The following is a 144179-nucleotide window of genomic DNA, read 5'->3' as shown; positions in this document are numbered from 1 at the left end:
TTTGGTAATTTAAGTTAAAGCGTCAAATTCCAGTTTATGTCATTTCATATAAAAAACATACAGCTGATATAGAGTATCAAAATAAAAAAAATCACAGAAAACATAAAAGCAAATAAAGTGTATGTGTACGTAAAAGATGCATTTGAAAAAAATCATATTTAAAGATACAAATGCAAGTGTTCACATATAATAATAACAGACAGGTATTCAACGTATTCATACTTACTGTCTCAGTTTTTTGAAAAATAAAAATAAGAATGCTATACAAAGGCATTATTATACCATTACAGTGGACCAGTAAGAATAATTTCTATTGAAATTTAAATATAAATTTAAAAGAATTAAAAAGCCGGTAGACACATTATTGAGAATTGGTGACCATAAAAATGTTCATAAAAAAGGAAACCCCTGACTGCAGCTACTGATAAGTTTAAACATAGGATAAGGATCTATTTTAGGTGCACAAATTCCCAATTTCATGTGGTGTGTCACAATAAAAAAAACAACCAATGCTGCAACTGGGATGCCCCACAACAACCAAAGAAAAAATAAATCAACAGTGTGTCCCAGGTCATTAAAGACATTAAGCCAGTGATACTTAACTAACAGCCTGCAGGGGATCCTAAAATCAGATAAATGTCCTAAAATCTGATGAATGTCCTAAAGTCAGAAAAATGTCCTAAAATCCTAGATTTGTCCTACAATGCTAGAAATGTCCTAAAACTGAGAAACATGTATGGGGCTGCTGCGACTGGCCCCTGGCCTCCTGACATTTTTTCAAAAGTGGCCCCCAACCAAAGCAAGCTGAGTATCCGTGCATTATGCTACGACTGATGGGGGTGTAGTATCAATAAACATGAAGTCTGTCATGGAATGGCAAGAATTTATGACACTATCAACGCCTAATATGACCCAGTGACCGTCTCGAAAGGCAAGAATATTGGTTAGGCTGATGCATTAGCTGATTTTATATTGTGTTTTTTTCCAGAGAGAAAGATCAGGGGACAGGAGTGACGAAGTTGTTTCTACCTTCTTCATGCGCATGCTGCGTCTCTCCGAAGCGTTCCTGACAAACGGAGACTTCTTGGAGAGGGTGGAGCTGTCGCTGTCACTGCGGTTAATCTAGTAAAGACAAAAACAGCAGAGAGTGAAAAATTTAATTCATGAACACATTTGTAAATGTTTAGGAGTTAAAAGTCTGTTTCTCTCTGTCTGATGTGCTGATGTTTTATTGTATGTATTATTATTGTTGCTATTTCCGCTGCTGAGTTTTTTTTTACCCTGCAGATGTACTGGCTCTGAGGCCCGGGGGAGAAGGTCTTGGAGCGGATGATGGTGTTCCCCCTCATGAAGGGGTTCTGCTGGCGGACATCTGGGCGGCGTTCCTTGGGTCGAACCACCGAGCAGTGGTGGGACGGCAACAAGTTGTCCATGCTTGTCTCCTTGTTCACCTGAATAAAGAACACAAATCAATAACAGAGAACAGAGCTTAAATATTTTATTAAAGTTTAGTTTGGAAACTTGTTTAATGTCTGCAAGAAATTCCATCAACCTTTCAGTAGACAGAAGAAAAAACATCAAAAATCAACAGCGGTTTTAGGATTTCCAAAACTTAATTCAGACATGAAATGCTCTCTCTAACTCAGTTGAAGACCAACTTCAGAAACAAGCTCAGATGAAGAATCGCATTGTAGCTAATTTTTTGGCCCAGTGGGAGTTGAAATGTGCCTCTCTGCTCCTTATATGATAGATCTTTCTTCATGTGACTGTAAAATGTAGGCAAAAATTGCTTTTTTTATTCAACAGGACTAAAAGTCACACCTAATTTTTTTCAGATAAAACCGCTGCTATTGTTGCTGCATAGCTTTCCTAGTTGGTGTTTTTCGTTCAGGCGTGATAAACAACTAGTGGAAAACCACAAAAGTTACCTTCTCTGTGATGGCCGCAGCTTTCGGAGGAGGTTTGGCCACCTTCTCCTCTTCTTCCTCCCCCTCCTCCTCCTCTGCTTCCCATTGGGTGCTATCAGGATAAAATTCATCCTCTTCCTCCAGAGGCCCCACCCCCTCCACGCCATTTCCTTCTTCATCATCAAACATGTCCAGAGAGTTGCCGTGCCTGACAATAACCCACAGAGACGCATTAAGAAGATGAGAGAGGGGAGGATAGGATACACTAATATTGCCTAATTTAAAAATGTGCAAATAATGCAGGAGCACCACTTTGAGAAATTGCACTGTTTCTTTTTGACTTGCTTGTGCAGGTTGAGCATCAGAATCCGTACAATCCTTTTGTGAATTTGCCCACAAAATACCAAACAGTCTGGTAAAAGTCAAACATTCAAAGCCAAACGTAGGTTGTAAAGAATTACAATAAATACAAGGTTTCTACAGCTAAAATCCTACTTTTTGTGTCTTTTTAAGACTGAAATATTGATTTTAGACATTTTGATACCAACTAAGACTGTATTTTTTAGATTAATGAATTGCCTTTCTAAGGCTTTTTAAGGATCTGCAGGAACCTTGAAATGATATAAAAACTACAAATCTGTCTGTTTAGTTTCTATAAAAGTGGACAAAACTAGAGCAAGTGATAGAAGAGAAAGAGAGAAGTGGTGAGAGTGAAAGAGTGATTGAAAAGAAATACCAGGTGGTCTAATTCCTTCCTTCCTGTGAAACACGACAGGTGTTTTATGTGTGTGTGGGTGTGTGTTGAGGGCAGCGTGACCTCAGGACACATGCTGATCGTCGTCAGGACGAGGACATGAGGAGGTGTCATTCAAAAGAAAGGGGGAGGTGTATCCAAAAATTCAAGCAGCTTTGTTTACAGTCTGAACCTGCCAGGTGACATTCTGTCTCTGTGTGTGTGTTTGTCCCTTTACAAACACTCACGTGGTAACTGACTACTTAAGTTCTGCTGAGTGAAGCGGGAGATCATCTCAGTGTAAAAACATGAGGTTTACCAACAAAATTATTTACACCCTCTAAAATATGTACTTAAAAGTTTTAAAAAAAAATGTGCAGAGGGTACTTTATAATGCAGTTAGACTCAACTCACTTAAAGGATTAAAATGATGTGTGATGGCGTCCTAACAGACACTGATGCATGGTGAAGATCAAGAAATCATTCGTTAAAAAGTTAAATATTGGCAGAGTGAGATGAAAAAAAGAGAAATAAAGAGAGGACAGCTGGTGGTGCAATGTATCAGTGAGGGAGGAAATAAATAAAACAAAAGTAGATGATAAAAACACTCACCACTCATTGTCCTCAGGAGCTCTGACTCTGTCACTGCTGGAAACACGAGTCTGAAACACAGAACACACAAGTCAGGAACAAACCTCAGCAACTTTAATTCCTAATTTTAAAGTGTTGTTATCGAACAAACGGGTAAACAACAACAAAGCCTACAAAAGACTGAGAAATATAAATTTGATTTGTAAATGTTTCTTGTGGTACTTTCAGATGCCTTTCACACATGCCTATCACAAGTATTTAAACCTTTGAACCCCAAGCAAATTGGTGCAATTTCTTTCAAAAACATGGAAAAAGGTGATGAGCAACTTAAGAAATGTTTTACAGAATGAGAGAAATTAGTAGATTTAGAAAATATTTTTTCGTTTCTAGGGTAAAAAAAGATAAAAGCTTGAGAAAAACTATATTCATAATTGTCATAATTATACGTTTAAAAATATTTTACAAAATTATAATAATTTTTTCAGCACTTTTTTCCTACTCATTTCCTTGTCTTTTTGTTGTAATTTTCTTTTCTTTTCTTGTTAATTTTTGGGTTGTTTCCTCTTTCATTGCTCATTGCCTTCTTCCCGTTTTTGAACGGAGTCAAGCCAATTTGCTCAGGTTTCAAAGGGTTAATAAAAGGGGAAACTGGATTCACTAATAATATGCAGAAGAAGGCTTACTACATCCTTTTTAAAAACTATTTTCAGATCATTTCTGAGCTGTATTCAACAAATTTTCACTTCTGGATGTCATTCTGTAAGTCAAAGCATCAGCTGATGTGTGAACAAACAGTCCACTGGGTGACAGTGTCTCCCCCATCCGTACCCTGTCTGAGCCGGCCGCTCTGCTCTCTTTGTCCTTGTTATTGATCTCGGGCATGTAGGCACGACTCAGCAGGTTGTACCACTTGGTGCATCTCTCCTCTGAGCAGCTGACATCAGCCAGGCTGATCTGGGCTCCCGCCTGCAGGGGAGGAGAGAGGTAAGATGGAAAACAGAAACATCTGGAGCTCACTGTGTATAAAAATTCCACTCTAAACATTTTTTTCTTTGAGTGCTTGCAATAAAACCATCCAATTAGTCATCTGCCATGATACTGTTAAATTCATGTGTGTATAATCATTGTTGCATTATGATACAGTGCAACACACACATCGCAGACTTGATATATATTCAAACAAAGCACATTTCGTCAAAACTCAAAGCACAAAATGTTTTAAGAACATTGAGGACATAAATAATTACATTTATGTAAAGTATTTTGAAAGCTTCTCTATCCTTTGTATATTTGTTTCGTTCTTTTCAAGTAGATTTTTTAAAGTTTAATTTTTAAGTTTAATTGTATTTGAATTGTGCTACTTTCTTTACTTTGTCCTTTTCTTTTTCCCTTTTCTTTAAATCAGTGTCATTTTAAATTTTGAATGAGATGCCATCCTATAATAACTTTCCTTCTATCTTTTAAATGATTTCCCTAAGTGCTTACAACGTTCCAGATGACTGACAATACTACGATACTATTGAGAGTTTAAATAGTGTTGCTTTACAAAATATCTTTGTAAATGGACTCCATATATTTACACAGTGGGGACAATATAAGATAAAAGACAGAAAGTAAAAAGCAACTAAAAGTGGCATAAAGCATCTGTTTGTATTGTTTGGGACTGATGATGTTTTTTGTACACAATCCCTAACTAATTAATTATATTTAAATTAATTATTCACCGACTCTAAAACAAAGCATGTCTATTGAATCTTTTACAGATAAAATATTTGTCATATTGTACTGTTTGTTATAATGTCATCTTCAAATTGAGGATCACAATCAAATCTGCAGGAAAATAACAGGAAAATAACATTTCAATCAAACAATCACTACATGTTCTCTGCATCCCAGATGTAAAATCAGAAAGGAGAGCTCTACTAACCAGACATTCTTCATGGCCCGACTTGCTGGTGTTGCAGACGTCGACCCTCAGCGTCTTCTGCCGCAATGCACTGTGGGATATCTGCATACCGAATACCTCGTTGACCTCCATAACGTCCTGATGCAGATGACTTCGTGTTCGGAAGAGGCAGCGGGTGGCTTCAACACAGGGCAGCACCGCTGAACGTACATAACTGCAGGAGACACAGGCCAAAGTGTTACCATGGCGCTGTATAACCTTTATATATTTAACCAGGTAGTCTCAACCATCAAATCACCTGTGCTTAGCTTAACTGCTATTTTGCTGTGAAAAAACTCATATTTGTAACTTAAAATCTGCAATAAGAAATTGACATATAAAACACATTTACGCCTAAATTACATATTAAAAAGCACCATCTAAAAGACAGAAGTAAAGTGACGTACATTTTCTGGTCAGCCGGGAGACAGAGGGCGCTGCAATTGGATAGCTGCATGACGTAGATGGTGAAGCGTTGGTCTCTGGACTCATAGCGGAAGCCGAGCTGCACCTGAGAGCAGCCCAGTGCCAACCTTTCCTCGTACGAGCCCAGGAGCATGTCTGCAGGGAGGCCCGGCCTGGAGGAAACACAACCACCCAGACATTCATACTACTGAGTCAAACAAGCTGAGACTGACGTGAGACTTCAAATGTCTATATTTTAACACTGTGCAGTGGTGATACAAGGACACCATGAAGGTGTGGTGATGTTCAAATGTTCAACATGAACATTTGTCCAAATTATTACCACTTAACAAAAAGTTAAGGAAATACCTAGCATCGAGTTTTGGGGAAAAAGTTTTTCAAGTGCAATGACTAAAGGAGTGTGAAGACATGGCACTTCAAATGTTTTCTCTGAACAACTTAATATACAGTGAAACTGGGGTTTATTTATAAATGAAACATGCAATGTGCCAGACTGATCAAAGGACACCATCCTGGATATCCATGCAGATAAAAGGGCTTCATACCTGCGCTCTGAAGGCTCGTACACACCGCTATCACCAGCCACCGACTCGTCAGACACTGCTGAGGTTACGCCAATCTTCTTTGGCCCCACCCCCGACCCTCGCAGCTGGGGAGCTGAGTCTAGAGACAACAGGAGACAACAAGATTAAGATATAACTAGATTTATGAAAGTATTCTTTCTTGGAAATGCGTTTATGTATTGTTTTTAAGAATAAGTCAGCTGATATTCTATATTTATCTCATCGTCAGCGAATGAAAAAGAAGAGTGCAATGCAACATACCATGAATCTGCTAACATTAACATGGTGAATCACAACAGAAAAACATCACAAGAGCTGTCACAAAGAGAAAAATTAAAATCAGATGATAAAAGACATTTAAAAAAGGTTGATAAGTGTGTACGTTGATGTAAAAACATACAATATGTGAGTGTGCGTGTGATTTTATGCCCATGTGTATGAAAAGAAGAGTAAAAAGGAGAATGACGTTTCACGCTTTACGTTTCAAGCTTATTAAACCTTGAGCTGCTCTTAAAGTACACAAAAGCCGGTGAAAGGAAAAAAAACGTTCTGAAGGCAATCTCAGGCAAAGCAAGACGAGAAGTTAGATTAAAACCCTTCACTTAGTGATTAAAACGAAGACCTCAACCGAACATGGTCTTCATTAGGGACGTAAGGGACCGTGTAGAGTACCTTAACATCAGTTTATTTATTTGGCAAAGCAAAGAGAGGAAATACTGCAGCCCTCCTTTGAGTAAAGAGATAACAAACACAGTATGCTATCTTGGCTTCAAATGGTAATTGTACTTCCATGGGCAAAAATGTCACATTGCAGTGGTGAGAAGCATCAAATCTCTATGTTTCATTAAAAAAAAATTAAACATAACTTTATCTCATACCATATCCGTCTGCTTAGAATGCATCTGCTAGTGAGTCTCTGATAGGGGCGTCCAGGCAAATCAAGATATCTTCTGACTGATCGGGATCATAAATATTTAACGAATAAGGCATCCGATCCTTTGTTTTATGTCAGCTGTCACAGATGTTTTTACTGTCATGCACAGAAATGCGGTAGCACAGCTTTCATCACCTCTGCTACACTAAGCTGTCTGTTTCTCTGCTCTGCTGAACTTCAGAGCAGCAGCTGAGCCTCGCCCGCCTCAAAACACCACACACCATAAACGAAACGCTGTATGAGACTGTTTATTTACATTATTTACCAAAGTTATGAAAGCTTGTTTTATTTTAGCTCAGTGTAAGAGTCTCGTGTCTTGCATGGTGTTTCTCCGCCCCGCTCAGAGAGAGCAGAGGAGACTGGTGCACAGCTTATTACAGCCACACTGAACACTGCAAGGTGAAACAAAAACCCCAAAAGCAAAAAGCAAACATGGTTTATTTTCTTGATGAAGGGTTATCTGCCCAAAAATATGTGTAGACGACGGAAATTAACACGAAGACAAAAACAATTAACACAAAAATAGTTTGACTGCAGATGCTGGTTAATGGAGCAGAGGTCAGTAGAGTAGCTTCAACACTTCAGCACTTAGTACTTAGTAGTAGTAGTGACTAGTAGTGAATCACTGGTCAAACCCTCTGTCAACACCTAACAGTTATTACATGCTTGCATTGTGCTACGGCATGTAATTAGGCCATTGTGGCTTTGTTAAAGTCAATAGTGTAAACAAGAAAACACAGTTTGCCTTTGTAGAAGTGACTGGCTGTAGTGGAGAATATACCATTAAGCACCTGTATTCAAACAAAAGGAGCAGTACTGTGGCGTGCGAAAGGTACAGATGATGCAACAGGAACCAAGACAGCCAGTCTGAAGGCTGATTCTAAGACAATAAACAACAAATAATACTCCTTTATTCCCACTCTGGGAAGTCATCACAGCAGTAAACTCTGTAGAATTAGCACAATGCTAAATGGTATGCGCTAAAAAGCGTAAAAACTTGATTAGTCGATGCAGTTGCAGGATCACACCACAATAGCTGTCAAAACAGTGGTCTGAATAAAATAAAGGATATGCCTTTTCGTGACACAGTGCTCTTGTTAATCTGATCACAGCCTCACTGGACTAAAGGGTGGCCTGCATTTTTGGAGTTAAGTGCCTGGCAACATGTTCAGCCCTGGCAGCAGCGATGGAGAGTGAACAGGAAACCAGACACCACGTCCACCTTTCACCCGAGGATGCAACAAGAACCTGACTCACGTTCAGCTGCAGTGGGCTCAAAGCCCAGTTCAAACTGGCCCTTAATACGTTTCAGGATTAATTCCTTTTAGTTGCAACAGTAGCAATGGCTACAACACATAGCTCATGGATGACTTTCTGGAGATATTACTATCTCTGATGTCCAACACGTATAAACATCCATAGATGTGCTTAGAAAGCACAGAAAAATCAGAACTGAACTAGGAAAAATGTCATTCTCTTACAGTGCACCTTACACATAGAATAACCTGCAAAGCACTTAGATTTGGACACTCTGCCTATATAACGGCTGTTTAAATGCCTTATTTCAGATCTTGTTTTAAATTAGTATAAATGTTTTGAATTATACGTCTACACCATATCATGTTTATTATCCTGTATTTTTATTTTGAGCAATTATACATTACTATTATTGTTTGTTGTTTTGTATGATTTTACTTCTACTTTAACTGTTATTTGTTTCCTTATTGATTGTTTTTAATGTCTTTGGTCATGCTCAGCATCACTGAAAGTGAGAGTCTCCTTCAAATGATTTCCAGAGTCTTAAATAAAGGTTTGAATGAATGAAACGAAAATGTTAAATCCCCCGAAATAAATTTCAAACATAAGTTCGAACAGCACATGCACACAAAGGTGACCCAGCAGCTGTAATCCAACACCCTCCTAACGTTCACCTCCCCTCTCCTCAACGCTCCCACCAGCAATCAGGTTTCACACACAGTATTACATTTCTCATCACACACACAGCGAAGAGGAGGAGGAGGATTCCTGGTGTCCCGCTTTCCAATAAAGCTGGAGTGTTTTCTATGACGTCTAGTGCAACAGAAATAAAGGTGTTACATCACCAACATCTCTGCCATCTCCTCACTCTCTCTCTCTCTCTCACCCTTATTGCTGTTCATCTTATTGCAGACAATTCATCAAGTCTATCGTTACTAACTGGGATTATCATTAGAGTCGTAACCTCACAGCCCTGCTGAGTTATAACTCCAACATAGATATTGCTGTTGAGATGTGACATGAATGCTTTGAGGATAAGTGACTCTAAGACACTAACAGCTTTAATGAGAAGTCACATAATATTCTAATTTGTTTAGAAGGCTTTTCTGCAGCCTGTCCACAAACTTTTTGGGACTTTTTCACAGTCTCGGCTCAGCCCTTTGAAAGCAACTTTTAATGCTACATCAACATACAATAGTATGAAAGTTGGTGATTGTCTCTTCCCTGTTCCAACATGACAATGCCTTCACGCACAAAGCCAGCTCTTTAAATAAATGTTTTTGTGCAGTTAGGTGTGGAAGAACTTGACTGAAAATCAGAGTGTGTGAACATTTTGGATGAAAGAAGATGACAGAATCAAAGAATAAAAAGCTTGCTGTTTACCTTTGACCTCCTCTCCCAGTGTGGTGTTGTGGTTCTGCTTCTCCTCCAGCCCCACGGGACCCCTGTGCTCCTCCTGCCGCTGCTCCTGAGAGTCCAGGCTGAGCTCCAGTTCTGCTAGCCTGCTGTGGAGCTCCAGATCCAGACTCAATCCGCCAGGCCCCGTCTGGCCTGTGAATGTCTCTCCAGGCAAGAAACTAGTGTCTGTAACCATCGGCGAGCACGGCGGAGACAACGAGGAAAGAGACGACCGCGGAGATAAAGAGCTCATGGAGCGAGGGGTTTCTGACAGTCTGAGTGCCTGGATCCTTGATGACCCCGACTCTGCTCCAACACCAACGCCTCCTCCTGCAGTTCCTCCAGCAGAGCACCCAACGTCTTCTCCCACCCCACTTGATTTGGCCCCCAGCCTTTCAGCGTCCCTTCCTCCAGAGCCCGTCACCACTTCATGTTCGTGTATCGTGGTGATGGAGCTGGAGGGGCGGTAGCCTCCCTGGCCGCCCTCCTGCAGGAGGCTGTCCAGCTTGTTTTGGAAGTCTGGGTCAGCCAGTTCAGGCTGCTCCAGGTAGATGTCAGTGAAGCTGAGGGAGGAGGTGGAGCCCAGGCTGGAGGTGGTGGCCAGCGAGCCACGGCTGGACGTTAAAGAGCCTCGACTGCTACCGGACGAACAGGACAGAGTGCTGGCTGAGAGGCTGGAAAAGAGAGAAAGTGTTATGATCTAACATGACATATCAGCAATTTAATACAATATTTTCCTTTTCCTCAGCAGTTGTATTATTAATTGTAAATAACGGTAGCAGCTGATATTTAAGTTATCAGTCAGTCAGACACTGGCAGAAAAAACAGCTGTGATTTTGACTGCAGAGCGGTTTGCATTTTCTAAACAATTAAATGACTAAAATGACGGCCCACAGCAGGCAAGAGAAAATATTTGTTATTTGAGAAGATTACTTTCCGAGTTTTTTAAGACTTTAAAAGATTTGCAGGTATACTGTCATGGCCTAAAATCTGTTTAAGCTTGTTTGAGCAACTAAAGTAATGTTTGGAGGATCCCTGAATTGCAACCATTTGGAGACTGTGTCTATTCATTTACTTAGACCTTTTGATAGTTGTGATATCTTCAAACAATCCTTAAGATAAACCTTTGAAAACAGACCTTAACGTACTGCACTCACCACCTTTCTGCATGTCTTTGAAGCATCCCTGACGATCTGAGAGCTTTCAAATGTAATCTGTAACCAGTTTGTTTCTGCAGTTTTACTTATAAGTTAGATATTAGCTAATGCTCTTAACACAAAAATAAACAAATTCATTTTATAGCTTTAAAAAAACCAGTATTTTCTATTACTTTCACAGTGAGTAAAAGAAAATGACAAAAAGAAGAGTGAGATCAGAAGAGGTTTGGGAGACGACAGCCGAGGTAGAAAAGCAACAGTGACAGTAAGTCTTAGGACAAGAAGACAAGAAGAGGGAAGAAAATTTCAGACGAAAAAGAAGAAAGCTGCATGGTGTGTAGAGCTGGACTTCTGTCTTCAACTCTGTCTCTTACTTTCCTAAACATGTTTGAGAATACATTACTGAAGATCTTTAATTCCTGTGTTTGTCATTATTTATAACACATAGTCAATCTGAAAACATAATACACATTAGAAGCATTACAGTGCTGCACCGCCTGCTGTTGGTCACCACAATTTTATTTTGTGGTTCCAGAGGATCAATCAGGTAATTGTGAGCATGTTAGCATGGTGACATTAGGAGTATTACCACATTTACTCTGGGTGCGTTCTGAATCACATACTAATGTGACACATCTTCCACTGCACAGAGGATTGTGGGTCAGAACAGCCAGAAAAGCATGATGGCTTATATACTGCAAAATCTGATCAGATGTAGTAGAGCATCCTGGGATTATTGGCATACAACATTTGACAAACTGTGTATTGAGATGCCCTAAATCGTTTTCTGGCATACTTTACAGCATAGTAGTATGGGTACTGCAACGCACAGTAAGTCTCAAATTGCAGCTGAAAATCCTCATATGAACCTTGTTATAAACAAATCGATTTTAACTGTGTTTTATGTCCTTTGTAAAGCATATTGCCATTATGTATGAAATGTTCTATGTAAATAAAACTTGTCTTGCCACAAGTTTTTTAGGTCATCAAGATGTTTTGTTTTGTTTTTTTCAAATATATCCCAGCAGGCGAGATGTTCATCACCATTTAAGAGCTTCAACCCAGACTGAGGGTCTAAAATACATCTTAAATATTGGGCTTGAGGGACTACTTTCAGGAGGAAAGTGGAGTCATTTTTTCTCTCCCCTCTGTCTGTCCTCTACTCATCTCATTTCCTTTTCCTCCCCACTCCTCATCACCTCGGCCTCCTGTAGCTCTGTATGAACAGCTCTCTAATTAAACCAGGAGGGCTCGTTAGCGCAGACAGAGAGGAGCTCCTGCTGTCCGCCGAGGAAACTTTTGATGTCCATCAGACCAGGAGGACAGACAGGGCGAACAAGCCGTGTGAAGAGAACAGAAACAGAAACTGGCAGAGAAACTAGCCTGAGGAGGAGACAGAGAGGACTGACAACCTTTCAGGTTATCACTGTTGAACTGAAAATCCAGAACCTTTCAATATTAAACGAATCTGAAATGTGTATGGCTCTTACAGCTGCCTTGCGTCATCTCATAAAAATGCAGTTCCAGAGGAGGTTGGGCTGGAAAATTTGATTTGTGGCGAGATCATGACTGAAATCAAAAAGACGAGGGGTACAAAATGGCTTTCATCATTTGCTAATGTTTGGTCATTAAATGTTAAATACTTCTATCGTGCCAAATTTCTCAGCCTCCTCTTCACTTCAAAGGCTGCCTGCTTTGAATCTGATAACTTAATGATCCCGCTGCAGTGAATCATCTGATGGTCGACGACCTTACGAGAAATACGTTAAACTAAAGATGTCGAATGAAATGTGTTGAATCTTGAACATGCATAAGCTTTCAGTCGACGCCTCTGCTCTCAAATTTCCTTCATAAACTGTCTCTATTTAACTGAACATAAAAGTTCTCCCTTATTCTCGTCTAAATTTCTTATGAGAAAGATTCAAGGTCAGAGAAATAACTTGGTGTGTACAACTATATTATTACCGATAAAAAAAGGTGAACAAACCTTTTTAGTTGAGTATGTAGTGATGTGGCCAGTCGAACCATTTCCTCCAGCTCTCTGACCAGCTTGTTTCTCTTACAGTGAAGTCGCAACCTGAAATGACAAAAAAATTACTTAATTTCGTAATCAAATAAGTGGAATAGTTGTTTTTCAATAAGCTACAGACCTGCAGGTGGAAATATCTTAATCGAATAAATTAAATCCTCTTAAAAGAGGCTGAACATGAGTCACTTTCATATTTAGGGAAATAAAAAAATTAAAAAAAAAACCCTCACTGGACACAATCTTCCATCTCTGCAAACGCTTGAAAAAAGTTAACAAATGTGACATGACGGCGGCGATATGTTCGGGTATTGTTGAGCAGCTGCTTTGTGTTCAGGTGACAGCGGTGTCATTTGTATGAATGAGCTTTGTTTAGAGATAACCAGCTCATTAATGGCTGTTACTATGATTCATAGTTTAAGTGGAATCAGGCCAAAGAGGGGAAGTCTTTGATCAGGTTACAGACTGCTGGTGTGTGTGTGTGTGTGTGTGTGTGTGCGTGTATGTGTGTGTGAGAGACTGTGTTTTCCTGTCTAGTTCTTCTATACTCTTCATACAGTATCACTGTGTTTCTTATGCAAAAAAAGGTGTGTGGCTGCAAACCTTTTAGGTACTGACTGAAATGTGTCTGTAGCAAAAAGTATCTAAAACTGTCGAGTACCAAAAGCTAGCATCAACTGTTTGTTGAGATTCATGATTTTTGTTTACTTATTCTTTAATCTGATAGTTTTGATTAAAATGTTTTTATCAGTATCAGGCTGTTTTATCCAGGCAGCATTATTTTTAAGCATTAACTTCTGAGAATTTGGGTTTATTTTGTTAAATAAAATAAAGACTTTTGACCTATTTATATTTTGCAAAGTACAATATAGAGAAAAACAGTTATCAACACTTTTATTAGCCCTTGTAGCAAAATTCAAATCATAAACTGTGTTCATAGTAACCGGGAATTGACTCAGTATCCAATTTGGACGAGGTCAAAAACTATATTCAATCTAAATGGGTCCCTATATATTTCCACAGGTCTCAGGTCAATTAGAGTGTGACTGTAGAAGCAGAGTCCAAAAAGAAACTGAACAGGCAGTCTGTTTTTATGTCCAAACCAGACCTGAGCCCAAAGCAGTTAATGTAAGGGAAAAACTCCAGTCCGATACTGCTGCTAAAACACGCAGGCGACCCTCTTTGCACTGTCACATCCATTTCCTCGTGTCACTTTGACAACAAAAAAAACAAGAAGCACCAAATCAAGTAGGCCAAACCCAAACACCATTTGTAAATATTTGCCCAACCTGATCTGGCCTGTTGGTCCTGCAGGTCTGGAATCCACTTTAGTGTCAATATATCTGATACTCAGGTGGATCTAAGTGGACTCTGTGTCAGCTCTGATCTCATGGTGCATCATCATCACAACAGAAAAATGTGTTGCTTTTGAGGCAGATGGCGAATGTAAAACGACTTGTATCACTGCTCTTTTTCCACTGGAGCATCACACTGCCAGTGTTGCTGTTATCTATCTGTATGGGTCTGTTCTGGCCCGCCCCAGTTCAGATCGGGTATAAATATCCCCTGAACTCGTAAGAACAAAGTCTGCCTATTTTCGGATGCCTTTCAGTTGATGTCTGAAATGTTGATGACGGTATAGACACTTGTGAGTTTGTCAAAAAAGGTGTATGGCAATGTGTGTGAAAGTTTCACAGTACATTCAGGACATTTTCAATGATTTTTACAAGAAACTTTTGTGTAATAGTTTGGATCTGATTTTACAACAACGTGCACCAAGAAACACACCCACACAAAAGTTTTTACATATTTTATCTGATTGGAGCTTTTTTCAGGAGTGTGTGGGTGCTTTCAGACTGAGCCTTCCTGACATCTGCATCTCCCTTCTATTAGCTTTGCAACATCTGTTTTGGAGAAGTGCAATATTTGATGTTCTCATTATGACCTACCACATAATGCCCAGCAAAGCTATGTCAAACTTCAAGCTGAGTCGGGGTCTAACTGGCCAGAATACCTGATTATACCTGTGTGGGTGTGTGGAGTCTCCAAAAACCTTGAAAACAAATGAAAGTCAGAAAGACCCAGATTCAGTAAGTTTGACATCTTCAAAACCTGCAGATACTGAATACACGACTGTGGGCATATTTCTTGTATCTCTCTCTCTCTCTCTCTCTCTCTCTCTCTCTCTCTCTCTCTCTCTCTCTCTCTCTCTCTCTCTCTCTCTCTCTCTCTCTCTCTCTCTCTCTCTCTCTCTCTCTCTCTCTCTGTGTGTGTGTGTGTGTGTGTGTGTGTGTGTGTGTGTGTGTGTACACAACGTGTAGGCGGACTGCAAGAGGTTTCTTTTGTGGCCAGGCTCTGCAGCCTCTCAGGTTACAGGAACAGGAGACGGGACACAAAGAGAGACTGAGCTCAGGTAGAGACTGACCTGAACAACGAACAACAAGAGTCCTGTTAGAGGAGGAGGAGGGAGAGAGAGAGGGAAGAGGAGGAGGCGTGCAGGATCTTGGTGGTTCTGGTTTGTTGCTTACTGCTAAAGTGGTACAAAACCACAGAGAAGAGGAATAGTGAGGGGATTTTTTAGGAGAGCAGCAACAGAGAGAATGTGGTGATTAATTAGACTGTTGAACGATAAAAAAAGAGAGGGAGATACGGTAGAGGAGGAGAGGACAACAAAGGACATGAGAAGAGATGAGAGGGGAGGAGACAAGAGGAGATGAGAGAGGGGACAAGACAAGAGAAAACAAGGAGATAAGAGGAAAGAAGACAAGGGGAAGGACAGGACAATAAAGCTATACAATTAATCAATTAGTTGTCAGTAACTAAATTAATTGCTAATGTGATAAACGATTATCGGTTTGAGTCGTTTTTTAAGGTTAAAAAGTAAACATTTCTGTTTTTACAGCTTTTTAAATGTGAACATTTTCTGGTTTCTTCAATCCTCTTTGACAGTAAACTTAAAATATTTGGAAAAAACAAGACATTCAAATACATCATCTTGGGCTTTTAGGAAACTAATCGACATTATTCAACATTTTGTAACATTTCAAAGACCAAACAACTAATATTTTAATTGAGAATGTAATCAACAGATTACATGACATGGAAATAAAAGATAGTTGTAGCCCTACAGGACAGGAGAGTAGAGGAAACAAGAAGGAGAGAAGACAAGGAGAGGAGACGAGAGAACTGTCAGGCTCATCTCTAACTCCTAATAATCATCAGGGAGGTTTGATGTCTCTAAAGGCCAAAGGAGTCAAACAGAAATAGAAGTTCAGTTGTTTTATCAGGAGGTGAAACGATAATGGCTTCAGTCACGGTCATCACATGCTGTCATCACCTGCTCTAACCTTCACCATCACACCGTTCTCACCAGTAGTAATAGACAGAGGGACTGGTGCAGTCATTATTCATTTTTAGTGTCAGCTAATGTCAGACAGGAACAAAGAACTTTTTTTTTTTTAATTCCCCATCTTTTGCTGTTATTAATTTGTGTGTGTATGTTTAAATGTGTGTAACAGATTTAGACTAACTGGTGAACCATCTCCAGTATTAATGTTAAATTAACTTATTTAACATTCTGGGCGTCCAGAGAGTCACCCCACGCACCTCTCAGTCAGAGCCTTGCTCTGGTTGTCTCGGGCAGCCTGCAGGTCTCTCTCCAGACGTTTTTTCTCAGTCTCCAGCTTCTCAGCGTCATTGGGCTGCAGGCGTTGGCGAGGGCTGACGTACTGCAGCTCCTTCAGCAGCTCTTCCTTTTCATTAATGAGGATGAGGCGATCTCGCTCCGGGTCGAGCAGCCCCGGCCACGCCTCGCTGTCCAGTTTGGCGATCTGCACCTCAATGGTGGCGATCCTTAGAGAGGAAAGGGGGAGAGGAGGAGGGTGTGCAGGATAGAAGTGTAGAGAAGTGGAAAATGAAGTTAAGCTTGATCAACAGTTGACTATACATTGTCTCTACTCAACAGATCAACCTGATAAACTTTTGAGCACATACATTTCTCCTACAAGCTACAAGTTTTTTTGGAAATAGTCCATTATTCTTTTTATTTCCAGATGTTTTAATTCCATGTGTTTCAGTGCTTCAGTGACAGATTACTCAGCTGGTATGACAACAAAATCTAATCACACTTTTGCAGCTCCTCAGATGAAAAACTTTGCTGAAAGTTTTTACACAGCATGATAATTCCACATGAATAATTATTTATTGTAAATTATATTTGTTTGAAAGTGTCTGACTGAGACCTTTTTTTATACTTTTTAAATGAAATGTATTGTTATTGTTTTTTATTTTATGTTTTAATGTTTTTAGGTATGTCTTATATGTATTTTAAGGTGAAACTGAAGGCAAATTTTCACATTTGTGGACAATAAAGTTTCTGTAATTTGTAATTTTAAACAACAGCAAATGTAAACCTTGCATAATAGAGGGAACCCTAACACACATTTTCACAAAGAGACACACACAAACACACACTATTCTTTATCCAAACAAAGCGATGTCTACCTTCTCTTGGCCTCCTCGTACTTCAGACTCAGACGAACCTTCTCTGCAAGTTTGTTGGTGCTGGTCATGAACTGCAAACAAACAGAACATTAAGACATGTTGGACACTGAAACCTCAATTCATTAACCAATGGTCAGATCCTTTACTTGAGTAAAAGTGGAGATAAAACATTGTAAGTTTATCATTATAAGTCATCTTGCATTTAAAATGCAACATAAGTAAAAGCAGAGACATATAATCAGCAAATATACTAATAGTATGAAAAGTGAAAGTACTTGTTTTGCAGTAAAATGTCCCCTGACTGATATATTATCATATCTGACATCATTAGGTTGTTAATTCTGATGTATTGTGCAAAAAGCACTTTACTACTGGCAAAAAAATTTAACTCCTTATATACAGTTAGCTAGCTTATGCTCCTGGATCTGAAACTAGCTAATAGCTGTATACTTTTTTTCAGATTAAAAAAGTAAAATCTGCAAAATTCTTCATTAAATCAAGCAATATTTGATTAAACAACAAGCCAACAAGAATGAAAATCATGCAGCTTTAATATCTGTGCTTTGCACTCAGAAAATATTGATATCCAGCTTTTGAAAGGTAGCCTGGGTGTCCGTCTTTGTCAGCTCTCAGGAAAAATTGCTCCAAGATTAAAAATGTTGAAGACCTTTCCAAGCCATCTTTTACCTGCCTAATGCTGTTACAGATAAGAAAGAGAAAATGAGATCCTGGCTAGGGCTCACCTCAGTGGGGATGTCCGTCTGCGAGCCGGCGTCAGAGTAGAGCCGAGGGATGGACAGCTCCGAGTTGGCGAGCGAGGGACTGCTGCCCCACAGCTCCTGCTGAGAGCCTGAGTCCAGCTGGAAACCGTCTTTTAATGCTGCAAGTTTCTGGATGAACAGAAGAGACAAAAATGGCTTTAATGGAGATTAAATGACTTAAAAATATTTGAGTTAACAATAAAACACTAAACAGTAAGCAAAATTGAGATGTGATATGATAAAAATGAGACTGAACATACAGTGGAAAGATGAATCATAAACCTCCTATGGCAGTAGCACCTTAAATGGCTGAATGTGTCTGAATCAAACATTTTGTCCTTTGCACTCAAATCATTTGTTTTGTCATTGCGGAACTAAAACTTTTAGGAGTCAACTTTGACGTGAAGTTTGTCCTACTCACTGCACAAAGGCATTTAGTGAGAGCCGCTCAGGGCAAAGAGCATCTGCAAAATGACAGAACTGTAAACTGTCAAAGACTAACTCCTCTGTGTTTGCTGCACGTTCCCCATTAGTTACAGTGATGCAGCCGCAGTGAAGGCTGCCGCAGTCATCCTTTCATCTTTACAGCAATGATGATTACTTATATGACTCTGCGGTTCGTTTTGAAGCTCACTGTGGAATGAACCTTATCTTTGCTTTTCAGTTGGGGCAGAAAAATAACATACCGCCTCGATGATAACAAAGGTGTTAAGGAATTTGATGATTCTTCTTATCCAGCCCTCGGTTACAGACTTGTCTTTGTCACTTCCTGAGCCTTGATTTAGGTTTCAAGGTAAAGCTACACATGGCTGTTATACAGAATGGCAGCCCCAAATGCCCTACAAAGAAAAGTGCTTAGATTTATATTTGAAAGACTTAATTCCCCCAAATCATATACTGTGTGCTCATCAGACCGACATCAGGGAGCCTAAAGCTTAAGAAAAGTTGGATTTAAGAGTTTTTAAGACTGTTTTAAATGCCACTTGAAATTTGAGACCGATTTTACAGTAACCAAAACTGAGAAAAAGAAAACATAAACATCCCAAAATAAAAGGTACAATCTACTTGTTTGCTGCAGCATGTCACATTATGTCACATTAAGTCTCTAAAACCAAAAGATATTCACATTATTGTCTTAGAGGACATAACAGCAGCACAACTGGGATGCTGGAACTACAAAATGTTTGGAATTATTTGCTTGAAAATCTGAGAAAACTAATCTTGATTTTTAAAACATATGTAGATCAACTAATTAGTTAACTGACTAATGCTTTCAACTGTTAACTGTAGATGTCGGTGAGGTCTGTATGTAAGAATATACCACTCTCCATTTCTCTAGTTATCATCTCGGATTTTATGCAATTAAGTATTGAGTGCACTCTTGTGCAAAAAACATACTCACAGACGTACAAACATACACAGAAGCACAGCTCCCAGGGAGAGACACAAACACACACATATGTGAACAGACAATCTCATGGACACACAAACTGAGCTGTCAGCTGCAGATGGTAAGAGGGAGGCAGAGGGAGGCAGAGGGGAGTCCACAGAGCAGATTATGTATTATTGAACACATACTCTCTTCCCTCTACCTCCAAACCAATATGAGCCAAACAAATCTGCAGCCAGACTTGTCTGATAATACACGATATTTTAAATCTATACATATGTGCGGGGGTGTGTGTGGAATATTGTCAACACTGAGGCGTTTTTAGTTAGAACTGGGGACTGAAATGCTCAAAATGGCAGTAAAACAGTAACAGACATTAGTTGGTCTGCATTTTCTACTGTTTAGTATGCTGTGCATACTTGTTTGTGCCTGGAGCATCAATAACATCTGCACAGTTAAGAGGCATAAAATCTAAAGCTAACCCTAGAAGTGTTATGATGATGATTTATGGTTTATTAGTAAACAGAAACAATTGATTGTTGTTTGCCCGTTGCTGCATGAGAGCCAAAAACACTATATCAAACAGATGTCACCAGATCAGATGCCACTCCCCTCATACTTTCAGCCAGTGAATGTGAAGTCCCATCATGCAACATTAATACACTGCAGCCGTGGAAGAAACATGGAATGAAGGCTGCACTGCGATACTATCACACACAATAAAACAGACTAGCAAAGAAGAGGAGGGCTGGGAGATTGGGTAAAATTGGGTGGAAAAATTTTCTGTATAAGAAAGAGAAAGAGATTGTCATTCATGCAAACGAAGTACATCGGAAATTGAACTTGAGGTCACCATGCAACCTGACAGAACCTGAGCAGGTTTTCCAAACAGGGATTTGATGTTTTCCTCCTTTTGTCTGATCAGGGTCCTTACACATCTTTAACGACAACATTTCAAATGTTTCCCATGACTTTTCAAGTACAAAAAATACAATTTCTATTTTGAAAAAGCATGCGCTTTGCTGTGTCTGCGTCACTTGCCAGCTCAGTTATGGCACTTTTCTACACATTTACATTCAGGAGAGTCTTGCCTTTCACAACAACTGGCACCACAATACGTTACAAAAACACCCAGCCTGTCTTGGCTTGGCTGAGTTTTCCTTTTGTATCAAGCAGCCATCTAGTTGTTTCAGTTAATTTGATTGCTTGACATTGTTCATCCTTCAGTAGCACTACTGCACATCACAATGTCGATGATGAAACAATATATCATGCAGCCCTGAGTCTACACGTATTTCGGCTGTTATGTCAACAGCTAACTTACAGAAAATAAATTTGCCAACATGTTACATCATGTGGAAGGTTACTGTAAAAATCAGTTCATTACACACAATAAAATTCCATGACTTTTCAAAAACTTTAAATAATGTTTTACTAATGTCATGACTTTTTCAGGCCTGTAAAAGATTGTGAAATTAAATGACTTTCTATTTTTTTCATGAACATGGCAACCATGCATGACTAAATGCATAATATTGCATAATATTGCATAATATTTTGCCAACCATGCAAATATTTCACCAAAAACAACAGACAGAAACTTTCTAATCCAAATAACACCTCAGTGTAGCTCAGTTCTTTCCCAAACTCTAGTTACTGGTGTCTGGTATACAATGTCACCTGAAATATCAGCCCTGACAGAAATAAAGACTGGCAGCCCACGGATGGAGCTCTTAACTTTCCCACTTAGACGTACTCAAGAGTTTAAACCACCTGAGCTACAAAGGAAATGAAACCTCATAGTTGATAAACGTCGCCGCCTTCAGCAAAATTGTTTTCACTTTCCAGAAAACTCATCTCAAACTGAGCCTCACAAACACAGCGCTCATCTCCTCCTGAGCGAGCTCGACAGGCTGTCATCACAACGAGTGAGGCGCGACACTAAAGCACCACCTGCCTCCCTGCAGCCTCAGCTCCTCTGAGTCACTAAATCTGTTTTAGTGCATCTGGCCCTTTTCTCACAGCAATATAATGTAAAGTGTTTTAACACACGTAAAGACTCTCCTGAGAGTCATCTCATGCCCTCATCTCTTCGCCACACAGCCTAGTTGCCTCATACTCTGTGTTCATCTCCTATTCTTACTCTTTGCCACAAATCACTTCCTGACACAGTTTTACAAGTATTATACTGTGGCTCCCTGCAAAGCCCAATTTGTGGTAAATAAACCTTTCAATTCTGGTCCATGCTATAGTCCATGCTATATTTTAGTCCATCTATTTAGGGGATACTGGGACAATTTTATACCTGAGATGTGAGAAAAATTCAGTTAAATAGCCATTAGAAGGAAAAATGCACACATCATATTTGGAACAAGACTAAACTTTCCTCCAGGGTCAACTGATGTGATGTGTGCTGATTGGTTGCGAGCTCAAGTGCTCTTGGGCAGAGCACTGCCTGCCAAAAACGTATGCGACGCTGCTTTACGGCTGACAATGGCTACAGTTACATTCACACCAATATTCCCCTATTATTGAATATGATGGAGATCATATAAACAGCATATTCCATTTAAATATTACGAATTAGGCCATTTTCTGATTAAGACATTTGGGATATGCTGGTATTATTGAGGTTTTAGAAGGATTATTTGGGCACAGAATTTGAGTCTTAACTAGGGCTTTTACTGCATTTTGCGTCACATGGCCTCTCATCTGTTTACAGGCGGCTTTGTGCGTTGTCATGGATATGTTGCCAACAATTTGCAGAGCTGTGGGGTAGAGATGCATGCATAAGAAAATACCACTTTTCTGGTCAGAAGGAGAAATACGCCTTCTTTTAAGCTTAGAGACTTATATATCAACAGGTTTTTTGATATGCGCAAATATTGCAGCACCAACCTTTTCCAGGGGGTGACAGAAGGAAAGAGAGAGCACAACAACTGTGAAAAAATCCTATTTTGTTGGAATAAAAGTGAAATGACAATCAGCTCCAGCTGTTCTACTTTTCCATATTTTGATGTGATAAGCGGCACGTTAGGGCACGTTAATTGGACTATGCACAGCTACATGTAAGTGAGGCATGTGAGTAGAATTTTTATTTTGATTAGCCTTGTAAACAGCTTATGTTCTTTTTCAGAATAAGGGCAAAACTACAGCTACAGCGTTATTAGATCCTTTCATTTGTGTGAAGAGATGCTCATCGTGATGCAGCCTTTCTGTGATTTCTGACAAGATCCACGTGGCTCTTGGTATCACATATCAGTATCTGGATTATCTGTCTCCTCTTTCCCTCTTCTTTTGTTTGTCAAAGAGTTGATACTGGAGCTGATCAAGTGAACATCCTGCCTTCAGCAGCCTTTAAACAATGCTAAGCTTTTACATACAGTACAGACTTTCTCCTTAAGTTTACTCCTCTCCTCTCCACCTGTTTGAGTGGTTGTTATCATTATAATTTTGGGGCAGAATGACCAAAACAAAGTGAAGGCATTTCTTCAGCAAGGCTCAAATGCACTGAATTTGATTTTTTGATCCAACACCTTATTTAAAAGACATATGCAATTGGTATTATATTTCGTTGAATGTCAAGTTACTGTATCCAGTTGTTAAAGGGTCCAAATTAACAAACCAAAAATGTGCTTAATATGCAAATGGAGAAAGCAGGGAACATGTGCTTTTGGAGACATTTCAATCAAACGGAACAACATCAAACTCTGTTGTGTTGTGCTACCAATCTGAGCCCAATGTTATGAGGGGAGACTTGACTTTTAGTTTTTATTCCCACCACTACAAATGTATTTTTACCTGCATTAGCTCCTGTTTCTCCTTCTCCCCAGAGCTGATGGCATCTCGGATGGAGCGAACCTCGGTGAGGATAGCCTGCGCCTCCTGCAGCTTGTAGCCATACGGGCTGTTGGACACCTTCTGGTCGATCCTGAGGGCAGAGCCAGTGAGAGGGGGGTGAGGTAGAGAGGGAGAGGCAGGGAAAGAGACAGGAGATGGAGGTCAGTTTTGGCGATGATTTAGATCAACGTTAAGTGGCAGGGGTTTCGGTCATTTATAACGTCAAAACACCCCCAGGTCACTTCAGTCACTGTCAGATTATCACTTTCAAAAAATCTAATGGCTTTCAATTAGCTGCTTTTTAAATGTTTACACAAGGAACTGGACCAGCTGAGCAAACACACATTACAGCAACACTGACTGACTCATTTTCGTACAGTTACACCAAGTGTAAAGTGAGAGCTGCCCAGTGTAACTTCAGCTTTTTACTAGCAGTCACTCAGCAACCCTCACTGCAAATGTAGGAGGGTAAACCAACTCGCTCAAGGGCACTTGGACAGCGGGTGGTGGAGCAGCGTTACTCATTTACTTTCCTCACACATATTTTCCGAACTGCTCTTTTGAGCTCTTGCTTACTTATTCTTTGAGGAGTTAGTGTCTGATTTATCTTATCATCCATTATGTTATACTGAGTTAACAACAGTGAAAAATATGCTGAAAAAAAGTCAAAAGAGTCTGTGTTTCAAATGCAAACTCAGGTATTGTACTGACTCCTGTCCTGAAACGTGTCAAACAGCCGGCCCTATATGTGAACGTCATTTTCTATCAAACGTAGAGGCTCAAACTTGTGCTGCTGAGGCCACAAATAATGCATGGTGTTTGTTTTCCCTAAATCAATTGTGCACTAACTTCTCTAATGTTGCCACCTCCTCCAGAGGAAATAAAAAACCTGACTCATGATACCACCTTGAGGGTGGGAACCTGCAGCCTCAGCATCAAATCCTGAATTTTCATTAGCTGGGGGCAGCAGTAAATTCAGATCGCTTTTAGACCACTTCCACACTAAGAAGGCGAATCTTTGTATGCTTCTTTTTCTTGTTGTTTTTGCTTTCTGCTTACAATAAGGGTTGTATACTCTTCACATCTGAACCTATAACAGTACTAGTATCGGTACCTGGAATCCAGTATCTGTATCCAATGTTTTGAACAAGCTGCAGGGCAGATAAAGTCGCCTGACAAGCAAGTCTGCTCCTCTACTGTTCTCTCATCACATGTAGAGCTAATATTCCATCTCTGTCTGTCTTTGTCTGTCTGCTTATGTGTGTTTGTATGAACATGTGTCTATTTCTAGCTTACATACAAGTTTCATATATTGTGTTGTAGCGTGAGGCAAATAGTTTTATATTTTTACACACTCTAAAAACTCACATTACACGCACATTATACATTTACTTTTTTAAAATTATTCACATACTTCTGCTAAATGTTTTTATTATTACTGTATTTGTACTTTAAATTGTATATTTTTACTTACTTTGTTCTGGTACCTATTTCTGCTTTCTATACTTCTCCATGCTTAGCATGAGAGCAACTGTAACAAACCACAATTTATTGATACAAATATATTAGGCTATTAAAATAATAGAGTAGTTCTTCTACATTGGTGTCTAATCCAGGTGAGTTCTCAGGCACCGACATTTTGCACAGATGGACTTGACATATCTGTACTTGGTTATACCAACTTAATTCGGTCGGTAACCTCTTCAGTATGAAGCTAAGTACCCAACCTTATTTTTAATTAACCGTTATCAGAGCTCAGGGATTTTTCAGTCAGTCCACAACATGTGACAAAGTCTTGTCACTCACCTGTATTAATTTTGCTTAAGCTGCACTAAGCTATATTCAAGATTTTATAAGATCTTTTAAAAATCCGAGTATTTAATTTAAAAACTGTTTCCCATTTATATAAAAAGTATGACAGACAATCAGGATGCCACAACACTATGGCCACTATGGTACTATATATCCCTGTATCATGTATTGTCAAATCCTATTTTTTCAGTATTTCCAAAAATATATCACAATAATTACTTATGAAATCATATACTGAACATCAGCTGGACCTGTAAAAGCAGCAGGAGATGGATGGATGAATTTACCAATTAAAAATGCTTAATGTATTTAAATATATAATTTCTTTGCAAAAATTGACATTTGCCAATCGTTAGCTGATAAGTAGTTACAGCGTTGCAGCATTTGCTGCAGGTCTGATGGTGCTGACTGAAAAAACACAAAAAAAGGATTATACATATTACTGCCTACATAAGATAAAATATCTGAGGCTTTCTAGGGATACCTTCTTTTTTGAGCAAAATAAATTAAGTGCTTTTCTGGACTTTTTCAACACATACCGTTATTTGACTCCAAAAACATCAAATGTGTGTTGTGAGAACAAGTAAATATTGAGTTCATCTGTGTTAAAACTGTGCTAGTGTACATTTAAAACAGAAGGTGACTCAGCAGAATGAACAGGGCAGGTGTGTCCCACTCTTGTCGTTACCAGAAAATGCCTAAAATAAATTTTTTGTAAAATAATAAAAAGAAGAGGTTTAGCTTCTTTACTGGCATGGATGGAGAACTTTTCAAAAAACAACCTTAAAATGCTAACACAAACAAAAATCGTTTTACAGGTAAAAGGCGTTTACACGTGCAGTCTGCGTACGTGATTAAATGTTTACTTAACCTGTATATTTTTCAGTTAATTGTTGGCTATGGGCAGACAGGGAAGACCTGGCTGCAGGGAGAACAGACAGACCAGAAGAGTCGCTGCAGGAAACAGCCATCAGAGGCAGCAGCAGCTATGTAAACCTTGTCATCAGCAAGTCATGCATGCATCTGAATAACAGGTCCGTCCACATTCTTCAGAGAGGGAAGAGGGGGAGGGACGCTTGTACAGAGAGAGAGAGAGAGAGAGAGAGAGAGAGAGAGAGAGAGAGAGAGAGAGAGAGAGAGAACAAGGTACAGAGAGAATGAGGAAGTGAGGGAGGGAGAGAGGCACTTGTCTGTAACAGGCAGAGAGAACAAGTAATCCTCTCTAAGTCCTTCCCAAACATGGACTTATACTGAGTGAAAATGTTGTTATGAACCTTTTTATAATTAAAATCACAATGACCTCTTTACAACAATTCAGAGAGATACACGGATACTGACCATGATGAAACATTCAACTTACTGTCCCACAATTCACAGTGAAACTCCACACTAAACTGGACATTTTTAAATGAGTAAATGTGTGTTTATCTTGGACTACCAGCTGCAGTTGTGGTTTCATTTCCCTCTTATACCCCAACATCTAGAGCTCCTGCTCCTGTTTTGACAAACATCTGCTTTTCTGTTGCGCCCTTATCTAAAACACTGAATCTTTCCCTGTGGTTGCTGGGTGACCTCTGAACTCATTTATAGGCCACATCCATACTAATACGTTTTCATGGTAAAATTGCTATTTAAAACTAAGCAGACTGTCGAGCATATTCCCAAATAATCTTTGCCCTTACTAACACGCTCTAAAATGCAAAAAACATGTCCAATCACGTACACCGAGCATGCACATTTTGATCTAAACAGGCAGCATATTGTCTTTGGTTAGTTGCTTAATACTACAGAGATGGTAAAAAGTAAGATGCACATTTTTGGGACCAACAATAAGGTGGAACTGTCACTGAAATAATTATTATTATATATTATAATTATATTATTGTACTGCCCCAAAAACTGAACCTTGTGAGAAAGAATAGTCAAAACTGAGGAAGCAGAAGCCAAGATATGCTGACGTTTAGCTCCTATGGGTCAAGCTTCAAAAACAGATAACCCTACAACTTTTAAACTTTTGTAACACAGGCTTTCTGTTAGAAGATTCAAGTACAATGTGATATAAAAACCCTGAAACCATCATAAGGTTTATTTTTCTGGGATTTTGAAGGTCTAACTCTGATGTTGGGTGTGAGGCCTGGCTTGCATTCAGCATTCCTGCACATCCCAAAAGTGATGGATGGGGTTAAGGTCAGGGCTCTGTGCAGACCAGTCAAGTTCTCCACACCAAACTGAAAAAGCCATATCTTAATGGAGCTGGCTTCGGGAATGGAAACGTTGTGAATTTGAAACTGGAAAAGGGACAAATGCAAATTGTTACCACAAAGTTGGAAGTGGACTTGTCACACACAATATAGTTCCCAACATCAAAAAACAAAGTTATGTCTACTTAAAAACCCGTCTCTGCCAGTCGCAAAAAAGTAAAACCATCCAGTGAATCACAAGCAAGACGGCAAATATTACAGAAAAATCTTAAAAAGTGAGCCTAACATTGAGGAGTACAAATGTTGTGTAAGCTTCCTATGCTGACAGTCATCTTGTGACCCATCCGATTTATCGAAAGACCAAATTGGGAACTGCTGGTCTAAAAACTTTTGACTCTTGAACTTCACTGGAACTAAGGGATAATAAGACAAACCAAGAAAATCAGACCCAAACAACCTTCCCCTGAAGTATAGAAACAGGCTTGTCCACATACTTCTGTCCATACAGTGTATTATTATATTGTCACTTTTCTGTTCTACATATCAGAAAACATCATAAAGCACCCTCTAATGCACCAGTTTTTGTGAAGTCTTATCAGGAGCTGAGTGCTCGGCTGCATTCCAGTCTAAGCCTATTCGTATTTCTGCAAACAGTGATTGGTTGTTGAATGCCGTCTGATGACTGTAACAGGAGAGGAAAGTCACGGAGGAATGCCGTCCAACCACTCTGCCTCAGCTACTCTTTAATCCTCCTGACACTCTCACTGTGCTGCGTGAGGCAAGACAAACAGACCGGACATTCCTGTTCAATTCAACATCGGCCGACAGCGGATCTGCATGTCGGCCTTTCAATGTGGCGAATTTCAAAAACAAATCACAGACGGCCTCAGTCTGACATGAAGAACAAATGGAAGAATGAATCCCTTTCAAATCAACATTCTCGACTGATGGCTTCACTGTTACTCTTACACCTTGCACTGACAGACTCATTTCATACTCCGAGGTGTCGAAGTAGGTCAGATAGAAGGGGTGTTTCCTTTCAAATCCACATTCTTCTGCTGTTGTTCCATTGGTGCGTTTATAGAGGTGTTAGTGTTTAATGATCGGATGGAATGTGCGATAATTCTGAGGCAATAACTGAGGCGATAAGCAAGCCTGCTGCACTTAAGCTTCTCACTAACTTGCATCCGTTCAACATATTCACATTTACAGTTTGCATGCTGTTGAACAGGGCAAATTCCAACAAGAGCAACACTACAGGAACACTCGAGTCCTTCATCTCTACTGTACAATAACATCCCTGTGATGCCCGAGTGATCATGCCATGGATAAGGATAAGACAAATGAAAGATAAGAGCTAAACATGGCAAAGGGTTTTGAAGAAAGAGCACATTAGAGCAAGTGGAGACACAATACGCTGGATGGTTTTAATGTTTTATGTGTGGGAATGTTGTTAAGATGTCTGTTCAGGGTGCAACAACAAGAAAATGGCTAAATGTCTGCCATCTTCACCCAGTTCTGTCAGGTAACAGTAAAACACTTGATACAAGTCAGTATGTATTGAGACTTAGCTACTTAACCCTTGAAACCTGGAGCGACATCAATTTTTTTTGTGCTGCACCTTCTCAAGTATTTAAACCTTTGGAATCTGAGCAGATTGGGTTGCTTTCTTTTGACAAAATTGGAAAAAAGGCAATGAGCAACTTGGCAAGAACTGTTTTACAAATTGTATGATATTACTAGACTTGAAAAATATTTTTTAAAGAAGCTAGGGTAAATCTTTTTATGATTACATATTTAAAATTATTTTATAGAATTATTTTAATTTTTAAGCATTTTTTCTGGTATTTGCTTTATTTTTATTTGTTTTCTTTTTTCTTTTAAATTATTTTTCTTTGTTTGTTTTTTATTTATTTCAGGTAATTTTCCTGTACTTTTTACTATTTATTTATTTATTTTAGCCATTTTTTGGTTAATTTCTTTGGAAGTTGTGCATTGCCCTTTTCCTGTTTTTTAAAGACATTAAGCCAGTGTGCTCAAGTCTTAAAAGGTTTAACCTCCATTCAATCTCCTCTGCCTCTCCCTAGTTTTCACCTATGCTTTGTTAACATTCACATTTAGTTGTTCTCATAGACTTTATTGTTTCTGTTTTTGGGCACAAAAACAGGCACAACATTGATTTGATCACAGCTCACTGACACTACATGAACATTAATTCTGCTGCTGTGGGACGTCCATTGGGTGTTACTTTGTTGTTTGACAATAAATAGGAATACAGGTTAATAACATCCGCTGTGAATAAACTGAGTGATCACAGAGAGACTTTTGGTAAACAGACATCTTAATTTGGACGAAGATGAATTCGGACAGCCGGACGAATGTCCAAAACAGAAAGTTGCATTTTGAGGGTGGATGTACGCTCTGTGGGCAAAAGGCAGTATGAAGCACTTGTTGTTTTTATGTAATAATTATGCAAGTACTTTATTAAGTAAAAATATCAATTAAAACTACTCAAATGTGAAAATTTGCTGATTTTTATTCATCACTTGTAAACTAAATCTCTCTGGGTTTTTGAATGTTGGTTGGACAAAATTAAACAAAAAAAGTCTCCTCATGGCTCTGAGAAGTGTTTCTAACATTTTAATAACTGAACACTGAAAGAAAAGAACAGACTGAAAAATTTACTTGCAACCATAGCTCTAAATTTTTGAGCCATATGTTTCACCAAGACCTTTAAAATGCTAATTCCTAATAAAGAAACATAAAATTATATTGTATTAACCTTTAGGATATAGCTGAAGATTTCCCTGACACAATAAAACTGCTCTGCCTGAGAACTCTTTCTACCACACAGCGAATGTGAGGTGAGGGAGTTTTGCAGCCAGATAGTGAATGTGTGAAGACAGAGGGAAGGTCACGCATACACTTACTATTCAAGTCAGATTCTGACTGTCTTGCTTTGCTCATCAAATTAAATTAGAAGGGCTAGTGGTAGCATAAAGCGTGAGGATCAAATCCCACAGTCGGCTGTCAACAAATATACCTGTCAAAGTGCCCTTCAGCTGGGATTCAAGGTGGGGGCGGCTAGACTGGAAAGCTTCCAGAAGTGAATATGAGAGTATGTGTAAACAACAAATAGCTTCTGGACAAAAAGGGGTAAGAGAGTGGTATCTGTGTGAGGACGTCAGGATGCAACAACTTACTCTTTGAGGGTCTCAAAGCCTTGTTCTTTGTACTGCAGCTCCTGCTTCATGCAGGCCAAGTCCCGCTTCAGCTTGTTCACCTGAGACACAGAGACGAGAACAACTGTGAGCGTTGGAAATAATTTAAAGAATAAGGCTGGTGATATTTTACATTTTTGTTATTGCCAACAAACCCCATGAACATAACTCGAACCCCAAAACCAACATGTTAGTACGTCTCTTAATAATATCTAATTTCTCTAACCCATCTGTGGCCCATTAGATCCTACTGAAAACATAAATCTTTCAACAAGACTCACAAATAAAGTTTAATTTTTTAAAAAAAAGGATAAAAAATTAAACAAGAACAACTGAATACTGCAATTTTTGCACGTTCCTTTGACGAGGAAAAACAGGTGTTTTGGTGGGGACTATTTTCAGTGGTGGATTAATTCACATTTGGTGCTCTAGTGAGTATTTGGAGCAGCAGCACAGTGTGTTTAGGATGGAGTCAAAATTGACTACAGTATGTGTGTTCATGGTAATGAGAGTATGTGTCATCAGGACAACACAGTAGCCTTTTTTTTAAATAGTTTTTGGACAACAGTGGAGCTCTACAGGACAGAGGAAAACAATATGGTATCCATTCATTATTGCTTTTTGTCTTTTTTGTGAGATCTGATTACAATAAGACAAAAATATCACCAGACTAATCATTTAAAATGAAAACTCCTGCACCAGCTTTCGTTTTTGAGAACTTTGTTATAACCTAAATCTAAAGCTAGGTAAATAAAACATACAATTAAAAGTGCAGCAATGAGGATTACAGTGTGTTGCATTAACAGAGAATGAGTTTTTTCAGTCATGTGGTTTTAGACGAATTAAACTGTTGGGGGTCTGTGACTGGTGTTGGATGCAGGTAACTACGTATTTGATCCTCAGCCAGGACACGTGAATGTGTGGTGTGAATTAACCTGTTTGAAATGTGATTCTCCTGTGAGTGAACAGGAAGTCTTATTCATAAAATCCTAAAATACTAATATAATTTCAACATAACAACTGTATTTTGTTTCAAGCTGAACAACAAAAGCGTAACTATGTAACCCAAAACACGAGTGTAATGCAATTTCAAAATCAGATGACAAATTTACATGAGACCCACACAGAGAGCTTTCACTGGAACACTGTCTGCAGTATCACATTATTAGAAGTAGCAGTATTACTGTAAATTATTTTCTCAATAAATTATTTGGTCTACATAAAAAAAAAAAAAAAAATGCCCATCACATGGTCGGGTTTGGATTTGTCCAACCGACTGTCCAAAACCTAAAGATATTCAGTATGCTGTCAAAGATGAGAACGAAAAATTTTATTTATATTTGAGAAGCTGGAGCCAGAGACTAATGGCATTTTGTTTAAAAAAATGATTTTAACAATAAATCGACTTATCATTGTTCCATAGGAAATAGTGCTGAAATAATTAGTAATGAAAAATCAGCAACAATTTTGCTAAACGAATAATTGATTGTCATTTATCAAGGAAAAACATTAAACATAATTTGGTTCCTGCTTCTCCAATGTTTCAAGTTTTTTAAAGTTAGTTTCTTTTGGTTTTGCACTGTTGGTTGTGCACCAGGAATATTTTTTTTTAACATTTTACATTGATTAATTGAGAAAAAAGTACATATTAACTGGTGATGAAACAGTCAAGAGAGGCTCTTACCCGACTTTTGGCTGTGGCTATTTCTGCTTTTAGGATGTCTGGGTCGTACTTGCTGGACGAGGACGATCTGGAATTCACTGCAGGAAAAGGAAAGACAAGATGACAAAAGAGAGGTGTTAAAGAGCAGCCCCCTGCATCCTTTTCTCATTTGTTTATTTCACAGCTGTTTTTATATTTCCCCAGGTAGAGATGACCGAGGGAACCTTTGAGCAGGAGAGAGACAGAACCATCAACGAAAGTCACTGAGGGGGAAATGTGTTTATGCGTGTGAAATTGAAGAAATCTCAAGAGAAATGTAAACTTGTTTTATTCTGTCAGGACTAAAAAGAAAAATGTTCACTTTCCACTGTTAAAAACAACTCAGTTAAAAGCTCACGTAGAGTTTGCCAGAAGGCATATGGGAGACTCTGATATGGACTGATGGCACCATAATTGAACTTTTTTGGCATCTAACGAAACGCTGTGCTCAGCCAAATACTGTAAAATACTCCATCCCCACAGTGAAGCATGATAGTGCTGTTGGGATGCCTCTTTGCTGCCAGTTCTCAAAGGATGTTGCATCTAAAATGTGTGACTGAAGCTTATGCAGTGTGTGGTTTATATGCATTTGTCTTGACAGTCGTGCAGCTATAATAATAATCATGTTTTAACATTTCTAATTTGACGAAGCAGTGTGCCTTGCATTTTTAGGGGGGATCTGCTCCCTCTGTGGTAGATAGTATTTTCTTAGCCATGCATCAGGAGCAGATGCCATGTGTCACATCTCTGTCAGATCCAAGTAATGCATCCTCATGTTCCTTTTTCTATTTCCTAACTCGGATTCCAATATTCACTTCCAAAAACGCCCCAAAACGTAAAATAAAATGCCCCACATTACATCTGTGGTTTCTTCTCCCTCAGACCCTCCACAGTACTCACAGCTGGTCTGTGACGTTGACTTGTCCCTCCATGCGTCATTGAGCTGCCGATACTCCTGCTGCGCCAGGCGGAGCCTCTGCTCCTTCACCTGGTAAATCTCCTTCTGGGCGCTGAGCGCATCGCGGGCCACGGCCAGGTAGTCCCGCAACATGGACTCCTGCTCCCGTTGCCACTGGGCCCGCGGGTCCTCCAGCTGGGTGCTCTCTGGAGGACAAGAAGGTGAAGAAGAAGCCAGTGAGTAGAGGAGGAAGAGGATTTAGATCTTTAGTAAGAGCTGAACAAAGAGACACAAACAAAATTGCTGGTTTGCTCATTTAAATTTAAATGTGTCCGCTTTGCAGTGTTGTTTGTGTTGTTTAAATCAACAGATGTCTGTGGCCAAATTCCAAATGGCAATAATCAGTCGATCAGAGATGAGTTATCACATAGATTTATTTCATAACTTGCATTTATTTTGGTTAACTTTTACAATGAATACATTTTATGATTTGGCTTTACAATGTTGAAGGTTGATATGACACTGATTTTTAGAACTGCTGTATCTAAATAAACAATTTAAACAATTACACCATAAATAAACCACTGGTTAGTTTTTGCAACTCATGGACTATTGCAAAATAATTTCTGCTTTTTTAAGTGAAAAGGGTACAAGGAAGAAAGAATGATAGGAGTAAACGGTGACATTAAGATGAGCAACAAGAATAACACATAACAGTAAACTCACTGGTGTTGTGGTCGACATAGTACGCTCCGACGGCGGGGTCATACGCCTCCTCCCAACCGACCGGCAGCTCATCCCCGATGCAGTCAGCAAACGTCAGAGGCTTCGTCTGCCTGAAGAAAACAGAATAAGAAAATAGATTCAGAAACAGAGTCGCCTCCGCAGTCATGAACAGACTTCACAGACCTCGTCAGTCTGGGAGACAGAAATATCATCTCAGATATCATCACAATATTTAGCTACAGATACAGGGTCGGAAATCAGCACCAACCACTCCAATCATGCAAGTGGGTGCTAGATAATCTTCACTCACCAGCCACATGAAAACAATGGAAATCTACTGAGTGACTGGTTTGAAATCCACCATACATATATATGTTGTACATAGGTCCATGATATATATATATATATATATATATATATATATATATATATATATATATATATATATATATATATATATATATATATATATATATATATATATATATTTAGCAAAACATATCACATACAGTAGGGTTTAATATTCTGTTTTTATTTGAACCACAATCAGTGTTTAGCAACAATTCGTTCAATCAATAATCAAATTATTTTCTTGAACAACTTCAGAGAGCACGGCAACACAAAATGAATCCCCAGTAAGTGGTGGCATTTTTATAGGATTGTGGGTAAATTCAGGATTTTGCATGTTAAATATCAAATGAAAGACGAAAATATGTCACTTTGTTAAACTTCCAACTACTGACAGGCTGAAATGTTTGTGTGTGTGTGTGTGTGTGTGTGTGTGTGTGTGTGTGTGTGTGAGAGAGAGAGAGAGAGAGAGAGAGCGAGAGAGAGAGAGATAACTTCTTATACAATAAGCCAACTGGCCCATCCTTTTACTCCACATTTATATACTACAAGCTAAAGATATGAAATAAGTAGAACAGGTTAATTAAAATGGTATGTAAAAAGTATGACGCATAAAAATGAATGGACATGAGGAACCAGCGATTTACGATAACAGACTGCTGTTACAGGTTGATCTTCACATCACTTTCAGCTCTAGAAGGACTGGTTTGTGTCACTATTTTTCCTCATTTTACTAAACTTTCACTTGATTAAGCATTAAAATGATTGGTACATAAACAAGATGATTACTATAATCAGTGGGAGTCTTTACAAATCTGTGCTAAATCACAGAGTAATGATAAGCCCTTCTGTGTATGGCTCAGTGGGGAATCCTCAAAAACAAAACTCCAAAAGTCATCAGCAGGGCAGTAGACCAACTAAATGATTTATTAATGAACAGACATTTTGTGCAGACACACCACCTCAGTGTGCAAACCACAGATATATACCAAAGCCAGTCCAATGCTTATGGCTTTCTGTCCATTTAAATGTTAATAATGGAGTGTTTAAGATTATACATGATAAAGTAATGCATCATTTTTTAACCAACCAAAAATGCATTGTCAACAATTTTGATGATAGATTTATAATTTCAGATATTTATTTGATTTAGCAAAAATGTCACAAATGAATTAGCTCCAGCTTTTCAAATGCGAGGATTGGCTGGTTTTTAGGGATGCGCGATAATATCGGCACGTTATCAGTATAGACACATCTTGGCTTTAAAATACAAAAAAAGGAATCGGCCGACATGCTAATTTTTGTCGATAACACAAACCGGTCTATATTTTTTTTTATTGACAAAGTGAACATTTATAAAACAACAACTTTAAGTGTAAGTATTTTTCTTACTCTGCACAATGAATGAACAAACATTGAAAAGCACTGTATTTTACATCTTCATCTGCTTGGATGTATGCATAATATGATGGTAATTCCACTACAGAAGACACTTGATGATCACTAAAATTAGGTGGGAAAAAAAGAGGATATATTGATATCGGTACCTGTTATCAGCCAAATGATTTGTTATATATTGGCATATCAGATATTGGCAAAAAATCTAATATCATGCATCCCCGTTTTCCTTTGTCTTCTGTGATAGCACACTGAATACCTTTGGATTTTGGACAGCTGGTTGGATAAACAGTAATTTTGGAATATGTCAATTCAAGCTTTAGGAAGATTGTGATGGCATTTTTTCAGTTAATTTACTGTGAAAGTAATGTGAAAGTAGTGTTAATTGCAGCCCTAAATTGTTTATGAAAAGCTAAAAGCCAACAAGAATATATCATATATTCTATGGTAACCATGATATGATACAACAGTTATTATTGAGTCTGAATAAGTGTGAAAAATGACCAAACTAAAACATGGATTCATCCCGCCTCACTGAGGCAGTTTCAGAAGGAGGTAGAGTATGTGTGAGTGAGTGGAGCGGTTGGGGGTGGGTAGTTTGGTGTTTCTGAGTCCTCTATTCACCTCTGAGGGGGGAAAGGAGAAAGGGGGGGGGTCCATGTAGCCGGTCACAATAGAAGGAAACCGGCCCGTGGCATTCCACAAGCAGCGCTGACGCATCGCCTGGAGGTTTCTGGGGCAACCCTCGGCCTTACAAGCGGCCTTACACAGAGTTCACTGCAGCTGGGACGGTGAATTCAACCACTTTTACATTTTGCTTTGACATAACTGAGTCGCACTGAGCCAAAAATCTTAATCCTACCAGTTGCCACTTTGTTCCTACTGCAATAGCTTTGAAAACCATGTCATGTAGGGAATGTGGGAAACAACTAAGGGAAGTTCTAATTGTGTTCAGTGAAATATTCCTCAAATTAATCACTTTTCCCTTAAATGTTATTTGAAGTCATATTTTTACATCTACTGGTAATAAATGTTTATCAGGGCTGTAAGTGTACTGCAGAAAACTGATATGATCCAGATTACATCTTTTGTTCTTTCCAAGATTAGATTTCAGAAGACTTTTTATCAGCTCCATTCAGACACCAAAGACACTATTTAAATTAAATATTAAATATGAAAACTCAAGTGTTACTTCATGTTTTATCACTGTTTGAGCTACTAATGGACACATCAGTACTTGAAAGTACTCAGGCTTTTTTAAGGGGTCAGTGCTCCATCCAAGGTGGCAAAGGGCAACACTATTAAAATTTTGTACTTGTTTAAAGGTACAAAATAATCATAAAACCATATGAGGATTGATATTACACATATCAGTACCATATCAGTACCAATTTTATTTTCGATTATACAAAAAAATGATAAGTTTTTGGAAGTAATGTGAAAAAAAGGGCAATAAAGAGAGTACATCCCTCTGTTGCAACAGGGTAACACCACTGACAAATATTTTATCATTTTTTACATGAAGTCAAACAGAACTTGAGAATTTATCTGTATCTAGAAAAACAAGACATTTACCGTGGCTCGCATTTTGAGAAAAAGCTTAAATACTGTGGTTCTTAAAAATAGATTTTTATTATTCTAATTATTAATTCAAGAGTGTAATTATGTTTAGAGCTGATAGCTACAAAGTTGTCTTCTTAATGGTAAGTCACATCTAACAATCAAAAATGAAAACATCAGATATCAATTATGTTGATGCTACCGACAGGTCCCAGTCTTCACCAGCTGTTAGGCTAACATTACTTTGCAAACGTACTGATTTCTAATAAAAACATCATAACATTGTAACGCTCTTAGAAGTTAGGGGTGTGGGAAAAAATAGGTACATCAGAGCATCGCATTATTTTGAGGGGCAATGTTGTTTTGATATACACCTGCAAAGTTTTGTTTCTTTTTATTATATAAATTATTATGACTGCAACAACAAATTAAACTTTTGGTAGCCTACTAGAGCAATAAAATCGACTCTTTTTCTAGTCCTCTTGGTACCTTTTGCTGCAATAGAAATGACTTAAGTAAGATGAATGAACTGAAAACTTTATCTCATTAAATAAAAACAGACATTGACTTTTTTTCCTAATTTGCAGTTGTAAAAGGTAATAGACCCAATATATCACATTTTGCGTTATAATAATACTCAGAATATTACAAAACATTTCAAACCGCAATAATATTGTATTGCGATAATATTGCAATGGGGTTCGGTGACAGCTGATAGTTTAATTTTGTAGTTCAGCTGACTATTGTGACACAGTCTAAATCTAAACATTTATTTATTCATCTTTTTTTAAAAAGCTTGTTAACAGCATTGATCCTTCCTTTTATTTTCTGGGGGAACAATTGGGTTAGGGCAAAAAAAAAAGATAAGATATACTTTGATGTTTCCTTAGGGAAAATTTGTTTTGGACTTCATCCTGCAGTATTGTTTTTATATATATTGGTATTAAAACTCAATCAGTAACTATTAACAAACATTTTTTATAAATGTAAAACATCATTTCACAAAGCTTTGTCCAAATCTCCACCAACAGCATCTGAAACTGGGTTGAACACACAAACAAACAAATAAATGCAATGAAAGACACAATTCATTGATTTCATGAGAGGCAACAACCAGCAGAGTAAAAAGCTCTCTCTGGCTTTTCTCCTCTGCTGCCTCTTTGTGTTTCGTGACTGCAGATCCAAACAAACAGAGCAGCGGCTCACTGCTGAAGGGAGAAACTGAACTGGGTCCTTTTTCAGCTGATGAATAATGAAAGGGGCCCGGAGAAGACCCCCTCAGCTCCACTCTAAATTTAGCTCAGGAAGACAGGGAGGCTTCTGCCAGCCGCTGATCCCAGAAAAAAGCCGGCTGGTTGGCTGGCTGGGTATCCACATCCCATTATTTGATTCCTCTCTCCTCTCACCCACTAAATCCTATCGTCTAATCGCTGAGTCGAGGGGAGTCGCTGACCTAAACTCGTCGCTTTCCGTCACTGCTCTCCCTCGCAGCGAAGGACCAGCTGGCAGCAGCCGCCGAGCCTCCATTTCACTGTCAGTCATTCAATAGCCACTTGTAGTGCTTCTCACACGCTTCACTGCTCTAGTGGTCTAAGTGCCTGCGATGCCTGTGGAAGCCACTACATACTGGAAACAGGTATAATGGACAAAAACTGCCATCATGTAATTGTAAAAAATATCTTAATAACAATACAACAATTAATTTGTTATGGCACATGCTTTCTCACAAGTGTTTTTCAACAGTAAAGTCATTAGTTTTACCTATTCTTTTTCAATTATTCCTTTAGTCCATTAATTTTGAAAAATGTCAAATCTGCAAATTGCTTGTATTCTGTGTTCAACAGTCCAAAACACATATTCAGTTGTATTTCTATTACATAAAACAGTGAAAAGCTGCAAACCCTCACTTTTGGGAAGCTGTTACTGGGGATGACAAGCTATGAACTGATTAAAAGCCTGTGGTGGTGTGTGTGCTACAATTAAGGTGGCATCATCAAGTCTGGCTTATACCACCAAGGATTCATTTAATCTAAGATTGGCTCTAATCATAGTTTAGTAAAACTAGGCCTGAATGAGTAAGTCCAGACTCAAAATAAGAGCTCTGTTGGGTTCAGGGGTCTCTTGTGTTATTCCAGTTGATTCCTACTGTGTGAAACACACCACTTGCCTTCCCTCTATCTCCTGAGTAATGTTAAGTTGAATCCAGACAATCTGATGTATATTTGTAGTCTGTTTAGTGAAAACTACAGATGTCCCAATCGTATCAAAAGGATCAGTATTGACCCCAATCAATATATATATATATATATATATATTTTTTTTTTTTTTTAATTGAGCACTACTTTGAAGTGGAGTTGTGATTAAATTACCATTTACAGAGTTGTCGAATTTAGAACAATCTTACACAAAGTGGATTTGAGAGTGATTTCTGAGGAAAAAATTTAGTTTGTTTACGTTATTTTGCTGGGGAAAAAAACAAATGTTGCACTATGTGGAATTGTGATAAGAGCCATTAAAATATTTTTAGTTTGTTTACATTGTTATTTTGTAAAAAACAAAAGAAAAAGAAAAAAGCCTTAGAAACTGTTTGGCTGCATACCTTTTTCTTGTATTGCATTGCAGAGATATTTAACTATCAAGCACACACACTGGATGAATTTTAATAACTTTAAAGAACTTGAAGTGTGCACTGTGCAGCTGTATTATCCAGGTAAAAACAAGTATCAGATCGCAATTCGGTATCAGCGATCAGGACATCCCGAGTAAGAACCAATGTTTTAGACTAAATATTTTCCCACTGTCTGCACACAGCTGTCAGTGTTTATTTTTTAATTTGCATTATTCCATATATTTGTATCATTTTCCAAATTGCATGATTCCTCCCTCCTGGTTATTTGATCTTGATAAAACCAGTGTTGGCACCATTGCTGTCTGTGACTGGACAGTCAGCAATCTAAGGATAGGGTAAAGGTCTCTGAGGCTTATTTGAGATTTGGGTTATACCAATAAAATCATTTTGAAAAATGTGTTCATGTCATGAAAGCAACCGACAGAATAATCTGAAGTCAGAATGCTGAATATCAAAATATCTGGGAGGCGTTGGTCCTATTGCTTCCAAACAGCCATCACTGAGGACTTTGAGGCTGATATCTTTAACATCAGATTGATCAGATGAACAGCTTTCTGTCACATGGACGACTTGCAAAGTTTCCAGGCATCCATGTGGACTGACAGCATGCTGCTCATTGACCAGTCCAAGCAATGCAATGTCGCTCATACGAGGTTTCATGGCAGGTTAGTCAAGTCTTACTGATGAAAACATACACGCACAAAAAGCATACTGACTTGTGTTTAGGGTCAAACAAACTACAACCTGGTTTATTACAAATAAAAACACCCACAGTTACATTTTATTTTCTCTGTACTGGAGTTTTTCTACCACAAATTAGCCACATTTATGAGGCAATAACAGATTTTAAACTGACGTAATTTAGATCTTTATTCACCCACTTATGTCCAGAGTGGGTAACTCTGCCTTATATAACAGCTAAACCTACCAATTAATAAGTATGGGCTTCAGTGGAGAGTGTCACATGATGGTCTGCATGTTTTTTAAGAAGCTTATCTGAGACTAAAACTCTCAGAGGAAAACACTGAATTCTTGTGATGTTTTGGCATCAAAGTCAAAAATGAATTTGTGGGATATCAATATGATATTGGCCTTTAAAGCCCAATAACAGCAAAAGCCAAGTACACACACCCCCAGGTTTCACATACCAAGGTAAACAGCCAGGCGGGCCCTGGTGCTCTAATGCAAACTGACAAAGCGTGCGGCAGAGTGCAAACACACAGGAAGGCGGGCTGCATATCTGAACGGTGACTCAGATGGTGATGCAGAGAAACGTTCATTGGAGTGGTGTATAAATTCCTTAAGTCAAGTTACGAGGCTTCCAACTACATGCTCAAGGTCCAACAGTCACAATCTCTCACACGCGCACACACACACACACACACACACACACACACACACACACACACACACACACACACACACACACACACACACACACACACACACACACACACACACTCTTCTTTCACCCTCATAGCGTAATCCATTATGCTTAACTGACAAAGCTTCCCAATAAAAGAAGAATTTATCATAAAAAAGACAAATTACAGCAGAGATCTGCCTCAGTCTTTCTGCACATTACCCTCATAAAAGTGACGGCGTGTTAAACCAGATAACATTCCTTTCACCTGACGACATGTATGCAATGCGTCATGCAAGGGTGGATGGATGATATTGCACTCTGAAGAATTTATAAGGGCTACATATTCAACATTGGCCAGTGCCTTTAAAAAACATCCAGAGATTTCCTGTTCTTGTTCCACTTTTTGTTTTGTTTATTTATTTCCTTATTGCAGTTCTTTTGAAGTTCGGCAGAAATCTTAATATGATGAGTAAGTTTTAAGAGCCCATGGCAAACTTTTAAATGTGACTGTCAGATTCACAAACAGACTGTCTTGTTATATATTTTTTTTAATGGCTTTTTTTTTGTCATAATTTCAGAAGTGTAAAAAACAGTAATGACAATGAAAAGTAAAAAAGTAAAAAATGTACTTTTTTAAAATATGGCTCTAATACATTATTTCAAAGAAGGGTGAGGGTTTACGGTGCAACTTCACCTACTGCAAAGTTGCACGGAGAAGGAAAATAAATCAGCACCACAATGTGGCACTCCTGTAGGGCTGCAGGTACATGAGATATTCAAATAAAGAACATCAGATATTTGTGATTCTTCCTCTGGAGGGCCCCCGGCAGGACGAGTTTTACACACACACACACACCACACACACACACACACACACACACACACACACACACACACACACACACACACACACACACACACACACACACACACACACACACACACACACATCAGTGTCAAAATGAGGCTTGTTGTCTGTCTTCATTCCTAAAGCGCGTACTATACTGGGAAGGTTTTCATGTGACTAAAGCAGAACATTCAAAGCTAACTGGACCTTAAATTTCTTTTATGTTTCTGTTTACTTCTCTGAAATCTTCTCTTTCTTGTCATCCAGGCTCATTTCAAACCAGATCTGAGCGGCCTCAAAACCCTTGTGATGTAGAAATTGAAGCTTCACTTTCTGCACTCATGCTACCTCTCTGTGGGTCATAGCATTATGAAAATACCAAAAATTTAAGTTTCTGAGGCTGAACAGGTAGAAAAGTATTTGCTGACACTTTAATCCAAAGCATAGAGCAGATGATGTCAGATACTCAGTAATACGACAGCACAGAAAAGACCCGAAATATTTGTCTGTGACTGAGTGACACGTCACAAAAACAGACATGTTCATGCAGTGGCAGCTTACGGCTGGATGTGCGATCCTTGATTCATTTTAGGGCTGTAACTATTGATTACTTCCATATTTGATTAATGAATTATTTTTTGATAAGTTGTTATTAATGTTTAGTCTATAAAATCCTTTAGTGTAAGAACAAGTGCAAGCACCCTGAGCCCACAGTATCATCAGTTGTTAAACTTTCAGCACTGCTTTACATAAACTATTGAATCAAATACTGAAATAGTCATCTAATTAATCTTAAATGACTTATCTGTACAATATTGATTGGATGTAAGCCTAACAGCTGTGAATTTTGGAGATATAATCATTTTTAGTGTTACACTTAACTTCTGAGTTCATGAAAAGTTAACAGGAATGTGGGAAAATGGAAAAAAAAATAAACAAAACTGGAAACGAAAGGCTGGCAAATGGGTATATATTTCATGAAAAACCCATTAATTAACAAATTGTTTAAGCATTAGTTTAAGGGAATGGATAGAATCAGATATGCCCTTAGTAGAAGAATAAATGAAGAATGTACATGTGCAGACAGAGTAGCTTTTATTTTTTCCCATAAGAACAAAAACTTTGTGAAAATGTGTTATTTATATGGAGAGGAGCACCACCAACATCTGTTGTCTGACTATACATTTCAGCAGTATTCAGTATACTGTGTCAGTTTGGGCAAACATTTCAGATGTATATTAATGCTTCTGCTGTGAGCTGCCACATATAAATAATTTATAAGATGGTTGGTTAGGTATTAAAGAAAACTACACTGCAGCAGTGTGTGAGCCAGCCTCTGCTCAGATCCTAGTTAACTGTTTTCAGGGCTGCACTTTGACCTTGCACACCTTGGCAAGCAGTGAAAGGGATTCCAGATGAATCGGGCCTTTGGTTGGCGAGCCTGCATGCTCCTCAGTCCTTCACGTCGTGTGTATCAGGAATGTGTGAGTGTGTGTTTTAAAGGACTTTGTTTGGGACATTTTCTACTCTTTCCCGCTGCCTCAATGAATCTAAGTTTAAAGTAACCAGAGGAGTTTCACCAAAAGGAGAAAGTCTTGATTCCACCTGCCTCCTGTGAAACTGCAACTACAGAGACGAGTCTTTCTTTTTTCACAAAAAGTCAAAATAAATCGAAGCCTACAACCAATACATGACTGTGCACAACACAATGTTAGATCCTAAACAGACCAAACTACTTCCATCTATTATTTTTCATGTTGCTTGTTATCTTGTCACATATTTACACTTCAATTCCATTGCTCTGTGTGCCACTACTGATGATTTATGGCACAATGACCATCATCACATCATATCAGTGACTGAACCAAAACATGACTGATCAAGTGAACAGAATGACGAGTCTACCACATCAGACATGATCCAATAAGCATATTATGAGTGGGCTTTAGAGATGTATGATACAGTAAATCGCCTGGATATTTAAATGAGAAACTGCTACAAATAAAATGACCAAATGGGGATGTAATTAATACAGTGAAATAAATATCTGACAATCAATGTACTTAAAATGATCTGACCATTGTAAGGCAGCATTATCTTTTGATTTATTTCCCTTGCCCGTGCAATTTGGTAGAAGGTGTGTTGTTGTGCCAAAAACCCTTATCCTGCTTCTACAATATGAACACTGAAACAGGTTTCCAAATGCTACTTTTTAACATTTTCCAGACAGTTAACTGATAAATGACACGATAACACAACTAAGGACTAGGGTTGCAAATCTTAAATACTTTCCTTAAACGATTATTGGTAAAATTAAGGATGGAATAATCACAACAAACACAAAAACGTTACTATTCCAAATAATACCAACTGCTATTTTTCCTAAATCAAAGCTCACAGCAACATATTGCATGTCCTCCGACAGCACTGCATAGCCTATTGAATAGTCGGTTGAATTTCACCTTTGATTCAATTCTAACGACCAATTAATCGATTGTCAATAAATTGTCATCCTCACTAAGTACTGATATTGTTGATATATCGTTTTGATGGCTAAGGAAGCTTACTGTACAGCTGGTTCATTGTCAGCCTGGATAACAGCATCAGCTACATTAGTAAAACATGTAAAATACAGACCAAGAGTAAACCTAATGCAATAAGTAAAGATTCTGTGTGTTCTCTCTCACAAAACTGCCACACAGAAAAGAAAAAAACAACCCATAAGCCTCCAGAATTCCAGACATAAGCCATTAAAGGGATTTAGTGTCAAAGTCCGAGGGGTCTTAAGTAACTGGTAAAGATGAAAAACGAGTCCCCCGTGAAAATCTGCTCTCCCCTCTACACTGCGTTTTTGTACAAGTAGGACTCTGTCTTGTAGTGCTGCGTGCTTTGCACTCTAAGCCTATTACACTGATGGATTTCTATAAGAGGGAGAGAAGAAAAAAAAGGTAACTCACACCTCCAGACCTGATTTGTAATTACAGGAATGTAATGAAGCAAAATGTACCCTGGGAGAAACACAGCAAAGAAGGAAATAACTCTGGTAATCTAGTACCTGAAATGCAAAAAAGAAATGCCTTTCTGGTTTGGGACCAAAAAGCATTTGTTTTAACAAACCAAGTGAAGTATTAAGTATTTTTAATACTTTAGAGAAATCTTTACCTCAATTCCACCATAATTTATCGAGTTTCTTATGAAACAAAATCCATCACTTATTTAGTATGTATTTTAGTAAGTTATTTTTAAACACTAAATCTCACTTTATGACAAAAAAAGTGCTGCTCACCTCTTATGCTCAATAAAAAACACCAGTAGTGATCACTATGGCATGAAATACATTTGTAGAAATTGTGCAATTAATGCAAAAACTGAGATACTGTCTCTTTCACAATGCAGTGTCCAATCAATTATCTCACTTTCCAAGTAGGGCAAAATACCCTAAAAAGTCTTTAAAGTCAAAGTGATGTGATATGATTGGAAGTACCAAAAAAGCTGCTAAACAGACATTGTGGTGAGACTGTTATCTTCACATTCCAAATGTCCAAAAGCAGAGAGAAAGTTAGTAGAAAATGACCAAAAACTCAAATCACACAAGAATAAAGCCGTAAATTACGTATATTATGAATTTGCATTTTTACAAACATTGACTCCTAATTGTGTATACTTTACAGCCATTGGCTTCCATCTCTTTCAGTGTGGTGTTCAACACTCCAGGCAGTCACTGGCTTTCTTTCACTTTAAGATGGTTCTCGACCTTCTGAGCAGCCACAGGTTTTCATCCATTTTGCTACAATTTTCAACTGGGCAGCCATTGGCTTCCATTTATTTTTACTATGGCTGTCAACCTTAAGGCAGCCATCGTCTTCCATTTATTTTAACTACGGTTTTAAACCTTCTGGGTAGCCATTGGCTTCTATTTATTTTTCAGAATCAGAATCAGAAATACTTTATTGATCCCTGAGGGGAAATTGCCTTTAGTTACAGATGCTCCCATTCGAAAGTCTTATGGTCTTATATTGTATGACTAACATTCATTCGTATAGCAAGAAAAACAACTTGCAAAAACTTGCTTGTGATGCTGTAAGTCATCCATCAGAGTGAACATCATGTTCCCTTGACAACATACTTCAGAAATGTTTTCCATTGAAGCATCCTTGAATGCTCAAGAGAACTCACGGCTGCATTCATGTATAATGGTAGTGTAAACTGACCAAAAACATAAAAGCAATGAGATAGTCACCATGACGGATGACACATTTTAAGTTTTAGGTACTTGGAAGTTTATTTTTTTTTTCACACAACAATTAAATAAATGTACAACTAAAGGCTGGCTAAGATGCAGAAAACATAACACTTATGGTGCGCTACTGCATGGTGGTATAAACAAGATTAGTACTGAAGTGGTAGGGATGGGTTAGTGGTTTGATGCTTTAACGCGTCAATTTATGCCTGTGAGATATGTTCCTATGAAAAGTAATACAGGACTTAAAAATGTGAACTTAAACACATCAAGGTGTAAATAACAAATCCAATCAGCCAAAATATGCAACATAACCATAGCGAAAATAACTTAACTCCATTCCCATCTCTGAGTGTATAATCTGGGATACTTCTTAAGGGCACTGAGTCATTTTGTTCTGTGAATCTTACATGTTTTTTCTCTACTGATTTGAACAGGAGTGAAAAAGACCTGCCCTCTGTTTATTCCCCATCTCCCATTTCAAGCCTAATGAGACAGCCCTTTATGAACAGAGCACGCTGTGAGAAGGAACACCTTGTTTTTCATTCCCAATATCTTCTAGACGCATCCATTTAAAGATGTCGACCAGCTTCAAGGTTGAATTCAAATTAGAAAACACTGCAGTTATGAAAACAGGCATCGCTTCTGCAGAAAAGTTTACTACCTGAGATCTCATTAAGATTTCTCCTCTGCCATTCTGCCGCTCATCACTCTCACTCAAAGCTGTTTCCAGTCTTGGGCTAACTGTGTTACACTCATTCAAATTACACCTAAAACAACACTTTTTCTTGTGCAAATGTCACAAGTGGATTTCTTACTCTCATTTCCTCAGTTGTGTCAATTATTTTAAGCATTAAGCATTAAGTCTCTGCCATAGTGTCGGTGCAAAAAGGTTGTCACTGTCCAGTGATCCATGTAAACGCCCCACCTCCAAGGTCAATCCTGCACATTTTTGTAAATAACTTAGAGAAAACACACAAAGTAATTAACCAGCTGACAGTATGTACTGCTTGTCACCAGGAGGAAACTCAGTATTATGTCAGCAATTTACGTCACATTTTGCCTAACAAGGGCATTGTACCAAAACTTTGCTGCCATAAGTAGTGACAAGAAGGTTAAGTAATAAATAACAAGTAATAATACTTGTACAAGAGGCCTGGAGACGAAGTGTGATGAAGATAAAGACCTTCATTTAAGATAAGACTTCATTGAGTGTTAGGAGGTTGTCACAACTGAAAAAAAGTCTGATGATCACATACAAAACAGACTACATGAAGATGTCTTTAAGTATGTGCAAATGTTTTTGTGACATTGTTTACGGCTCGACATGTGTCCTATAGTTTGACATAGGGATGTTACAGGTCATCAGGCTAAGTGACCGTCATACTAGTCTCAGGGATAATTAAGTTAAACATGGGTTTAAAAAGCAGTCTGATTCAGCATCTTTATCCCAAAACAGTCTGCCAAGAAAGGGTGTTGTGTGTTTGGAACTGGCATTATGTATTTTTAGGTATTAATCAGAGTTAGGGACAACAACTGCATTCAAGAAATTATTTCTGCTTTCTTTGAGTCTTTTTGGCAGCTATTATTTCCCCTTGTTCTCATGAAGTTTCAGCTAATGGGAATCTACGACACTGCTGCTCGCAACAGTTCCCTGAGCAGGAGCAACTATTAGGTACCATATCTATTTTTGGTAGGATAAACAAAATTACATTTATTGAAAGCAAATGCAGAGTATCTTAAAATCATTTCATAAACTCTTTGAATAGAATTTGGGTTATGTAGTGTTGGAAATTAGCACCAGCCAAATGCTGGTAAATAATGCAAGTGGCTGCTAAATTTACTTCACTTACCAGCCAAAAAAACAAGCAAATGGTAATCTTTTAAGTGGATGACAGATTTCGATCAGCCACAGTGATGGACATAAATAATTATTTCCAACTGTTGGTATGGGGTCACTGCAACACACTAATTTGCTCTTTGTTGACATAATGATTTATATTAATAGAAATAATCATGTATGTGCATTGTTGATGAACAGGGGACCAAAATGCATCTTTTTTATTTATTCATCACTAATTTGCTGATTTGTAATATGTATATATAACCTGACATGAATGTTTACTGTATTTGGCCTATGAATCTCCTTTAGTCCTCAAAACGATATGCATAAATCCCACATGTTACTTTAAAAGGACAGGTGATTTATTTCAATTAGATGTTTGCAGTTTGGTGCGTGATGATTATCTGCAGGAGGTGAAAGTTCATTATCTTATTCATTGGAAATACAATATCACACACACACACACACACACACACACACACGCTCCTACCTGTCTCTGGGGTCGATCCAGCTGGTGCACTGGTTAATGTGGTCAATGTAATAGACTTTGCCATCAAAGTCTCTGGCTTCCTCCCAACCCTCAGGTAGTGGCAACTCCGTCCTTGGCATGTCAGGCGAGTCCCCATGTAATTAACTCCTCTCTACTCAAAATCATAACGAAGGAAAACCATCGCTTTTCTCTGTCATCATCACCATCATAATCAACAGTATCGGCAGTTATTCCGAAAATTCCCGGTCTGATGCGGTTTGGATTAGGCCATAATAAAAATAATAATCCATAATAATCCACAGATTAACAAGGAATCAGACCTCTATGGGGGGACTGGTAGAAGTAACTCAGATGATAAAGTAGTTCCAACAGGCTGCACTGGTGCACCACTGCATCTCTAGACGAGTGTCGAGTCATCCGTCATATAAACACAAAAACACAAAACTGTTGCTATATGGCGTGTTTTTCCAGTTGTAAGAGCATGATTTGCAAGTTTTCCAAAATCGGGTGATAAACTTTGAGGCGGCCTGGATAGCAACTTTTGAAGAATTATCCACGGTCCACCAAACACGGACGGTCTGCTGCTGCAAGTGTTTCAACGTAAACAGAAAGGCAGCCTCACGTCGAAGTCCGTAAACCTCCCAATAAAGCTGAAAAGGAGGGCGATAATGTGTCCAGAGCAGCGGTGTTTCACAGAGAGAAGCGTCCAAGTGCCTTTAAAAATCCTCTAAAATCCCCAAACTGGACTCGTTTCTTCTCCTTGCCGACAGGCCACCATGTTTAGCAGCAGTAACCGATGCTAGCCGCCAGCCGCGGGGTAACGAACACTGTGAACACCGCTGTGAGAAGAAAGTAGCGACTGAATCCACTGCCGTTAAAATCCGGTGAATCCGCGAGAAACCTGCGTGTTATTTAGTTAGATTATTCATTTCAAACCGGGCGGGAGGGAAGGGGCGGCAGCGGCGGTAAAGTCTTTCCCGTAGTCCCGATCACTTCGGCCGGTCGACCGCTGACAAGTTACATGCACTCGCGATGGCTTCCGGCTATCATTTCAAAATAAAATCCTTGTTTACAAATTCAGACAGCAAAATAAGACTTCCGGTTACAATATTAGCATTCCAAATATCATTTATTTATTTTTAAGGGAAAACTAAAAATGTATCTCTTCACTTTAGTATTTAACTAGCTCTGACTTAACTGCTTTGCATTTTGTTTGCACTTACACACTCTTGTATTTTGCTTCATTTTATGCATTTTATACACTCCATTTCTAGCTGTGCCTTCTATTTTTATCCTTATTTTTATATTCCGCTTACTCAATATATCAAGTTGGTTTTATCCATGCTAAGATACATTATCTGTATTCTATTATGATGATTATTTTTACAAGCGGGTTTTATTATGTCTCTATGTTTTCCATGTCATGTGAAGGACTGGGTGCATGTAATATCTTTGTTGTAAAGCATGTTGGGCTGCATTTCTTATATGAAAGGTGCTATACACACTCATTGTTATTATGACAACAATAACAATAACAATAACAATAATAATATTGTTATTATTATTATTTTTATAATTATTGTTGTTATTAATTATTTTATTCTGTCTTGATTATGTCTAATTATACTATTGTAACTATTATTTTCATGTTTACTGCATTTATTATTATTTATTATTATATTATTTACTGTTTTTGTTTGTTTTTTAAATTATTATTACATTTTCACTGAATTGACTGCAGTTTTCCTATTGATGACAATCTGCAAGAGGTCAAATGTCATGCATCTTCTCCTATGTTTGTGCAGTGACATGGTTGGGGCTGTCACTTTTGTCTTTGCTGTTTGTATTTCATTTTTCATAGTTAAATTGATTAGTCTGTTGCATTTTCTTTTAGTTTCCATGTGGCTGTGGTAATTCTATATAATTTGACTGCTCTGATTTCTGTTCAATTCATCTCCTTGATATATACTTATTTATTTTCATATAAATGTAGTGTTTTATGGTTAGTAATGTACTGGCTTTCATAGGTACCTGTATTGACAAACTTTCAAGCCTACAGTGCTCTCTAGAGGTAGATGTGTTGAACTGCTGAATGGATCTGTTAAGCGCTGAGAAATGATCACTGACCTTAGGTATGTTTTACAGGCTGAATCATAGGGACTTGTGGTCTGACTTTGATTTAACTTGGGAGGAAAATCCAGTGTCCTGACACTTAAGAAATCACATCATTTGTTTTGAAGGTCACACATTAATTTAGGGGGGAAAATAGCACCTGGTCTGATGTGTATTACAAGAGGCATCTTGTAATCTATGTGTTTCCGAACTTCAAAAACACATTGATTACCTAAATGCTCAAATTAAGGAAAATAATTACATTAATCATGATACAAAGTTCAGTCGACATACAGGTCCTGCTTCTGAAATAAATTATGGAGTTGAAGGTTTTTAAAATTCTATGTTGGTGTAAAACCTACGTGTTCTCACTCTAATATGTTTCTTGAGTAATTATATCTTTATATAAAAATAATGCAATGATGGTCAGTGAATGGCATTTGAAAAGTAATACGACATCCCTCAAAAGGTGTCACCAATTGTGATTGCAAATGTGTCTGCAGTTTGTTTTTACTTGATCTGAGGGTTGCTTGCGGTAATGGATATATGTCTGGAAAACTGCTTTTATTTTCCAGATGATTTATGACATTTATTTTTTTCCATTATTAATTATTCTATTTTTTCTATTTTTATTAGAAAATCATTAATAAATAAATGTCATAAATAGCCAAACAATACTGATCTTGAGCAGGCCTTGTAATTGTGCAATATTTGAGTAGCTGATATCATTATACTTTACTTCAACCCCAACAGACCACATTTGAGAGGAAAATATTGTACTTTCATCTCATTTATTTCACACAATTATTCTGTATATTGCAATCTTATATTCAAAAATACTTAAACATAAAATATGGTATAGTTGGCTAATTAAAATTTGTTTGACCAACTACAACAGTAAATGCCTCCATTTACAGTAATCGCGAGTAATACAAAAATAAATAAAATAATAGCCTACAAAATAGTTAAACAATTACAGGGGATATTTTTCTGCATTGAGCTTTTTTTTTTTTTACTTTAACCTAATAATTTAAATATATTTTCCTGATTATACATAGGCTTAAATAGACCTACTTTTTCCAGATGTGTGGTAAGTATATGAAATAGCACAAGTTTTCAGAAAGTTTCCTGTTGAGGAGTTTTTGTTGGCTGAGTTAGAAAACAGATGATGTTCGTCAAGCCAATTAAACACCAAACATGAACTTTAACTAATAGGCCCACTTGACTCTAGATGGAGCACTTCACCTCACTCTCCTCTCATGGATGGAGAAAGACTCACTGAAGCCTTTCGTATCGTGAGAACTTCGATCTGATCGGGCAGGTCCACACTGTTTATCCATCAGCTGCTTCTTCTGCAGTCTGACAGACTGACAGGTGCAGTTTAGGTGTCTCAGCTCACAAATTGCAGCTGTTGTGCTTTCGACTGCACGCGCTCACCTGCAGGCCGGCGGCGGGGCGGGGTGCTGCTGATGCATTCGCGTCCTATCGGAAATATTATTACTAAAAATTGGCACTTGAACGCGCGTGATACATTTTTAAAGTAGGGGTCTATTATTGGAAGACATAGGTTGCATATTGTTGTTTAGACTAACTACAGAATCAGCATGCTTACAATTTAACATGTGTGAGTGTCAATTCATTTCTGCGAACTAGGCTTTCTTATTTTCCTTCACTAGGCCAAACTTCCCTTTAAAGTCAGCGAAACTATGCCAGTTTTCTAGGGTGTCAAGGCAAAATTACTTATTAGTTGGACAATATACTTTTGCTGAGGGGTTCATTTTGTCTTAGTGCTGAAAAAAGCTTTCATATGTGACAAGTCCACAGCTTTCCAAAGTATGCATGTATGTAAGGATCATCAGTGGCAATGAAGACCTGTGTGGACGTAATGTTGAATGACCAAACTTCAGTTCTCTTTCCTACAGCGTTTTGTAAAACTAGAACACAATACAAATCAGCTGCTAAAGCAGTCTGAATATGAATTACAATGGTGAAAAGAAATTTAAGGTTGAATATTGGCTGGTTTGAACCCCAAATATAAAAGCCCCTTCCCCTCCCTCAATACGACTACCATTATGCATAATGAGCAAGGCACATAACCTCCATCCGCTCCAGGGGCCAAAAGATCAGCGAAGCTCAAACTATACTGTCCTCTGTCTGTGTACGCATTTGTAATATCTGGGCCTTGAGTTCAGAATAAAGGATTCCAGAAGAACTGACACTGCCCTCATTTTTTTTTTTGCAAGGGAAAAGGGTTAAAAGATCCCATCCAGGCATGTTTTAGATCAATATAGGCCGATAAAGTCCAGTGTATTTGTGTGAATATCAAATGTTGGTCACTCTAAAAATTCAAAAGCGGGACACAAGATGTCTCCTACATCACTGCAAAGAGTATTATCAGTGTACTTGTTTTAAATCTCCACATCACACCTGTGTATGTTGCATATTGGACTATGATTGGCTAAATATCGTAATGTCATAAATCCTGCTGGTATACCCAAATGTTAAACTGAGATTTAAGTTGAGCACAAAGAAACTTGTAAGAACAAACTCTGCACATGCATCACTCTGAAGCTTAAACATCCAAGTGAGGAAACAAAGAGCAAACACATTTTTGAGTGGCGAGGGACTTTAAGAAAAAAAAGTTTTGCAATGCAGTGGCTTAAGGAAATTACAACAGGCCCCGGTGCATTGTGATGGGCCCAAGTGCACAATATCGTCTCATCACATGATCAGATAGAAACTTGACACTGGACAAACAGATTACCCAGCCAATGTCACTGCATATCCAGAAAAAAAAAATCAAAGAAAGTCAAAGATAATTCTATTGAATGTTTTTATAATCTATTTAATTTATTTATGGATTTATAAAAATTAAATAAAACTTTAAAAAATTAAATAAAAATGATTCTGGTCTTATTGTATAAAAACCATTTAGACAATAATGAAGGGGTCTTTTGGTGGCTAGTCCAGGTCTTTTGCAGTGGGATTTAAAGACATGACTTCAGAATTTCTAAAATTCTGATAACAACTGCAACATGCTGGACCCATAAACAGAAGTGCTGCTCCAACAGTAGCCTACAGATTTCTTTAAATCAAGTCAAATAACCACCTCAAAACTGTGTTTTAAATGTTAATATCTTTGATTGTATTATTTTCTGCTTTAAACTGAATATAAACGTGCTACCAGTCGCCGGTCGAGAGGAGAGTCAGAATTTACAAGCCGTCTTTGAATGCAGCATTTTTTTTGCCCTTCTTGCGCGTCTCGAAACAAAAACAAGCGGAGAGCGCGCGGTCACATGTAGTGCGTCCAACGGCAGCAGGACAAGAAGAAGAAGGAAGCGACAGTCAGTCTGTTAACAGTGCCGGTGTCTGGAAAGCACCGACTCCCCACCAGCTTCTCCGGTTCCAGTCGCCGATCGGTGCGCTCTACATATGGTTCTCCTCCGGCACATCTCCATCGCCCTGACCGCCGCCGTGGCTGCCCTGGGCTCTGCTCTCTTCATCGCCTTGAACTTCTTCTACAAGAGGCGAATATGGTCACCACAGGCGGAATACTGCACGATCAAAGAGGTGACACTGAATGTTTCTAGTCATTTTACATTTTTATGTCATTTTTAAATGTTTTTTTTAACTATTTAACTTGGACGTGAAGAGACTGATTTACATCTGACAGACGGAATGAATGAAGGAAACACTGCAGAATTCTGATGAACATCACTGAGACGGTGGTGATGATGGTCATGAAGACTGAATGATGCCTGGTGATTAAATAGCAGTGGTTGTAGTGATTATGTTGAAATTGATAATAATTAAACAATAATAATGACATTTGAATGTGATAATGATGAAGAGGAAGATGCTGCTGCTCATTAAGAACTGACGTATCAAAGGTGATGATGATGCTTCCGAAACATGAAATAGTGGAGATGATACTAATGATGGATTTAATGATGGTTTATTGTAAAACTGTTCATGAACAGGAAGATTTTGCGGTGATGATGATGTTGATGATGATGATGGATAAAAGCATGATGATGAGGAGGAAGAGGTTGATAAGTAGAGGCTGATGAAGATAAAGGTGACAGTGGAATGGAAATTTTAATGATGAAGAATATGTTGGTGATGTCAGTGGTGATAAACATGATGGTGTTGATGTTTTCAATGATGATGAAGAGGTTGATGGCAATGAGAAAGTTGAATCTGATGAAGATTAAGGTGACCATGGAGTGGCAGTATTATGATAAAGATGGTGAGGATGAAGATGATGGTGCTTTTGTTTCTGACAATGAGGATGATGACATTACGAGAACAGTGATGATAATCGTGAAGATGACAATGGCAGAGGCAAATGTAAAGATAAAGATCATCAAAAGATGATGCAATAGTTGCCTTTGTGATGATGATGATGATGATGATGATGATGAGGAGGAGGAGGAGGAGGAGGAGGACAAGAAAGTTAATGAGACAAGGAGAGTGATGAACAAGAAGAATATGAAATTGTGAAAAAGTGATGCAACGGAGACGATAATGATGACTGTGGTAGTGATGGCACTGATGATGAAGATGACTGTTGTGATTGTTGTCTTCAATGCTGATGATGATGATGGGAACGCCAATGTCCATTAGACAAGGAGACAGATGATGGACAAGAAGAGTATGAAGGTGATGAAGATGTGAAAAAGCCACGCAGCAGGGGCGACAATAATGTCGATGGTACTGATGACACTGATGATAAAGATAGTGATGATGGTTTTGATGATGTCATTGATGATGAGGATGGTGATGTGAGGAAGAGAACAGTGAAGATGACAGTGACCAAGATAATGATAAATATGAAGATTTGATTTATGTATTTCAAATGTGTCTTAAAAAGGAGATGATGAAGAAAAAGAAACTTATTATTTTTATTATTGTTTTTTTATTATTATTATTATTGTTGTTGTTGTTGTTGTTGTTGTTGTTGTGAAATGGGCCATTCTGCTTAATGAGTACTTTTGATATTTTTAAGTATTTTTTTATTCTAATACTTTTTACTTTTTTTTGCATGTATTACTTTTACTTATAACAAAGTATTTTTTACACTGTAGTATTGCTACTTTTCCTGATGTAATAGATTTCAGTACGTATTTCAACATTAATCAATGGTAACAATGCCAAAAGTGATGGTAAAGAAGCTGATAAAAAAAAAAGATGTAGCAGCTGCCGTAATGATGAAGATGATGAGGGTGGAGATGTGAAAAATATAATGGCTTCCCAAATCTTCAAAATGCCATGATGTTATTTTCAGTTTTCATTTTTCCACATCGTGTAGTTATGGCCAATAATAACTGTATCTGAGCTTCCAACAGACAGACAGAGACAGAAAGGAAGCAGCCGGGTGGCCGAGGGTCTTAATTAATGACTCTTGAATGGAGCACTACAGCTGCAGCCTGAATCTCTTAATAAAATCTATTTGCATGTCTCTAATCTTGTTTCCTAGATTCAATCAGCAGCAGCCTGTAATAAGCTTAGGCTGCTTTATGTGGCTCAGTCTGTCTTTAGAGGATAATGTTGTCAGTGTCTGCCAGCAGCTCGCTGCGGAGGGGAGTAAGGGGGCGTAAATGTTTTCATCCCGGGAGCCAAATTTTACCAAGATGCATTGTAATCACGTCTTCGGCTTCGGAAAGCAGGGGAGTTGACTAACAGCGTGTTTTTGACCTTGGGGAGTTTCAGCAGGTGGGAGGGTGGCACATGCTCATTTACACAGCGACAAACAATCTCTGAAAGTGTAGAAACAGATTGAGCGGCTAGATAAACTGTTCAAAAGGATTCAGTGTCTGAGTCCATTTAGATGTGGGGTGTAATTTTGTAACAGTGCAGCTACATGCACAAATATAGATGATTTTGCATCACGTTGTGACTTCGAGAACAGCTGCAGTAAACTTTTGTCATTTCAAACCCCATTTTTGATTATTTTTAATCAAAAGCCTTTCACTGTGTTTGGATTACCACATTACGCAGCAGTTTTCATTGTCAGTGTTTCCTGATAAGGACCACTTACGTCATAAAAGATTCAAACACTTTTATGAAATATAACATTCGCATTCAGAGAAAGAGAGCAGAGTTGATACTTCACACTGCAAATGCCAGATTCAGTGGATGATGCTTTGGCCAACTGAAATGCTCATGAGACTGGATGCATTTTCCTGAGGGAAACAGTGATCTTTAAAAAGGTTCAATTAACCTTTACACTTCCATAAAGTTTGGGGGGGGTTGATGGTTCAAATCAAAGCAGCAAAGCTTGAGATATCTTTACTTTTAGTCCTTGGTATTAAGCTCCAATAACGTATCTCCTAGACTTTCCATAATGCAAGCTGGCAGTGCCCTTCATCAGACCATGACTGCCTCGATAAAGCTATTAACATTTTATACTTCACACTCCCAGTTTGTAAGGCAGGTTTTCTGTCAAGAATTTAGAGTCCAAGCGGAGATGACCTTGATGACATCACTATGACCTCAAAAAAGCAAAAAATACAAATACAAATACAATATAAAACTAGGGTTACAGCAGTATACTGGTTCCAGTGTATACTGTGGTATCAAAATTCATGGTTCTCATACCATGTATATTTGCTTTTTTTATGTTATTGAAAAAAATCCAACTGTATAGAGAATATTAAAATTATTTTAGTTACGTTCATTTAAAAAATGGTTTTAGGTTTTTAAAACCATTACTTGAACTGAAGAAAAAGCCCTTTGGTTTTCATTCCTGTAAGGATCGGTGTAACCGATAGTTACAGTAATAATTATGTAATACCATGATTCCGCAATATTGTTTTATTGTACTGTGAAAATATCATACAATTACAACCCTAAATACAACTGATAGCCTCTCGCGATATATCAGTATTGACCATGAAATACTAATATAATTTTAATAATACATGTGATAATTTAGTTTAAATAATCCAGCACCTCTTAAATAATTCGATTTCTTTTTGTTCTCATTTTGTCTCCCTCCTCTTCGTTACCTGGTTGCCTTTTTTAGTATCCATTAAGTGTAATTGCTCTTTTTGTATGCTTTTGTACCTTTGTGTTTACAGACTCATCATTGTATTTTTATTGTGAACTCTTTTGGCCGTGGTAATGGTGTTGTAAAAGTCTGATATTGAGCCTGTCCTACACCAAATACAACCAACAACACCACTAAAGTTCACGTATTAACACAATGTATTATCTCGATGTTAGTGTAATCTGTTCATGAAATGGGAAAAAAAATGTGGCTTTAGGGGGAGATTTAGCTAAGTGAAGCAGCTTAAGTCTTGTCTTCACAGTGAGGTTGCTTGGTTTGGTACCATCATGCCTGCACAAAAAACAAAACCTGTGCTTACCAACCACATCAGTCTGCAAAATATAGAGCCAGAGGTGCTCCAAATATGTGCTGGGCGAAAGGATACACTGCTATTCAGCAGGAAATAATTTGATTTTCATTTTATGTCTGTGCACAGATTAGTTAGTAAGTGTTAGAAGTGTTGATAGATGTATTTTGGACTTGGACAAAGCCTGGCGAGCTGTTTCCCCCTGCCTCCAGTTTTTATGCTAATTTAAGATAAGTTATCCACATCTTAAGACATGGGTTTGATATGAATCATCTCACTCTCTGAGGAAACAAAAGACGTGTATTTAGCACCTGTTTGATCACTCAGACAACACTTGATTGTAACTTAAAAAGACTTGCTTTTGATGCCGCCACTATCGCTCTTACTGCTTAAAAGCCCTCTGCTCAATGCAGCAAGTTCAAGCTCGTTATCTGGGGCTGGATGAAAAGCACTCAAAGTAATTCCCGAACAAAGAAGAAACAAGACAAGATAGAAATAATGTTAGTACAAAAACATGAAAATATTCAGTCATAGAAGTACTCCTGTAACTCTGAACATGATGGACGGATATGCGTAATAAAGGATCAAAGTTTCCATCACTTCCCTCTACTCTTCCCTCTTCAGCTCTACGCTTTCTATTCAGTGCTGCAGGCGAGCTGGCTTTAGTGCCTCTGTGTGATGAAGCCAATGTGTTACCAAACATCCGCTTTGCTGGAGTGTCCTTGAGCAAGACGTTAAATCCCTGTCAGATCCAGCAGTGCTGATCTGCAGCTGAGTTGGGCTTTTTTTTCCTCCCTGTGGAGCAGAAAAACAATAGCGATCAATACAGTATCACTGGCTTTTTATGAGAAATGTCTGAACTGGCAGAACGGAGGTTAAAATCTAAAAGAAAAAAGGCTTTGTAGTATCTGAAGGGAGCAGAGGATAAATGGCCAGTACGCTGGCTTGATTTGAAAAATGTCAGATCCATTTATTATCCAAAGAAATGTCAAAGAATTCTAAAAATATATATTAAATTGAATGTTTTGTTAGCTTTCGTCACAAGCTTCTGATAACCATCTCCTGAATAATGTTGGAGAAACAGGTGAGAGGCACGATGCAGAGCAAAAAGAAACGTCAAAGAATTCTAAAAATATATATTAAACTGAATGTTTTGTTTGCTTTTGTCACAATCTTCCGATACACATCTCCTGTATAATCTTGGAGAAACAGGTGACAGGAACAATGCAGAGCAAGCATACAAGAATTGATCACTTTGCACAAAGTCCTTGCTGATATTGCTGCAAAAAGACGAAAAGTGGTGCAAGCTCTGCAGCCTTAAGAGCTGCAGAGCTGCTGAGCGCTGTCACGGTTTGAGGTTTGTCTCCCAGTGGACTGTATAAGCTAGAAGTACACAGAGGCGAGCTACAGATCTGTCAAAGCAACCATGTTTATCTGATGCTGTGTTTACCCAGCAACACCAGTCAGGGATTACAGCCAGAAACATGAGATTTAATTCATCACCACTTAAATTCTTCCCCTGACTTCCTCCTGACACAATAACAGGGTAGTTGTTATGCAGATTTTGTGTCAAGGAATCTAATTAGTGCCGATTCTGAGGGTTCGCTTTTGAAAACTCTCCTTTAAGGCTCAATCATGCATCAATTAAGTGAAGTTAAAAGTGATATTTTATACAAGAAAGCAAAAACAGATGCATCCCAGTTCTGAAAGGGCTGATATGAATTGCTAATTAACCTCCACCACAGAATCGCAGCCGCTCATGAACACGAGGTTTGAATAGCGACTAACCCTGCGTGACTTTTAAAAAGGCGATGACTGATGTGTGCGGGATCTCAGAGGGGTTATGGCGACTAAGGTGCAAAGAGAGCTTGGAGGTTTGAATCCGGCTGCTAACCTTTAAGCCACTTGTCTTTCCACAGATACTGGCAGCTCCGAGGCGACGAGTACTCTCTGTCTCTGTTCGCTCTCTCAAATCTGACCTGTAGCAATATGGATCAAGGTTATCACGGGGCTGCTCTGTGATGCCTATTATTGAAGTACAATATCGTGACTTCTACCTCTAGAGGTTTGACGCTGCTGATTCATATTCCTGAACATTATGAAATGTCTTTTGCACACCCAGGGTCAAATTCCCAGCTCTCTAATGCATTTGTTACTTGATGATAATCCAGTTTGCAGAGGTGCTACAATGTAAATTTGACAACTTGATTTTAAGTAATAAAAATCTAGGAAACTGACTGCCTAACATGTCTATAACATGTTAACAAAACAGAACTAGCAGATCTCAGCAAAATCCTGTCATGACCAAAATTCGTTGAGTCAAGATTTTTTTCAGACATTTTCAAGGTTTCAATAACTTCACAAAATCATGCAAATACAAGATAATTATAAGTAAAATTAACATTTAGAAATAAAATAAACATAATTCAAGGTTAATAGTTTTATTACCTTTTTCAATGCAATCAGTTTCCTAGATTTTTTTGAAGATCAACTTGTCAGATTGTACAGTGAATCTTAAAGCTGATAGATAACTGGTGATTACCAATATGTGAAAAGTACCAACATTTGGTGTCTTATAATCAGGGCTGCAAATAATGACTGTGTTCACTGTAAATGAGGCCAAGGTTATGTTCTCAAAATGGCTCATTTTCACGGTAATTTGCAGTAATTCCATTATTTTGGCCATGAAGGATTTTATGAGATGTGGTGTAGATGCAGGTTGTTTCAGGTCATTATAGCAAAACTGGAGGACCTGAAGACCCCCACTATGGAAGCCAAATATTGTGTTATATCTCACAAAGCCATCTGTGGATTTCAGACAACTTGCATTAAGGATGTACTCGACTAAGAATTATGTCAGTCAAATCAGATTTGGCTGTTCAACATGAATATTCCACAGTTCGTTTTGTTTTCCATTCAAAGTTTTAAAGTTTGGAGAGAGCTCCATAGAACATTCAGTGCGACAGCGGCATTCACGTAATATAGTAAACAAGCTGATGGGTTGTAAATGTGAAATTTTTTTTTTTTTTACCAACACTATATATTTAACAAAAGCCAGAGACTGTATCATATATACTTGTTGTGAGCTGTAAATTCACCACTTCTAAGCAGAAGGTCTCTCATCTCTCCTCCTTTGTACTGCTGCCTGCATGTCTGCAACTCCTCTGTATCAAAGAGTAGCGGGGAAGTCAAGTACTCACTCTGCAGCAAAATCTGAGGACCAAAATGTCCCCAGAAGTCCATTGCACAAAAAAAGGACAAAAAACAAAAACATAATAAGCCCAATGTGAGTCATATCATTCTCACTGTTAATTTGATTTGTACACCTAAGGCAAACTAACCATTCTTCCATAACCTCACTCTCCTTAACAGCGCAATTAACCACATTCAGTATCAAATAAATTACGTTTATTTTTTGGAACATTTCTGGGCCATTAACGTGTGAAATTTTTTGCCTGCAGGAGGAGGAGGAGCGTGGGAAGCGCCAGGTCCTCGTCCTCGGTCTGGATGGGGCCGGGAAGAGCAGCATGTTGCAGGGTTTGACCCCCGGGGAGTCGGTGGCTAAAAGAGGCCGCTGCCGGCCCACCCGTGGCTTCAACTTTATGAGCCTCAACGCCCCCGCCTGTCAGCTCGACTTCCTAGAGAGTAAGACTCTTTTTATCCCTCAAAATCAAACAGTGCAGGCTCTGTGTAGAGTCTAGAAGGCATTTATGTTTTATAAAATAGCGTGAAGTGGAGAATTGGAAAGTGCTTTTAGAGCTCTGTTCAGTACAGTTGGCCATTTGTTTCATCAAACTCGCACTGCATTACACAGCTCCACAGAGATGCAGCTTGAAGTGCAAGTTGTGGGAGCTGAGAGTCAGTGACAAAAATGGCCTCAAAATTTGACTTTTTTGTTATCAAATATGATATGAACACTCGGAGGATTAGAATATAGTAGTTATCATGCTAATGTCACTGTTATAATCAACAGTTATGTGTACATGCTAACATTTAGAATTTATTTAGGATGTAACATTTATCAAGTAAGTTTTGGTGTGTTAAATACTGCAGATATGCTATGTGGCCATAATTTTTTAAAGATATTCCATCATCAAGTTACTCTGTCATTAACTTAGTTGTATTTTGTGTCCAATTCAAGAACATAAGCACAGTATTAACTCTCTGCTCTGTGTTTGGTCTCCTCCAACTTCTGTGGGAAATATCTGTCTCTTTAGCCTTCTAATTCCTGCGCCATGTTCACCAGCCAACTGTGTTTGACTGCTGTTTACTGCAAAGCAGGTAGTGTTCAGGGGGTTTTCAAGAGTCTACTATCTGAAAACCGGGGAGAGTAAACCAAAACAACAGCCCGTTTTACGCTGCCTGTTCAAGATGGGAATTTTTTGCTGTTATTCTGCCGTACTGTTCTTTATAAAAGACAAAATGACTGAATGGGGGGACGGAGTTGTCTCACCTTTAAGCCAGCAACAGAGCTAATTATGGCACTGAATCAATGTATGTGTTAAAGGTACAGCTGGCAGGATGGGGCCATAGATGGGATGGGGGTGACGTTTAGATTGATGTAGGGATTCCTGACTTTGATTAGTCGTATTCGTTCAGGCACAGTGGATTTTTGCAAATGCCATTAAGAGCACTAAGCCCAAATATGTGATTTTTCCCCCACAGATTATCTGTCTTTTGTAGTACTGTCAGATGACAGTTTCAGCAAATATGACAAAAAGTAAGTTTCATGAAGAACTACCAATTAAACTTCAAACAATATAATAAAGTTGCTTTAGGTGTTGGTAAGTAACTTAGGAAGTTTGATCTAAAAACTGGAGTGCGCATAAAGGGAGATTCAGCTCACAGCAGCTCGGCTGATAAAGATTTCAGGTCTTTGCCACCCATCTCCTCCCTGAGAGCTCACTGCATCCATCATTGCAAACACAGAGGCTATCTCTGACACTTGCTATATTGTTTTCATTTGTTCAGTGACTGGGGTTTCTGTTTGGTATCAAAGTATCATGGAAGTTAACACTTAAACCTGTTACAGAGATCCCCAGAAGGTGCAATTGTGAACTAGTTCACTGGTTTCATTTTATTAAAATGAACATGGGGGAGATCAAATTATGCACATCCAAAACGGGGAGGTAGATGAATCCAGTTGCACTGTATTTACATACAAACTCATAAATCCTGCTAATTAGCATTCCACCGAAAGCCGCTGCACTGTACTAAAAATAACATAAATCACTTCACTCTTCATTCATATTGTCTGAGTGTGAGGTGCTCAGCTGCAGTCGGCCTCAGAATGAGGTTCTTTGGATGTATTCGGAGGAAAGTGTCATGCTCGGCGGCTGATTTATTCATGATCTGAACACAGAGATCGGTGGGCGCCAAGAATTCTTTTCTCATCTCTGAAAGTAAGAGGAACACATGTCACCGCCCACTCACTCGGAGTACTTCAGTGGCCCAGTGCAGTTAATGTTGGAGTCTTTGTCTGGCTGACATTGACGCAGAAGCATGTTGACAGCTTAGTGCATGCATACACACATCAGGAGCAGTACAGTGCACAGAGACTGAGTAGCTCTCCTTATGAAGTCCTCTGGAGAAATCTAAGCTAAAAGCCTTTAAACCCAAAATGAAAGATGCAGATCAGATCAGTTAGAGAAGGACTTTTAAGCTTTGAGGAGCTGTCAATTGGGGTTTTGCAAAAAGGAACTGAAAAGCAGTATCAGGAAGGAGTTCCTTGTATATTTATGTAAACTGTGCATTTAGATGGGGCCCAAATTCTCCGCTTTCCTCTTCAACAAACATTCTGGTGTCAAAAAACTGACATCACAGATGCCATTAAAGAAATAGTCCACCCCCAGAATAACCATTTGTATGTCAATTATTAACCCTCTGTTATGCTGAATTATGAGGAAAACTTTATTTTTGTCACATGCTTCCATGGTGAATGAAGAATCCAAGAACAGAGGAAATTCTTGATGAATGCAGTAAAAAGGCAACTGCGTTCATCATCAGCAGCACTATATCAAAATATTTGTCTACAAACTGTCACATAACTCATGCAGTATAATAAAAGTCCCATGATGGGGAACTGAACGAAAGTAAAATTTACCTACACTCTCTTTAAAGCCAGATTCCAATGACCAAAAGAGTAATTTTACCTTGCTGACGACAAGAGCTGCTTGTCTACCACTGCTCGATCAGTTTGTTACTTTGTGTTATTGTGTGACTTTGGGGTTTAAAGTGTTAGTTTGGACTCACCAAAGTCACATGATAACACAAACAAACTACAAGATTGAGGCAGTGGTAGACCAGCAGATCCCATGTTCAGCAAGATACAATTGCTGCTTATTTTGGAGGTACTGAGCATACAACTGGAAAAATGAGGTTTAGATTACACTACACAAGTTGTGGGGGATTTTGTAAACAGATGTTTTCATATAGTTTTGCTGTTGTAAAATGCGGTCACCTATGACAAAATCCATAAAGAATTATCTTTTTTTTTCACAAATTCATTTTAAAAAGAAAAAAAAGTAAAGTACAAGTAATTGATACACAAATGGTCATTTTTGAGGGTGAAGTATACCTTTAAAACACGTGTGACCCTGTTCCATACTACAATATATGCTGTCAAGTACACTAAATCATCAAAGTTGTTGTGTTTTTTTAAATAAGGAACAGATCAGTGTCAGTTTCACTCGTGTCTACACCACAAACCCAGCACTTTCCTTGTGACCTGGAAGACTTGAAGATGCAAACTGTTGCCAGATCAGGTCAAAAACCCAAAACATTGGTATTTCTCCACCAAGGTTTGTGCTGAGATAACATTTGGAGCGCAAAGGTCGCAGATGGAGGAAACATTAATCAAAGGGGGAAATAGACTTTGACACGACACTGGAATGCCACTGGATGCATTTCTTGGGATTTAAGGGGTCAGTGTAAAATTTAGTTGAACTTTGGCTGCAAAACTTGGTGTGATAACCACCCAGTGTTTGGTACTAGGGCTTGTTTAGCTGCTCAGAAAGTCAAGCCACAATTTCCATAGAAAACACTGCAGAGGTACTTTTGCCCTCGGGGCTACAACTCTGTAAAATATATACACACATCCACATCGTTCACACCTGTATGACTCAGTGTCAGTTGTGTGTGTGGGCATGTGGGTGTGTATCTAATAAGGTAGCCTGTAGAGCAGCAGGACGAGCGTCCCGCTGAGCTCCCTCTGAATATAAAACACGAGCTGCTCACACCACTTGTCCACCCTCTGTGCTATATAAGGTAAACAGGTATTTATTGCTGCCACATCACACCAGCTAAAGCTACATCCCTACCCAGTTTCCTAGCAACATTTTCCATTAAGTCCAGCACTAATGAATTCTCGCTGAGCTGTGCCGCGCTGAATTTGGAGGCGGTGACGACCTGGAGTCGTACCCGCCGGTGTGAGAGCAGTGAATCGTTTGGTCGCAGAGCACCGGTGGTCATTATAGCTGCAGGTCAGTTCTCCTGCACAGCAGGATTGTGGGAAGTTAAAGCCTTTACTGATATTATGAAACTCTCCCCACCACTGAAGCTGGTAACTGAATTTTCTGACAAAAGTGTCCTGTGACTGTGTGGGGTGTAAACAGTGTGGGGACTGAAGTGTTGAAGAGTGCTTTGGCAAGCTTTTTTTTTCTGGTTTAGATTGGACCTTATGATGCCATTTTATCAAAGCACAATCAATCAATCAATCAGCAATCAGTCAGGTGACTGAGTCGACCATTAGTGCACAGAGCAGGATAGATAATTATATGTGTAGACAATAGGGATTGACGGATTATTGGCCTGGCTGATTATCGGGCTTTATATTTTGCATTTTGCCGATTATCTGTATCGGCATTTTATTTAAATGATTGCCGATCAAATTAATTAATTAAAAAGTGCAAAGAAAGTGTCAGCATGGTAGGAACTTTTACTTTGTTAAACCTCAGGGAGCTATTTTTAATAATTCATTTTTTAATTTAAATTTTTACTTGACTTTATAAAAAAAAAAGCTCCTGGGAACTTGCTGTATATGATGTTGAAAGTCTCAATTTTGATTAAACATTTGCCAAAGGCTTTAAAACAAAGTTTTGTGTTGGAGTTTGATATATTCCAAATTCTAAATATTGACAAAATGATCTTCACTTTTATTGTAAAAGCATATTGGTTCCAAATATTAGTTATCAGTGGAGCTGAATCACAAACACACACCTCAATACTCACACAATTCCTTCATAAAATGTAGAATAATGCTTTTGTTTACAGGAAGGAAAAGTACAAACAATAAAAAGGGTAAACATGTATAAAAAGGCAAGAAAATGGAAAAAAAAAAATAGAATCCTAAACTGTTTAAGAGGAGAGGAAAGAGCTGCACAGTTACATTTCGCTCATAGCCTCGTTGACATATCATGTCCGCAGGCAACAAGATGGAAAAAATGAATCAGACCAATTTCCCCAGCAGGGAAAAGTGGATATAAATAATGGCTAAGTGCCGTCTTCGCTTATTTCACCCCCCCAGTGCAAACTAGATTAGTGATTTCATTCGGTCTGGTGGACATCTGAAATGAATCTGTGGCCAGTTTGTTTGAAGGAGGAAAGCCAGTTTATCTAATTCTACCTATCGATCTGTCCATGTACTTATTCAGCCGTTATGTCGTCTTTTTATTACTGTAACACAAAGGACGCTGACAGAAAACATCTGCCACACTGAAATGCTCCTGAGCGAGGCCATCAGTCAGAGCTGTGTGGCTGTTTTTCTTTGGCTGACTTTACAGTGAGTTTCTTTTGTAAGGATCAATAAAAGAGCATTACATCAGATCCTGTTTATCTCTCTTTCTGCAAATTCACATTTAAATGCCAGATTTTTTGAAAAACCTTTAAACTCTTATTTAATCACATAAACTCCCATTGAGAGCAACTCCTTAGTCACAATGGACCCTGACTGTTGTTCAAATACGTCATAACAGACTGATAAGACTTGTTATGAGATCATCCACGTTGTCTACTTTGGTCTAAACAACATTATATGGCTTAGCAACAAGTAACAGCTTCAATAAATGAAACCAGATTTAGAGAGTTGCTTTTCTAATTAGTTAGTTTGTTAGTTTTAGGTCACTAAGTGGAGATTTCTGAAAACACCTTCTAAGGTGCACATTTTTCAAAACTCTGGTCCCTTTGTAACTCGTGTGAACATAGAAAGCAAAATATTTGGTACTAAGCATGCGCCAGAAACAACACCTAATTTACACCTTAACTCTGTATTGCCACGCCACTTAAAGGCTGATATTTGGTCCAATTCAGCCTCAATGGTTTAAAGTTCACCAGAAACAGTATATTTTCTGATACACAAATGTTGTTTGCGTTGCAGTCGGTGGCGGGGAGGACTTACGGCGGTACTGGTCGGACTACCTGAGAAGGACTCACGTTCTGGTGTATGTGGTTGACTCCGCTGACAGAGGCCGCCTCCCACTGGCTAAGGCTGAACTGCACCGCCTGCTGCGGGTGGAGCCACAGCTGCCTGTGGTCGTCCTGGGAAACAAGCAGGTAAAGTCATTTACAACACAGCTAACCATTTTGCAAATGTGTTTGTGTTTGTGTGTCAATGCATTTTAATACATGCCAGTTGATTATTAGAATGTATGGAAATGGAAATCAATGGCTACCTGGAACAAAAAAAATGTATATCAAAAATGTTGCAGCATTAATTACAAATGTAAAACTTACAAAAATACTGTTATGAATGGTCCTTTAACTTCTTCCTGTGAATGAATTGGAGCACAATATTAAAGAAATAAGAAAAGTAAACAATATTTGGAATAAATGTAGTCAATTGTTAAGAAAAAAAATGAAATACTCACCTAAAATAAGGCACATTCTGGTGGACTGGTTAAAACTCTGCAGTCAGTATTTTCATAGGGGGTCAAAATTTTAAAGTGAAAGTGCACAAAAAAAAAGAGATTTATGATTGGTTCAAACAGGTACACACTCTGTCTTTATTTACCCAGCTGTGATGATCCATCAGCCTCATCATTTAAACTTTTCTAAATTTCCTCCTGAGCTCATATTTCTTCACCGTGCTCAGTACTTTTAGAATTATACATGACCCTTCACAGGAAGCAGGAATATTTGTCACATCTACTGTCAGAGCGCTGCAGCTTTCATCCTCTCAGCACTGAGCAATATACTTGCAAAATTAGTTTAAAAAGAGATAAAACTCATTGAACTTATCACTTAGGTGCGGTCCAGTTAGCTTATGAGATATATCACGGTCAAAACATCCAAAGCAAGAAGCCTTTTTAAATCATTACAGGTGTGAAATTAACACTCTCTTTTTCTCTACTTTCATCTTCAGAACTAATAAGGAAACTTTGAACATCAAACAGAATGTGAAAGGGAGACGTATGCCCTTTTAAACCTATCGCCTGTTGATATGAAAAAGGCTACAGAAATACAGATTTTCTTTCAGGTTACACAGGTAATCTTTGATGTTGTACATCAAACTGTTCCATGCAATTGCTATATTTCCCAGTAGGTAGGGCTTTGATGATCTGCAGGTTAAAAGACGTGTAGGCATCAACTGGATTATATTTGGTTAGGTAATGAATCACATTAAAACATAGTCATTTAAATAATGCTGGAAAATTTATATGTAACCCAGACATTTAAGAAAATGTTCACTTTTCGACTAAATTTGTTTTGGGTTTTTTTCACTTGCAAATGACAAAAACGGTGCTCACTGTTTTGACTTGTACCTCTTTTGACAAATCTGCATGGTTTCAGCCATATATTGACCAATCAGGATTTTATCATCAGGATGTCCAAAAATGTGGCTAAATACCAGACGTGGGACCAAGTCATTGTTTTGCAGGTTACAAGTAAATCTCTCATTTTTGCACTGAAGTCCCAAGTCAACTCTGACAAATCCCAAGTCCAAAACTTTGAGTTCTGAGTCCTAAACAAGTCATAATGCACTCTTCACCAAATATAATGACATTTTAAAAATACTGTAATAATATATTACATTTACAAAAATCATGAATTATTTTTAAAGATGTATTATATTCTAAAAAAAAAAAAGCTGTTGCGTCTCTATCTATAATTTTCGACCTGCATGTTGTACATACTGCAATTCATTTTTTGTTGCCCTCCGCATAGTTTTTGTACATGATGAATTTCTTTTTTTCTTTTTTGTACTGGCACTCAGTAATTTAACATCAGTTCTTCATGGTTTCTACTGGACTACTGCCTAAACATGAACTACTGCCTAAACCTTTGTCACGCTTTGCACATGACTCAGGTAAAATAAAAAAAATAATGTCTTCAGTAGGAGGAGCTCTTTTTGACAGTGATACTGGCTCTCACCCACCACACTGCTTTGTTCTCTGCCTCGGCACTCGCGCTGCTTAAACAGTACAAAGGATGCTTCCAGCAGAACCTGTGTGTTGGAAAAGATGTGGCGGTGCAAAGAAACGAGGCGGACATCTATAGACTCTAGCCTGGGTTGAATAGTTTGTGTAGGAGGGTGGTGTTAAATTTACTGTCTTCACATACACACATTTTAATCCTAACTGAGACAACCACCATTTAAAATATGGCATGTGGTTATTTTAAATGTCACATTTTGTAGAAGTTAATGGTAATTTCATTCTGTCTTGAGAAATTAATTCGGCTTTTAAAGGTGGAATACATTTGTTGGTATTGTCCACCCAAACAAGTTTGTGCTGATATTGCACAGATTTCTTCTTTGGGAAGAAATTAAAAGGTAATATCAAGATTCAAGCTGTAACAGAAGCATCTAACACTCACACCTTGAAAGGGTCTCTGAGTCGTAGCTTGCTTTTTCACGGAGGGCTGTAGGAGGATGTAAGTGGGTAAAGGCAGATAATAGAACAGCTACAACAATCTGGTACTAAGATCAGAAATGTATACCACTTTACTGTAATGCAGCCTTTGAAACCAGAAAGAGACAACAATTCTGATATTACAATTTCCAAAATCAAAGATGATATCTAGTTTTATATGACAATATTGATTTAATATTGATATATTACCCTGCCCAGGTCTCAGTGTGTTCTAAACGCCTACATTTTTATGAAATTATGGCTAAATGTACACTTTTTGTAATAGTGCAGTTATTTGCTGTGTACCTGATCATATTTTGGCCAAACAGTCATGATGTGCCAAAACTCAAAATGTGGCTAAACAGGTACAGCTTGTGTTTACTATAGCATGGTATGTTGTTTGTGTTGACACTCAAACAAACTAAGTGAACATAGTTGCCAGAGGTGTTAACAGCTAACTGCAAAGAAGTTAAAATTACAATCACTGTATTGAGAACATACTGATCATTCTGTTTGACAGTTTTGATTTTGTACAATTTCATTTCACAAACTTTGGTCAAGGGAGGTTTTCCATTAAGGGACATTTCATCCCAAAATCAAAAATACATATTACATCTTACCTGTAGTGTGGTACAGTTGGCGGGTGTAGATTGGTTGAAAGAAAAGAGTTCCTTATAGAACTGCTCCCAACAAGGTCTGTGGATTATCTTGAGTCACCGGGCCATGATTTCTGGAAAGAGACATCACTGTTGAGTTTTTCAAACAATTTCTTTTGTGCTTTGAGCACCACAAATGAGTGCCATCTAGTGCTGTTACAATGGAGAGAAGGCAGACATCTCTACAGCAGATATCCCCAACACTCGACAACTCACACCAAAACAATCTAGATTAATAAACAGCTCTACAGGTAAGAGGAAAAACATGTATTTTTGATTTTGATGAACTGTCCCCTTAACAAACTCATATCCTGCATACCACTGATGGGCAATGTTTATTTGCTGATATGTAATTCTTAATAAAAAAAAAGTGAGTCAAGGCAATTTTATCTATAAAGCGCATTACAGGGAAACTCAATGTGCTCTACGTTAAAGTGCAAACAGCGACAAGTGATGAGATTATAATAATACCCCACAACAACAAATTAGGTCGATGTGCATGATTTATGTATATATTGTAAATTGGTTATTGTCCTTGAAAAAAGGAGACAGCCATTTTTTTGTCAGACTGAGTGTAACGGGTTTCACCCTCTTCACAGGATAAGCCAAATGCAGTGAGCGTGTCAGAGCTGCATGAAGCCTTGTCTCTGGGCTCCGTGACTGAGGACAGGAAGCTGTTCCTCTTGGCTGCCCAGCTGGGCTCTGATGGAGCCCTGAGGAACTCCTGCCGGGGCCTGGACACCTTCCAGGACCTCCTGCTCCAGCTCGTCTGATCTCATCCCCGTCTCACAGAGCAAAGGAGGGATGAAAACAAAGGGATGGCTTAAAGCGATCTTCCTCCTCCTCCTCTTCCTCTGCCTTGTTTAAAGCTCTTGCTTTATTTGAGGCAGAGGAGGAGAAGATGGTGAAGGCTGTGGGGAAGTGAGGCGGAGAAATTACTGAGGAAGAGATTGAGAGGATGCCAAGACTGAGCGCAAAGCCTTGCCGTATCTCCTCCTCGCCCCTTTTCAAAGCACGTCAGTTGGTGTTAGAAAATCCATCAGCTCATCTCATCATACAGTTTTCCTCTGACTGCACTTGTCTTACTCACCGTAGAGGAGGAGGAGGAGGAGGTGAAGAGCGAGGAGGACGAGGACAGCAGGTGGGACAGAAGGATGAAAGTTTGATCATGGAGTCTGTGACTCAGAACCACAAAAGTTCACCTCCTGCCAGTGATTCAGACTTTGGACTTCTAGTCTGAATGTCAACCTGTTACAGGTTTATTTAAGCACGTAGATTATAAACCGTATATAAACTGAAATATGTCAAGTCTGTAGATGCATTTACAGATTTCTTCGGATTTGCGGTTTTCTGAAAACCTTTTGCGCGTGACCAGAGTAGTCAGCAGAGGAGAACAGGTAATATTCACGGTTGCCAGGTTTTGAGCCTGCGGGGGAATAATGCGGCACCAGCTCTGTGAATTCAGCAACTGGTTGTTTGGAAGATACTCGCCGACTCCTACACCTGCTGCTCCTCTCATCCTCCTGCCTGTGACCCGAGAATCAATTTCGTTGTGCCATCTTGAAGGATATCTCAACTCCTAAAATGCATCTTGAGGAGGGGGAAGCATGAGTGAGGAGGTGTATCTTTTTGGCGGCTGTAATGTATAAAAGAGGCGTGACACAGCTTACAACGCAGCTGTGCCATATTTAATTATTGTTGCTTTAAAATGATGGCTCCAAAACACAGATGTTTTATGTTCTGAAATGGCTGTTGCCTTGACTCCTCTCTCTTTGTGTCTTGTCTCTCCTCCTTGCCTCCTCCGCTCGCATCTCAGGTGGGAGGGAGACACTAAGACTGGAGGAGAGGAGGCAAGGAAAGGAAATGAGGAAGAGGGGTTCAACTTCTTTGGGATGCAGGAGAAATTTGAAAGGGAATTTAAAGGGACCCCTTGACATTTAAAAAGCAGTATTATTTAGTTCTATTTTATTTTTTTCTTTTTTGCCAAAATTTTTGTCAGATTGTGAGAGGGAGTTTCTTCACTTTTCCATGAATTTAGTCACATAAGAGCATTTTAATTTAATTTGAAAACAATTCCTCTTCAGTGGAATAGTACAAAAGATACAGACATACAGCCATGACCTTATATCCCACATGTAAATGCATTAAATTGTGAATGTGTTAAACAGATGACACTTTAACCCTTCAAAAAACTGAGCAAACTGGCTTGAATTGTTGATTGAACATGGTAGTGAGGCAATGAGCAACAAAAGAAGAAATTGAGAAATAGTCGAAAAGAAAAAGTACAAGAAACTAACCTGAAAATGAGTCAAATGAAATAAAATAAAAAAGGAAATTACCTGAAAAGGTGCTCAGAAAATCATAATTGTTGTTACATAATTTAAAATACACAATAATGATTATTCGCAATATATTGTTTTTTTTTTCCTTTTTCCCTTGACATTTTTAAAAACTTGGTCATTGCCTTTTTTCCCCATGTTTTTGAAAGAAATCGCACCAATTTGCTCAAAGTCCAAAGGTTTAGATACTGGTGAAAAGCGTCTGAAGAAAAGTGGTGTCGTTTCAGGTTTCATAGAGTTAAACAGAACAATCTTAAGGTAGAAACCTTTTCTCAGTGAGTACCGAAAGCAGCCCTTTAGTACTGTTTTGCTTTAATTACTGACTGTAAGCATGCTCTCCAAATCCTGTTTGCTCCACAGATAGATCACTGTGTAGAAGACTCTGGAATAGTATCTAGTCAAACACATTTTTGAATGTATGAACTCAAATGTGAAATATTTGACTGTAGTGCTACTTGTACAGATACACTGTAATTAGCTAGATGCAGATTTTTAATGCTGCATGTGTGCAGCAGTGTTTGCTTTTGACGCACAATTTTTTAATGAATGTGAAGTTTTATTCCTTTTGATGTACTGTCATTCTGCAGAAATGTTGTTTTCACAGTAACCAAGAGTTTAGTGGATTGTTGTATGTGCACTGTTTTCATTATTGACTGCTGTCATTCTTGTTTTATGTGTTCTGTAAATTGCAACTGTGATATGAATTTATGCATGTCCTTATGTTTTGTTAAAAAGTCATTAGCGTGTCAGTTGCTGCCATTGGGTTATTTAGTCTTAAAGAAGAGTTAATTTTGCACATCAAAGTGTGTTTCCAGGTGTTCACAGTCATATTGCATTGTGGGTAATTTAGGCGCCAGGTTTTGACAAGATAGAAGAATGCATGGAATAAAAAAAGATGATATCTCTAATTCTGCTGCATCTACTTTGATTTTTGCTGCCAAACATGAGATGGTGGAGTATCTAAAAATGTGCAGCCACTTATGTAAAGATACACACACACACACACACACACACACACACACACAACATATATATATATATATATATATATATATATATATATATATATATATATATATATATATATATATATATATATATATATAAAAGTCATATATATATATATATATTGCATGGAAGACCATGGGAGTACAACTGGAAACATTTGGAGAGAATGCTACCCCAGTAAACATAGCTACACTCCTATGTACACAATATGTACTCAAACGAGTTTGTCTTACCCCATTAAAGACAACATGGATGTACATATTGCCACCTAACAAACAACCTGATAACAGACACAGAATTGGAAAAGTTGAGTCTCTCTCTCTCTGCTGACTGAGCATGTCAGTGTAAACACAGATAAAAACCTATAGGCCTCTATAAATGGCCTGACCTGGTTTTCTGACGGGCAAAGTTCCACAACTGGTCTAACAGGAAGCCGTTTTTGCTGAGACGACACTCTGGCACAGTTACAATGTTTTCACAGCGTGCCGTCAGCTCTGTGGGTTACTGTGGCCGCGAGGCAGCATGACTCAGTCAGCACGAAAACTCAAAGCTTGTAAATGAAAGCTTGTCATCTTGAAAAGCCATGGGACTGGCAATGAGAATCAAAAATGAAATACATGATTCATAATGTCGTGATGTTAAGTGAAACCCGCTAGATTGGATTATTACCGTGTTTCAACTGTTGACATTTAAAGTGTTACATGTTTCTCTGCTGGGTGAGAGAATAATATCACTCTAGCAGGGATACAAGGTGTTAGTGCCACCGTAACGATGTTAATCTTACAATTTGATGTTTAAAGGGTCATAACTTAAACAAGGTTGCCCTGCAGCCTTTATGTGTTCAGACTGCAGATCTTGAGAAGCATTTTACCGATGGAAAACCTGCTGTCAACATGCATCATAGTCTTAAAGTCCTGTCCACTGCAAATACGGTATATGTAAAGTTTGTTCCGAGGGAGGCACCAGAGGAAAGAGCAAATTTGTTATGATGGCCATTTTAGTGACATTTCTAAATAGAATTCTGCATAGGTGATGGGATTTTAGTATCCCAAGTGTTTTGGTGTCAAGCTGTAGTCCATTTGGAGTCCAACTAGTATTAACCAATCACGAATCTGTGTGGAGAGGCGGAAGACACTGGCTGAAAATGCAATCGTGGAACCCAACTATGTCTGAAAATTAGATAGCTTTATATGAGCTTTTCTAAAAATGTATCTGCATTCATATGGAGATATCCCTTTACAGAGATAAACCAAAACGAACAATGCCCAGAAGAGGAAGTCTTGGCTCAGATATGTGCTGGCTACACTGGATAATCCTGAGTTGTCGTCCCTTGCCCTCAGAGGCTTATTGTTGTCAGACCAATAGCTGATGGGTTCCGAGATTGGGACACTTCAGATTCAGCTTGTTAGGCTCAGCTCTACATTGTTGCGCTTGGGTAAAACTTTAGCTTTTCCAATTTAGTTACTAGACTATGTTTTGTGGGGTAAGCCATCTAATTGTTTCTGAGATATTTCATGGTTACCAGCAACCAGTTATAGCATGCAAGCTTTTCCCCACATGTTTAGATATTGAGGAACATCTGTGGTAGTGAATTCAGTAGAAGTAAAACTTTATATATACTGGATAACTCCTAAACACCATATTCAAGAAAACAACCATGGCTGGAGTGACTCACTGAGCAATCATACCTCACATACCTCCACTCTGCCCTCAGTCTTCAAATACTTGTGCTGATGAAGTTTCCGCCCCTCCCTCCCGAACGTGCCGAGGGTGTGTTTTCGATGTTCAAACACGTGACTCTGCAGGAACTTGAGTTATTCAGTGGAATGAGGCTGTAAATGACTAACAAGAGCAGACACAGAACACATAGGTCAAACTATAGTTTTGCTGTTTACTTGTGCAGCAGATAATCTGAAACCACAATACAAAACCATAAAGATAATGAGCTCAAGGTTCATGACACATGCATGGAATTACTGTATGTGTCTTTGTTTTACCATGTGACTCGTAAGTTTGTTTACCAGACTGTTAAAGTGATTTGTCAACTATGACAGATTGTACAGGCATTCGTAGTCTCCAGAGTATCAATCCTAATGATTTTCCCTTTAGTGAGGTTGAGTTTTGGTTTTAAGTAAAACATCTCAATGATTATTTGATTAATTGCCTTTACATTTAGTACAAACATCCATGGTTCCCAGACAATGAGTCTAGCCTACTTAGTGATTCCCATGAGTGTTACTCTAGTGCCACCATGAGGTCGGTTTTTTTTAAGTTTTTAGCTACAAATAGTGTAGTGTCGTTCAAAACAGGCCTGTTAAGAGCAGGCCAATTGCTCAGCCTCCAGTATTGACAAGCCTTTATTTAATCGGGTAAGTCCCACTGAGACTGAAATCTCATTTTCGAGAGACTTGCACACATAAATAAAGACAGAAAACAAATGATTTAAAATGTACAGTATTAGTCACTGTAAATAAAGTAATGTAAAAATCATTTTAAAAAGTGTTGTTAGTGCATCAATACATGGTTTGAAGGAAAATTTGTCATAAATCCAGGTGCCTAAATATTAATAATGTGGGATTCCCTCAATGATCCTACCATTAAAAGTACAGATTTTGAGAGTACTGAGGTTAATGTTTTTGGCTCTGGAGAACATCATTTATCAGGTTTAATCTGCATTTAATACAAGTTTAAGATTTATAAGTGCAGCTTGCAAAGCAATGAAAAAAAGCTGCAGGTTTTCCATAGCCAATTTACAAAGTCAGCCCAACAGAATAAAATAGTATCATCTGCATAAAGGTGAACATTACAGTTTTGCAAAGACAAAACTATATCATTTATACAAATGGTGAATAGCACTGGTCCTAAAACTGAACCTTGTGAGACCTCGCTGATGTTTGAAATGTTTCAATATGCTACAACGTAACATCTCCGGTCTCTCCGCATGCCATTTGGTGGTCCCTTTTCAATAAACTACACAGTGTGTACACAATGCACTACTAATAATATGTCCTATAGACCCAAGAGTTCACACTTAACACTGCATTTCCTTGGATCCTCAGCAATACACACGCCAAGTGTGTTGTCAATCGGATGACCAGTAGTTGAAAAAAAATCGAAGTATATACATGCATACATACATATAGATGAAAGATGACATCTTCCACATTACTTAGATGTGTTAACTTTAACCATGAAATTTGGTACACTCACTGCATTTACAACGTCACAATGTCAGTTTATGTTATTTAGCTGTTATTAATCTCATTAGATACATTTGATTTAACTTATTTTAGGCTATGTTTGTAAAATATGCAATAAAGTGCACATTTGAGGTTTCTTCGGTTGACCTATTCCACTCTATGTAATCACAATACAACCTCAGGTTTGTGACCTCATAGTTACTCATTTTTATCCGTGATCCACTGAGATCCAATGCTAAAGCTCAGACTGTCGCCTTTTGTTTGATTTCATAAATTCAAGATCACTTTATATGTCCCTATCAGGAATTTTTTCTTTGACATAAAGGCTGCCACATAAAAGTACACACACACACACACACACACACACACACACACACACACACACACACACACACACACACACACATATATAGTGCAGAAGTGCACAGACTAGTGCAGACATAAAGTGCATTCAAACACATGAAGCACTACCCCTCATTTTACACCCTTCTTATGTCATGACGGAGTTTAGGAGAATCACTAATAGAGGAATGAAAACGTTTTTATACCTATTCGGCAATCTCCTCTGTATCTAATTGAAACCCTACAGCAAATGGCCCTGTTTTGGACCCTGTTTTGGTCCCCATCCGTGTCTCTAAGCGCAGGTTTCGGTGCTAAATGTCAATTAAACTGGATTCTTCACCAAAAGAAAATTCTAAAAGTTCTATTATAAATGAACATCCTTGAGAAAAACTTGTCACTTTAACTCTGACATTGGCGCCGTAGGTGTTTGAATAAAAGCTATAGGAATACAGAGAAAGAGAGTTTAGAAAAGAGAAAAAGAAAGACAAGAAAAATGTTATATTCACTTCAGTTATAATCACCCGTTATCTGCTTTGTTATTCCTCACCATTACTCTGCAGTCATGGGAACACACTCCAAGAGTACAAATGAGTCAAGCTAAGATGACGTGACTCGGTGTACATACATGTTCTATAGTCAGCATAGTTGAATGTACAAAATGTACAGAATAATAACAGTCACTGCATGGGCAGAGACACATGCAGTGCTTTTCACTTAAGCTGCTTCCACCAGCTTTATTGCTGACATTTAAATTGGATGCTCCCTCAGAAGTGATGTATGTTTCCATCTCCCTGTCAAACTTGCCTCTGTTGTTTACTTCACACAGTTTTCTCCCCCAGAGCCATCAATGCAAGCACAGTTTTCCAAATGATGAAGCATTTGTTTTGCTGCAAGTGTCGAATTCATTTCCAGTTTTGGAGTTTGTTAACTGACGCCAAGAGTTGTTTCAACATCTGGAGGATTTTCTGGCAAAACAAACAAATTAAGCAGAAATGTGGATTTAATATTCCTAAAATAAAAACTGCCGCCTGCATGAAGCTTGGACGGTGCATTATTGGCTAAGAATCAGAAAATGTTATAGTGTGACAGTGTATACAGATTTCAAGGAGAAAAAAGTAAATAAATAAGTAAATAATGGTAAAAAGGCTTCTAGATGTTGCATTTTATCTTATATAGTTTTGATTTTTTTAGGTACAAAGACATCTATTAAAACTACACAAAATTTGGTTGAGAGGTTCAAGTGACATTTAGCAGCTGCATTTTCAAATTATATTTCACAAGTGGTAGGTTCAACTGGAGCACATATTTCTCCACAAAAGCAGCGCAATACTTTGCATGCATCACATGTTCTAGCGAGATGCAACTACAGTAAGAGTTGCTTGTTTACTTCCACCAAAATGGAGACAGCTGGGGTTAAATGAGCCAGTGCACCTTTAGTATTGCGTCGACATATAAGTTAAGAGACTTTAAAAGATATTTTTAACTTTATGTAGGTTCCTTTAGAGAAGGGGCAATATGAGCTCTGGGAGGGTAAACTTTTACACAACTTTGAAAGGTAAATCTGGTCATAAACCATTGCAAAAACAGCAATGAGGGATAAGAAGGTAGCACAAATAAATCTGAGGGGTTCAATGATAACCAAGAATTATTTGACCATTTCCATTCTTTAGGCCTCTAAAATTACACTCAAACAAGAACAACATAAAGTCACAACTCAACGACATCTATAACCGGTGCTCCAGGGTCAAAAACAGACATTGCTTCTAATGGCTGATGAGCCAAAAACATTTTGAACCACTGTAGTAGAGCACAAAATGTGTAATAGAATAGTCCCAAACAAATGGGCCATATCCTATAGTTTAATACAAAACTAAAGTTGTTTAAGGAAGTTAATGAGCCCTTTTGTAAAAAAATGAATCCATACATTTTCAAATGTTTTTAAAGATTTATATCTTCAGTAGGAACCATTGGGCTTGTAGCTGAAAGCCACACACAAAGTAGATATGTTCTGAGAGATAGACGAACACATTGTTGGTTTTGGTCCTCTCATGGGATTCAGTAAGATTAAGACAAATATGAAATAACACCACAATAATCCTGTAAACCCGTCTCTACGCCCGGTCTTCTGTGAATACTATGCTCACAGCATTTCTTGCTTCTTTCAAAAGCTACCATGGTGATAGTTGATTTTCTGAGAAACATAAGATTCATCTGTTAGCTCAAAGCTTTTTAAAGTGTTTTTATGACCTGTTCATGGTCAATTTTTTTGTGCTCTCCCTAGAATCATCCTGTTTTTCTCCTTCTTCTGTTTCCACTGACTAAGTCAACAATAACTCTTTTAGACGCTCCAGAAAACACTAAACCATATTTGTTTTGTGTTTAAACTCTGGGCTATAGGTACTTCACACCAACACCATTTTGAGAAAACTATTTCACAAGAGTTACGGCAAATTCCAAACCTCAAATTCTTCCACTAAGGATTAAAGTAATATGTATCTGTTTTCTTTTAAATGCAAGAAAAAAGGGCAAAAGATTGTTCTTACCATTGCAGAAAAGTATTTTTTCATGGCAACAAAATTTACCTTTGGTGAGTTTAAGCCAAATAAAATAAAACTGGGCACATATTGATTCCATTTCATACTTACACACTAAATTAGAAGAAAAATGGTCTTTCATACGCCACCATGTTGTTCAGTCTATTGGATAACTGTGTTATCAATGGAACTTTCTGTGTTTTATTGCAGCTGGAAACTTGTTTTCAAGCAAAACTGCACACATCCCCAGTGCAGTTCAAAACACGAAGCTGCAGAGACAACTTTAAGACATCAACATCTGATGCTTTAACTGAAGATCTGAAACGTCCTGTGCGCTGATCAGGAAAACATGAAAAAGCCTGTAAACATAAGAAAACTCCCCAGTGTGAATGCAGGGATACTTTTTATCCCAGAGAAAGAAAAAACACATCTGCAAAACGAGCTTCAAGGTATTTAAATGATACATTAAAAATACATCTCAGTCAACTGCGTTTGATATTCATAAGCTAAGATCAACATAAACAAAAAGGAGAAAAATTAAAGGAGGAAATCTTGACAGTTACAGAAAGCTCCTGAATGGTCCTTAACAAGTCACAGAAGCAGAGCTCAACCTTCACTCCTCCAGGACATCTCCACTTCCTGTCACTGTAGGATATTCTGATTGTGGATGGTGCATCTACAGTCCTTACACTGGTCTTCCATCCTGTTGGCACTGCAGACAGTCTCTCCAGAATAAAATCCTGATACAAAGAATGATATTAAGTTCAGATCACCTTCGACAATCCCCTTACTGGACCATCGGCTGTGGAGCACTTAGTGAGCTGATGAAGGCGTCATAGTGCTCTGGGTGGCAGCGCTTATACTCGTTTATTTTCCTCTTGATCTGCTTAGGTGTGTCCTGATAATAGTTCTTCTCGTCCCTGGCCATCGCCTGCAGGGAGAGGAAAGAACAGGATGGTCAGTTTGGTTAAAACAAGAAAAATAGTCCTGTATTTTTGGACAGCTACTGCACTGTAAAATCTGACAAGTTGATTTTACTTCTTAAATCTAGGAAACTGATTGCTTGGAAAAATCTAAGTATATGTAACTATTAGTGTTATTTTATGTTTACCTTATATATAATTAAGTTTTCTTAAGATTTAGAACTATTTACTGAATTTTGTGAAGTTGTTGCAACTTAAGTATGACAAGTTTAATTAAATCAATCTTTACAACTTTTAGCAACCAAACAGAACTTCCATATCTCCCAAACTAATCGTTGGCAAAATCCTCTTTGTCAAGATCAAGTTAAGTCAGATGAACTTGGTTTATGGAAGATGCTAACAAAAACGAGGTAATTTAAATTGTCATTTTTAAGTTGCAACAACTTCACCAAAGTAAATACAGTTCAATTTCAAGTAAACTTAACAATAAGATATAAAGTAAACATAAATCAAGATTAATTGTCATATTTTCTTTTCTTTTTCAAGGCAATCTGTTTACAAGATTAAGTAAGATTAACTTGTCAGACAGTGTGGAAACTGAGAAACAACAGTTTCTTAAAAGTTACTTCCTTGTTGTAAATTTAACTGTTGCTGGTGTTATGAACCACAAATTGTGACAAGAACTAAAATCTGTAAAAACTACCAGAAAACAGAAATAATGTTTGAATTAAAATATTGACACATTGTGAATATTTTAAGATTTTTATCTGACTGTATATGTCTCAAATATCACCATATACTTTCAATACTATGATACTTAGATACATCTCCATGACAGTTACTGATAAAGGCTAACAACACTCCATCCACCACTGTATCTGATGTCTTACATATAGCTCTGGCTTGGTGTATAATGTCTTTGTATACTTGTGTATTTATGTAAGACTCCTTACAGACTGTTGTAACAAGTTTCCTTGAAAAAGTACAATAATTTGTTTTATCACAAGTGGGGCAAAATGTGTAATGTTTGTCCTGAGGGTGGTTCCAGATGAAATGTCATGTTGTTACATAAATCCAAAGGGCTTACTGTCTGCGTGGTGGCATCTCAAATTGGGTTGGTCAAGCTCAGCTCTACATTGACTTGCTAGATTTGGCTTAATTTCTTAAAATTTTTAATCCTACTCTTTAAGAGTGATTGAGCACCATGTTCAGTCTCAAACACCCCCTCTACACATCCTCAAAATACAAATGTATTCAAATTCTAACACTCGACTGTTAATCAATATATCTGTGTAAACTTGCAGCATAAAGGTCACGCACTCAGTCTCTGGATCCCCACTCATTACGGTTTTGTAAATTCTGGGTTACAAGTAGAACGCAATGTCACAAACTCTTTGCTTTTTTGTCTGAAGTTCTGCTGTAATTGACTAAAACATGAGTCAAATGAGTGACAACACACACAACTTACTTGCTCAGAAAGTACAATTTGCATGTTAACATGCTTGCACCTAAAACATTGACATGTACACTAACATTACCTAGCATGTTGACATTTAGCATATAACATTCAGGGGCAAATACCATTTACCTAATTTAAATATGTGCAAACAGCATGGGAACACCAAGATGCAATTTGCTAGGCAGTGCAGTTAAAGGTGCATTACACCCTTTGTGGATGCTTCAAGAATTACATAGTTTCTTTTGTTGTATTTATGCAGGTTTAGTGGCCGCAAAAGCTGCAATCAATCCTTGTGTGAATTTCCTCTCATTGTTTTTGTTTGTCAGCATGCTTAGTGTTGGCATGTCAATGTATTCATTATTTTATGTTTTACTTAGTAAGATAAAAGTTATAAAAGACCGCAGGAATATAGCAATATTTTCTATTGTAGGATATTTTAATGCCCAAAAACTGTGCACGCGCACACACACACACACACACACACACACACACACACACACACACACACACACACACACACACAATATCCTCTGTTATTGACAGACTGTGACTTGGCAGTGCTCCCAGTGATGACTCAGTCCCATTTAAAGCAACTGTTGAAAATCCATTTGAATGAGGCACTTTACTGATAAACGCTCAAGTAATTTAGACTTCTGTCACTCGCTGCTCTGAGCAATAAAAAACTAAAAACACACTAAGCTCTCCGTAACGTGCACCAGTGTGTCCCTTCAATCTCAAGTTATGAAAAGAAAAAAAAAAGTCAGCTGTTAGGAAAGTAGATCATGCGGCTGAAACTGTACTTGTCCTTCAGATGTGCAGCTTTGTCTAAAAACTTTTCGAGTAAAGCAAACACTGTTATCATCAAAAGCAGAATATTCAACTGACAAATTAAGTTTTCTCCACAGCCACTGAGCGCGTCCAGGACAGTACAAAGAAAGCTTTTTAGACCTTGGCAGCCAGCCCTCATATCTCAGACGCCACGGTGTCCTTGAATGCACCATCACGGAAACTGTTTTCTCAAATATTTCCCAGACATGCAAACCAAGTCCAGCCGGTGAGTACTGAACCTTGATGCCTCATATAAAACTTCCAGCAGGTCAAAGTAAGCCTCAAATTAACCTCATCCTGGTAATGAGGTTAAGTTGTGTGTGGTGCGTTTTTTTTCTTTGTACCAATTGATCACTCAGCCATCCACTACGCTTAGTTCTGAAGAATAATTTAACATTAAGGGAAATCCGCTGTTCATGTCTCAAGAGACACTTTCACAAATGAGTTTATTATATATGTTTCAGTTCTAAATTCATAACCATATAAGTTCATAATGTCATTAAAAAGTGATTTAAAAGGTACTAAATAAGGTGTTAAAAAACTGTTAGAAGTTTGATAAAAATGTTTCTCAGAGACACTTTACCTAGCGTAGAGTGTAACCAGTATAGTTGAGGGCTTTGTGGGAAATGTGATGTTATGCGTTGAGGTCGTAGGGCAGTAGCATTGTGGGAAAAAGCAACATGGCTTTAGATGAGAAAATCTTTATCATCCTTATGTCTGTGGAATAACAATAAGCCTGACTCTGTTTAAGGGTAAACTAGCGCTCCAGAAACATTCAGATTCAGATTCATGCCCTCTGTGGAGGAGGTTTGTTTTTACTGTCTATATAGCTTGTTTTCAGTCATGTGATCCCGATGACGTGCGACAGTCAGATAGGGAAAGAAGTAAAGAACAGCGGTTGGGAATCGCAGAAGGTGCTCCAACATACATCTGACTTGCTGGTGTCTAGTGTTTTTAGCCAGCTAAAGGCATTTTGTTAGCGTTTCAGCCCTTGTTTGTATGGAGTGGCACCTACAGCCAGCCCCCGCCACGGTGGGTGTGGCTTCCATGGTATGACACTTTGCGCTCTCTCTCTACGCTTCGTCCCCATCAAACCCCTTTCTCCTCCCTCCACTCCTTCACACAGCATGCCGGCATGCATGTTGATACTCTTCATTTTCAGGGTAGAGGCACGTCAGCCAAAACTCTGGGGTTCAGTTACTCTTTAAAATCGTATTTGCTGAATCCTTATGAAAGATTTTTGTTCTGAGTAAATGTTAATAAAAGCTAGAAATTGCCTTCAACTTTCAAATACTTCTGGCGGCCTCTATTACATATGCGGCCTTTGCTGGATGACAGTCTTTCTCTGAGGGTTTTTTTCCCCATAAAAGTGTAATAATCTCATCTGATGTGTTAGTCATTAATTCACTGGGGTGCTGTGAATAATTTATATCCAACAGGTTTCAAGTCTCCGCAGACAGATTGTTCGCACAGAAATCAGAGGAAACCAATGGATGCGTAAAAGGTAACGAATCAATCTGAAAAGTAAGCTTTGAAAAAAACTGTAGACAGTTAACTGTACTCAATATAAACACTGGACTAAATCTCACAGCATTGTTACTGTGGCAACATGGTCTAAGGCAATTTCAGGTTTTCAGTTCCTGCTCTTACCTTAAAGTTGTCGCCGTGTTCTCGGATCATGTACTGAGCGTACTCAATCAGGTCAGATGATAATGTCTTGGTGTCTTTCTCTGGACGACTTGCTTCCTCCTCCAGCTCTGCTCAAACCCACAAAAACACGAAGACAAATCAGGACATAAAACAAATCTAAGAGGCCTGAAGATTCATCACATATTTCCATCTTCTTAGCTTTCAATGTTTCATTGTTTTTTTCTTTCCTATTTTAGCTGTTTTATTTTTGTGAGAAGACAAGGGCATGAACATGAATGATAAAACTGAAACAAAATATGCAAACCATTTCATAGTCTCTCTAAAATGAAATATTCAACACAGCGTTTAAAGCACCGCCGGTGTTACTGGAGGAATAAAAGTCATTCAGCGCTGAAATCCAGAGCAGCTGCTGCTGAAGGCCGACTCCTCTGAGTTTCTGTGCAACTGAGCATAATAACAAAAGCATATTGGAAGAGTGAAGCTCTGCTTTCAGTCAAATTGGTCTAATTGGGCTGAAATCACATCGAGTGTCCAGCTGAATGAAAAGAAAAGATCCTTGGAGGGGGCGTGAAACAGCCTTCATGTGAAAAGGCAACTATCAATAGTGGTGACATGAAGTGAAGGAAAAATGACATTGCGGAACTGCAGTGAGCGTTCTCAATGAAAGCAATACATTTCAACAGAAAAACTGCTTTCAGGGAATTCACTCAGGTTCAAGTTCTCTCTCACACACACACACTAACTCTGACGACCTTTGAGATGCAAAATTGTGTTTAAATGGTAACTTCTGTGTTTTTGAACCTGGGTCCTATTGTCTCATATTTTTATGTCTAAGCGTGTAATGGCTACAACCATTTTTGATTTTGGTCCAGTATTAAGTGAGAGTGCTGCAGCATTAAAAGAGGCTGCAATGTAACCACTTGGAGCACTTGTGCATCTCCAATGTATATCCACTGAAAGTGCTTGTTTTTGCCATTTACAAACTCAATTATTATTCTGATAACACCAAGGAAAAGATCCCTACAGAGGTAGACTTTCGTGCAAATTTTAAGATTGTGTTTGCTTAACCAGAAACAGCCCCACAATAGCCATTGCTGTCTGCTATTTGACATTATTCACAATTATGCAGCACTGCTTGCTTTTGGTCTGTCATTCGAAATCCTCAGCCATTAATCATCTGCACTCTCTATTTTAAATCTATTTCAGGATGCAAATCAGTGCAATACTGTATATTGTTCAATATTGTACATAGTTTCTGCAATAACTTGCAATACTGTTTAAAGATTGCACAATAATGTATATAGTCTATAGTGTATAGTCTGCTGATAGCTGTTAAATCTAGTTTTTATATCTTTATTCTCCTTTTCTATATTTTTGTAATTTATATTCTCATTTTTTATATTTTTATTCTATTTTTATATCTAAATTCTCATTTTCTATATTTTTGTACTTTATATTCTCCTTTTTTATGTTTTTTATTCTATTTTTAATGTGCACTGAGCTGCTGTAACAAGTGAATTTCCCTGGTGTGTGGATCAACAAAAGACTGTTATTTTATTGCCAAACCTACCAGAGTCTGTTTAAATAAACAGCAATTTTAGAGTCCATGGAGCCAGCATATTATTACATCTAACTGGATTAATTAAGGGTTTATTTTAAGCAAACCAGAGTTGGTGATTGGTGGAACAGCAGGAAGACGAACAAAGATGGTTATTGTGAGTTTTATTTTGATGCTGTTGACTTTGATTGAAGTGTGTTTCACGGCGATAAAATTACTGTTTATTTATATCGAGTTTGGTAGGTTTAGCAATTTTGGGGTCGTTTCTGGTCAAACAAAAGGATCTTACTCCTTAAAAAAAGGGTTTTCAGTAGGGTCCTTTCCATGATGTTGGCACTTAAAATGACAATCTGAACCCGTCAGTGGCAAAAATAAGCACTTTTAAGGGACATAAATTGATAGTGCACAAATCCCCTCCATGGTTACATTGCAGCTTTTTTCACAGCTGTCATGTGCAGTGCTCGTGCTCAATAGTGGACCAATTTCAAAAACTGTTGTCTCCATTTGTCATTATGACAAGAAAACATGGGAAAATAGGTACCAGGTTTGATAATATCAAAGTTACTCTTTAAGTGGAAGATGCTATCAAAGTAGTATCTAAGTTTTTAAACTTTAGTGTGCTGGATTACAAACTGTTCTACGTAACAAATCAGCATGGAGCTGTTGGTGCAGAAATACTGAATAACAAGATAAATCTCAAATAAACACAATATGCACAATACTTTACATGCTGAGGTCTTCACAACAAATGACTTACGGTTGAGAACGTAGGGCTTGGTCACAATGCCGCCGGGAGCTTTAGTCTCTCTCTCTTCACGGAGGAGCTACACGTGTGAACAATAACACAATATGAAGGAAACAATGGAAGTCATCAGCCAGTTTGAATTCTGGGTTAACCGAAGATGATAAACATGTTTCTTTTCAACAGATCATCCATCTTCTTCTGTAATGCTGCATGACAGGTATGACATTTTTCATCAGTGATGTCATTTCAAGAAACAATAGCGTTACTGTTCTTGCTCCGGAGCCCAGGGGGGCAAAAAATTAATCATTTACAGGTCGCTCACTGTCATAAGTTAACTAAATGAAACTCTGTCTGAGGCTGGTGGAAAACACGCTGCAGCCTAGAGGACAAGATTAACTTTAATTACCCGCAGGGTGAAACTGTCACAGCAGCAGAGAGCGGCAGCGAGAACAATGAAACTTAATTTACAAAGCACAAAAAAAAAGGACAGCATCCAAAATTTCATAGACTCACAAACAAGTTTTATCCATGTGTGTTTCAAATAATACATTTAATGAGTTTAACTGAAATGTGTGTGTGTGTGTTTTGAGGATTTCTTCTGGTTTAAGATATATTCAATCATTATAACAACACTCTGCTGCTCCCTTCTGGCACAAATGAAAACTACACGAGCACAAGTGTTTTAAAACCCTGACCTGTTGGATACATTTATTTATTTCTATTAAATAATAAGAATGTTGTTTTATCAACTCGACCAAACCTAAATGCAGGAGCTGCCGAGGGACCTTTGAGCAACACAGTCATTCAGCTACTGATTTACTGAACTGATCAGTGGGCTACGGAGGAAGACTGGCCTTGATTAAGGGCACATTTGGCACAAAATTATATGTTGGATGACCCAAACTGACAAGTAATGTTTCTCACATAAAGAATTCATCTGGCATCTGAACATGATTAAAATCTTTTGAGCTGCTGAAGATGCAGAAATGCACGTTGAAGTGATTGACAGTTCCTCTGCTGCATTCATGAGTTAAATTCTCTACGGTAATTCTTGTTAGACGACTCTACATGAATTTACCATTTCAGAGTTGCTGTTGAAATCAATGTCAGTGACTCCAGTGTCAGATTTCAAAGGAAAAATGAACATGGAGACATTTCAAAAACAAAAAGGCCCAACTGCACACAAACTGCACTCAGTTAAAATTAGATCTGCCATAACAACTCTCTCATGGCCTAATTTCATTCGTACTGATATGCTTTGATCCTTTCTAGAGGTCGCCGCCTACACCCTCAGTAAGTGTGGAGTTAAGTGGAGTCTGCATTATTCCACGTAGCATTTTTAAGGGGTGTATGCTATGTAGATGAGAAAAACAGGGAAAGAAGAAGGTGCCATGTCTGTTGTGCGATCACACTTTGGCTTTAGTAAGCATTATACAGAGCAAAACAAAACTAAATGTGGATACTTAACCCTTTGAAGCCTAAGCAAATTGCCCTGATTTCATTCAACATAAAAAGAAGGAAATTAGTAATTTTACCAGAAATTACCCAAAATGTTGACAAGAAACTGTTGGAACTGGATTTTTTTTCCCAAAAGAAGAGAAGGAAATGACCTGACAATAAGCACAAAAAAATATATTTTTAAACATTATTTTAGATACATAATTATAATATATATAAATATGGTTTTCTATAACTTTTTCCGAGTTTTGAGTTAGTTTTCTAATGATTTTCTCTCTCTTTTTTCCAGGTAATTTCTCTTATCACTTCAGTAATCTCAGTTGGGACATTCCTAGCCAAGTTGCTAATTACCTTTCCTCCCATGTTTTCAAAATAAAGCAAACCAAGGTTTAAATGCTTGTGAAAGATGTCTTAACGCAACACATGAGAACTGAAGTTAATCCGGGTTTCAAAGGGTTAAATGGCAGAAAATTCCATAACAGAAGGAAGCTTCTGTTTACCAGCTGCAGTCTGCAGGCTGAAGCAGGTTGTTTCAGACACAGCATTCGTTAAAATAATGTAAGTGGAATTGTAAAATATTGTCAACACAGACCCTAAAACACCAAGAAAATCGGAATGAACTACCAGAAGCATTGTTACTGTTGTTCAAAACGGACTCTTCGTAGTCAAAAAAAGTAAAAGACCTTTGAGTTTCCTGTTTTCGCAAACAAATATCAAAGTTTTATAAGGTAGTAAATCTGTTCATTTACTCTAAGTTATAGTCTGAGTCTCTTTTAAACTGTTCAGTACAAAGAATTACCCAGTGGTTCACTGTGAGGACGGAGAATCTGACTGAGGCAATGAGGTAAATGTGACAATGAATAATGATTTAGAAATCATTGAAAAGTGGGCTGACCGTGTAGTGCTGTTTAGAGGAAGCGTGAGTTTTCTGAGGAAGTCCCTTTCGGATAAATAAAACCACGACAGAGCCACAGCAGTTACTTACGCCCTTCTTCTTTATTGGCAGCGTGCGGTTTGGATCAAAAGTCAGACCCATCTCCTGCAGGTTCCTGGCCATGGACTTCTTGTCGTCCCATGCATTTCGAATCTGTGAACTGAGCAAGAGGACAAGTTGGACATCAACGTAATGCAACGCAACTAGATTACTCATAATTAGTGCATGTATGATCATGTTGGATATTTAGGTTTGAATTAGGCAACTTGCCTTAAATAATACCTCAACCCAAGACCTTCTTTATTTTGTTACCTAGCTTTGTACTATATTTAAAACATGAAAAATATTTATACATAAATACCTTTTATTTTTAAAAAAATGTAACACAGAACAGTGTTTCTGCAGGAGCAGATTCCTATGTGCATGACCCAAAAAAAGCATGATTCTGTAGTTTTTTATCTATATCTCAATCCACCAGTAAGTGTTTTTCAGTAATTCATCTAATAACAAGCATGTAAAAAAAGTAACACCCAATAAGAAGCATCTTTGATCTTTCTAGTGAAAACCTTGTTTGTCTGCAAACAATAAAAAACACTTTTTTATAACTCTATGTGGATTCTGACTGTTGTTATAAATATACAGAATGGGGGTCGACAGAGGGCCAGTTATTAGTAGTTAATGAGACCGATAACCGATAATTGGAACCAATATGCATTTACAATAAAAATGAAAACATTTGTCAAAATTTAGAATTTGGAATATAAGAAACTCCAACGCAAAGCTTTCTTTAAATACATTTGGCAAATATTCAATCAAAACTGAACCTTTCAACATATAAGCATATATTTATACTACTACTTTTTACTTCTACGTCATTATATTTCATAGGGAAAATATACTTTTTACAGCACTACATTTGGTTGACACATAGTTACGATGTGATGCAGCAACAGCATTGTTTACCCAGTAGTGTACAAAATATCTACTAACAGAACTATATAATTACAATGTTGCACCTTAATTAGTGTGTTTTTGCTTTGTTTTTTCTTTTTTTGTTTTTACAGAAACAATGCATGTATGACCCAGAACTGCAGAAAACAAATTGTTCAAGCACTTAATCTGTTTTGGATTATGATGTGATTTATACACACTCTTCTGCCACTACTCTCAAGCCACTTGATGCAGTCGATCACTCTGCCCTTAGATTTATAACTGGGGATAACTTCAGGATGCATCATGGTATAGTGTAAGGGAAGTTGAGAAGAAAACAGCACTGAATTCAATTCATTTACAAAGCTCTTCTTGGTAATCTTCCTGGGTATCTTGTGAGTCTTTTAAGTACAGACTGATGGCTCACTGCACTAGGTCTCAAGACTATTTGGTTTTCAGATATCATTATGTCAGTACTGGATTCGGGAAATTCGCTTTTATAAATTAAGCCCCCCCAAACTGGAACAACCTTCAGCAGCTCTTAAAATAAGATGCACATATATCTTCCGATCAATTGAAATCTCTGCTGACTGACATAGAGTACAGCAAATGCATGTGTTTCCTCGACTGGTAAATGTTGTGCTATGCTATGTGTATAATGTGCACTATAGTATCGGACACGCTTCTCATGTTTTGCCTTTATATATTATTTGTAATATAATCAGGGCGTCCTTGTAAATAGAGCTTGCTCTCAAAGGCCTTTCCTGTTTAAATAAAGGTTAAATAAATGTACACTGTCCCTGTAAAAATGAAATCATGAAAAACACAACACTGTCAGGAGAACCATACTTCACGAGTACTTCAATACTTCTGCCCTTTTGCTTGTAATAGTGTATTTTTTAAATTTTTTATTCAACTTTTACTTAAGTAAAGGTTTTACACCACTATATAAAAAGCTAAACTACATACAAACACCGTTTAACTCAGTTAAACTCCTCTTACATGGTGTCAACATGTCCACTGTAAGCTAACATTAGCTAACATGCTAACGTGCCGTTACTTACTTTTCTATCCTCGGGTTGTATTTCTTGATGAACTGTTTCTTCAGTTTCTTCCGGTCCTGGTTGTAATTAAACTTCTTTCTCCTCGCTGACTGCTTGGCTTTCGGCATATTTGTTGTTTTTCTGTGTCTTTACAGCTCAGCGGAGGTTTATTGGAGGAAAAAAGGCAACGTGCAGAAACAGGAAGCACGTGTTTGTTTTGTTCCGGTCATGTGACTAAAAACTACGTAACGTTTTCACCTTTGACCTTTCTAATACATCCATGGGCCTTTCAGTTTTGAGTTGGGTTTTTTTCTTATTAATTATAATGTAATTTTCTTTTATACACAAATTAAAACAAAATCAGTATGGGTAAAGAAAAGAAACATCAAACGGTTCACTAATTAATTTTTAAAAAATGTAAATCACTAAATTGTAAAACAATTGTTTACAAAAAATGTTTAGTTAGTTACTAACTTTAATTTCTATAGGTTTCTCTTTCATGGCAACTTGTAAGCAGTCACTGTGTATACCTTACACAATACACAAATTAATACAAATATACACAAAGTCAATATAGAAATAGAGAAAGAAAACACATGGAACATAAACTATTCACTCAAAATATTAACAGAAAATTAAAAAAAAAAAAATGAAACTGTAACAAAATAATTGAAAAGTGCTATGGTTTTAAATATAAAATAATCATTGTTCAAGCTCCTTAGCAAGTATGTTTGAGTAACTGGCAACAAATTTGTTTAGAAACCTTGGGTGAGACGCAAAATGTTAATGCTAAAGAATGCTTAAGCTGAAGAAATACCAACACTAATTCTGAAAAGCACAACAAATCATTAAGTCACTCTCCATTCAGATGACATCTGATGGAGGTTGGAAACACATGCAACTGTTGCTTTCCTCCTCTAGATGTCAGTCTGGGTCAAACAAATATCTGTTTTGATTTCATTCTGACACAGAAACAGGATCAAATGAACACCTGCATCTTTTCAACTGCCAGAGGTTGACTAATGTGCAGAAGATAAGTTATAAATTCCTCACTTTTACTTGTGATCACAAACATATGAATTTCATCAAATGCGTTTTCATCATCAGAATTGTATTCCTAGCCCTGTAGAGAAGGCTTTCAGACATCATTTAAACATTCATATTGGAAAATAACATTTATAGAAACTGTAAACAAACAGTTCAACATATAAAAAAATATAAACTAAATTCCTCCAACTCCCTGTTGGATGCCTTACAGCTGAAAGGAATAAACCTTCCTGACTTCATGCATGGATATCACAATTCTTTTCTTTCCTTTTCATTCATATTATAGCTACCTTTTGTTTGTTTGTTTGTTTGTTTGTTTGTTTGTTGTCTTTCCTGGTTTAAGTAAAGAGGCCTTTCAGCCTCTGAAGTGTTCAGGCCATGCTGTCCTCCTCGTCAATGAGCAGTTGAAGACTCAAGTGAAAGTTTGGAGTCCAGATCCAAGAGTTTTGAGAGCCAGATCCAAGACAGGCAATAACAGAGAGCCAGATGCTGATTGATACCTTGATCAACCCTCTGCCTGATATGAGATGCTGTCGTGATGCCGCACAGCAAAACACTGAGTCTTTCTTAATGCACCTTTAATGCACTGTGGCGCTTTCATTGATCTGTGCAGGGAAATCCACTCTCTGCAGAGTTAGACGAGCCACAAAGACCAGCAGTTCTCGAGTCATGTCATATATTGATTTCTGGATTTGTAACAGTGCATCAATTCTGACTGATACATCCAGGGGCACCAGAGCCCTTTTGGAGGAATTACATTTTATTTCAAATGTACTGATTCAAATATTGTTACATATGTCATTGAGAAGTACAAATGCTGTGCTTGGGAATATTTGTAATGGCTAGATAATTAGCACTTGATCAATCAGGTATGCAGTAGTAGATTTATTCAGACATGGAAGTCACAGTATATGGATGCAGCCCTGCATTATATCTCCTGCCAACTTCATAATGTAACTGTGGAACCTCTTGAGGATTCTTTAGAATAATGGATATCAGAAAACATGAAATAATCTTACATTATTACAATTAACAAACAAAAATGTAAAATAAATAAATAAAATAAGTACATCCGCAACAGATATCATGATACACAACATTTTGGTAATTTTAAAAAAAGTTTTAAAAAATAATCTGAAAATCTAATTAATACCTTACAGATTGAAATAGTAGCATCCCAGGGCTGTAGCAACAAATTCTGTAATTTAAATTCTTGTCTTGCTATGATTGTATGCACATTTTTATATTTTTTAACTGATTCATCATTAAAAAAATATAATGTTGTTATTGTTATATCATTATTATTTTATTTTTAGTAGTAGTAGATGTAGTGTACTAGCAGTAATAGTAGTAGTAGATGTAGTAGTAGTATACAACTGCAAAAAAATGACGCATGTATTGCCCTTTAAGATACGGATTTAACGTGTTTTACTTTTTATAATTAAATAAACAAAATAAATAAATAAAAAATAAAAAAATAAAAATAAAACATGTGGAAAGTATGAACAGAGTGAGACGTCTGTCTGTTACATCTGTGTCTTTTTCTGTCTTTTTATGAAACTGTAATTTTATATCAGAGTGAGAAGTCTGTGTTTCCTCCTCGTCTCTGACAGCAGCTTCAGGGCGGAGAGACGAAGGGAGGAGGAGGAGAAAGAGGAGGAGAGAGAGAAGAGGAGGGGTGCGGACTGTCTGTTACCGGACAGGACTGTGTCAAAGCAGAAACAGAGGGTTGAATTTTTCCTCCTTGGCTGGGCGGTGGGAGGAGGTGGTGGACGGTGTTTAGAGAGGATAAACTGTGATTGAAGCCGCTGTGGGGGACCAGGAGCTCCGTCTGCTGCTGCTGCTGCTGCTGCTGTAACCCCACACAGCATCAACATGGAGCTGGAGAATATCGTGGCCAACACGGTGCTGCTCAAAGCACGGGAAGGTAAGGATGGAGATGGCGGTATGACAGCTCCTCTCTCCCGGTACCTCACCGAGACAGCAGGAGGGATGCCCCTGACATGGGTGATAAAAACTATTTCTGCACTTCCTCTTATGTGGTGATCAAATCTTTTTATGATGCGATTCAACACGTACAGGGTATCACCTAAAATAGGCGCCGTTCTCATGAGTGGAACGACACACCGAACTCCATGTTCAACTTTAGCAATTTAAAGTTTCCTGGCTTATTTGTAACCTTACACGCATACTTTAACCAATCTAAAGACTTTGGCTAACTCCTTGGCAAACAGTGACCAATACGGCGTAAAAATGGTTTCAGTAAATGGCTATATTGCAGTAAAATGTCGGCCTTCCTTGTTGACGGTTCGCCCCATAAACCGTCAATAACACTGTTGTCACACACAGTCAAGCTTGCTTAACGAGGGTGCCAAGCTAGCCGGATGTAGTTTAATGTTTATTAAAACGAAGAACTGTTTATTAGTGTATGCCGAATTAAAGACTGGGTTAGAGACGTATGAAATGTTGTCCCTTTTGATGTGCACAGTGCACGGGCACAGTTGGGATCGAAGGGCGCGTAAAACTACTCGATTCTTTAAATGAGTTTGGCAAGGCTCTGATTATGTGCATAAAACGCGAAGTACGAGAGGTCCGGAAGGGATTGCAACTGTGAAATTTGACTGCAGCAACACATCGGGTTTCCCTTGCTGATGTTGCAGCATCGTCCTATCGTTTGCGAAACAGGATGTTGAGGCAAAGCAGTTGTGCTGTACAGTGGGTTTGTACTTTTTGCACAAAAGGGCAATTTATGGTTTTAATGTTCTCGTCCTCCTGTTAAAATGGCCTTAATATGCTTTGCAGTATGGATTCTGGAAAACGTGTTTTGATACTAAATATCTAAAATGAAGAAGAAAAAAAAACATAATAATTTTGCATTATAACACTCTTTTGCACCCACAGTAGATACATTTTATTGTGCACAATGAAAACATCATCAGAGCCGTTTGTTATTGTCATTCAGAAGACAAAGGTTGTGGTGACTGGCTGCCAACATAATCCTAATGCCATCTGCAGATGGACATGAGAAGATGTGTGTCATGATCCCTCACTGCCAGCTTATCTGCTCAGTTCAGCTTATCTGTTGTGCTTGTAGAGGACCAGGAGTTGAACACCCATCTGCCCAGCAGAAGTGCCCATGAGCAAGGTGCAATATCTCCTCACAACAAGGCCTTGACCTCTGACTTCTCTGGACAAGCTGTTCTTTCATCATTGGGGAACAAAACGTTTTTTATGATCACCATTACTGCCTTGGACAGTTGGACAGACAGACTACACATTGTTTGATTCAGGTATAAAAAGACACATTTGCTAGTATGCAAAGATGTGAGCTTCTGACTTTCCAGGAAGTTAAACAACACAACAGAGCAATGCAGAGAATCATGCAGCAAGATTGATGCCAGAAAATAATTATCTAAATTCACTGCTCATCAGGTGTTAACACACCCAGCAGAAGACTTCAGGAGATGAGATTGTTTCATTCACTTTGAAAGACTATATTGTATTTCTAGACTTATACCGTGCACTGTGTGTTTAAGCTTATTAAAGATGCACTCTACTGATTTTATAGCTTTCAAATATTATGAAAATAACTTTGATTACTGTATGTCATCGAGTTTATCTAGGCCAAGGCTTGACATTGTAATGAAAGACACTCTTTCAGTCTAGCATTGGAAGAAGTATTGGGATCTCTTTCTTGAGTAAAGTTATGCTGTGATATAATATTACTCTATTACAAGTCAAAGTCCCGCATTCATAAACTTACTTAAGTAAAAGAACAAAAGCATTAGCATCAAACTTTACTTCACTCTTTGGACCTTGAGCAAATTAGTTTAATTTCTTTCAAAAATATGGTATGGGCAATGGCAAGAAGTGTTCCACAAACTGGAAGAAATTAGTAAATTTAGAAAATTGTTTAAAAAAAAAGAGCTAGGAAAAAGCTATAATTACAAGTACGATATATGTTTAAAATGATATCACAAAAGGTAATTTCCTTGTTTTCCATCTGTTTAATTACACTGTCATACTGACTATACCTCATCACAAGACAAAGACTTCTCTGTGTCCTCTTTGATGGATTTCTCTCTGAAATTGTTCATTTTTAAAACCTTTTTTTTTTAAAAATCTGAGTGCCTGACACCAAATCACATACCGTACCCACACATACAGTCGACTTTCACAGTTCAGTCATTCGTAGGAGATGAAAAGGAAGTCTGCAAAAAGAAAAACAGGCCTATAGAATTGGAACAAAAGCACTGTAGATGTTGTTAAAGTTTTAGGGTGGAGTTTTCCTTTAAAGCAAGCAACACCAGGCAACTCCCCATGTTCATGGCTGCCAGTGGCAAGAAGAGAGGAAACAGTCTGAACTTCACCGGCCAAACACGCGGCAGCATGACACCAGTGTTACACACTAATATGAAGGAGAGTGAAGGGATTAAAGGTGTCATTCTGAAGTGTCCATCTTCTGTAGACACAGTGCTCACCCTCTGCTGTTCAAAAGTCTGTATTTCAGTCTTGAGCTCTTCGTGTAACTTCTTGCGTGTGGAGACGTTTTCATAACCCACAGAGTTTCAGTTATTGGGGGTTTGGACTTCTAGTTTGTGATTCAGTCCACTGTGAAGCGTGAATGTTTGCAGGGCGTAGTGTCCACTGGGGTTAGGCCTCTTGTCCATGAGTAGATGCACGCTTCCTTCAGTGCGGTGATATGGTTGGTGGGTTTAGTTTGGCAGAGAGAAAATAGGTCCTACAACAAGGTCTGTGGATAATCTTGGGTGCGGGTCATGATTTCTGGAAAGAGACATTGCTGTTGAGTTTTTAGACATTTATTTTTTTGGGGGGGGCGCTCTTAGGACCACATGTTGGGTGCAACCTACTTCTACTACAATAAAGATAAGGCAGACATCTTTACATCCACTATCACTGACATCTCACACTAAAACATTCTAGTTTGATAAAAAAAAAAAGCAAGAAAGAGGATAACAAATGAATTTTTAAAAAATATTTTGGGAATAATTGTCCCTTTAAGCTGTATGAGCTGCAGCATTGAAAGACGCTAAAATTGACCATAAAAGGAGATCAAATATACACCAGCAAAGGACAGCACTTAGTAAAGATGTAAATATAGTATTTATCATAAAGTTTAAAGGTCTCAATAAACAAGAACTTAGTGATTAAAGTGCAATATGTATACTGCAATTTACAGTTCTTGTTTAAGACCAGTAATTTGGAAGCCCAATAACCTTTGTCATATCTACATAAATATAATAACACCACCACCTGTGAAAAAAAAGAAATCTGGCAGATGTCATGATGTGCAGAAAAAAAGAACAAAACAGTTGAGTGACCTATAAATCGATAAATCTATTAGCGTGTTATTTTCTCTTGATGAATTTCTTCTTTCCATTTGTTTCAATCATGTAGGACACAACACCACAGCTTCAAATCAAAGTTGAACTTAAGTAACCTGTACATTTATTTTTTTCTCTCTGTCTTTACTAATTCAGTTTGTGTGAGCAAATGTATAACTGCTGACATGTTTGAGACTAATGGAGTTCGCACTGTTTCTTGTTTGTCTCGGAGTGACTGTCCTCTAAAGATTGATGAAATGTTTCTGAAGTGTCTTTAGGGGCTCAGAACAAGCAGCATAATGTGACTGATTATAGATGAGGATGTAATCACGTAATATAAACCTTAGCTGTTCTTGTATTTTTGCCAGATTTTTAAAAAAAAAATCTAGCAGGCTGAAGTCCTGCACCTTCTTATTGATGGGGCTGGGTATTGCTTGAAGTTTTCTGACACTAGTGCTGACTCAGTAAAATCAGTGTCTGGCTGCAAAACCTCTAAGTGATATGATAGTACTCTCCAATGAATGAATCCTTTAATTTGTAAGAGGAAAAACGTGTTATTTCTTCAATCAAAAGTTGGTCTCTCTTTAAATGTTTTTCAAACACCTGCAACCACACAAAGACCTGGCTTAAATACCAACAGTCTAACATTAGAAAAGCTATTATTTCAAACAGAGAGTGTTGTTTTGTTTTTGTTTTTCAATTTTGTAATTTGTAAAATGTCAGCGGTGAAAATCATAAGTTGCAGCCTGACTGACTGTTTCACTCTCACATTCATCAGCTGATGTGTCTTATTTTGCTTAAGGGGAAAAAAATACTATTCATAGAAAATGTAATTTTCTGCTCACTGAAGACTTCAAAGTGGAGACAGAGAGGGTACACGTGATAGATCTCAGACTGGGTTTTAAACAGCAGATGGGACATTAACACGGCGCAGGCTTTAGACCACCGAGTTAAAGGCTGCCTTAACGGTCCAGTGTGTGAAGAGGGATATATTGGCAGAAACAAAATATAATATACAGTATGATATAATGTTTTCTTTAGTATATAAACACTCGAAAATAAGAACTGTCATGTTTTTTGTTAAAATAAGCCGTTTATATCCACATAGGAAGCGGCTCATCGTCTACAGAATCTCCCATGTTGCACTGCCATTTTTTTCTACAGCAGCCCAGAATGGACAAACCAAACACCAGCTCTGGATAGGGCCATTTGTGTTTTTTGCATCAGCCACCATATTTTGTTCGTCCCTCTGCAACAAGACAAGCAGCGATAGAAAAACACAGGTTTTAAATGTGAAACTGCTTTAAGGTATATTTGTTTTGGAGAGGACAAGACCTCTGCGGATAATTTGGCTCCTGGTAAAAACCTCCTGAACGTCTGGATCTGAAGTTATCAGAGAAAGACGGTGAGCACAAATCAGAAGGTGCTTGACTAGCAGCCCATCTACAACAAGTCAAACAGGGAAACACTGTTTGAGGAACACAGTCGTACATTACAGTAAACTGAATGGTGTGCTGTTAAAAAGAACAACAAAAAAACACATTCATTTGGGCTCATGAAAAAATCTAAGCTAATTTCTACTATTTTCTGATGTTTTACACACCAAATATTCAGCACTCTGTCTGACAGGCCTAAAGGACACACACCACAGGCTTTAGTGTATGTTAACAGAACGTTTATGTTTTCAACCCAACAAAGCATCTTTAAGTTTGATTCTCCAACTGAAAAAAGTGATGGAGTCAGTTTAGGAAAAAAGAAATTTACATTTATTTTTGGGCAGCACGGTGGCTTTGTGGTTAGCACTGTTGCCTCACAGCAAGAGGGTCCCTGGTTCGAATCCCAGTTGGTACGGGGTTCGGTCCGGGCAGGGGCCCTTCTGTGTGGAGTTTGCATGTTCTCCCCGTGTCCGCGTGGGTTCTCTCCGGGGTCTCCGGCTTCCTCCCACAGTCCAAAGACATGCAGCTCAGGTTAATTGATGACTCTAAAATTGCCCTTAGGTGTGACTGTGAGTGTGTCTGGTTGTTCGTCTATGTGTCGGCCCTGCGATAGTCTGGCAAACTGTCCAGGGTGTACCCCGCCTTCCGCCCGATGACAGCTGGGATTGGCTCCAGCCCCCCTGCGACCCTTACGAGGACAAGCGGTTACAGAAAATGACTGACTGACATTTATTTTTCTCTCATTTGGTGTGATTTGGTTTTATTAAGTCGATTTGGCAGCACTGGTTTCTCCTTTCAGGCTGAGCTGCAGTGTCATGTGTAATGTCGGTTAAATGGCCTTTCTCAAGTTCAAAACAACTGTGTTCACAGACGTCACCTTTGACCTCCAGTGTCACAAGTCTCCTTCTCTCCTTTTGCCAGTGTGGGATGATTTCTTCCTCGACAACTAAAAGCTAATTAGGCTGCTTTGAATCTAATTTTGTGTGTTAATTATTTTGTGAATAATCTATGTTTTAATGCCATTTGTCTTGATGTACATCTTCACTAAATGCACCAAATGTACATCAGTGATCTCTGTGGCTGATATTATCATCTGTTGCCCGGACACAAACAAAACATCTTGTTTGCATTGTATCTGCGACAATAACTCACTTTTACTCGGGCATGTCTGAGTAGCAACTGCCTTGCAGTATTTGAATAGCAAATCCTGACGCGCTGTATTGACTTTCTCTTTGTCACAGCGTGAGGCTGCGGCTGTATTCACAACAACACTCTGTTATCAGTATATACTCTGAATATTTGTTTGATCAGAGTACATTATTAAAAGCAATCGGTCATTTTATTGCATTGCCATCTGTAATCGATTGCCTCTGGATGAGCTCTGAAGGATACTCAGCAAGGTGTTTACAGAAAGCAAAGGGTGTAATTTACATTGGACATGCACCTCTATCGTTTTTCTCATCCAGTTTGATTTATTTCCTAAAGTCTCTTTTAACAGCAGCCTCAGCCTGTCCTACTGCTGAAATCCAAACATGAGGAGCTCTGGGTTGATAAAATGTTAATCTGCGTCGCATTCAGTTGAACGCTCCTAGCTATCAGCTTTGGAGTGCCAACTACGTAAGGGCTTTTATTTCCCTAGGTTTTGCCTTTCAGGCTACATACAGCAAAGCTCTAAAACCCCTGAATCAGTTTTGTAAAATATAGGTAAACTACTGGCAGCATCCTATCGTTATTTTACAATACCGTGAATTACTTCAACATCATATTACAGTTAAATGTATTGCAGTATTTTACAGTAGAATTTGAGGTTTACAGTGTAACACTGTCTCCAAAAAGCATTTGCAGTGTTTTACTGTGTTTTGAAATAACTGTACATTAATGTTAGAATTTGGCTGTATTTTTACAGCAGTGATATTGCCTCCAAAAAGCATCAAGATTTACTGTGTTTTACTGTATTTTTAAAAAGCAAAACTGTTAGAATTTGGTCATATTTTTACTGGAATTTGTTATAGTGCACAGTTTAGATCTGTTCAGTGGTTTCAACAGGATTTGTGCTGCGCTCATTGACGGATTATTTCCAACACTTAGAGGATCAACTGACCTATCAGACCTTAGTATGCAAATAAAAGCTACAAAGTAGTGTTAAAGAAAAATAGCAACAGGAAAGTGGAGTCATGCATGTGTGAGATCAAGCTGTGCACACAGATTTACAAATTATTTCAAGCTGACTTACAGATATGACAACTCTTGTTTCTGAAACTTTCTGAAACCACTACTGGAGGTTATGTTCCTGTTCACTGTATGTTTTTCAGGTTACACAAACACGTTTAACCTATATTAATAGTTAAGTAGAGCTCACAGTCAACAATTATTACAGTCAATCATTAAACTGATTTATTGTATAAGAAATGTGTTTGCCAGCCTCAGCCTGTCTGATATCAAGATTTGCTGCTTTTCTCTTTTTAATATGATTGTAAACTGAATATATTTGGGTTTTGGACTGTTGGCATGATGAGACAAAACATTTAGAGACATTACCTTTGACTCTGGGATACCATTGTCAATATTTTCACAATCACAGCAGCTGTGTAGTTTATTCTGGCGGTTGCTTTGTCGACAAACAGTGATTTCCCTCTCCTTAATCAAAAACACACCAAGCAGTGGCAAAGTGCGGCTCACAGCAATAATGACTTTTCGTTTTTTCTGTGGCTGGGAAGAGTTTTCATCGTTTTCAGGTGGGAAGATTTTTTTTGAAAACAAAGGTCAACATGTCACAGGATTCGCAGGACTGATTGGCTGCGGGTAATCTCAAGGGGTGTAAATCACGGGTTACTAAGTCTACCATGATACGATTTCGATTCGATTTAGGGGCCTGCGATCGATATATATGCTCATTTTACACAGTAGGTTACAGGAGAAGCTGCCACCCCTTTCTTTGCTTTTGGCCAAAAATAAAAACAACATATACATAATTGGAAAGGATTAAAACTGGCTTACTCTGTTTGAAAACCCTTATTGGAAAAAAATCATTTAATTCATAATATGATCTTTTTCCTAAAACTTCAGGGCTGTCTGACTTGAAGACAGACTTCTCCCAACATCTGCAAAATGTGGATTAACAACAAAATCTTTTCACTAAAGTATGAAACTAAATAATAACTGTGGTGGATCATAGACAAAGCGACTGTCTTTTGTAGATCACATTTCCCCCACATACAAGACATGCTAATGTTATGAGCATAAGCCTATGGCATTTTACATTGCAGAAATTAGCTTAGCGGCTAGCGGACTTTTTCTCTACTTATAACTTAACCAACTTACTATTATTTATGCTTAAGTCCCCGCATGTCCCGACAGAACAGCACGGATGACTTTCAGTCTACATGCACGTTTTTTCAGTCAACATTGCTGAAACAGAGCAGCTAACATTAGCAAGAAGTCAGTGAAGAGGCCCAGCAGGTACTTTATGTTTCCTCGGTATGGCTTTGCCGCCTGCTGACTCACAATCTCTCCGAAAACAAATCCCATGGATCTATTATAAAGTTATTATGAGTTATCCTCATCACATGGATATATTATAACGAAATCATCATCTTTCTCTCAGCTGCCCGCCATTACGTCATCATCTGCCGGACGCTGTGTGATGGTGATGCAGAATTTCAAAATAAGGGCGCGTCTGAAAGAGGATGATATGGACTTTGCATTGATGTTAGGTGATTATTGCTCATTTAATCGATATAGCAATGCAGATTGATAGATCCTTACACCCCTAGTAGTCTCTGGGGGCAGACTGCCAAAAGTGAAACTATCAGCTGCTTGGTGTGTTTTTTAGTGTTTAGACACAGTTTTTGGCCTATGAGGCCTGAAATTTGGCCTGAGGTTGCAGCTATTGCAAATTCATGCTTTTTGATTAATAGGTCTGTTGCTTACTCTGTAAAATGTCAGAGATTTGGTAAAAGATGTCACACAAATAAAATCCTCACTTTAGAAAATCTCACACCAGAGGATATTTAACATTTTTGCTTGATAAAATGAATATTAGATTATCAAAAATGTTGATTCTTTTAGTTTTGAGCCACCTACTGGTTTCTGTGAATTACATGAGAATAAAATATACTTGCAGAGACTTGAAACTTGCTTGAGATTGTAATCTAGTATAGTGGGCATCGTGTTGGTTCCTGTTCTTGCAGAATGAACCTGCACTGTAAACTGCATCACTGTGGAGTGTATCACAGGCTTTAAGAGCATTTGAAAGCAGCCTGAGCACTGACGCAGAGAGGACGGGAACTTCCTCTAGTTTTTCTTTGTGCTTTGTTTTGATTGCTCGGGTGACGTTCGTTCTTTGTTTTTTCTCCTGCAGTTTCTCAAGTGGCTGCACCCAAACACCCAAACATGTCCTACCAAACTTGAATATATTTTGTTGACTTTAATTTTATTCCCAAAGACTTAATTCCAACACTAATACCAAGTCTTTACCCCAAAGCATATGATTAACCCTATGGGAACCTTACTGTCCCCTGACAGGAGGTGAGTCCTCACATTATGACTGTGTGATTAAGTTGTTGACCTCTCTCTCTCTCTCTGTCTCCAATGCATCATTTTGTCATATTGATAACTGTAATTTTATTATGTTGATCTGTTTTGTAAACATGGCATCTGTTGCAAGAGAGGGATCTCTCTTTGGTTGCTCTTCCTGAGGTTTCTTCAATTTTTCCCCCATTTAAAGGTTTTTTGGGGGAGTTTTTAGTTATCCACTGTGAGGGTCCAAGGATACAAGGATGCCGTAAAGCCCCCTGTGGCAAATTGTGATTTGTGATATCACACACTATAAATGAAATTGAATTCAATTCAGTAATCCAAACATTGATGCAGTAAATAACAGGATAAAATAAAGGCCTTAGTCAATATTAAATTGTCTTAAATTAATATTTCAGAAGTCTGAAAAATGGGCAGACATGTGAAGTTTTTTTCTCCTTGTATTACATGGTAAAACCTCAAGATATTTGGTAACATCAATTAATTGTTGAATGATTTCATAAATTTCTCCTCTTAAACTAAAATTCATTTCGTTGATCTTCATATAAGACAACCCCTCAAACAATGTAGTTGTCCATTGCAGTGTTTCAGAGAGCACATTGATATATGCCAATTTGATACACAGCGCCCAATGCCCATACCGCTGGCGCATGAGCCGTCACACATAAGTCAAATGTCTGTTGTGCATTTTTTTAAACATCCGTCTTGGACTCGAGTTTTGAACCCAAACTGTTTGTTTTTGCAGGAGGTGGCGGGAACAGAAAAGGAAAAAGCAAGAAATGGAAGCAGCTGCTGCAGTTTCCCCACATAAGTTTGTGCGAAGAGCTGCGACAAAGCACAGGTAAGATAACGTTGTGATGTCCTTTTGTCTTTGTGGTCTTTTATGTTTCAAGTTATTCTAAAGCCTTTGAAATGGATTCAAATATCTTGTATCTTGTACGACTTGGTTGTCGCTCTATCTAAGCATCTTTTTTTGCTAAAAAAGTCCTGTGTAGCTAACACCAGACCTTGATATTGGCATGTTGGCTATTTTGTGGGTTGTGCAGATCAGTTCAAGTCAACTTGCTCCTTGAGCTGGAAATCAGACTGTTGTAACTATCACTGGGTATCGTTTAAATAATTATGATACCACTGTCGATACCAATACTACATACAACATGTTTTTGACCATAACTTAAGAACTTCAGATTTCCACCTTAATTGTATAGATCTTCGTTGTGTGAAGCGTCCACGTTTTCACAGACATTGGATGCAAAAACTGTAAGTGCAACTGGACTGGTGCACAGAGGCGTACATCCCCATGACGGTTTATCTAGTTTGTTGCTGTCATCTTACATACACAGAAATAGACATACAGATAAAAACAAGGACAGCAAAGCTGCAAAATATTTAACATAAATATTTAAGTGCTCAACCTGTGCATAGAGATGATCTTAACATGTTAGAAAAACAGTGTCTATTTAAACGATAGAATATGTAATTTAAAGGAACAATAGATGTTAAGTGTTAGAGGGTTATTGTTTGGGAAATGCTCCTGACACTGTGTGACAACTGTGCAACACTTAAGACAGATTAGTTAGTTATTTTTGGATACACAGATATACTGAAACTTGATCAAGTCATATTGTAATGTTTCAGTGTTTATTAATGTACAGATTAAGTTTCACAGAGTTTATATGATCAATGTTGATTTTTCATTTCCTCTGTGTATTTGCAGTGGCCCAATAATAGTCTACTGTACAAAAATAGACATCCATATGTTAGATATCCACGCTCCCAAGCAGCAGATCTCAGGTTACTCATAAAAAATGAAGAAATGGATGGTAAACTCTTTGTCCCTGTCATAAAAATGACTTAATTAATACATGTGGAGCTCATTAACCGTATCAGGAAATCTGCTCTTTGGCCAAAGACACTGAATGCAAGTACTTGGATAAAATGTTGTCCATAAAGAAGTAATTCCATTACGTGACTCCCTATAAAACCACAAATTTTGACATTGTCCCAAAGCTCAGTTTCCACGTAAGAGCAGAATGAAGCAGAAAACATGGGGAATATGTGCACCCCCTCAAAAATGATGTACAGCACAATTTAGTGCAATAAACTTATTGAATATAAGTTTTAAAATGTTCCAATAACTTAATGAATAATAATACATTTTGAAGCTGGTTGGTGATCTTTTTGACTTCAGGTTCGGATTTGACTAATATTGTGCTTCTTTTGTCATCGGCTGATTGAGGCGGATGTAGTAGTGTAACCATGCATTGATCTGGATTCATTTCGATTCGATTCAGTGATCGACAGTACAATGTCATTCATGCAAAGTGAACACATCAATACATATCATCATCATTAAGATGTGCCTTTATTTTGAAATTTGCATGGCACCGGTGTCACCTCCTTACTTACAGAGCTAGCACTAGGCAGACAACAGCAGCCAAACAACCAAGAAAAAGACAATGAGGATATTTATCATCTCAAATAGATCTCAGGTCGCTGAATTGAATCAAATTGAAATCATATTATGGCAGACTTTGTAGTATCAGCAAATATCGTATTGTTGTCCAACAAATCGATATAACATTGTTTTCTAATAAAACTTGTGATTTACATCTGGAGGCGGATGATGACTGTTGTGTTTTGTAATCCCAAGACTTCCTGTCCAACACATGGACAGAACAGATAGAGTGTTCTTGTAACTTCTGTTTTTATTTTCCCTTTTCACTTTTTTTCTTTAGTTTCCGTTTTACGCAAGGATATTCTCAAGACACTCAGCTGCTTTGTCACAAGCATTCAATGACTACCAGTCAGCTCATACTCAATTTCAGCTGTCACGCTTTGATACTACGCTCAAAGACAGGCAGCTAAAATCTGTCCTAACTTGACTACTTTCACACAAAGCAGATGGCTCATCCAGTTTAGAGATGTCAAGTGAATGAGGGCTGCAAAAAACAACTGAACTTGCTCAAGTGGTAACGCAGAGGAAACTGTGGCCTGCACGGAAAGAGGAAGCAGACTGGTGTTTTTGCAGTTTCAACCAGCAGTATGGTTGCTGTGACAGGTCAGAGACGGAGCCCAGAGTGAATGATAGCAGGCCAGACAGAAGAACGCAGATAGACAGGAGAGGATGTGCTTGGGCGATGAAAAAAAATTGCTGGTGTAGCAGCTGAAAAAAGATCTCACCTGTGGTGTGTCTTAAGACCTCAATATGAACTTAGAAAAAAGAATGTGAAATACAAAAGAAACTATTCATGTTATTATTTACGTCTTTTCTACACTGCCAGATTAATTTTCAATATATGATACATACTGTATATAAACCTGTATATGATTGCATTTAAGTTTTAGTCAGTTTTAAACGTCTTTTTTAGTGATCAGGCCACCAGGATTGTTATGAGCAAAAGCTTTCTTAACTGCAAATTCAACAAGTTCTAATGAGTTTCATTTCATGTTCATGTCTTTCAGAGGTTTGATAATTTACCCAAACCAAGATTAACTCGCTGTGTGCAAAAATGTGGTTTGTTTAGCTTTGTTTTCATGATTAGTGAAAGCCATTTATCAAGCATTCCTATGTCCCCAAGGTTAGGTGTTTTCCAGATTTATATGTCACATAATGGGAACATGACAAATGGCCCTATGTTCTTCTGGTCCTAAGTTCCTCAGCTCTGTATAGAACAAAATGGGAACCTGAGAAAGACGTTTAGGATAGGTGACTGAAATCATGACTAAGAGTGATGAAATTGTACTGGTACAGGTCTTTGGTAAAGTATACTTTCTCTTTATGTTTGTGTCAATTTGCATTTTGTATTTAAATCCATCTATGGCTCTTTGTCTTATATGTGTTATGTGATAATATGTGTTATAAGACTAAACCAAAGCTATTTTAGGGTCCAAAAATTAAAAAAAAAAACAAATTGAACTGGGAAACATAGGGTCTTTAGAACATAGGCAATTTCCCCTTGAGACCAACAAACAAAACAAGTTATTTTTAGAGAGCCATCGCTCTGTTTCCAACGGTCGATTGTGCCACCAAAACTGGATAATTTTTAGCAAAACCTGATGTTTTCCTAACCACAACCAAGTGGTTTTGTTCATAAACAAATGTTAGAGCTCCATGGTTTGCAGAAACATATAATGCCAACATTTACTTTGCCTTTTGAGTTGCAGACCCTGGCATATAAGACATTGATTTTTATGAGATGAAAAGGGCTTATATTACAGGTTTTACTCAGCTGTTGTGATATTTCTGCAGTTTTGTAGGTTTTGTGTGAAACTTTGGGAATTGGCTGTTCAAAAACAACTGCTGTTTTTCTGTCTTTGCTTTGTGTTATTTTTTATCTTTGTGCAGCTCAGCAGATTGAGTATTGCGATGCTATATACCAGTGAAGATATAAAGCACTGATAAAGCTGCAGTGTGGGATTGTGATAAATCTCACCGCAGCCAGGAAGTGAATAAGACACTTCAGAATGTGTGCAGCAGAAGTATAAGAAACGTAAACTGTGTTGGGGAAGCAGTGTGGGCTCATTTTCAGAATATAATGCTGTTGCTTTGGTTTGATTGGTGGAGATGGTGGTGGACGATCTCTCAATCATCCAAACCTCCTCCAGTCCTGCAGATCAGTTATGAAGTTTTTCCTCACATCAAACCTCTCTCTATGAGATTAAGAGTTTATATAAGTGATGGGGTCAGTCAGGACTTGAATGAACTATTTCAATCAAGATAAATTAAATCGATTTTTTTATAAAGCCAATGCTAGTACCAAGAACTGCGATTCACACTTATCTAAAATCTCTCTTACCTCGCCTGAAGCGATGAGAACAGTTCTGGTGATATAACCTTGCCAGCTACATACAACTACTCCTTTGTTTCTTTTTTAATGTGTCAACCTCTGTCTGTGTCTTTGTTTCTATATTTAAGATCAAACTTCACAACTGTGATTTTAACTTATCTTTTTAATGTATAAATATAGTCAGCATCTCCTATTGAAAGCATACAGCTGCTCTTTGTTTCAGTTATTTTCTATAGTCCCATGATGAGATGAAAATCAATGACTTAACAATGCACTATTTGATTTTAGTGGTCAAAAGTCAAGGTCACTTTGACCTCAACAATATGTTTTTGGCCATCTCAAAACATCTCAACACAACTCAAAAATTCATATGCATATTATGAAACAATTTCTCACAAATATCTAATAGGATACACTGATGAAATGATGGAATTTTATATCCAAAAGGTCAAAGGTCATGTTTAATGTGATATCATAATTCTCTGCAAAAACAATTTTCTGGCCATTACTCAACATCATAACTCAGGAACAGAAGGGGAGACATTTAGTTGGGTACTGAATTAATTCTGACACTAATTTTGTCACCTTGAATCTGTGAAGATCTTCTGTGCTGCAGGTTGAAGATTTGTGTGAAGCATCCATGTTTTAGAATAAGTTGCTTTTTGCAACAACTTCCATATTTGAAGCATTGTCAGCTGTCATGGCTACGTATGACTCCAGACAGACATGTATTTAAACTGCAACTTTACTGGTCCGTGGAGGCATACAACTGTGAAACATAAATTATAGCTTTTTTCATGTAGAAACAAAATACACAACATGCCCCAAAGTAAGATGATACTGTCCCACACTTAACTGTTCTTTTGCTTTGTTTTTTTTTTATTCCTGTAGACCACAAACATAGTTACATGTAGAAATAATCATAATTTAATGCTCAAAATAGCTCAGAGAAATTGTTGTCACACACTTTTTTCATATCTTTCAGCCTTTTGTTTGTGTGTTGGTGTTCTGTTGTGAACCGACCAAGTGGTCTGACCTCCCCTGAAGGTTAACTATAGCAACATGTGATGTCAGTGTGATGTGAAATATTACCACTGATGTTTACAGCAAAGTTCCCATCCGTTGGCAGCAGTGTTTGTGTTTAAAGGAGCTGCATGCAGCCTGTTCATAGTATACATCCATACATGGCACCCAGACCATGCAGAGTAAACACACAGGCCACATTGTTAGGAAGACATCCATTAAAGAAGAAGCACAGAGGCCCGGCTGATGGTGACCAGTGATAAAACTCATGCTGCCTGAAGGCGCAGTGTGGCGACAGACAGGCGGGTTAGGATCAAAACTGGGAACCACAAGGATGACTTTATGTACAGTGTGTTTGTTTGGGCTTCTACATCAGTTAGTTCTGTGAAATAAGAATATTACAGTTTTAATTTTACACTGCAGGAACTTGCAAATTGCACCATCACACACTGTGGCCCCAAAGAGACTTTTCCCCCTTGACTTACACCGAGAAAAAAGACGTCTGTAAATCAGTGGATGCATTTTTTAAACTGTTACAACCCCTGTGAAATGACATATTGTTGGGATTTAGTACATTCAGTCTGATAAAATTTAAAAGTATTGAAGAGCCACATAATTGAATAGTTTTATCACCAGTCAACTTCACAGAACACCAAACCACAAGTAGCCAACTACAGGCCACACAGTGCAGAATCAGTGCCGATCATCTGGGTAATTTTATATGTGACACTTGAACCATTTGGGCTTCATGAGTCACTGAGTACCTTTAGTAGGAATGAATGAGGCCTGCCCCCAAAGCTGCATCCAGGTGTCTTTATACATCCATGACTGTGAGTGTGTAAGGACGCTGAGAATAGCACTGTATTTATCTAAATGCACTGTTAGCATTTAAAATATTTTACCCAGCATACAGAGAACCCCAGTAATGAGTCCTTAAACCAGGAAATTCATTAGCATTCAGCACCTCCAGTTTCCTTGTCTCAAAGTCAGTAGGTTTTTTTGAATAGGCTTTTGGTTAGAAGCCTTAAATAAGGTCTGAGGTTAACACTATCTTAAGAGACTTAAGATTGTTTTTTTTCTCCATCTATGTCAGTAAATAGCCCATGGATGTCTTGCATTAGTTGAGTTTTAATTCTCTGTTTCCATCTCTGCACATCTCATTTCCAACATGTTTTCATATCACACAGTCATGCAACAGCAGGTGCCAACAAACCAAATTATCAGTTTGTGTTGTCAAGTTATTTTGTGCTTGAGTTAAGTTTTCACAGGTAGCCAAAATGACCTGGCCCAGCATCGGCCCAAACTAAGCATGCTTGAAGAAATAAGTCAGGCCACATTTGGTTGCCTGAAGAATTTGGAGGAACGATGCCCCAGAATTGGGCCAAATAAAGTGGCTTGATTCCAGCTGCCGATATGCCATCACTGGTTTAATAGGATGGCAGTAGAGTCATTTTCACAGCTCTTCAGATGTGGTGCAAATGGAAATAAGAGCATGAAAAGAAACTTTTGCATCCTGATTCCATTTCTGATTTAATTCCAGAGATTATTTGGCCAAACAGGGTAATAATAGTCCCTTCTGGTGCTAAAATATCCTGTATGCTAAATGAAGTGTGGCTGAAGCAGTGCGTGCTCATGTGATGAACATCAGATGTTGTTTTTCTTCCGGAAACCTCAGCCGAGCCTCCCTCTCCTGAAAGGTGCTATGCAAATAAGCTTTGATTTGACTGAGTTCAGTCAAACATGCTGTCTCACATACTGTGTAACACAAAGAGGCAGGAAGTTCAGCATGTAGCTGCACAAAACCACAAATGTTATGAAAAGCTAATGTCCCAGTTAGAGGAGACAAAATATAAATGTTAGGAAAAGGAAAGTAAAAGGTGAGGATCAGAGAGAGAAATGGAAATAAGACAACTGATAAGATGAACAAAGAATAGAGCTCAGTAATTATTCAGCTCTGAAAATCCTTGTCAGTTTTTTATGAAACCAGAAGAAAGAGGTGAGTGGGAGGGAGTCTCGAGAAAGACATTCAGGAAACTGTCAACTTCCTTATTTGTCAGAAACAGGTTGTTCTCTTTTCTTTTCGTATTGTCTCCTTCTGTCTCCTCTTTTATAGTATATATAGTATATATTATTATAATGTATATATATATATATATATATATATATATATATATATATATATATATATATATATGTATATATATATATATATATATGTATATATATATATATGTATATATATATATATATATATATATATATATCACACAGCCAATATGCAGCATGTGTCCTGTATTTATGTGGCACTTTTTTGCATTGTTCAGATGCATTTCTGCTAATTTTTTGGTCTAAAATTGTAAATGCATTATTGAAGTGTTGGTTCACCCAGTTTGATAAACTCTTCACTATGACATAAAAAACATTGTTTGCAGAACATTCAACACCAAACATTGAGTGCAGACTTCCATGTGAGTCTTCTGCTCAGTCTGTTTCTGCTGTGTTTACTCATTCTCTGTCTGAGAATTTGCAGAAGTACAATACAAGTCATTTTTAAGTGGACGCGGCAGATTGGTCAGCTGCTGCAGACACAGTGGGAAAAGAGCGTGTGATGTCTGAATGACTGCTGGAGGATTCTTTGGAGCGAAAACAGCTGTCTAACTTTGTAAGATGCTCCAAGACAATCTGACAATATCATCAGTCCTCAGTGAAAGTAACAAGCACAAATGACATGTCCCGGTCACACTCACTGAGTTCAGTGATTTTGGTGATGATATTGCATCAATGCCACATCAATGTCACACTTGTTGAAGGAAGTGGAAGTTTGGTGTTTATGTCACATATTCTCAAAATGCACTTTTGTTTGTAACAACACATCAGGTATCTAATGGTTTGCTGCTGTTAACTTTCTCTCCTGGTGGTTTTGCTGCTATTGTCCTGCTCTTTGAGAGACACGTGCAGGAAATTCAGAGCACATGTGCTTGTTCTCTGTACAAATAGCGAATGAAAGCACCTTGGGTCCTGATAGATGCTGGCTCCTCTCCTCCTCCTCCTCCTCCTCCTCCTCTTAGATGCTCTGGGCCCTTTATCGACAGACCATTAGAGAAACTCGATCTTACGGTAAACATACAGGTCGACGCTGGCTTTAAAGTCCAGCTGCAGAAAGCTTTTTTGTAAGCAGCTCTGTGCAAGAATGTTTACATCAGGCTTGGGTGATATGACAAGATTATCGTTCAAAATGATATTGGTTTGCCACAATAGTGGTCATCACGTGTTCACGATAACAGTCACATGTTCAGATATGCAACACGTGTTATGAATTTGCATAATGTTCTGCCTCTCTCTTTTTCCCTTGCCTTCTGTATGGTTCATCCATAAATATAGAAGTACAAAAGAAAATGGTGATTGTTGTTAGTTCTTTTTGGGGCCAAAAGGTGTGTCACACTGACTGGTTTGGCAGCTCTTTTTTGGCCTGTTTGTGTACCTACTTTCTGCATCAAACAGAGAAATCCAATCGTACACCAATCCAAGGTTCTCTCTTTCACTAAACAAAGACTTACGTCAGCTTAACTGCCTTAACTCATCATAAAACACATGTCATTCTCATGAAAACTGCCTCACTCAGTTAGTCTTCTTAGTCCTTAAGTTAGTAAATCCATGGTTTCAGCAAACACGAACTTTGGTTTGGATAAAATGTACCCTTTATTCACTAAGCAAGATGTGAAATCATACTGATTTGCACACCATTTATATCTGTGTTCTCTGCCTCCACCAATCAGCAGCTTTTATTTGTTCCTCGGAGGCAGCGACAGTAACATCAAATTATGTTTTAAACAAATATGCAATCAATGGCAGCAAAACAAACAGGGAAAATTTGGGTTCTGTTGATATTTTAAAAGTAAGTGATAGCTTATTTGAAAATGTACATCTCCACTGCTTGTTTGGTCATCACTGCAAAACCTCACCTCAGTGACTTTCTGGAGGTTGGTTTGTTTATATGACATAACTGTTTATTTCTTAGTCAAAAAAGTAGGAGAGACCAGCCTTTTTTTGGCCGTGCTTAATTTTGGGAATGTATTATATATGAATGCAGCCCCCCAGTGTTTGCATGCTCTGGACTCTGTGTGTGGTGCAATGATCACAGCATGCCCTTGTGAAAAATAGAGCTTATAATCTATACATTGGGGCTACTTTGTTGTGGGTATATGCTTCCCCATACCAGATCTGTTTATATTTATGTGTGCTATGTGGCTCTCTTCTCAGCTTTTATTTTTTTTAATCATATCTAATTTTTTTTCTCTAAAAGGTATATCAAAAGGAAAGGAATTTCAATATCACCAACCTAGTTAACATACATCTTCATTCTGCATTCGACAGCACTGAGCAACTTCAATGCTGGGGAAACTAATCTCTTCGCTGATACATATGTTGCAATTTCTTGTGTTGAGTTGAACTCAAGGCTGACATTTAAATGACTGTAAAATCACAGATGTGCGGATTGATCATCGTCATCAGAGCAGCAGCAATTCTGGTTTGGATTCAGGTGATTCAGGGAAAAAATAACTAGATATCCATAAAACTATATTTAGTTGCAAAGTTGAAGGGTTTTAGACATGTAGCCTTCTTAAATGACCACTCTTACAACTGCCTTTCTATAGCTTTGTCACCTTGTAGTTGGTTGTGTACAACAACATCAAAAAGTCCCTTCAAAAGGGTTTCCAGCCATGTTAGTGGCTTCTGTGAGATTATTCTTAGTCACAACAGCTCCTTTAGTCAAATGCTAAAGTCATTAATATTCTTCCACTGGGAAACACTAATGTCTGTACGAAGTTACATGGTGATCCATCTAAGAGCTGTTAAGACATTGTGGACCAACATGATGGACCGAATGACTAACCCTGGAGCTGCGCCGCTAGCAGAATCCACTGAAAAGAGTCAGCTTGTTTACTTCTGTCTTCTTCCCCCGAATATTCTATGAAGAGATAAGAGGCAAAGTGCCAAGACCTCAATCCAGTTTCAAACTGGTGCCATCATAAATTCACTGCAGGGACCTTGAGGCCTGCAGGAGGCCTGACAGAGGCCTCTTTGTGTGAGCTCTCTGTGTGATGATGTACAGCATGTTCTGTACAGTCCTGGAGCTCCTTTCATGTACATCACACCTCCACTGATCTATTGAGAAAGTCCACTGATCCACAACCACATAATGAAAAGTTCCCAGAACAGGGGGATGTTAGATTTCGCGCATGAGTAGCCAGAGTGGGATTGGCCAAGTAGCTTCATGAACTGTAATGAAGCTAATTTTTCAGAGGAGAATAATGGGTTCAGGTTTAATGTAAACAAGGCACTATAGACCGTTACTTAAAAATGTTAATTATTAAGTCTTAAAGTCATAGAACAACCTGATGAGTTTCTTGTTGTTGCCTTTTTTTTGTTCATCTTTGCCTTTGACTTCTGTCTTCTGTTTTTTTCTCAGCAGTTTTCTTCATTGTTCTTTTTGCCTTCGGCTCTCATTTACTTCACTTTGCAGCAGGACAGGAAGTATGTTAGGGCAGAGAAAATACATAATTAGAGTAGAACAGAAGACAACAGAGAGGATGTATCAGCGTAGCAGAGAAAAAGAGAACGGTGGAGCAGAAAAACCTCCTAAAGTGGGTTCAAACAGAGCATCAGTTACCATCAGTCACTGTGTCATTGATGGGAAATGACTCAGCAAAGTGACAAGAAAACATCAAATTTGCAACAATTGAAGGTGCACTCCACCCGAGTCGTGCTCAATTACTGAAGCAAGCAGGGAGGATGGGAAGAAAAGATGCTATTGGTTGCATGTAGAACTGCAATGATTGTTAAATTAATCGATTAGTTGTCAACTATTGACAACTATTTTGTAGCTTCCGATGCATGCTGCTACTACCTGCTTGCTCCCTTTTCTAAAGTCACCACTTCATCGTGAACACAGCAAATTAAAAAGAAAATCAGAAAATACAGGCAGAGGTCAGAGTCTCTGCAGAAAAAAGCACCGCAGCACACCTTTACTGGGTCATAATTGAGGGATGACATTTGTAGGAGTCTATATATTGTTTTTGAGGAAAATCCTGCATAGTCTACATTTAGGCCATGCTTGTGGAACATTTTTTAATGTTAACACATCTATCCACTGGTTCCGGCTGTGTTACGGCTCAGTCACAACTCATGCTTTCAATGTCCACTGGAAACATTTCAGGGACAGCATTCATGTTTATTTTATCTGACAGTGTCCTGATCATAGAATAATGATTTCTTTCAATTTCTTTTCTGCAGCCCAGCAGCTTGGGAAACAGGTGTTCATAGACTGGAGTCAAATTTCATCCACATTACTGTTGTAATGACAAAAGAGACAGAGATTTATTTTTTTTAAAGAGAAAACGGAATTGAATGTTAGTGTGAGTGTGTTAAAACACAGATAGCTGGAGAATGAACAGGGGCTGAGTCTGTCCCACCAACTGCAAACACAATAAAAATAGCTTAGTTTTGTGGTGAGACAAAGGCAGAAACAAAATGCATTTTTAAATATCAATTCAAAGTTGTTTTTCCAATAAATATAAATATTTCTACACATGCACAAGTGATTTTCAAGCTTCAGAGAGGCAAGCTGCTGTAGCAATAACATATCCAGGATGCTTGACCATCAGCAACTTTATGGAGCAACATTTCCTAGTGAAAGGATCCTAGGTGTGTGTGTACAAGCACGTAGGGGGACATGATACACATTCAAACTGCAGACGGTGCAGTACATTAAAGCAATAAAACACAAAAGAGGAATTAAGCAGTAAAGGTTATGGAGGATGAAGACTTGGGTGTAAACAAGCCAGGGTTCAGAATATTCAAAAAGTTGTATTGTAAATGCAAATGTGCATGTTGCAAATGTTTTCCAAGGAAGGAAATAATATTTACACATTTATTAGGCCAGAATAATGCATACAGTGGGGTTGTGGTGCAAGACAATGAACATGAACAGCAATTTGTTTGTCTAGAAGTACAGAGAAAAAAGAAATTACTACGCCTAGTGATAGCTGTTTTACAGAGATAGAGACAGAAAGCAGTAACACAGTGACTTGTTGTGTTACAATCCCATTGTTGTGTTTAGGAGTTTTTCCTCAAGTTGGGACTTGCCTTGAGGTGTTGCCTGTGAAGCCCTGACACTGTGTGATTTAGGGTCATACCAAATCGATGAAAAATGTTTGACTTGCAGATCGTTTTGCTCTTTTCTGTCCTCTCCTCTCACAGCGATCACAGTGACCTCTCTGCTGGTCCCTGAATAACATTTGTTTGTCCATGAAGCTTCCTGACTTGCTTTGCATCCACATGCGTCACAGATGCAAATCAACATTTCCTTGGTGTTGGTTTTTTTTGTCCTGAAGCTCAGCTGGGCTGATGAACTCAAACAACACCAGATATGTGCCTAAAACCTCCCTGGCAGCTGTAGTTGACTACATACAATCTTTGTTTTAACAGCATTAAAATAACTGTATTCCTTCAGGACCCGGTGCAAATGGAAAAATAGATAATGGTGGAACAAACAACAGTTCACGTAACGTGCTACCAAACTCTTTTAAACCAATATTTTAAACCAGACTCAGCCCACATATCAAGTAGGCTAACTTCAGCATTGAAACTTAACTTTATTGTTACAGTTCATTAACTCTTTGAAACCTAAGCAGATTGAAGAATGAGTAACTTCAATTTACAAGAAATTATAAAAAGTCACACAAAACCTACCATGCATTTAAAAAAAACAAACAAACAAAAAAACCCAAAACAAACAAGAACCTGCAGAAAATGCTAAAAATACAATATAAATATATGAATTTTATTTTATTATACATATTTTGTTTTGGTAACATACCTTTAATTAGAGTTTTCTGGAAGTGTTGCCATAAAATCTAATAATCCCCCACAGCTAATTTCCAGGTGATTTTCCAGTCCCCTTTTAGGTCTACTATTCTTTATTATTACAATTTAGTTTTTTAATTAATTTTTGCAAAATTGCTCATTTCCTTTTCCCCCATGTTTAAAAATAAAAAAAATCAAATTAATTTTCTCAAGTTTCAGAGGAATAAATACATGTGAAATGCACACACAATACCATGTCTCTCTTTGTCTCCGTAGAAAAGGACTACAGCAGCCTCTGTGAGCGGCAGCCTATCGGACGGTTACTGTTCAGACAATTCTGTGAGACTCGACCTGAACTGAGACGCTGCGTCAAGTTCCTGGACGCTGTGGTAAGGAGTGTGTGTGAGTGTGACGGGTGTTTGGATATTTGTCTTTTTCCTGGAAGTGTGTTAGTATTGGAGAGCTTGAGAGTTTTGTCTCTCTTTTCCATGACTACTAGTGGGGAAAGACAAAAGGAATGAAATGTGTGTGTGGTGGGAATGAAGGAGGGGGGGCGGGCGTCTCAAGGACTTTTGTGTTTCTTTCTTCCTCGAAACGCTCCTCAATTCCTGTTAATGAATGAAGGGAGGGATTCTGGCCTTCTCGTATCCTTCCCACCTCAAAATCTTTTTCATCTCGTGCTTTAGTGAGACAGAGCGAGGCAGGTGTCAAATTAAAAAAAGAAAAAAAAACATTTGAGGAGGATGATAAATATTTATTAGACCTTTTGAACATTCATTGTTTGCCGCACAGTAATCATCAGATAACTATAACAACACCAAAAACAAAAAATAAAAGCATCAGCAGCTGGGCAGCTGTTTCATAAAGGGTGAGGGTAAGAGTGTACGCAAAAAAAAATAAAAATAAAAATAATAATTTTTAAAAAAGTTGATAAGTAACAAATACAAACAAAAAAGACAGAAAACATCAATACAGAACAAGGTTACAACTTGTTTACCTTGTAAATAAAAATTATGAAAACATAAACAGGAATGAAAAAGTGTCACTTCACAATGAAAAACATTTGATAAATTAGCTAGCTCAAACTGATATATTTTTGGTTTTATGGGCCAAGAGTTCAAGAGTCTCTCTCTGAAATCTTCATACTGATTAGACAAAACAGGTCCTTTGTCTGTGTTTTTCAACATGACACATAAAGCTGTCCATGAGAAAGGTTTTTATAGGTAGACAAACTAAATATGATTCATCTTCACTGTACTTTGTTGGACGCAGAAGATCTTAACAACAGATATCTGAATACCTGCACAAATAAAACCAAAACTACCTGCTTGGTTAGATGTTATTTGATTTCAATGAACTGACCCTTTAAATAGTAAACTGGTTCTCATGTACGGCCTTTGATGCAGTAAGTTTAATTATCCTGAAGTACCCCCAACACTTAAAGTTTGGAGTTAAGGAGGAGGAAGTGGAGTTTAATATCTGTTTAATGAAATACAGGAACTCTTGACTTCTGAAGAGAAAACTGCGTCAGTGTGTTGACCTCTCTTCTACCTCCAATGTCTTTCCGTGACACACACATACACACACACACACACACACACACACACACACACACACACACACAGACTTTTTGTTGACCTCATCTGTCACAGTGAACGGCTCGCTGCTCGCTCGGCTCAGATGAAGAATGTTTTGGTCACACTCTTGTTTTTTTCCCACCAAAGTGTAAGAGTGTGTGTGTGTGTGTGTTTGGTGTGTGTGTGTGGTCCCATTGATGCTGTTTTGCTTTTTTGGAGTGCACAGTTGATAAATGATAAACCATGGTTTCCTCCAGCACTCTTACAGGCAAACACAAGTGAAGTTCAAGCCTTTTTTTCTTATCATTCTTAACATTTGCGCAACAATAGGTGTGTTTCCATTCACCCATTTTATGAGCTTTTTCAATTTGTCCCTTAAAAAAACGTCAGTGGAACAAAATCTTGAAATATTGCAAAAAAAAAAGAAAAAAGAGAGAGGTAGAGTGAGGTAGAAAGGTTGGTCAATTGATAAAAAGTAAATGCAACTAAGTGCAAGGAAAACACATTCAGCAAATAAATGATGAAGTAATGTTACTGCATTGCATAGGCCACTGCAAACTCTGCGTCGTATCTGGATAACTTTTAACAGCTCATGCACATAATGCTGTTACCTGAACTCTTCCAGGAGCACATAGCTGTAATATTATTTGTCCAAAACTGCCTATTTCCATTGTCCAGTTTGCTTTCCATTACAGCCATTGTTTTCCTTCATTTGAGGTCTGACTGGTGCTCTTTTAACTGGGAAGTGACTCATGTAATAGGTGGAGATTTTGGGGTGGAATACAGGAGATATGTCCCCCTCAGTATTTAGAACATTTCTGTGGACTTTTATTTCGACAAAATCAAAGACATTTACACCATAAATGGATTCAGAAAAGGCAACAATTGGTGCAGAAATATTCACCAGATTGCAGTATTTTGCACTTAAAATTTCCAGGGTTAGAACCTCTAAACTCCTTTTTTCACATGTTTCCCCTTCAGTGTTGAGAAAAAAACTATGCACTTGTCTTTGGCCTCAGGCACCCTCCAACAATGCTTATTACATATCTATAAAAAAGAGTACATTTACCTTTATGTACTGTACAGTTTTGATGTATTTGTACTTCTTGTGTTAGCGTGCTGACAGTAGCTAATAAGCGCTAAACAGTGTTTGAAACTTGAGTACCTTTTGAAGAGATGCAGTGAAGACACTTAAGAAAACTATCATAAATACTAAAATCATAAATACTAAAAATAAACCATAATGCAGCACTCTCTGCAGAATTTGTTCCTACTGTGATTTTAAAAGAATCTGCTGTTGTGAACACATACGTATCTCATGCTTTAATGTAAAACAGCCTCTCTGTTTCAAAAGTAATATCCAGATAAAATAATCATTTTATATTCCAACTAAAAATACTATTGCTAGACCCTTGCTGTTGAGATACAAATCCTAATGAAACGTGATTTTTAAAGAAGTTCAGGTCAGACAGTATCACAATCATGGGGTGTTGTACTGTAGATGATTCTGCTTGTTCACCTCCCTGTGTGAAAATGAAGTGCCATGTGTGTTCATCAATCAATCAATGATCAGTAATTCCTTTGCTGTCAGCTCTGATGAGTGGAGGTGGAGAGGTTGATGAAGACCTTGTCTACCTCTGCCGTCTGTCTGTGTGAAGCCAGCGAGGCTCCAGTCTGACTGACCAGCTCAGCCATACTGCTTTACAGCTCTCAGTCGTCCAGCGGATACGACTCACATACGAAGCAATTATGTTCTCCTTTACCCCACAACCGCTTCCCGTCTCTTCTCTGAGAACTCTGCGAGTGGACGAGATGGAGAGGGGAAAATGAGATTTGAACTGTCTCCGCTGTCACTTAGCATTAGTTTACAGGCTCTCGCTGTGAGAGGGAAGAGGAAGCACTTTGGAGTTTTCCAGGCAGGCTCAGTTTACTGCAAGTCATTCAGAGGGATGGCTGATGTTAGGGGGAGTAGATACAATCAGTTCATGTACTGCAGGGTGTGGAACAGGCCTCCCAAAGCTCGTCAGTTAAATCTGAAATTGGGTTTTCTGCAGTCTGGGCCTTCAGAGGTCTTCAGTGGACACACAGAGAGCTGGTAACACAGCTGAGCATCATTCAGTACCATCTTTTATTGACTCTCAGTGCATCATCATGATATGATCGGTTTGTGTCTTTATGCAAAATGTCAAATAGTCTAAATGAATGATTCCAAGCTAATTAAAAACTGATTGAACATGAACTCATCGAAGCTTTTGTTTTGCACTTACACAAATGTAATGTATAACCTGTCATAAACATGCTTATGTGAAAATTTTATTTTGTCATTTTGCATTCACTCGTGCAAATCAAGTCAAAAATTCCAACTGATATTGTGATGCTGATTCTATCCATATTGCTCAGCTGTTCAGTTCAGATTAAACAGTTTCAGAATAATGATTCTGAATCTGTTTAAAATGCATAACCAAGAAACAATTAAAGGAATAGTTCACCCCAAAACAACATAAATAGTATATAGTACCATCCTGCTGACCTGTGGTCCCAGAGTAGGTTGTCTTTCAATGGGTGTCAACGGTATACTATGCAGAATTATACTTAAGAAACTATTTAATATCTCACAGTAATCACTTAAGAACCACTGTAAGTGGTATGGTGGTCTACTTATCTGCAGAGACTTTGCCCTTCTTATTTTTTTGTGGTCAGGACATTTCTGGGCACAGCGCACAGGTGCGGTCAGGACCGTAAGCATCGCGCACCAAGAGGAAGCGCCAAAAATGCTAATATGGTGAATCTAGAACTGACTTTCACTTTCACTTTTACTAACTGCACTGTTTACAAACAGCAACTTATCATTCCTGCATAGTTTAAAGGATCTTTGCTCTCCTTCATGCCTTTCAATAGAACACTTTTCTGGGACCATAACGAGCCAAGAGAGGCGATTACTATATACAGTTGTGTTGATTTTGGGTGAACTTGTAAGTCAGAGTTCCTGTAGCAACTGATTGTCACCTTTTGCTTTCATGCTCATTTTGTCTCGATGTGCTTCCCTGCAGGCGGAGTACGAGGTGACTCCAGATGAGAGGAGGAAGGAGTGCGGTCAGGAACTCGTCAACACATACTTCAACCCAAAGGTAGCTGCACTGCTTTCATGGACTTTTCTCTCTGTGTTTCCATGCAGGCAGCCATTCACTTCCAAATGTGTGTACTCATACTCAAATTGATAGTGTAATTTTGTTCATTTTCAGCACTAATTTAGACCGATGTCTGTCCTCCTGGATGGCCACTGGCTTCTCTACAAGCATCTGAAAAATCTGCACGTTTAGACTTGTACAGAAAGTTATTTTGCCCATAAATGTTTGTAAAATGAATACATTGAGATTGGCAATCCCTAATTTTGACATGTTAGGCACAGTGACAATGCACAGTGATTTACATTATGATCAAGCAAATGTGGCATCCTGGCAGGCTGAAGTTTTCCTGTTTTTCCTGAATATTATGTCCCTCTGTATGCAACAAGTCTGAACATGCAGAAGTCTGCAGAGTGAGGAGCATAACAATCTATCTACACCCTTTTAAACCCAGTTCATGTGGCTTCTCCTGTGAGTTTGCTGTCAGTGGTGAGTCACTGTGTTAACCTGGGCTTAAAGTGTGTTTTTTTTTTTTTTTGCGGCACAGTCAGAAGACCATGTGCCTGAGGTGGAGGAGGCCATGATGGCTCAGTGCGCTGAGAGGCTACAGCAGGAGGCCTGCAAAGAGCTCTTTAAGGATTGTACCAAGTAAGATTACAGGGGCTTGTTTGTTTTTTGTCCATTATTATGTTTAGCCCGTTTCAGACAATGAATCTGACGCATTGCCTGGGAGGTGCCGTCATTTCCTTCCGTCTTTTTTCAGGGAATTTAGGTGTTTTACTGACATGAAAAATATTTTACATTCCACGAGTGCACACAAATTACATAAGTTGTGTACAAGTTGTTGGCTGATTCATAGCAGCTTAGATTGGAATAACCTATTTAATTTAGTTTTGGGCAAAACCTAAGATAACACTGAAGGAGTTTAATATTTCCCAGCACAATTACACGCCTTGCAGTGTAGAGAACCTGGAGCCACAACTTATAACACACACTAACAAAAGTATTGAACACTGTGAATGGCAGTATGAGGACAGAGCGCACTTTCAATTGTAAACGTAGCGAGCGGAAAGATGGAAAATATTGACATTATAGTCATTTCTTCTTCCTTCTTTTTGGGCTTTTCCAGACACATAACAACCAGCATCATACACACCGCCATTGTTTGTTTACATTCTTCTCCCTGGCACCTTCTTCCTAGTGACATCACGCTGTAACTGGTCAGGGAACCCCTCAATAAAGGGTTTTTTTGGGGAGGTTTTCCTTAGGCGATGTGAGGGTCTAAGGACAGAGGGATGTCGTATACTGTAAAGCCCTCTGAGGCAAACTGTGTTTTGTGATAATGGGCTTTATAAGTAAAATTGAAATTGAAATGGAACCAAGGTGTAGTTTGCCATGTCTCTGGGCGGAGTCATGGTAAGAATTTATGACACTATAATAACCTAATCTGACACAGCAACTGTCATAACAAACAAAAATATCATTTAGTTTGAACCTGGCATATAGAGCAATTTTTCGGATCTATGACTTCAGAGCCTTTTTTTCAGGTATCATATAAGAATTTTTTTGGAGCTGATGTTTGTGAAGTTGGGTACAAGTAACCCAGCATGCATTTTTAGCAACATTTCATCCTTAACATACATAATGATGGCCATATGACACATGCTGTCCTATCTTGTTGGTAAAGGTTGTCAGGGCTGTATACACACACTCAAAGTTGAAAAAGGTCACACAAAACACTCAGAAAACAAAGCTCATGACAAGGCAGCTTCAGGCCTGTGACATCAGACCTTGCTGTTACTTGTAGCTCTGGATTTGTTCTCCTGTATTTTTCCAAATGAGGAAGTTAAGGTCATGACTGTTGAGAGCACTCAAAATATGTAATATAGAGGAAAAAATCTATTTAAAAAGATTAAATTTGAGTGAGCCATGGTGCATATAAGACTCAGAGGAGTACAAAGACTATTGGAAGAAACTAAAAAGAGATAAATAAACACACAATGGAGGGAAAATCATCCTAATGAAGGACCTGTTTCTTGATGAAGAGAGTTTATTGTTCATTCCATGAACAACACTCACACATTGAGTAACATCCTCTAACGGCTCTGTTCATGCTTGTTGCGTTGGCGTGAGGTAGCACAGAGGATTTTGATTTTCAAGCCACATCAAGCATGAGACATGAGAAACGTACTACGCTGCTGTATGCAACTTTCTCACTGCAAACTCTGCAGCATGCCAGTTAATGTGTCTGATAAACAGGCAAAGAAGGTTATTGATGTTCTACATTTAGCTTATTTTCAATATCTCCCATGATATTTCTTCACAACTTATAGTGTGAGCTCAAGACTCTCATTTGAATTCCAATTTTGACTAATAATAACCTTTTATTTTTTTCATCGCCCAGCTAGTGTCCAACATTTACACACTTAATGACACTGCTTTCATACAGAATGGAATTGGTTTTTGTAGAGTTACTACAGTATGAAAAAACACAATATTAAGTAGGGATATATATCTTAAAGATGAGATAAATAATTTTAGTTCTCAGGGTGACAATTTAATGATACTGCAACCAAGTGTTTTTATTTTTATATGTAAAAATTCGACCATTCATTTAAGGGTTGTTCATATTGTTGAAAAAGCCAAATGCCGTAATATATTGAAATTCTTTTATTTACAAAAATTGCATTTTCGCTTTTATTTGTGAGTGTTTTAGTCAGACAGTGACCTTGATCGAGACAATTTCATTGTCAGTGGACTAAAAACATTAGAAAATCCTTCCTGTATTAGCTCATAGTTCCTGAAAGCAGCATATTACCGAAGTTAAGCTTCTTTGTCAGACTATTACCCAGTCCAAAAATAATCCAGATGCTTGCTTTAATTTGAAAATGTTGTGGTTCCATTTCTTTGCCTCTCTCCATGGCATCAGAATCACCTGACTGAATTGTTTCCTTTGAGCACACAGTGAACAAAATTTTAAACTGAAGCCTGAATTGCAAAGAACTGAAGTTAAAAGACACTTTTCCAGTTAATTCATTCAATTGTTTAGACTATAGAATATGAGGCAATAATAATTTTTTTTCCCATACTGCAGCGTGACATCTTCAAGTGACTTGACTCTTTTTCTCCGACCAACAAAAGAATTCAGCCATTGTTCGAAGACTTACATTAGGACTTTGCAGGTGTTTTGGACTAAAAATGACCTGCAGATGCTCTTTGTTGTTTATTACCCAGATTGATCCACGACTACCTGAGTGTGGCGCCCTTCGCAGACTACCTCGACAGCATGTACTACAACAGGTTCCTCCAGTGGAAATGGCTCGAGAGGTAAAGTTTGTTATGACTGAGTAACATCAGTCTGTCTCTTGCCCAAACTTTTCTGCTTCTTTGTTCTTTCTGCTACTGTTTCTCTGTATTATGTACATCAGCACAATACATCATTTCTTTACACACATGCCACTTAAAAGCTCACCAGGGCTCATTTAAAGGCTACATTAACCTTAAGCTCCACCACAGAACCAGTAACAACATGCTTGATGAGTTGCCTCATTCCTTCCTCTCCCCGCTGTCCTCATGTCCTCGGGGTTACGGGGGTGAGAACAACGCAATCCATGAACTTCAGAGTGATATCACCGTTACATATTTCAAGACGGGATTTTAATATTGCTCAACTTAAAAGATTTCACAGTTCAGTTTCGGCAGAGAGATGATTTAAAGTACATTGTCGTTGTAAAGGCTGGTGGTGACGGGTTCTACTGTGTTAATACCTGAGAAGGTTTTGTTTATTGTAATTATGGGTAAAGTGATGCTGGAGGTGCAGTCGGTAATTCTGGTGTCTGATCAGGTTTCATAATCACTTCAAAGAGCCTTCATTGATGGAATTATGTACTTTTGTGCTAATTTTGTTTAACAATGAAAGCCTCACTGAGAATAAAAAAAGCTTCAAAAATGGCCAAGACAGACAACAATAACCATGAGCACAAAACAGAACACCAAATATGTAGGGCTGTACGCACCTCAGAATAATGTCAGTTGAATCAGTAATATGGATATTATGACTCAGTGAGTAAAGGCAAACGACAGAGAAGTCTGGTAAGTTCAGAAAATTCAATTATTTAATTTAATGTAGTCTTTAAAACAGGAAAAGACAACAGTGGATGCGCACCATCAGCATGCCGGCATATGTGCCTGTGGTGTGCTGAGTAGGCGGAGTCTGCACACCATTTGACAGGTATCGTAGCCGGCAGATACGCTGCTAAATTTGAGCGCTGAAAGCGGCATATGTCATTAGGACCAAATGTCCAATGCAAACACAAATAAGTAAAGGGAGATTGATAAAACAGTGAACTATTGAATGTCATTCAGGCTTAAATAAAATCAGATTGTGAAAATTTCTCTCCAAGTTGGCAATTATTTATCAGTTAGGAAAGCTACTATGGCTTTTGTGCTGTTGACAAATGTTGTTTTGTCAACTGACAGTTACGTGTTGCTGCCGCTCGCTGACAGATCACACTTCATTTAAACAGCCTTTACGGCCATTCCTGTTACGTGTTGAGTGTCCACCAGCAAACTGAAATGGCAGTCACAGCCAACAACAATATTACAATAACTAAATTCAAGACAGGCACAAGGGCAACACTGTGACGCTTTAAGAAAGGTGACTTTGAGGTTGCACTGAAATAGAAAGACTCACTAAAATTTGTTCATTGTACATTTTCAATAGAGGAGTAATAGAGTGAAGATTCTTTGGATAGAAGTGTAACTTTACTACATGTTACTCTGAAAATACAGAACATTGTCACACAGTTGGACTACCAATTTAGCATGAGAATGTATTGGATGAAACTGCTTTAGCTGAAAATATTACTGGCACACAGACACACAAAATCCCAGAAGTTGCCACAGGTCATTTCCCTGGGAAAAGGGGGCAGATGACAATTGATGACAATTCCCCAGAAATACCAGGATCTCATTCCCTGGCAGTCAACACTCACACTGTTGTCTGATGTGATTAAGGACAGAATCTACGTGTTAATTTGTCGGTGGAGACAAAAAATCTGTCACCACAGTAATGGTTGTTATGAGTTTTATCAGGTTTGTTTACAGACAGAGAGGGTTTATCTGGCTCTTTGTCCCATCAGAGACCTCTGGTGGTTCCCAGACTCCACTCTGAAAACCTCAGTGATGCTGTAAACATGCAGTCTATCCCACAGTGGACTGAGTGTTTAGGTTTGATGGTTAAACTGGTATTCTTCAAAGACAAGCTGAAGCAACCCATATGGGAGGGCAATCCACGGGAATCCTTGATTTGGTGACGTCAATACAAATGAATCCACGAAGTGAGGAGAGAAATGATAAAGATGCAAAGAAAAAAAGACAGAGACATTCAAAGAAACCACAAATCAAGGAGACAAAATATAAAGAGAGAAGGTGGAGACAGATGGTACGTCTGTGAGCCCACCAGGGAAATTGTTGGCTTCTTTCCTCATTATTTACGGCAGAATGAGGACTGTTTCTTCCCGCCCCACAATCTGCTTATCAGATAAAGAAAAACAAAACCCTGTATATCTGGCATGTCAGCTTTCCAGGAACTGTGTAAGGTGATGACCTCAGATTTTTCAGATCATCCAATGGGGTTTAGAGAAGTTTTCACAAACCGCAGGGTCATTGAATTCCCTCCACAGAGAAGAATCTCTAATCCTTCAACTGCAGCAAACACATAAAAGCCACCACCATAATTGGAGTTAGAATGTTTCTTGTTGTAGAGACGTTGCAAGACACGTCAGAGAGCGGAGGAAACGAGTGCAGAGTAGATTGCTGAGCTTCTGCCTCTCATTAAAACCAAAAAACTTCAAACAAATAATGTAAAATATTCTTTGCTGTGGGCAGTGGGGTAAAGCTACGCAGACAGCTGATTCTCTGGTAGTCCTTCAAGATTTTTACTGCTGATCGCTCTTTTCATTCAAATAAATTGTTGTTGTTGATATCTGTCTGGTAAATATTAAGCTACAGACAGCTTAGTGTAGAATAAAGAGTGATGATATGTTGGACCTTAGCTCAAACTGTAGACTGTAAGACCCAGAGGTCAAACCAACTGTGTAAAGAGAAACCCACACTTTTGTTTTAAGGTGTAATTCAGTGTTGAACCTGAGAGGCAGCAATACTATGTTTGTATGCTGCCACTCTGTTGTGTTGTATTTGGTCTGTTTATCTTTTAAATTAAAACTTTAAACACAGTATGTGAGAGGCTGTAAGATACTGTAATGTTAGTAGTGGAGACCTAAATGGTTAATCAATGCTATTCTGACATGTGTGTGCACATGCATATACTTCATGCCACCCCTTCAAAAGTCAGTGCTGCACTTGGGCTACACAAGTCAAAAAAGTTTGGACACACCATTGCCTAAAAGGATATGTCTGTTGTCTCCCTGGTCCAAGAGGCGTTTATCCTTTTGACACACATGCAAGTTGTTCATTCAAATTGATTTTGACTGGGAGCTTTTGTGACATATAGGGATTGAGGACAAACAACAAAGCTTAAGAGCTGAATTAAACTGACAAACATTATGTCCTTTCATCGTATATAAGGACAAATATATAAGTTTTAAGAGACTTAAGAGTAGAGAGTGAAGACCCATGTGTTATAAGAAGACTGGACTAACACTTCAGGGCTTTACTGAAAGCTTCTTGCAGACAGGAACAAAAAAAAAACAAAACAAATCAAACACAAAGACTCAAGCTGGGAGCTCAGTAGCATGATGTGTGCACTAGAGCATCGACTGACCAACTGAAGAGACACTTATACCCACAGACTAACGAGCTGATTGAACAGGGCTGGGTCATGGCTGATGAGAGGCAGCTGCACCTGCAGGAGCGCAGCCAGAGTTAGAGACCTCTGGAGGCCACAACAGGCCAACACAGGATCTAAAAGACTGAACAGTCTGGTTGCAGTGGGAAGTAAAGGAAAACTCATCCAGGACTTAAACAGCTGCTTTCTGTCCAGCTTGACTACTGATTGAATCCCAATCAGTTTCATATTGTGTGTCCAACAGGCATAAACAAGGCTCAGTCATGTAACTTCAGTCTTTATTGCAGTTGTAAATGTTTTAACTACAAAGCATCCCTTATTGTAAAGCACTCTGTAACTTTATTTTGCAAGTGTTGCTGTGAAGTGGATGTCCAATACAGGATACATTGCATTTGCAATCTCATGTGGTTTTCTCTGTAATGCAAATAAAATCAATTGACACAAATAAATACTCTTTGTGTGATATTTATAGATTACATTAAATATTTGTAATCACACCAGCAGCCATCTTTCCCACACCTGCAGGTGCATTTTCAGAAATTAAATTCTCTATTCCACCATAACTTCACATAAAACAAACTTATTATTAATAATGCAGCAAGTGTGTTATATGCATGCATAGTGTTAATAGCATGATCTTAATTTAACCTTTATTTGTGTTGAAGTCTGTGCTGTAAATTTGTTTCTCTTTGTGTCCAACAGCCAACCGGTGACGAAAAACACATTCCGACAGTACCGAGTTTTAGGGAAAGGAGGCTTTGGAGAGGTGAGTTCATTCATTTTTTTTTCTTATCATCACATCACAAATCACTGACAGTGGAATATTACTTTATATGGGAAGGAATGTTATTTTGGGTTATAGTTTACGATTTTCATCTACATTTTTCATTGTATCCTTTCTTTATTTACACTTTTTTAAAAAGTCATTAATAAATCATTGCATTGATGGATGGAAAGTTGAAAACACGGCAAGTGTAAATGGCAGCTGTCATACAGTGTTATTTATCTTGCCTTTTGATGTTTGATTTATACACGTCAACAGCCTTCAAATTATCCATTAAGCACAGCATTTTTTTACAAAACATCTGATTATCCAGAATTTTAAAGTTTAAATAGTTAAATAGTTTAAGTTCAAAAACATTTGTAACCTTAACAGCAGTCATCTTTTCCACAGCAGCACATAGCTTGTCCTTTATTTTTTGTTTCTTGTTTTTCAATCAGTCGCCAAGATGGCAAGTTGGTGTTAACAACTTGATCTTAATTTAACTTTCACGTGTTGCAGCCGATGTACAGCAGGAGACTTCATCACATAGTGAGATTACACAGCAGGGTGAAATCAAAGGACATTTTTCCCTTTCTCGCAGCTCTCCATGTGTGAGCCTCTTCTTTGATGTCCTGATCTGCAGTCCTGTGTAACCTCATGATTAGATGATTAACAATCACAGTCTTGTTTGGGGTCCTGCTGCGCTCAGAAATGTAAAGTCACAAGATGGACAACAGTAGAATTGTCTATTTCATTAAGAGAGCGTATTGTGTCTTTTATCAGTGCAGCTTTTGATATGTCTGTCCTCCCCCCTTTTCTCTTTTTACCCTGCAGGTGTGTGCGTGTCAGGTACGAGCCACGGGGAAAATGTACGCCTGTAAGAAACTGGAGAAGAAGAGGATAAAGAAGAGGAAAGGAGAGTCCATGGCGCTCAATGAGAAACAGATCCTGGAGAAGGTCAACAGCAGATTTGTAGTAAGCATCACATCTTACTCAGTCTGTCTACTAATATTTTCCCATTCACCTGGTTTTATGTAGATTTTGAATTTGCATGTTGGGAAAACCTAAGAAAAGTGTAAAAATAGTCAAAGAATATCAATTAGTGACAAGAACAAGAAACGATAAAACAAGATACTGGATATTAATCGTAAAAAAATCTCATATTTTTGCCTCAGCCTCAATATAACTGGTTCCTTCTAAAGATGTGAATCATAAAGATATGGTTTCATTTTTTAAAAAGGCTCAGTAATTCAGTAAAACAGATGCTCACAAAACACAACGAAATAACGCATTTGTTTGCTTTTTTCAGTGGCGAATTAATGCACATTTGGTGCTCTAGTGAGTATTTCTGGTGTCAGGATTCAGGATAGCGTGTGTTCTTATACAGAATATCACAGGACTTACACTTCAACATCAGTGTTTTAGGAGGTGTAATTGTATGTTTCCTTTTTACACATTAAGCAGTAACCATCGGGTGATGTTCCTTTCTTCCAAAATGAGACTTTTACAGAGTGAAACTCTTCACATATTTCTTCCTTTGTGCGTCGATCGGACGTGATGTCTGCAACTTCATCAAGTGTAGTAATTAAAAGACAACACAGAGGCTGGTTCTGTCTCTGGCTTGCTTTGATTTGCTGCCAGACGACCTTCATTCAGCTTATTTGATTTGGACTTCAGTCAGTTGAATGGTCCAGGCTCCCAGAGTTGAGGAGTCCCTCGGGGTTCAGCATAGCTTCAATGCAAAAATACACAAACAATTTCATTATAGAAGTTATTTTCTGAGAAATTTTGGCTGCAGGTTGTGCTTTTAGTTGTGGGGACATGCAGTCAACGGTGTCCGCAGCTTCATGAATATCTTACATTAAAGGATAGATTAAACTCATCTATTTTAGATGGAAATATTGTCTAATTTTGTCCATCTAACAGTCCAAAACTCAAAAATATTCACTTTACTGTGAAACTGGAACTATAAAATCCTTAACAGTTTTGCTTGACTTATTCAAACTATTAATTACTCATAATTACATTTCTGTCAGTCAACTAATTGATTAAAAAACTTAGCATTTGAAGATTTAAGCTTTCAATATGATACACTGCTGTAATTTAAAAATGTCACCAGGTGAGGTGAAGCAGTTACATCTGAAGTACTTAAACATTTCTCTGCAGCTTCCTCAGTGATGTATCATTAACACACGACGCTCCTCTCTCTCCAGGTGAGTTTAGCGTACGCCTACGAGACGAAGGACGCTCTGTGCCTTGTGTTGACCCTCATGAATGGAGGGGACCTGAAGTTCCACATCTATCACATGGGCGAGGCAGGTTTCGACGAGAGGAGAGCCATCTTCTACTCTGCAGAGATCTGCTGCGGGCTGGAGGACCTGCACAGAGAACGCATCGTTTACAGGTCAGCATCTTTACACTTCATACAGACATTTCTCATCGTCTTTCGTCTCTCCTCTTTACTCATCAGCTCTTCTCTTTGTTCTTACTCTCCTCTTTTTCTCTGTCACGCAGAGACCTAAAACCAGAGAACATCCTGCTGGACGACCATGGTGAGTAACAGCGTTAAATTCCCATTAAAGCCCCTGTGAAAACTAAAATTCAAATCTTAAGTGTTTCTCTATAGCATGAAATCAGAGGTCAGTAGGTCAGTGGTGACCATTGAGATTTTCTGTTACCTCTCTGTGTGTTGTTGGCTCATTTAAGCAGATGGTCGCTGGTTTTCCAAGAACAACAGGAAATTAGTTATTGTTGTTTGGCTCGCTTATAAACATAGCAGCAGCAGTAGAGGCTGTGACACACTTTTCATCAGAAATTGCACTCCTTCTCAGAAGTACTCAGTCAAATCTAAACACGCTGACATGATGCACATTTTATAGATTCAGCATAGCTTCCAGTTCATATCATTATTTTTAATGGCCATTGTGATTTAAGTATTAAAAATAAGTTTTCAAAACATAGAAAAAAAGATGCTCTTAATAACAAAACTTGCCTCAGAATTATTATGTTTTTAGGTTTTCTTCAGTATCGAAGAAGAAAGAAGAAATATATACTTTAAAGTCTTTTTACACCACAATCTCTACTCAGAGTTTGAGTTTGAGTGTTCCAGAGCTTTCTATCGTATCACGTGATCTTCGTCAGCAGATGAAGTTTGCGCAGTAGTCGGAAGTGGTAGTATAGTGGAAATATAGTTGTTCACACTTTCCATAATTTAGGGCTTTTAGGATTCATGTGACACAACTAAAAGCTCTGAAACAAGAGAGAAAGTGGACACTGAGTTGAGATTATTTTGTTCTGCTGTTTCCAAGTATTTAAAAAAGATTCATGATTAACATTTTAAAACTCCAATTTATTCCTATTTAAAGACAAGATGATTTATTTATACATTTTAGATATACAGATTTATTTTACAGACATTTAACACTTGATATATTAATTTATTATAATAAGTCACTGAAAAAGTCTATAATTATTTTCGTGGCGTGCTGCATACACTGTATTTAACTTTTGGTAGATGTATTCTAAAGATATATTTCATACACTGTATTTCTTCACACTTCTTTTCAGATATGTAAACCAAGTCATCATGTGTTTGACCATTTCTTGTGCTTTATTTTTTTCATTGTCTGTATTTTAACTTTTTTGTTTGTCTGCTTTTGTAGAATAATTTCTCTATTTCCTTTTTTATTTGTTAGAAATAAATCTAAATCAAATCAAATCAAATACAGTATCTATTTGAAAAGCATCATAATCAAAAACAATCTGTCTTTATATGTTATTATTCCAAATAGCAAACTGTATAATTGATTCTGTAAAGCTGTTTTGGGGTTTAATACAGACCTGTGAGATTGTTGTGTCTGTAAAAGAGTCATGTGTTTGCATGAGAGCAGTTTGAGAGATAATTTTCCACTATGAAGCACCAGAGGGCACTCTGACGCCAGCAGTACAATCCTGACCCAGAAACCAAATGCTTTCAGAGAAAACTCCCCTCTGCAGAGTCACTATTTAACTATTACAAACTATTCAAAGTATACTTACTATTATTACAATTCCAGAAAGATGCTAAAATACTGTAACTGTTTTTTAGCTGTTGTGATAACATAAGGTCCTGAGAGAAGCCACTTGAGTTTGGTTGGAACAGAGTAAAGATGATTTCAACATTTTGTCGAGAGTTAAACATTACAAAACATTGTATTATGTATGCTAAGGATTATAAAGCAGAGCTGCAATAAAACAAAAAAAAACTCCAGTGTTTAGTTTTAAATTTAAATAACAGATACATGGTATATAGATAACATTTAGAAAGTCTGAAAAAGCTGTGTTGTGCCTCAGCTCATCGAGACAAATTACTGCGACTAACAAGATTCAGAATTTGCTCAGATAATGTGTTCGACCTTTAAAGGCAATCTGCATCAAGGGAAACAAACATAAAGCTCATTATCATTTTGATGGAAGTGGTCTCATCACATGATGCTCTCAGAGTGACAACTTTCATAAAAGATACAACACCAATTCTCAGCAGTGTTGGCAAGAAAAAAGCTGTTTTATTTCTGTATTAAATTGAGATTTTATGACTTTCAGCAAGATGTAAGGGACCCCAGTGAATGTTTTGCAAGACAAATAATACAGCTAAAATAATAAAAAGTTAATAGAGGACTATTAATAATTTCTGTTTGGTAACAGCAATAAATTGTTCAGGTACAAGAATTCATAGCATCAGTGTCAACAGTTTTTCCACAATATTTATCATGTAAAGGATTTTGAAGAATCCCCAAAAACCTTTTTCAACAATTTAAATGTTTTCTTTCACTCTGACCGCTGTTTGTTATTGAATTATTTAATATTGTTTATGAACGTCAGTGTTTATTTTGCACATACCATGCTGCCTATAAACTAGACGTTTCAGTAAGCACCTACGCACTGAAAAAATGAACTTTCTCAACATTTTAATTTTAAAAATTAAACATTTAATTTGAACTCTCACAGAAAATTTATAGTATTTTTTTTCTTTTATGTTTTTTACCGAAGACAATCAGAAAATATCTTCTTATTTAAAACAAATGACTGACAGTTAAACATTTGAATATTTTATAAAACTGTATTTTAAGATGTTTCAATTAAATTAAATGCAAAACACTTTATTTGTTTCCAGTGGGAATTTGTGGAGGCATTATAAGTAGGTAACACAATAGGAAAAAAATATAGGAAAATCTGTCCACATTATGATACAAGTATAGTATATAAATGTAAAAATAAGCTGTTCAAATAATAATAATGAGAGTGAAGATGATAGTATTAGTGCAAAAATACACTGTACATATTATTTTTTGCATGTGTTTGTGTGTGTTTTTAGGCCACATCAGGATATCAGACCTGGGTTTGGCGGTTCATGTACCAGAAGGACAGAGCATCAAGGGACGGGTTGGAACGGTAGGATATATGGGTAAGTAACCTCTGAACTCTATCAGCCCTTTATGGTGACTAATAGAAACTAAAAAACACGAATAAACCACATTGTCAATGTAGATCAGTGGGAAAATTGTCTTATTTTAGCACTGTGGTGTGAAGGTTTAAAGTCCTGTGGTTTTTTAAATTATCTTCAGCTCAAACAAACGCTCCCTCTTCTGCCTCCCTTTCCTCCTCCAGCTCCGGAGGTGGTAAAAAACGAGCGCTACACCTTCAGTCCCGACTGGTGGGCGCTGGGCTGCCTGCTGTACGAGATGATCGAGGGCCAGTCTCCCTTCCAGCAGAGGAAGAAGAAGATCAAGAGGGAGGAAGTGGAGCGGCTGGTGAGGGAGGTGGAGGAGGAATATTCCAGCAAGTTCTCGGAGGACGCCAAGTCCCTCTGTAAAATGGTGGGTGGATGTTCGAGCGGCCAAATCCGCTTGTCTCTCATTTGCTCTGTTCTGTAGCTCCCATCTGCTCGTGCTCCATTTTTTTTACCAAATTCGAATGGTTTACCTCGCTGTTTTAAAAAGACGTCCTGAGAATAAATTGCTTGTTTACAGAAATGTGACACATTTTGGTGCTTGTTAGTCCATGTCTCCGTCTGTTTGGCTGCATCGCTTCCCTCGCATCACACTACAAGGGCTCGGTTACACTAGCATTCATGAAATTTCACACCAAATTTAATTTAGAGTCCTAAGAATCAGCGATTTCAGCCAAATCATGGAGATAAAAACATGCAGAGCTCCATGCTTCAGTGAAATTTGTGAGAATTTTGACATTTGTACTCCACTGCCATTGACCTACCACAAATCTGACCTCTGAGGGTGTGATCACAATGTTATGGTTCAGTCTGCACAATCAATTAAAACATCATAACTGTATGTACTTTATTCCTTGCTCACTGGCATGTTACTTGTTTTTACTTTGGCTTTGAGCTAGGCCAAAATTATAGATAGTCGACATGATAACCATAGTATGCATAAAATAATAGTTGTAACCACCGTGATGTCACAGATTGATTTGTGGAGTCCTGTTTTGGAGCCTGGTATTTTGTATTTTGACCGTCATCATCTTGGATTTTTGGACCAGAAGTGACCATATTTAAACAAGAGGGTGGAGCTTGGTTAGCACGGTGCGTAGCAGTCCACTTGTGCTAATACTAATGCTAATTTTAGTAAAAAAGCGCCAGCTGAACAAATTTTACTAACCACAAAAACTGAACATCTGACTCCATAGAGGATCTTCTGGTGCAACCAAATGCTGTAAAATACTTTTTTAGGTAACCAAAACATTAAAGCTACAACTATGGCTACACCTACACTCGGTGAATCTGGGGTTACACCATGATTATGTTACCCAGTCAAAGTTGTCACAATCATCTGTGACTCAGAGTGGTCACACCCTTAATTATACATTACTTTGAACCTTAGCAACATTCAAACAGGTGAGTATATATATCGCAATTCACCCTCCATAGAGTTTTCATGAACGGTAAAATGAGCTATAGAGACCAAAACTGTTTCTGTACCAGAGTGTAAACATGTTTATTTCTGCTGTAAAGTTTTTTTAATATGGGAGTCAATGGGGATTTACTCACTTTTGGAGCCAGCCTCAAGGGGCCATTAGAGGAACTGCAGTTGTTGGCACTTTTGCGGTGGCCTCATTTTTCAGCCCCAGAGATCGATGCTTTTTGGTAACTCTTTCTATTGATGTTAAATCTTGTCTAATGTACTGTTATAAACCCCTGACTGTGATTTGTCATTTGATAAACCTTCAAACTCATACATTTGTTCCTCAAACTGGACTTCTTAGATTTCATTGTCTCATCTGAATCCCTGAAACCTGAATTTCCCACCAAAGCAGCCCCTTGTGTTTTTAAATGCAGCTCCATTTACATTCTGCTTTTTCCCCTGACCCTCACTGTTTTCCCTGCTTTTTCTGTCACTTCCTGTTGTTTGTGACCGTTTGTTTTTAATACTCCAGTTTCTGGCCAAAGATCCCGCAGAGAGGCTGGGCTGCCAGGGAGGTGGAGCCTCAGAGGTTAAAGGCCATCCCATCTTCCGCTCCATCAACTTCAAACGCCTCGAGGCCGGCATGCTGCAGGCGCCTTTCATCCCTGATGTAAGTCCACAATTTATCATCTCAATTTTTCTGAACCTCATGAAGCTTTGTGCTACAATAACTGAAATCTAAAAGCATTTATGTTTTGAGAGTTGCACTTCTTACTCATTGATAGATCAGAACTTGTATATCGTTGATGACTGAAGGGAGATTAGTTTTATTTCTTGTATGTGTCCAGTGCAGATGTACGTCCAGGAAGTGTGTGGACAGGTGTAACTAATAAGATTAATCACTGCAAAGGTGTAACAGCAGCAGGTGTAACTAATCATATCAACGATAGTGTAGGTATAGCTAATGACAACAATGAAAATACGTGTGTGACTGATAACATTAATTAAAATGCAGATGTAACAATAAAAAAATTGATATCATGTACAAATCCTGTCATTTCTCTTTCAGTGAGAAAGCAAAGATCTCTCAAAATGTCCTTTAAATAGAGAGCTGGAAAATTCAATCTTCTCCACAGCACAGGAAGTGGAATTAATTAATCTGATTAATAAGAATGTCACTGAGGCTCATTACATGAAGCATGCATAATTAACCTGCACAGTCTCAGTAACAGGAAGGATTCCCCACAGCGAGCACAGTTATCTTACAGCAGGTTGAATGTTATAAAAGAACAAAAGGAGTTTAAATCCCAGACTAAACAAATATTTCAGGACGTCGTCAGCTCCTTAGTTGTCATTTCTTGTCTCTTGTCACTCCTGGTGTTAGAGTGTTAGCTCTAAGCAGCTGAAATGTAAGTGCATTCAAGTTAGTGGTTTGTGTGCATTTGCAGCCGCAGGCCATCTACTGTAAAGACGTGCTGGACATCGAGCAGTTCTCCACAGTGAAAGGAGTCGAGCTTGAGCCAAAAGACGAGTCTTTCTACAGCAAAGTGTCCACAGGCAGTGTCTCCATTCCCTGGCAGAATGAGGCAAGAGACATGCATTCATAAACACACAAACACATACTATATACACAAGTTAGATGTCATATGACTTACATATACAGTATTATCGGTATTCTTCGGTTTTTCTCTGCCCTCTTCTACTCATCTATTATTCCATCCATAGAATCAAATGTAGAGAGTGACAGTTTATCATATATGTATGCCTTAGACCAGCACCTATGCACACAGCATGTAAGAAATGTACAAAAAAAATGAACAAGTCGTAACAGGCAATCAGACAGATGAAACCATATTGTATGAATAATAATGATTGCGTAATACAGTATATTTACACTGCTGCAATATCGGCTTTCAAAATCTTGTGCTGTTTTGACACCACATGACATTAATTGACAGTTAAATCCTGCTGTGTAATCCTGAGTTATATTTTTCAGCAGTGGATCATTTATTTGATTTAATTTAAAACAATTATGCCACCCAAAAAACAGAACAAAGCAGTAGAGAAAAACACATTATTCAACAAGTCCACTATTAAGATTATAGATGTAAATTGACATTTTGGTCTTTTTTCCTGCAGATGATCGAGACAGAGTGTTTTGCAGAGCTGAATGTTTTTCACCAGGACGGGACAGTTCCCCCTGACCTGGACTGGAGAGGACAGCCGTCTCCTCCACCAAAACAGGGACTCCTGCAGCGGCTGTTTGGCCGACAGGTCATAGAACTCCCTTACCTCACAAACATCATTATTCTTTTACCTTCGAGTGCACACCAGCTAGAGATCAGTTTGGCTCCAGTTTATGCTTCCCTTGCAATGTTGCAAACATTGCAACATAAAGTTCCCCTTCACTTTAAAGCATCTTTTGCTCATTGTTAATTGACTTCAGTGGTTGAGCTTCACTGTGCAGAGTGCGGTATGTGCAGCTTGTTTTCACGTACACCTGCTGATGGGGAAAGTCTCTCCATGTTCACCTAAAATCTCAGTTTATCAGTTGGACGTACCTGGAGGATTTAGTGACATCACAATTAATTTGGGAGGTAATCAGTGCGATTATGCAACTTATGCGGGTGCAGTTTAGAAACTTGAAAACTCCCAGTCAAACACACAAATGCCCTTTTCAGTGAAGTTTGAGATATTTTGTGTCCAGTATTAAACTTTAAAAAAATGTAACGTTTAAAATGAATTTTATTTATATATTCATAGAATATGTGTTTTACAATGAGGCAGAAAGATTAGATACATTTTTAAGAATTTTTTAACAAGGTAACTGAACTTTTATTATGGGGAAAAACAAATGATTATTTATTCCACACAGAATGCTTTTATATGTCAAAAAACATTGTTTCACCAGAAGAAACTGACTTCATCAACTTATTTGACACAACAGTGCCAAGTTTGTGGTTTTTCAACTGATCTAACAGACAATATTACAATATTGTTACACACAAAAAAAATCTTTAACATAAAGTGAGAAGCCGTTCAATTCGAATATGTCTCATCTCATAGTGACTCTGTGCTCTCTCCTTCCCTCTGTAGGACTGCTGTGGTAACTGCAGTGACAGTGACGAGGAGCCCACCAGGCTGTGATACACACACACACACACACACACACACACACACACACACACACACCCCCACACAATCTCATTTGTTTACAATTTTTGCACATTTGTATTTTTAAGATAGTCCTATCTCTAAATGTCAGAATGTATATTTTCAACATAGCCATATTGTTTTTATGTTATTTAAAAAAGTTGTGACATATACTCTGTCGACACGTTCCAAGCGAGGAGATGGGAACTTACAGAAGATTAACTTTTTTTTTTTTTTTTTTGCTTTTGTTTATTTTTTAATTTTTTTTGTCCAGGGAAGTTTTTGCTTTCACATTCATCCACTTAACACAAGTCCACGTAACTGATGTGGGAGCTGCTGCTGACGGCTGAGCAGCTCCACTGGAACAATCGCCTGCTGTAAAAGTGCCTTGCTGGAGGGCACTGTGACAGTGATTACTAAGGGAGGACTGAGCATTCCTCGATCTCTTTACTTTTTGCCCACTTGATCCAGGGTATCAGACCAGTGACTTTCGACTCGTGAACTGTGACCACTTTTCTTCTTCCACCCTCTGCTGTGACCAACCTATTTTTCTTCTTTATAATTCTTTTGAAAGTGTGATTTTTATGTTTGTTTGGACATTATGGTTTGGAGATGGTGATGCCAGAGCCATGAAGTTCTCTACATCTGCAGATATTTTTATATCAAAAGTATTATTAATATGATTTTATTTTTATTTTTCGATAATGAGTTTCTTGAGACAATCGACTCGTTGTGTCAGTGTGGCTCCAGTTACTCTTGTCTGTTCTGTAAAGACTGAATGAGTCACTTTCATGCTGTGATTACACAAGTTGCTTTTACCAACATGCTTGTGGCTTTTCGTTTGCTCCAGCAACTTCACCATGATAAAAGAACTGTCCCATTTTTGGTCCATAATGAACAGGTCACACATTATGTTAACGCTGCAGTGCTTGAACTGAAAAAAACAAAGTGCCAGTACTCTGAACACATTTGGAAAAACATTATGGTATTTCATAGGGTCCCTAATTTCCTACCATATTCTTACACTGTGTTTCAGCAGGTTCAGTTTGGTTCTAATTTTTGAGACAACAGAGACAAAGACAGGTGTCTTGAATATAGTTAGTTGCAGTTGATGATTTTCATAGGAACTTTATCGAAAGAACCACTCCATTTAAACACATGAAACATCCATTCATTGCTTCTTTATTTATTGAATTTTAAGTCTTCCTAAATGGTTTGCTTGTCTGTAGAATTTTACATCTTTGCATGGTCAGCTGATTTTAGTTTTTCATCGAAAACTTGAGGTAATTTACCTATTACTGACATAATTAGCAAAAGTTTGCAATTGAACTACAGTTGAATAACCCATTCCCACTTGTCTCAGGGTTTCTTTAGAATGTATTCATTTTTGTGATATCATTCCCTGCGCTGTCTTCTTTTTTTCTTTTTTTTAAACCTAACTTCATGAATGGATGGTGGTCAGATGATTTCAAGCTTGTGCAGGTTTACATATACCCTTCCAGTAGACTACGTTATGTGTGTGGCAGTAACAATGCAAGAAAAAAAGTCCAAAGTTTTGCCCGTCCAGATCTGTCACAGGCTGCATCCCCTGCTGATCACATGATCAAAGTCACACTGATGCAAAGACAAGAGTAACTGAAGCTTTTGGGTCAAATCCTGAGACTGAAGCAGGTGTGTGCATCCCTGCAGTGAAATGCCTCAGCTGGTACTGTTGCAGACAGCAGCTTCCTCAAAGAATATGGCCTCTGATTTTAAGCTATTAAAATACCTCTGAATGTACAAACGGCTGTCATTTTATTTCTGATATTTAAACGACAGAAACCGGACACCAAGATTTTCCTTTTGTTAATTACGAGATTGAATCACACACATATGAATTTATAAATGTGTGAAATTCACCTTTGAGCTTTGAATGTCCAAATTCTCTCCTCCCTCCAAAACATACCAAATAGTGAAATTCCAGCTACATTTATCAAAAGGTTAAGCTTAGTCGTTAGTCGTTAAATGTATCATAAATCACGGTAAATAACATTTTAATTGGTCAGTTCACCCAACTCCCACTTTACTAAAAAAAAGTTTTCTCAGTTGTCTTTTGGAGTTCAAGCCATGCAGATAGTTTTTTTTTTTTGCTCAGGTTTTGAAATATGGAAATATAAACAAGTATGTAAGTTGTTTTGATGGAGTTGACTTATGTGTGAATTTGGGGTAGTAACATGTCCATGTATTTTTATTGACCAAAAGACTTTCAAAACTTGCCGAATGAAACCAAAACAATCCGCATGGCTCAATTCTGCTAAACAGTAGATGAGAAAAGTACATTTTGGTGTAATTTGAGTGAACTTACCCTTTAATAAAGTCTCGGGCTGCAACTTATTATTATTATTTTCGTCTACTGATAATTTCTTAAATAATCAATTATTTTGTCTATTAAATTATTAATACCCATAACACCTGTTTTAATATTCTTACATTTTAGGGGAATAAGTCAGCAAAAGTTTGGCATTGTTGCATTAAAATTACTGTTAACACTTACTCAATTGTTATAATAGTGCTCAATTAATTTTCAGTCCATTTCCTAATTGTTTAATTTTTAGAAATTGCCAGCTCTTGCCATCAGTTTAAAAACAGAACTCATCCTGTTCCTCATCCTGAGATATTCACCTTAAAATTTGTTTGTTTTTTTAAAAGATAATCTTTCAATTGTCTTTTTTTTTTATGAATTCTGATAAATGGGACTTTTGATGAGCATGTGAGATGGATTCACTGTTCAAGATCCTTTATATAAATCTTTCAGCCTCCTTCTGTCTGCCTTTTGTTTAGCCACTGAGGTCTTGAGTAGTTTTTATTGAAGCACTTAACCAGTTAATTTAAACCAGTTATCCACAGAAGATCAAAGATGACAAAATCCTTCCCATCCAAGGTGCCTTTTGGTGTTTGAAGGTACTCCTCCAGCCTGTAGTCACCTCTTTTTTTACATGCTGTATGTGTCTGTAAAATGTAAAGCCTGCTGCTGCATCAGCTTCAGCTTATTTCCTGTCTGTGGTACCTCGTGTGCTTGTTGTCAAAACCCTCTCTCTGGAGTCTCTTTGTGAAAACGAGGACGATGAGACTGAAAGAATATTTACACTTAAAGTACATACTGCTGTTGACTCCCGACATATCCTCCATGGACATTTAAATCAGGACTCAACTGTTGTGTTGTATCTCTCTGCTGTCAGATAACCTCTGTCCGTTATGTTTCCTTTGTGTTGAGGATGCACTGTAATCTGCCTTAAAGGATAATTCCACTTTATAACAACTTGGGTCTTATTTTTGTAGCTATGTTCATCATCCTTCTCAGTAATATTAACATTGTATTCACAAAGTTAATTGCTATACTAAGGGTTATGATAAATAATATATTTATCATGCCATCAGTTTTAATCAAGATGAGGGAGTCTGTGTCTGCCTGTAAACGAGGAGTTAGTGATAAAAATGTCAAATAGGACTAAAATGTTTTTGTATAAATGCTCCAAATGTTTCCAACCTGTCTGTCTGGTTGCGTCACTTCTTTACTTGTTGCACTTCTTTCTATCGATATATCAGTGGTCCCAGATCTCAGCTATTAATTTGGTGAGTTTTGGAGTCGAAAAAGCTGTGTCTGTGCATCTTGTTGGGTACACGTCTTATTTTATGTAATTATTATTTTTGTAGTTTAGCAATAATATTCAATATATTTACAATTAATGTCAATGGCTGAGAGCTTAGAGCTGTGTGTATGGTGTGTGTGTGTGTGTGTTTGCATCATGATTCTCTGTTGTTTTTTCTGAGCTAGGCTTGTAAATGCTGTTAGACCAGAGGTCTCTATTTGTACCATAAACCAAAATAGTGCGTGTGTGTGTGTGTGTGTGTGTGACATTTGTTCTTGTATCTTTGTGTGGACCGTCATTGTTAGACAGAGAAGTCAGGACATATTTCGAGAGTTGTGATATTTTGTTTGGCTGTTTTATAGTGAAACTTCTTCTTTTTGCATGATTTTAAAATGCAACAGTGAAGCTTTTTGGTGGCTGACTTCTACAAACATCTGACATGATCAAACTTAAACTGAATTTTCAGATGTATCAGCATATGACAACATTGTCAAAGAGAGTTATTACCTAAAACTTCATTAGGAAAAAAAGTCTATCTGATGAGATG

At 38.1% G+C, this 144179-nt stretch overlaps 4 protein-coding genes across 4 annotated transcripts in view; 2 read left to right on the top strand and 2 right to left on the bottom strand.

Moving 5' to 3' along the window:
- Positions 1-49727, bottom strand: part of wwc1 (WW and C2 domain containing 1) — a 59552-nt gene extending 9825 nt beyond the window's left edge. The window contains exons 1-19 of the mRNA XM_042499794.2: positions 48713-49727; positions 33992-34101; positions 33268-33471; positions 32350-32426; positions 30648-30727; positions 23393-23522; positions 18184-18330; positions 17441-17511; positions 16544-16789; positions 12899-12988; positions 9740-10428; positions 6148-6265; positions 5584-5754; positions 5159-5351; positions 4060-4197; positions 3253-3302; positions 1929-2115; positions 1281-1451; positions 1030-1122 (exon numbers count right to left, since the gene is read on the bottom strand). Coding sequence (XP_042355728.2) covers positions 1030-1122; positions 1281-1451; positions 1929-2115; positions 3253-3302; positions 4060-4197; positions 5159-5351; positions 5584-5754; positions 6148-6265; positions 9740-10428; positions 12899-12988; positions 16544-16789; positions 17441-17511; positions 18184-18330; positions 23393-23522; positions 30648-30727; positions 32350-32426; positions 33268-33471; positions 33992-34101; positions 48713-48831 — 3084 coding nt within the window. The 5' untranslated portion in view covers positions 48832-49727. The remainder of the gene's footprint in view (positions 1-1029; positions 1123-1280; positions 1452-1928; positions 2116-3252; positions 3303-4059; positions 4198-5158; positions 5352-5583; positions 5755-6147; positions 6266-9739; positions 10429-12898; positions 12989-16543; positions 16790-17440; positions 17512-18183; positions 18331-23392; positions 23523-30647; positions 30728-32349; positions 32427-33267; positions 33472-33991; positions 34102-48712) is intronic.
- A 4364-nt stretch (positions 49728-54091) lies between these two features.
- On the top strand, positions 54092-73274 carry arl10 (ARF like GTPase 10). Its single transcript, XM_042499498.2, has 4 exons — positions 54092-54394; positions 61644-61827; positions 67556-67731; positions 71284-73274. The coding sequence occupies exons 1-4, from the start codon at positions 54257-54259 to the stop codon at positions 71455-71457; spliced, it is 672 nt and encodes a 223-aa protein (XP_042355432.1). The 5' UTR covers positions 54092-54256; the 3' UTR covers positions 71458-73274.
- Positions 73275-80546: 7272 nt separating this feature from the next.
- nop16 (NOP16 nucleolar protein homolog (yeast)) lies at positions 80547-91867 on the bottom strand. Its single transcript, XM_042498561.2, has 5 exons — positions 91657-91867; positions 89714-89822; positions 87283-87349; positions 84968-85074; positions 80547-81038 (listed from the first exon to the last, which is right to left on the bottom strand). The coding sequence occupies exons 1-5, from the start codon at positions 91761-91763 to the stop codon at positions 80895-80897; spliced, it is 534 nt and encodes a 177-aa protein (XP_042354495.1). The 5' UTR covers positions 91764-91867; the 3' UTR covers positions 80547-80894.
- A 2507-nt stretch (positions 91868-94374) lies between these two features.
- grk6 (G protein-coupled receptor kinase 6) lies at positions 94375-143532 on the top strand. Its single transcript, XM_042498605.2, has 16 exons — positions 94375-94609; positions 104745-104840; positions 117955-118067; positions 122306-122383; positions 122928-123028; positions 125615-125707; positions 129891-129954; positions 130786-130926; positions 132165-132355; positions 132466-132503; positions 135305-135394; positions 135598-135806; positions 137383-137520; positions 138299-138436; positions 138990-139124; positions 139947-143532. The coding sequence occupies exons 1-16, from the start codon at positions 94558-94560 to the stop codon at positions 139995-139997; spliced, it is 1728 nt and encodes a 575-aa protein (XP_042354539.1). The 5' UTR covers positions 94375-94557; the 3' UTR covers positions 139998-143532.
- The last annotated feature ends 647 nt before the right edge of the window (positions 143533-144179 follow it).

The sequence above is a fragment of the Plectropomus leopardus genome, chromosome 15 (assembly GCF_026936395.1).
Source record: "Plectropomus leopardus strain MGB_pleo_1.0 chromosome 15, ASM2693639v1, whole genome shotgun sequence".
In the NCBI taxonomy this organism is placed as follows: domain Eukaryota; kingdom Metazoa; phylum Chordata; class Actinopteri; order Perciformes; family Serranidae; genus Plectropomus; species Plectropomus leopardus.
Note: the sequence above shows the minus strand (reverse complement) of the source record. Positions and strands in the feature narration are given on the sequence as shown.

What these genes read in the sequence shown, in the direction of transcription:
- arl10 (XM_042499498.2), top strand. Translation starts at nt 54,257, where the DNA reads ATGGTTCTCCTCCGGCACATCTCCATCGCCCTGACCGCCGCCGTGGCT. An exon ending in AATACTGCACGATCAAAGAG is followed by an intron (nt 54,395 to 61,643) that starts GTGACACTGAAT and finishes TTTTGCCTGCAG; the next exon opens with GAGGAGGAGGAGCGTGGGAA. An exon ending in TCAGCTCGACTTCCTAGAGA is followed by an intron (nt 61,828 to 67,555) that starts GTAAGACTCTTT and finishes TTTGCGTTGCAG; the next exon opens with TCGGTGGCGGGGAGGACTTA.
- nop16 (XM_042498561.2), bottom strand. Translation starts at nt 91,763, where the DNA reads ATGCCGAAAGCCAAGCAGTCAGCGAGGAGAAAGAAGTTTAATTACAAC. An exon ending in TACAACCCGAGGATAGAAAA is followed by an intron (nt 89,823 to 91,656) that starts GTAAGTAACGGC and finishes CCTCTTGCTCAG; the next exon opens with TTCACAGATTCGAAATGCAT. An exon ending in AACACGGCGACAACTTTAAG is followed by an intron (nt 81,039 to 84,967) that starts GTAAGAGCAGGA and finishes CTCTCCCTGCAG; the next exon opens with GCGATGGCCAGGGACGAGAA.
- grk6 (XM_042498605.2), top strand. Translation starts at nt 94,558, where the DNA reads ATGGAGCTGGAGAATATCGTGGCCAACACGGTGCTGCTCAAAGCACGG. An exon ending in GCTGCTCAAAGCACGGGAAG is followed by an intron (nt 94,610 to 104,744) that starts GTAAGGATGGAG and finishes TTGTTTTTGCAG; the next exon opens with GAGGTGGCGGGAACAGAAAA. An exon ending in AGGTCAACAGCAGATTTGTA is followed by an intron (nt 130,927 to 132,164) that starts GTAAGCATCACA and finishes CTCTCTCTCCAG; the next exon opens with GTGAGTTTAGCGTACGCCTA.